This window comes from Argiope bruennichi, chromosome X2 (assembly GCF_947563725.1).
Source record: "Argiope bruennichi chromosome X2, qqArgBrue1.1, whole genome shotgun sequence".
Classification (NCBI taxonomy): domain Eukaryota; kingdom Metazoa; phylum Arthropoda; class Arachnida; order Araneae; family Araneidae; genus Argiope; species Argiope bruennichi.
In genome coordinates, this window is record NC_079163.1 from 30,691,340 (window position 1) to 30,832,381 (window position 141,042).

The following is a 141,042-nucleotide window of genomic DNA, read 5'->3' on the forward strand; positions in this document are numbered from 1 at the left end:
TTGAATAAGATTTTAATAGAGATGTCAAAATTCCGTAAAAGCGCAATCGAGTTTTATTAAGAATTTTAGAGACAAAATGAATTCTAAGCAAGAATCTTGAAAACAGTTTTAAAAAAATCTCAATCTGAGCTTCGGATCGAAGCAAGATTCCAAATTGAACATCTGTAGCCAATAAAACTCCGAGATATACGCTTTCACACAGACGCGCACAGTGGCGAATTCAGGCATTTTGTGGCTATAAGCAATACATATTTTGAGGTCCCTTTTACAATAATTGGTTGACTTAAATTGATATATCAGTATGTTTTTAACTTAATCAATATGCTAATGATTTATTTTATCATTTTTTATTTTAGTAAATTTCTGAAAACATGCATGTTTTTATTTATTTATTTTTTAATATATCATTGAAAAAAATATTTAAATTAGTAAAAATTCTTGACAAATTAATCGTAATTATTAATAACATTATGAGCATTCAATTATCATGATAAAATTATAAGGAAATAATAAACATTGAACAAATATAACATTAAAAAATATTATTTTATGTTATATTTGTTATATAACCTGTATAGACCCTGTAGCAGAATATAGCATAGCCACTTAGATGAGTAATTAATATGCCGATATATTATATATAAGTAATTAATTATATTTTAATTTATTTAATAATGATTTTAACAAATAAATGTAAACAAGCAGTATAATCCAAATATTTTATAATTCCTAGAATTTCCACTTTTTACTTGTTTATTCATTTAGCATCTAATAGCATTTTTAAATCGACCTGCCTACGGGTCCCTCAGCCCAAAGGAGATCTGTTACTGGACAAAGGCGCAACTCATTACAGTTTTTTTTCCTTCAAAATTAATAGCTGTTTTTATTTTTTAATATCCTTCCTTCTCGGATCGCTGTGATCTGGTAATTAGATCTCTGTTTTGGGACCGGAGGAGTACAGGTTGAAAACCCGAATCCAACAAAGAACCGTCATGGAAGCGGATTGTGCACATTAAATCCATCAAAGCCAAATATCCTTCCTTTGTTGTGGCGCGGAAACTTGGAGAAGGAATTAACGGCTCAGGTGGCATTCTTGTCATCTGACCACGATTCAAAATTGAGAGGTCCATCCCAAAATAGCTCTAGTGCTACTTTGAAACACGACGCAAATATAACTAAACTAAATTAACTCTTACTCCATAAGCTCAAAATTTATTATAATGCTATAAAAGACTGAAATATTGTGTTTCACCTAAATCATGAATAAATTTTACAAACAGTCTTAAATTAACTCGTATAAAATTCTTAGAATTCAAGACAAGTTTTTTTTTTTTTCACATGTTCATGGGTAATAAAATCAGTTCATCATGGATAGTAAATTCAGTTCTCAATTTTAAAATAGTTTCAAGTCTATTAGTCACAAAGAATCTTTCAGAAATTTATTTTCTCTGCTTTCATCTAATATTTTAGGTTAATTAAATATGGCAACTTTCTTATTAAAAGAAGAAAGTTAGTGGCCTGTGGCTCCATTTCCAAGTCAGATGAAAGTGACTTTCAAATACGATTTTGTTAAGAACCGCTATGTCCGTGAGTATGGTGCGCAAAGAATTTATCATCGAATGACTGGAGACATCTATTTGGAATTCCCTTTCTCATGTATTTTAACTTAGAATTTTAATACATGATCTAGTATTGTAATTCTAATACAAAAAATAAATACATTAAATTATTATAAGTAAATAAGACAGGAAATCATCAAAGCGGCATTTGACGATATATTTTTTAGCCTTACTGAAACATTCAGGCGATAAAAATGTATTTCAAATAATTTCTGTGGCTTTTTTGCATATTAATAGAAATAAAGTTTACTAAATTACAACTGAATAATATCTAATTAAAACTTTCCAAGAGTTAGCCAAGCAAATTAAAAAGAAAACATTAATATAACCTCTAAAAGTCAAAATATTTCCAAAAGAAATTAATGGTTAAAAAAAGGGAAGCGAAGGCTAATGTAAGAAATAAGAATGGTTTGGTAATAACTAATCGATTTTTTGATGGTAGGTCGCTATTTTTAAACCAGTTACTTGCGTCAATCGTAACTTTATACTTGTTTCAATGTTCTAAATGAATTTTAGCAAAATTCTAAACAAATTTTGAGCATATGAAAAGTACGTGGAATATATATGCTTATAATAACAGAATAGGCATATACCATCTAAAATGATTTTTAAATATCGTATATTGTATTACCTAGAATTTTATTTTTGTCTCTTTATCATTTTTAATTGAAGCCTTCCAGTAGTACTGATACATTTCGTTTTTATAGTGATAGGTAGCATCAAATTTTTTTTCTTTTAAAAAGTAAGAAATTGCAACTCCTTTTACGCGCTTTTGCAGTTTTAAAAATGAGTGAAAATTACATTTTCTTTCCTTTGAAGTAATAATGTCCATTCCCACCGAACTTTCCTACTATTCAGATATGCTACTGGCTTACAGCAATTTAAAAAAAAATTAGGTATATACCTTTCTAAAAAAGATTTCACGTAGAATGTTCTAGAAGAATCGGGGCAGGGTGGAAGTAATTAATCTCACTCTTTTATTTTTTAAAAAGTTTAAATCTAATTTAGACGAATTCTGTAGAAGTACAATGTACAATTATGGAAAATTTGGCGACACTTTGAAAAAAAAAATGTGTTCCCTTTTATCATTTTTTCATATAAATTTGATTTCTTTTATCCCTTATTCGTTTGTAATAGGCTGATTTGATGATATAATTTTGGTAATTATGTGCATGATGAATATATTAATAAAATAAATAAATTAAAGCGTTTTCGTAAACTAACCAATACAGCTTCCTTAAAAGCTTTCAAAAAGAATACATTGGATGAAAGGAAGTGATCAAAAGTAATTAATCTCACTCAACTATTTTGAATTCCTGAAAGTTGAAACCTAATTTAGACAAATCCAGTAGAAGCATCGTGTACCAATTATGGAAAATTTGGCGACACTTTTGAAAAAGGAACTCCAGAAAAAAATTCTCCATTTTATTATCTGTTTCATACAAGCTTGATATCTTTTTTCCTTTATTCTTTTGTAATAGGCTAATTTGATGATATAATTTTGATAATTACGAGCATGATGAATATATAAATAAAATAAATAAGCTAAACTGTTTTCGTAAAATAACCAATATAGCTTTCTTAAAAGTTTTAAAAAAGAATACATTGGATGAAAGTAGGTGATCGAAAGTAATTAACCCCACTCTTTTATTTTCAGTTTTTGAAAGTTTAAACCTAATTTAGAAAAATTTTGTAGAAGCATAGTGTACCAATTATGAAAAATTTCGAAAAAATTTTTTAAAAGGAACTCAGATAATTATATTCAGTATAATATCTGTTTATTATGATTTGGTCGATTTTGTTAATTACGAGTGTGATGACTATATTAATAAAATAAATAGATAAAAATTATTCCGTAAAAAACAAAATTGCCTTCACATGTCCTACCAATTCTGTTAAATTTCTGATATGAGAAACGTTGACTTTCCAGAAGAAAAAACGACACCACGCGTCATCTTTATGTTGGTAATAACTAATAAATATTTCAGCAATAATTTTATAATGTCTTTATATTATACAGGAAAATTTCATTTTTGATAACAGTTTAATCTGCTTAAACAATGCTAGATCAGTATACGAAAGGAGCAAAAAGAAAAGGCTTTGACTGTTGTCAAGCACACAATATAGGTCACGACAAAAGATCAGAAAGATTCACATATGTGTCCTACAAGGCTTCAAATTCGCTTTCGTTCGAGGATGTCACTGGCCGATGACGTCATTCAAAGTAACAACTAATCATCATTCACGGCTGTCGGGTAAGAAGAATCGATTTGCTGAAGAAGTAGAGAGGGGGGGGGAAAAAGGCCTTATCTCTTTAAGATGCAAGAAGCTGTCTTTCAGTGGAGACAGTGCGACTTTCAGTTCATTAAAATACAACAAATTGTACGAGCAGTGAACTTTGAAAAAAGAAATGTGTGCATGGAGCAAGCAGTATGTAGAAAGAAAGGAAAAAATTATTTGAAAGTGGAACGTCGGAAAAAAAAAAACAGATTTATTACGAATAGTCTTTTTTATTCAATAACAAATTAAACGCCAGTGGAAAAAATTATTCAGAAAAAATTCTCTCTGACCGTTTTTTAAGGACATGAACTCAAGCCTCACGCTCTTAATAAACACCTTCTTTTTAATTTTAATTTTAATTATCTTCTTTAAATGAACTTTATCATAGGCAACATGTATTTTTAAATAATCTCAAGACATGTAAAACTTCATTATTTTATGGTAAAATGATTTTGAACGCAGCTTATTTCCTGAGCAACTTCTGATTTGTACGTTCAAAATAACAAAAGAAATTATTTATTATCATTTAGAAATTATTAATAATAATTCTTTAATATGCACGTACAATTTTGGTTGTATCAAAGAATATAGACTCCTAAACTTTTCATGGCCACTTAGAAATTTTTTATGCCTTAGTTAAAATAACTTTTTAAACTAGAGAAACGTTACCTCAACCTATACGAGCTATATGGTCGACTGTTCATCATTTTTATCGTTATTTAATTTTGCTTTTGAATTTATTTTACTGTTTGTTATCAACCCCTTATGTTTATGACGTGCTATGATCTATGTAATTGGAAATCTCGAAGTATAAACAAATCAATAACTTCTCGCTACAGTATAATAATTATATATATATTAAGAAAAGAGAATAGCTTTGTGATTTCGCAGTTCAGATTTTAATGTGCCAATGGTTGTCACATTTTTCAATATTTTATATGTAAAAGATGTTTGATTCTACAGGGGTTTTTTTCCTATGATATCATATAAATTCCCTATATTTTATTTTTAAGTCTGTTTGATTGATAAAAGTCATTATATATGGCGTAATAAATGATGAAAGTGTTAGCATGTATAGAACATAGTAATGATATTTACTAAACATTTCCGAAGTGCATTACTTGTCTTCTGAATTTTAATACGAGTTTAGTTTTCTACAAATTCTGAGTTTCTGAGAATTTTTTAGTTTCTGAATCTACAAAATGTGCAAAATTAACAAAGAAATGCATACATAAAATGAAGCACAAGATAAATTTCAAATTAGTAACCCCGCTTTTCCTTTAAAATGAAAATTCACATATTGCCCACCTACTTGTGAAACTTTAAGTCAGGAAGTGCTAAGATTGAAATTATAATAAAGCCTAAATAATAATACAGGGTGTTTATAAAGTCCTGGACCCATTTTGATGTTTAATAACTCATAAAATAATAAAGATAGATTAAAATTAATAACATAAATGGTTAAATAGACTCAAAAAGTTTCATGACCCTTGTCAATGAGCTTCCACGTGTGCCCACTTCGTCGCACGGAGAATATCAAGTCGATAGTCAATTTCACGCCAGGTAGCGACAAGCATGTCGGCCTCCACAGAGCCATTTGCGCACATTATGGCGATTAACAATGCCAGAAACATGAAAGGATGCTTCATCGGAGAACATTATGCTCTTCAGAAAATCAGCAACATCTTCTATCCTTTTTAGCATATCTGTTGCAAAGGCCATCCTCCTAGGCCTATCGTTCGGTTCCAAAACTTGAACAATTTGAACTTTGTATGCATGCAGTCTTAATTTTGTCTTAATAACCTTGTACACCGTCGAAATTGGCATATCCAATTCTGTTACCGCTGATCTCACAGATATTCTAGGATTGTGTAAAAATGTCTCTCTGACACGCTCAACATCAAAATCACTTGTGCAAGGACGTTTGGAACGTTTCTTATCTGCGATACTTCCAATTTCTAGAAAATTCTTTTTCCACCGCAAGATGCTGTTTTTGGATGAAGGATCTTTTTGGTAAATTCTTCTGAAATTTCTCTGTGCTTGCACTATCGATTTCGTTTCTATGAACCACCATAAAATCTGTGCGTTCTCTTTTGGTGTATGCATTCTCCTTAATATCCGCTCGAATAAAACATCACATACAAAAGTACTACATAGAACAAACACATCAAAAGTAAACATAACATTGCAATAGTTGCCAAAAACAAAAGAGAGAAAAATGCAATTAATAAGCAGACAATATTTAGAAAAGTACAGATATTTAGACTGGAAAATGAAATTATCTGAAATTAACCACACGCGCAGACGATATTTATAAAAGTAAAAATATTCAAACCTGAAAAGGAAAATATATGAGTTATTCCATCAATAAATGCCATAAGTTTGTTTATATCTTTATTATTTTATGAGTTATTAAACATCAAAATGGGTCCGGGACTTATAAACACCCTGTATATATATAAAAGTTTTATATATTATTTTTTATTTTCAAGCTACCAAATAGCCTTAATATCCTATTTATTTTATTGAATTATTTAACCAACTTTAATTTGGTTATTGAATTTATTTAATTTTTGGTTCGCTGAAAGATTAATGGCTACAATCTTAGAAGAAATTGAACAATATAAAAAAATAGTACATAAAATATCTATTAGTATTTAAATTAAATTTTGATGCTTGAAAAAATGAAAATATTCGGCAAGTCTTACAAGTTATGAAGTTGATAATTTAAGCCTTTATATTTAGCTGTTAAGAAAGCCAAGCTGAATGACTTTGATTATTTACAATAATCAATGAAGTAGTGTTTTTAGTGAATGAAGATTGATTATCTTTTTGATCAAGCATGAATTAAATTTAAATTGCAATAATTGTACATTACTTAGTTGATTATTAAATACATATCTAAGCTACACACATGCTTGAGAAATAAATTAATTTCTTCAGATGTTTTCACTCTGAAAATAAGCAAAATTACCGTCTTATGAAAGAAACAACGACATATATATAGAAAATAAGAAAAAAATCACATCAAAGTCTATCATCTAAATCATTCATTTACATACAAATATATTAAAATTCATTATTACAAAAATATATTGAAAATATGATTCTGAAATATAAATTATCATGTATTCATAATAACACGTACCGGAAAAATATAGGATTTATAAGCTGTAAAATAAGCTAAAAAGATTGAATTTTGGTGAAAGGATTTATTTATGGAATGATCTTTAAGCTATTAAAGTCACACATGCGTCAAATTGTTATTACAATAATTGCACTTATTGGTTGATTAAAAATTACTTTTAATTAGTTTAGTTATATGATATGACGTCCCGTTTTAAAGCAACACTGGGGCTATTTTGGGACGGACCTCGTAATTTTGAACCACGGTCAAATGACGAGGACGATACATGAGCTGGCACCTCCCTCTCCACACCACACCAGCGGGAGGACGTTTGTCCCAGACATTTTAACCTGCACCAGACCCGCTTACACGATGATTCTTCGTTGGAATCGGGTCTCGAACCTGAAGCCCTCCGGTTCCGAAGCTGAGACCGTACCACCAGGCCACCGCGGCCATTACTTTTTAAATTTAGATGTATAGGAAAAATAAAATACAAAAATTAATAGCGACAGAAATTTTAATTCTTAAAAAAAATGATATATATAGTTAAAAATATCTATAGCTTTAGAAGTTATAAAAACCATAGTTCAGGTATACTTAATAAATAAGACATGACAAATCTAAATCTGAAATAAAAATTAACTAATGCTTAAAATTATTAAAGAAGAGAAAGAAAATATAATTGGAAGAAAAAGACAAACGACTTGAAGAAATTGTTAAGCAATAAAGTTTGAGTTAAATTTCAATAATAAAAACTGTTATTGGATATCATTTAAAAATTTTTTTAAAAATGTTAAATATGTAATAAAATTACACAAAATTTGAATTTCAATCATTGAAAGGAAAATTTTTGGAATTTTAAAATGAGTAAAAATTAATTCTGTGCGATGAGATATAAAGAAGATCTTGCCAAAAAACATTGAAATTTCCCCAGCTTTTCAATTAATTAAAATTATATTTAAAGTTTCGAAAAAATCTTTTCTAGGTGCACATTCCCATTATCCCAAGTATATTTGTGTAAGATATACTTTGGTAATTTAAAGTCAAATAGTATACCCTGTAATTCGTTATCAGATACGACAATGGCTTTTAATATTAGTTGAAATAATTTCGTAATTGGTATTAAATACGAATGCCAATTTGACCTAAGAGGGTTCAAAAGCGCATATCACAATAAATGTTTAAAAAAGACAAATTTTATTAAACTTAATCAGTTATAACTTTAACCACTTAAGAAAGATTTAGACAAAAAAAAAAAAAAAAAAAATAGAGCAACTGTTTGTGTGAAAATTTTCAGGCATTAGAAAAATGTAAAATAAATTTACATATTGATCTCACATAGAAAGATGCTTAACGCTTGCACAAATGATTAAGTTAAAATTAATGCAATACATTTGATCCCTTAAAATAACCACTAATATATAAATTAATGAAAAAAATTATACACATTACTTTTTTATCCGTAGAAAATTTAAATATTGATAACTTAGAACCGATTTTCTCAATATTTTATCAAACAATAAACGTATTTCTTTCAATGTTCATTGAAAACAAGAAAAATTATTCCTAATTTCTGACGAACTTCTGAAGAAGTATGTTGATCTCATATCAATACGTTCTTTCTGATACTATCAACTGATATCTAATTGATTATCAGTTGATAACGATATTTCCCACGCATAACCCTATATGCTGTGGGAAACACTGCGGAATTAATCGATTTATTATCGTCTTTTATCTAAAATGACTTATAGATGATGTTAAAGGATACTCCTCCCCTAACAAGTTCGAAAAGAACCTTAAAGCCTTTTGATGATCAGATCTTTGTTAAAGATATTCACTGATTATCTTGTTTTAAGAAACCTAGTTTTAATTAGTCCCACGGTTGTAAAAAAGATCGTGCTCTGTAATTTTTCTCTCGATTGAAAATATTTTTTTTTTTAATTTTTATAAATCTGGGGAATAACAGTAAAAACCAGTGGGATTGGTCCTCCCCCCCCCCCCCGAAACTTTCTCGCGTGCTCTCCAATAAATTTTTTCTTCCTCTTCTCTTACATAAAATTGTGGACCTTGGATAAAGTCGAGAATACCTTGCATGACACTGGTAAAACGATAATTACGAAAAAAATAGATCTTTTGCCTGAATCTAGCATTTTTATCTGAATCTGTATCTGGATCTTTTTACTGAAATACGTAATGTATTTCGGAGGCCTTTTTGTTTACCGATTGACTTCAGAAATTTGACACTGAAATATCGTTGTAGTCGTAAGATAATATACCGAATTTCGTTGATTTAAGTTATTGTATTTACATGCATGCGAAAGTGCAAAACAGCAGTCCGTCAATCGTTTGATGGATATGATTAAAAATTCGATGTGGATCTATATTTACGATGCTAAATCTGTGCACCTAATTTTAAAAATCCAGGTTTTTGCATTCTGTATTTATCGATTTCATTTGTACTCGAACAGACAAACAGACTTTCTGTGAATGGATTTCATTCAAAATATGATAGAAATCTACAAATTTGGTCGTAATTCCATATATTAAATTTCAGTAGTCTGATTCAAAGCTTTTTTCAGTTATTGTGTTCACAGACAGATAAACATAATGCCAAAAATGTGTTTTCCTGACTTAGGAAGATCTGAAATATGGAGATTCATCAAAATCTCGATTTCGAATTTTTTCAAGATTAAAATACTTTCTCTATACTTCGTATCCGAGAAAGTAACAAGGACTTTGTTCCTCATTTTTCTCTTGATTGGTATCATTTTAATTTTTATGAATCTGGAAACAACCGAAAAAAAACATCTTTTAGGCATTTGGATGCATATTGAATTCACAGTTTTTATAGCTCTTGAAAAAAACGCTAAAGGCATAACCCTGTGTGCTCCATTTTAGTTAAGATGTTGAAAACCAAGGAATCTTTACATTTCTGAAATATAAAAAGGACGCAAAATAATCTCGTTTTCGCTAATTGCATAGCTTTGAAAACTCTAAAAGTTTGACAGAAAATAATATCATGAAGTACTAAGTCATTTTATTAATCCACAATAATTTACCGCATTTATTAACCGCATTAATTTATTTTAAAATTAAACATTATTTAAGTTTGCAAATATCAACACATTTATACAGAACTGTAATCACACTACTCTAACATGATAATTTTCTGAAGAATAATTATTTTTATTCCTTTTAATATCATCAATATAAAGCCTTGTTGAGGAAAACACAGCAAGAATCATTTCCAAACAGGAAAATGATACTTGTAGAGTTATTTACATAGTTCATTAATGATTTTCAGGGTGAGCGTTAGAGGAGGTCACCTCGTGATTGAAGACCATAGAGGGACTTAAAAGCAGGGTATAGGGTTAGCAAGAAATAAGTTACCCACTTCAGAGGGCTCTAAAATGCGTTCTATTTATCCAAATGAGAGAACATTTGAACTACAGATTATTGAGCTGATGCACTTTACATTTATTAAATAAAATAAAAAAAAATAAGTATAAAACTTCACCGTTAGGTGGCGTTTTAATACACATAAAACCATTTAATACGGTCTATAATTGTCAAATAAAGTAAAATTAAAATTGCTCAATATGCCCTCCTTCATTTTAAACAATATGCTCTAATCGGAGAACCATATTTTCTATAGATGATCGGAGGGAGTCTACCGGAATATTAAGAATATGGCACCGAATGTTGTCCTTCAGATCTGGTAGAGATGATGGCCTTTGAGGTAGATATTGTCCTTCCTATAACCCCACAACCAAAAATCGCAAGTGGTGATGTCCGGCGAGCGAGGAGGCCATGCTATTGGGAAATGACGGCTGATAACTTGTGCTTATGTGAAATGCTATATTAACAATCGCTTTACACGACGATCAATATGAGGTGGTGCACCATCCTGCATGAAAATAATGTCTTGAAGTCATCCACGCTGTAGAAGAGTTGGGATTACAAAATCCCTCAGCATATAACGATACCGTTGTCTTGTGACGGAAAAGGTTTGGAATCCATTTAAATTATCTCTTCAAAGAAATACGGTCCAATGATAAAGGTGGCTGTAAAACCACACCATACCATACTGTCACTTTTTCAGGATGCAAGGGTTGTTCCTGGATAACGTGAGGGTTTTCCTCTGCCCAAATTCGACAGTTGTGGGTATTAACTTTCCCATTGAGGCAAAAGTGGGCCTCATCACTCCACAGAATGTTCCATGGCCAAGTTGTGTCAACCACCATTCGAGCAAGGAACTGAAGTGCAAAAGTTTTACGGACGTCTAAGTCCCCGTCCTGCAACAGGTGCACAGACTTGATTTTGTATGGATAAATATGAAAAATCTACCATACTATTTTTCGTACAATGATCTATACGATCATTCGTTAAATACGGCATATGCAGAAACGGGAAAAAACTGGCAAACTCACACTATTATGCGGCGACTGACTGGTGGCTTCAGCGAGGGCGGCCGCTACATTTTCGATGCTGGAAGACGGTGTTTTTTTTTTTTTTTTTTTTTTTTTTTTTCATCTTCTACCTGGAAAAATGCCAAGCTGCCCAGTTTTTTCAAATTTCTACATCATCTTACGTAGGGCACCTGGAGACATCGGACCTCTTCGTATCTGCTTCATACGAAGAAATTCCTTTAGAGCTGCAACGGAGTTTTGTTGTTCTGGTAGAGCAATTTCACCAGTGGCGCTTTTTCTTTGAACGTAGGCATGACGAACAGAGAAGAAACTAGAGGTTGTGCAGAAACCACCTTCGTTTTATCCAAAGAAAAATGGTAATAGACAAGCGCTGTAACACAAATTATTTTTCCCATTTTCAATATATGCAAATAAATGCCATTTGTGTTGCACCGCCATCTATTGTTAAATTTTTGTACTAATTTTTTTTTTTTTTTTTGTTAATAAATGTAAAGCGCATCATCTGAATAATCTGTGGTTCAAATTTTATCTTATTTGGACCAATAGAACGCATTTTAGAGCCCTCTGAAGTGGGTAACTTATTTCTTGCTAACCCTGTATACGGCATTGCGAATCTATCGAATTTACGACATCGCAGCCTTGTATCAAAGGTAATAAAGTCCTCCCGTAATCCCCTCCTCTTTCGTTTTCTTAAAAAAAAGGGGGAGGGACAGTTAAAAATAAATGTTGGTGGATGTGCATCTTTACTTCTGCTGGTCAGACGGGAAATATGTAATATTTTCTATTGTGAACGAAATAAGCAGGAGCCATAATATTTTATCCTTGAAACTAGCCAAAGGAGCCTAGTTTTTGTAATAAAAAATTAACTATGTAGTTGATGTAAAACTTTCACTTAAGCCTCCCTAATTCTTTTGTATATGTGTGCAAACTTTTAAGTACTTGTAGCATAACAGAGCCTACAGTTATTACATCAAGTCAATTGTTTCTGGCTGAGTAAATAAAAATATAGTAATAATAGACTTGACGGAATTTCAACGTACAAGCAAAAAAAAAAAAAAAAAAACTTATTTTTTTTAAAGCATAAATATTTTTTATAAAAAAAATTTAATAAATAACTTTAAATAAAATTATATTTTTACTATCCAAAATCCTTTTACCATATGCATTATTTTTAATTAGAATATTAACATTATTTAGCCCATACAACTTTTAAATTTCATAGCTTTTAATTTTTAAAACTGATGACTTTTTAGAAGAGTTACAGGTAATACTAAACGATTTTTAAAATCTGTTCAAAGTTATTTTTTTCCATAAATTAATAATAATATTTAAATAAATAACACAAAATTTAATTAAGCTCTGCGAGTGTTGTTTCAGAATCAAATAAATAAAATGATTTAAAATATTTACAGTAGTTTTTATTTTACTGAAATGACAGTACAAGTACAGTTATATACATGGATGTATAATTTTTGATTCATAAAAATTAACCATTTCATTAATTATCATGAAACTTTCACTAAAGCTTCTTTATGCTCATAGTGAGTATAGTTTGAGGATTGTTTATAGACTTCTATAGAGTGCAAGCTATTTATGAGTTTCCCTTTTATTTATATGAATAGATTTACAATATATTATGCTGGTGTCCTGGCATAAGGGTAGCGTGTCTTCCCCGTGATCTGTGGCCCCGGACTCGAATCCTGGTTCGGGCATGGCTGTTCCTCCTCTGTTTTCTATCTGTGAAGTGTGCGAATGTGCCCCCCTGTAAAAAGGGGTTGTGCAAGCGAATGTAACGCATGAAGTAGCTAAGTCGTACTCTTGGCCCTAATTGGCACTGCCAAAAAAAACAAGAGACACTCACTCGGCTTAAATCGTTGACAGATAACTGTCAGCGGGCTTGTAAAGTGCTATAAGTCACAACAGCAATATATAATCTAAAAAAATATATGAGCACTTTTTTTTTTATTCGATTCATGACTGTTTTTTTTTCTTAATTTTATCTGTTTCTTATATAAAAACTGAATGCGTGGCCGCCATTGTCTCCTAGTAATCGATATTTCCAGACTCAGTCCGTCACTGCCAATTCATATATATAAATAGATTGTAGATGGTCTGCAAGCAATATTTTCTACATGTGCACAGTTTCTTATTTTACCAATAAGTAATGCGAGAGGACAGAGGCTGGTTTCTGCTCCAAAACTCATTAAGAACTAACTTTGGAGTAATATGAGTCTACCGCGTTTCATGTGCTCTAACTCTGATTACTGGAAAAGTTCTTTCTTGCCATTCGAGATGCTTATTTAACCACACTTTTTATATCAGAAAACAAGATGATAAACTAAATTTAGGATCATTATAATTTGTGGTATGGTTTCGTTTAGCTGTGTTAGATGTCATTCTCTATCTCTTTGCTTTCACAATTTATATCATGCTTTTTTGAGAACGTGACTTTTTAGAAGAAGATAGAAATTATAGGAATATTAGTAATGATCAACTACGCATTTAAACTTAATAATATTTTTAAGTATTATCGTAAACTTTCTCAAAGAGCAGTATTTCAAAACTTTTTGTGGAACAATTATATTATATATTTTTTGTATTGTTAATATGATATACCATTCAGTTCTTTGAGAACAAAAAAAAAAATTGATAAAATTTATTCCAACTCGAACTTCGAGAAGAATATAAAATGTGAATATCATAGTCTTCTAATAATAGAAAATTCATTATAGTTCATAAATAAGTTTGTGATTAATGAGATGGTTTTCGACTTTTTAGTTGAAAGTGTTGCTTTTTTTTTTTATGTATAGAGGAGCAGAAAAAAATATACTTATTAAGAACAATTTTTCAGTTTTTGTTCTTGTCTAATATAAAACTTTAATACTTGGATATTGTCATATCCGACACGATGAGCGAAAGAAATCACTATCACTTTACTCTTTTATTAATTATATAATAGATATATATTTTTGTTTTTCTAAATTTTAAATTTAAAAAAGTCTTATTCGGTTTAAAAAATAGAAAATGAGAGCTCAACAATCACCAAATTATTTATGAACTATATGTATATAGATAAATGAACGTAAAGATATTAGAAAATGAACTTTGATGTAAAATAAATAAACTTTTATTTTCTCGTATGCGTAGTATAAAGAAAATATAGTAATCGTCGAAAAATTCGAACTCGAGATTTTGACGGATCACGTTTTGGATCTCCTTGAGTTCGAAAAACACATTCTTGGAAAATGTCCGTCTGTCAATCTGTGACAAAGACATCTCAAAACTACTAGATGGTTGAAATTTGGCATAGAGGCTTTATACCAAATTTGCAAATTTCCATCAAATTTTGAGTAGAATCTGTTCAGAAAAAGTTTGTCTGTCCGACTATTCGAATATAATTTACGAAACGAAGAAAGCTAGATAAATAAAATTCGGTACACAGATTTAACATCTATAGTGTAGACACGTGTCAAATTTTGAGCCAAATTTAACTATCGGTTGACTGTCTGTCGGTCTGTACTTTCAGAAATAAGTAGACACAATAATTCAAAAATGCGATGACTTAAAATATCAAATTTGGTGTGAAAATTTGGGACTACAGTTGATTTCATTCAGTTGAGAAAAACATGTCTAAAACACAAATTCGATTTTTGGGATACTATTAGTGCTTGCCAGGGATAACACGACAGATTCAGTGAAAATGCTAAATTCACGCTAAAAGTTAATATTTCATAACTATTCTACGCTAGTGCCATATAAGGCGATCTCTGGCATGACAAGTTTGTTAGAGAGTATGCGAGAAAGTTTTAGGGAGACCACACCCGCTTTTATTATTATTATTATTATTATTGATGTTCCTATTATCAAGAGAATTTCTTTGTCGGGGGGCCTCAAAGTAATTTTCCTCTGTGATATCATGCTTCAAAATTTTCCACTGGTTATGAATGAGTAAACCGATTATCTTGATAACAAAAACAAAATAAAAATGACACCAAATTCACAAAAGTGAAAGAGCAAGAATCAACGCAGTGTCCCTCACTATTTCAAAATTCTAGCTTGCTTAAAAACTTTAAAATTCATTTCTGCAGGTTATCTGGATAAATCAAAATTTCGGAAGTATCATTTTTCAAGTGAGAATAAAAAAATTATGACAATCCATTGACAATTGATTCTTCGAGCATTCGGTATATTGTAATATGTTCTATCATTTCTTCGGTCTTTTTTTCGGTTGGTTTGCCCCCTCGACAAAACTTTATTCGAATATCCAATGTTTATGAAGCCCGTTTGTAAAGTTTATATTCCTGCATGTGACATCTACGGCGAATGAATTGTTTTAATCTGTTCTCACCTTCTGAATATGTACTATTTGTCTCAAGGAGCCAAAACCACTACATTCGAATCATTGTACTCAATAGAGGAGTGATACGCTGTCAATAGGAAGAGCACTTTTCCAGAATTCTTTGTTAAGCACATAAACCTTCTTTTTTCATTTCGCCCTCATTTTGGAGAAATCAAAGATGATTGGTACATGCGCAAGAGAATGTAGATTTCCATATCTGAAAATGGAAGTATATTATCATATTCTTGAAAAATATTAATTAATTAATTATTAGCAATCACTATTTGTAAATGTTTTTGGTCCTTTATAAAAAATTATGTATATTAAACAGTTAAATTTCTACATAATCCATCATTATTTTACTATTCGAAAATTTTATTAATGGCTCATTATAAATTTTTCACCATTTTAGAAGGTATTTTTTATATATAAAACAGAATAAATGGCATTATATTGTTTTTTGTTTTTTTTGTTCTATAAAAAGTTTCTTTCAAAAGTTTCTTTTCTCTTAATGAATAATTAAGTAAGCATATTCGTTAAAAAATATTTATAAAAATGGATAAATATTACAAATAAGGGTCATTCCCTTTACTAGCCTGTCCACGTCCAGTCATATTAGCGGGATTTAAAGAGCTTTCCAGAAAAACTTCATTTTTCTCAATTTCGAGGTCGTTATTGCGGCTAAAATAGATTCCGATTTCCTTGTATCACACATTATTTATCATTGCTTTTCGGTGTTCAAAACACTTCGATAAGGAAGTGCAAACATTTCGGTAAAGCTCAAGTAAGTTCATATTAAATAAGATAACCGCTTTGTGGATGATTGGACTTCCCCGTTTCAAGTAAATGGAAGATAGTATTATTGATGGAAGAAGTATAAAAGCTGATGCAATTACAATGAGAAAAAAAAAAGATTTTGTCACCTTAAGAATTGATATGAAAAATATTCTTGTGATATGTAAATATGTCACCCATGCATATTGATCTGTATTTTTATTTTATTTGTATTCTATAATTTTATCTGATATGGATTGCACTATATTAGTTTATGTGGTCAGTAAAGAATGAAATTATAAGGATTATCTTTAATAGCTATAAAGTTTCAGCATGTTAGTAGTTGATTTAGAATAATATCAATTATTTTTCGATGTTTTCTCATATTCAGCTATAGATGAATTGGTTTTTTTTTACAGTGTAATAAATAATTTTAAACGAATTTACTTTATTGTATTGATTTATAAAGAACGCATAAAGTTTAGTCGAAATAATAAGACACAAGAAAATATTTCTAGTTTTTATTATTAAGGTAAAAGGTAAAAACATTTATTAAATAAAAAAATTAAAAAAAAAACAGAAATAAATGGAAGACATTTTTACTGCATGATTATAAAATATAAACTTTAAATAATCACTATTTCTATAAATACATTTAAATGATAGTGGTATAATATTATTTTTTTCCTTGGTTTTTAAAGAATATTCTGTCAGTATTATTTTTTAACTATTATTCGTTTACTTCTATGCAAAATTTTGCCTCTGTCATGCTTAAAAATTAATATTCAACAGTTGATGAAACGAAAAAAATTGGCTCAAGGCTTGGAAATTAGTATTGTGTTTACAATATTAAAAGGTGTGAGAATTGTATGTAATTTCTTTTCTGCGTTGTAGTCGTAGATGCTAATTAATGCAGTAGTCATTGTCTCATCCTATATATTTTATTAATAAATATGCCATAAGTTCAATAAGTATCTTCTAAAAGGGTTTTTTGCATGTAACTTGTATTCTCTCATTTTTGACATCATCATTAGATATGTCACCATGGACAATTAAGACATCATTTTTGTAAAGTTTGCATTATTTTTAGGTGTATTGTGAATATACCTAATCAGTGACAGTAAAGTCACCTTAAGCCCTTTAAATTCAAAACGGCGTGTCTTAGAGCCGGGAAAGTAACGTGCACATATGGTAAAATAACTATGCTGAATTTATTAAGACAGGTAACACCTGCTCTTCTACGTAGGGCCAGATAAAGCCTTCTAGGAGTCCTTAGGTAGTGCAAATATCTGGGCTCATTTTCACTTCAAATCTTTCAAAATCAAAATTTTTTATTTTGTTTTAATTTAATCTTGTTATAAGTAGTTTTAAATAGCAATTTTTGATTAAAGGAATTAGAAAAACGCCCAATTGCAAGTCACACTTTAAAAAGTTGGCTTCAATATACATGTAAAAAATGCACATGTGAAATTTAAAAATAATTTTAAACAAATTTTTTTAAAAAGACGAAACTTTTCTTAACACAATCTGAATAATAACTAGATAGGACGGTTTTAAAAATAATAAAGCACTACATTTTTTTTTAGAATTATAAAATGAAATTATATAAAACTTGTAAGTTGTAATTAGTTAGGAATGTTACTGATTAATGTCACAAATTTAATTTAAACAATATCTTATTCAACTTAATTTAAACAATATTTTAATCAATATTTCACCAAGTTCGATTGTTCGGCTTTATAAATAAATAAAAGCACAAAATTAAATAACTTTTAAATTATCACAAAACAATCTTGAGGGTTGGGAGCCACTAAAGTTGTCGGACCTGTAGGCATTTGTCTACTTTGCCTACTTTATAATCCGGTCCTACTTCTACATCTGTTTATGTCATTGCGTAGATCAATATAGTATGAATACCAAAAAGTTATACATGTCAATTTAGACTTTTTTATTAGGGTTCTTCGCGTTTTATTATAGCTTTCATAATCTTAATACAAACTGAAAATTTTTTTAAAAAGATATGAAGGATAATTAAAAAAAATTCAAGTTTGTTTAAAGAAAATCTTTGAAGTAATAATAGTAAATTGCATTTGTTTTAATTCGTCAGCATAATTTATCCTTTTAAAAAGTTTTGTTCAAAAGCATTGCTGCTTCATAAAAAGAATAAAAACTGAAATTAAGCCTTTCAGAAAAAATATCTCCACTGCAGAAAATTAATGAAAACATTTGTTACCATTTAATGAGCAAGCAGGTGCAAGAAGAAAATTACTTCCTACGCGCAAAAGTATGCTGACTAAAATTATTTAATACAGAAGAATACCCAATTTTAATATTGTTGAAGCAGGCAGGTGCACGAAGAAAACAATTTCCTACACGCTAACGTATGCTGACTAAAATCATTTAATAAAGATGAATACTTAGTTTTAATATCGTTGAATGTGCATAATATTGATCTCTTCGTAATTACTGAGATGTAATTACTGTTTTTTTCTTTTTGTCTGAAAGGCATCATATTAAACGATACTTTCAACCAGCCGTGTTTCAAAAGCTAACATAAAATCTAGCTCACTTCAAAATTTAGATTCATGAATTCCAGGCTAGTTTTTATAATTTAGTATTCAATGATCAATTTTTATATTTTTGATTTTTATAACGTTAAAATATAAAACTCTAAAACATTATTATTTTCTTTTTTTATAAAAGAAATTCATTTCATTATGAGACGGTGAACTTGAAAGAAAATATTGATCCCAACGATCGAGACCCAATCGATAATGGCTTTTCCTTTTGTCAATAACATTGATACAAAAGAAAATATAATACTATTTTCGTAGCAGATATCCATAAAATATATTAACTTCATATCGATTTTAATAAAACTCCAAGGAACGATCATTACGCAAGAATATCCTTATTGTATATATTCTGTTTTATGTGCAGAAGGGAAAATGTCTTATTTAGCTGTCGTTTTACAGGATATTCAATTTCATTAACGTGCCATACTATTATAATATATATCGCTTTTTATATCTTGAGTTGGTACGTTGTCTCATAACGCTGAGATTGCTTTTCTCATAGCAATGGGTAATAACTCCATTTTCAGGGATCAATTTCGTGGTCGAAATTTTAACCTAGGAAACTGAAAAAGGTGTATTGATAACTTGTTACTTTTCATTGTCTTTCTGTTTTCTTTCTGTGAAAAGAGGAGTTTTGCCCATTTCTTGATAATGACTGAACCTGAAAATTGAGTTTTAAGACTGCAGACCATGTAAAAGTTTCAATATTAACCCATGGACGGATGGATTATCCTTTTGATGAAGCTGATAACATGGATGAGAATATATGAAAGGCACATATGCAATATAGTTCTTGCTGTAGTTTCACATACTTTATCTTATTATCTGCCAAGCTGCACATTTTACTTTCACCATTATTTGAATTTTTTAGCACAGTAATTTTAGTGCTACTTCCAAAATTCAAAATTTCATAATATAAACAAAGAAGTTTTCAGAGTTTCACAACCAAGCTCGATTTACTTTGGAAAACTTACGCATGTTATTATGAACAAGTTTTGCTCTGCTATATCTTCCATAATTTTAATTTGACTTCAACACAGCAGTGTTACAGCAATCATCAGTCAGGCGGCATACTTCTGTGAGGATGGAATTCAAATGTTGGCGTAACCATACAACAAATGCATTAATATTCGCAAAAATTGCGTTGAAATGAAGATTAAAGTATATCTCTTCATGTAACCATAACCATAATTAACCATAACGCCCTTAAGACACACGGATTTATCGGCATGACCGGACCGCCGCGACAACAGCACTGGCGGGAACTAAGATTGAGTCTTAAGGGCCATCACCGGCCATCTTTCTCATATCCTTCTCGGGGGAAGCACGTCCCGTCATCTATAGAGGGTAGTCGACACTACACCATTTCTGTACCCACCAGAGTAGCAAGAACCAACTACCATACCGGAAGCTTCTCATCCTCATTTCTGAGGTGGTTCCCGGAGGGAGTAGGTTTTCTTGTAAAAATAAAATTTATATAAAAGCACAGTTATACATTTTTAATTTCAAAATGGTACTTACTTAAAAAAAAAACTCATAATTTTTTGCAAATAGCAAAAACCAAATTTTGTTTTTACATGATAAAACTTTGGTCCTAAATGTTAAAAATTAATAGTTCTAAATGAATGTTCTGCTATTTTCAAAACTTTTCACTAACTTTAATAGAACCGTAAGAATGCAAAAGTTTAAATTTTTATCCAATTTTTGAGAAAGCAGAGAGTGAATAATCAAGCAGGAAATGTTCTATATAAAATTCAAGATCTGTCTATTTGAGAGATAAATGAAAGTAAAGAGATGGTTAGCAGTTCATAAAATTTAATACAAATATGCATTATATTAAACTGAGCATTCGAAAAAATAAAACATTAAGCTTTTTCTGGTGCTCTTAAACAACCAAGGTGAAAAAAGAGAGATGAATTACTTTGTTCAATATTATTTCAAACTGAAAATATTCAAATCCTACAGAAATCAGTGAATTTTTTTTCTAAGGAAAAAAAGTAAATAAACGAGAAGCAAACTTAGTAGATAGATTCATTATATGGCATTTTATTAATTTGACAAGGATGCATAATATATAATAAAAGAAACATGTGAAAATTTATTTTCTTAGTTACAGTTATGAATCCTATAACTAGGATATCAAATCAATAATTTGTTTGAAATTTATCGCGATAAATTTTGATTAAATTAATTATTTAATTTGACTTGTGACGGTAAAGACATTTGTAGGGCATTTCTATTTAATCGAAATTTAAAGACTTTCGTGCGCTAAAAGTAAAAAATAAAAAAATAAAAAGTAAATATTTTCTTTTCGTAGTGTCACTTATTCATCTGCTTATTACAAAAGACCTTCTTCTTTCTGACATCAATTTGTTTCTACAAATCAAATGACTTACTTTGCTAATTTACTAATTTTGTTAATTGAAGAAAATTGTAAGAAATATGTTCTATCTGATAATGACAGTTAACAAAAGCTAATCACTAGTCTGGATGGATGAAAAATTGGTAATTATTTAAAAGGAAAAGAAAGTAATGGATCGTTGTCTTTACTTTACAATGGAGCGATATATCATGCCAATCTGAAAAAACAAAAGAGACCTGCGGTTTTTTCCAACCGTAACCAAAGTTAGCTCTCGTAAAATTAGAAAACAAAAAAAACGAATTGTGAAAGTGAAGATTAAGTACTTCAAAAGCAGACAGAAGTTTCGGATATAGTCATTATCTTGGTTGATTATTTATTTAAAATGTTTCGCAGTGCTCTCGGATATAAGGTATAACACTTACATAAAGACATTAAAATTAATCTTTTCTGATAAGATTATTGCTTGAATTTTAGATACCCCAAGAATGATAGTATATATCACTTCATTTTTATTGCTGCATTAAGTGATATTGCCAAATTTACTTTGCGGTTTTATGAAATTTCAAGATTTCACTGTCTAAGACTACTTTTGACTACTTAGTTTATAAATGATTTTATTGATAAAAATTAACACCGACATTATCAATAAAGAATATGAAATCTGTAAATAAAACTAAAAAGAAGGCTCAAATGAATGATGGTGAAAACTGACAACAGTAACTGCAAAATTTCTGCGGCATTTAATAAAATCACAAATTTGGGTAAATATTATTTTCAAGTAAACTAAACTGTTTTAAAAGAAAAGAAAACAAAGAAAAAAAAAACATTTTGGAAGACTGATGTAGTATCCATCCAATATTCCTGCTATTTTTAAAAAGTGGAAGCATTGCTTTGAAGAATCGGTCAAAAATCTGAGATTTAAAAAATAATAATGAAAAAAAAAAAAAAACTTGTTATTTAAATTAGTTACTCTTACTTTTGGTGCATACTTTTAACGATAAAAAAAATCTAAATATTTTTATACAATAATTCTCATGCATTATAATAAGTTATTAAAAGTGTAAAAGTGGTTTTTTATTTTTTCTGAAATACCCTCATCATAAAATTTCAACAATAAGTTTATTGTATATTTTTATATCAGACAAAATTACAAAAAGATAATCGATTTTATAGTTTAATTAGACTTAATATTTTTAAATATGTCCAAGTTTAAAAATATTAACTAATAAATTATTGCATTACTACAAAGCAATATTTTTTAAAATCTTCAAAGCTTTTCACGAACTTCTTATTTCTAAAGTACAATTATTTATTATTATTACTTTTTAAAAAATAACAGTAATGTTATCTTAAATATTTCTACAAGAACAGAAAGAACAAAAAATGTGTGATAAGCTTTTAACTATCAGGAAATATAGAGATAAGGAATAAGAACATAGTTTTCCGATGATGAAAAATAAAGTAGAATGTTCTGTCACCTTTAACTATTTACTTTTACTGTTCTTTCACCTTTAAATGTAAAAAAATAATCAGGTGGTATTTTTTTTAATCTTTCAGTAAGGAAGTAATCTTTTTTTTTATTATTATTATTATTTTTCAGCATCATATATTCCTATGGCTGAGAAGAGAGTCGCTTCTATGTTATTATATAAAATTATAAACAGAACCTTCCGTTTAGTTTTATTTTCTTGTGAACACGTAATTCCTTTGAATCAAAGAAATAAATAACAAATTAAATTTAAAAAATGAAGATAAGAAGAAAAAAAAAGCAGAGAAGTAAGTTTTCTTGCTCTTATCTTCTGTGAACGGAAATGAGTAATGCTTTCTTGAGTACACCTTTGATTTATAAAATACAGCATTTAGATAATACCTACTTACTTTTTAACCTTTGCCTGTTGCACATAAATTATAAAATGCACTTCTTTAATTGATTAAGAAATTATATAAAATCTAAATGTTTAAAATTTTCTCCTATTTTATTCATAAATTACTTCTGAGAAATATTTTTCAATGATACAGATGGAACATTTTCGTTAGAAATGCACGATTTTTCTCATTAAAAGGATAACAATAATATAACATAAAATCTCTGAAGTTTTTTCTTCGTCTAAATACCTTTACAAGTGATTAAAAATTCATTGTTCTTTATTATTTAATTAAATTGACATTTGAAAATAAAAAGTATTAAGAAGTTAAATTTTTTTTTAAATAATGGTACAAATTAATATGCCTTTTAATGTCAAAACATAACGACACTCTTAATAACACATATGAAATTGAAGTAAAAAAAAAATGAGATAAATTCTTTAAAATTTAAAAAGAAAACTGGCCATAGTAACTTGATGGTAAGGTTTCAGCTTCAAAATTTCATTGATAGTAAATCTGACGTCCCATTTTGAGGCAAAGTTAGGGCTATTTCGAGACGGACCTCTAATGCTGAACCGTAATCAGATGATGGGAATGACGCCTGAGATGGCACCATGTCTGCAAACTTCTGCATCATATTAATGCGAAGATATTTGGATTCGATAATTTTAACGTGCACCAGACTCGCTTGCATAGCGGTTTTTCGGTGGAATCGGGTTCTGTATCCGGAAGTCTCCGGCTCCAAAACCAAGACCTTAGAGTCTCAGGATTCAAGGAAGGCATAGGCTTTATGTTAATTTAATCTGATATCTTTAAGCAAATGTTCTCACGTTGGTGTGGGGAAATTTTCGGAGAGTAGTCTGTTGTCTTAGGCCTCGTTCCCTTCGTCTGACCACGTTTCAAAATTACGCGATTCATCTCTCCAATGCTCAAGCTTAGATTCAAAAAGGAAAATGACCAAACCGAATTCAATTGAATTACTGTCTGTCTTAAGATATGGAACTCTCCACACTTTTGCACATGTTGCAGGAGGCACTGATTTCATTAAAATAGAGGTGAAGTGAAAGATAGAGGAGGAGATCTTTTAATTTATTACACAAATTTCGAATTAAAATATAATAGCTCTATTCAAAATGACAAGCGAAAATTAAAGAATTCAAAGAAACCGTATATATCGGGATGAAAGCCAAAGCCTCATATACAAATCTTGAGATGCGCTCATCTTTCTCACTGTAGCACCCCTCTGCGAGGTAAAATCGTCCAAAAGCAAAAGGTTCTTGGATCGAACTGTTGATAGAATATATTCTATATTGAGACTTCTTTGGAATCTCAATTTAGATCTTTTTGAGGAGGAGAGTTGAAGTTCCTGACGTAACTAATAACCTTATTCAATTTCTTTTTTATAAAAATTAATAGTTTACATTTTTCATCACCACTAATATCTAAAAACTGAAGTAAATGACTAGTCCCTTGAAGACAGAGGAAATCTGGAAGCATTAATCAAACATTGGGGAACAGATGGGCCGAACGAACACGACCGAGAAAACAAAAGAATGCCTGAAAGAAAGTAGCTGTGCGGAAGTACCGTAAGAATTCATTGCTAATTACGGTAACTGTCAGCGATTGCTCCGGCCAGCAACTCAGTCATTTAAAAATACAGAAATCATTCAGAGGAAAACTTTGGTCAAAACCATTAATCATAGTTAAAAATTTCAATAATTTTTTTAAAGAAGATTCAATAAGCAACATGTTATATAACTAGCAAGTAAGAACTTTGCTATTTTGAAGATATTCTAGTTTATAATAATATTTTAATTGATTGTCTGGTTAATCAAAACAAAAAGTAACGCTTTATAACAGTGTTTTATTTTGAAATGTTTGTAGTTAAATAAATTAGTATAGCTAATAATAAGTAAGTTAATAAATAGTATAAAATGATAAACATTCAATGCAGAAATGTATTAATTCCAAAATATAAATATTCAAACCATTTTCATTAACAATAAAGTTTTATTCATTACAAATTTCTAATCTGGAATAAAATTTATGATCATTCAACATATGATAATTAGCTCAGTAAAAAAAATGTGAACATTTATATCTATATGTACCATTTATAACCACTCTGATAACTAATAATTTTAATTGGATCAAGATAAAATATTATTCAAAAAGCAGCAGAAACTCTAAATAAATTCATTATTCTTTAGGCAAGTTTTTTTTAATAATGTGAATAATAGAGAATGTAAATAACTTTACATTCTCACTATAAAATGATAATGTTTTTATAATCGAAATGGTGGTAAGTAATAAACAGAAGACTGGAAAATAATTTTATTATAGTTTTCATACGGATTTCTTTTTGTACAATTTTTAAACAATTTAAGAGAAAATATTGTGAGTAGCTTTAAAGTACCTACTTTATATAATTATTTTCATGTATTTTTATTTTTTACTTCTGATTTTTCCTGAAAAAAGGTAAGTTAAAAATTAGTTTCGAATCGTAGGTGCTTTTGACAAATAGATTATTTTTTACTTTGATGTTGATTTATTTTATATTAATACTTTGAATGATTATTTCTATATTTAAGATTAAAATTTTGTTACATTATTTTTTATTCTCATAATTTCTTAAAATGCATACATTTAAAATTTTATTTCTTAATAAAAAATATTAATAAAATAAAAGAGGAAAGGAAAATCAACAACTATACTTGCTATATTTTAAACTTTTTTTTTCAAAGTTCATTATATTAAATATTTTATTATAGATTTTCAGTCTTTCAGTTTAGAAGGACAAAATGCTTATCTTTTAGCAAGCCATTTTAAATCATAAAATTTTTTCAGAAGTACTTTCTATTTTTCATTTTTCTCTCATTCAGTAACAAAATGTATGATTTCTAAAGAAATTCTATGCTGTTTTTGTTTGTTTGTTTTTTCTTCGACACGGTAAACGATCATTAGAAACACTGACTTGATATTCACATTTAAATTTTATATCTTTATTTTTTTTTAAAAAAACCTTTTTTCAATAGATAATAGTGAGTTCCATAGTTATTTTCATTAATAATTCTGAATTTAATGCATTACAAATAGAATTATGATAAAACTATGAGTAGTAGGTTAAATAAAATAAAGAAATTTAAATCTGAAATTGTTGCTAGAAGGATTTTTATCATCATTAAATTTTATCCCCTCCTTCAACTGTAACTTCTCATACATTATTTTTTTCTTTCATCTTATTTATTTATTTGTCAGTTATCGCAAAGGAAACTGAATTTCCTGGAAATACCTACGCTGTAAGCACATCGCCAAGATACATTTTATGCATCTTTATTTCCTCTTTCCTGAAGCTAATTTTCCTTATAAATTGAAAACCATCAATAGAAGAATATTAATACTCTTTACGGCTCGTTCATAGCTATCACATTTTTTCTAAATTTTTAGAAAAATAAACATTTTTTTTTTTTTCTTAATGAATGAATAGAAAGTGTAGGAATAGATTTAAATCCCTTAATCAATAAACATTTTTCTTCGCTATGAAAGAGGGGAATGTTACTTTTTCTTTTCAAATCTATTTCTTTATTTTCTATGAAGAATTACATTAAAAATAAACATACTCGTTAAAAAAATAATCAGTATATTTCAATACAGATGAAGCTTGTGTTCAAAAATTTTCATTTTCATCTGTAAAGGGAATTTATTTCCATTATTTTACCTCAACTTCGGCACTACTTACTTCTAAAGAAATTTGAAAATGTTCGGGAATCAAAACATCCATCATGTTCCTTTTATTATTTGAGAAACTGAAAACAAAGATAAATAAGAAGGGGAAAAACAGTTATTTTCTAAATTAACGAAAAACATTGCAGTTTCATTTAAATAGATTTTCAATTAATTAAGTAATTAGATTTTAGATTTTCAATTATTTAGATTACATTTCTGATCAGTATTGATTTTTAGACATGAATGTTTAAAACAATTTCTATTCATTATTGTATTAAACTAAAATCTTTTATTTTTATTTTATTATTATTTTTTAATATAAAGAGCCACTTAAGAAAATATATCATTACTTTCTTCAAAAGATTTCAAACAGAACGCTTTTTAATTTTTATTCTTCGAAATTTAAGTTGTTTCTTTGTAGACAAAACATGACTAGAAAAGCTCTTTCAAAATTTCGAAGGAAAAAATATACATTCCGATTTTTTGATATCGAAAGTAGAATTGTCCTTCCTTATACATTAAAAATATTCGTTGAAATTTATCTAGCTGTATTTTAAATACCTTTTGAGAACCTCACCATTATTTTTCCGTTTACTTTATTAACAATCCAAGGAAAATTTCGTTTATCTAATTTGTAAACATATTTAAGTAAATTAATTTTTTTAATTTAAAAAGCAATAATAATTTATCATTATATTTCTTTTAAAAAAGTGTTGTAGTTTTGTTATAGTTTCAAATAGAAACATTGTTATTATTATTATTATTATTTTAATGACATAAGTCTATATAACTGAAAATAAGGATGTGAAAAATATTCAAAGTAAATAAAACTATGCACCTGAGTGAAATTAAGTTTCACATTAAATGATCTCCGCTAGATGTCGCGCTCAGTGATCTCCTTTTTATTATTATTCCCATTTTCCCTGTTTCCATCTGGATTTCAGTGTGCTTTTGCGAAGAGAGAGGTAGCTCTTGATGTGGTTGGTCAAAGTGTGGTTAAGCGGTTAGTTTTGCTGGATTTGGTTTCGGCTTCCGAACGTAACTGGTAAACCGAGATTTGCTTCCCTGTTGTTCTCTTTTTGGTATGAGAAGGTTACGCAAACTCAAAATTTCGTTATTGCAATGAATGTTAAAGGTACCGATCGAAATGGATGCGAAAGATACTATATGGACACTCATTCGAGGTAAGGCACTTATTTTGTGTAAAATTTTTGAAATGGAGAAAAAAAATATTACCCGGTTCAGATTATCTCTTGCAATTTATAAAATATATGGAGCAATTTTGCTCAGTGTATATGTTTACTTTCTTTCATTTTAATTTGAGCGTTAGTTTTCTTTTCCCCTGATTCAATTTGCATAGGAGAGATGAAACGAGAACTCATCATTTGTTGAGCATTGCCCTTTGGCATTCCGTACCATAAATGATGCTGTTGTTTTTCAGTTGGTCACTATTCTGTATAACAATTTTTTTTTCCCTTCTTTTCTTTACGTTTTGTTGTTCTCTATTTATTCTTTTGTTTTTAAGGATAGGGAAATTAATACATTTAATGAGTTTGATCCATTCATTTAATATTCTGTAATATTTTTTATAAGTGGATGGTCATTCATTATAATTTGTTGTCTATCTCATTATATATTTGCTATTTAGTTTAATTTCTAATATTTACCAAAACTTATATATTTATTTAACCTATGTTTTATTTTTAAAGTATTTTCTGTATGTGAAAATTAGAAATGCAGAAAAATATCTTTACTTGAACATTTTTTACAAAATTTAAATGAAGAAAGATTTAAGTTTAAAAAAATGAAATCTTTTCTAAAAAAAAAAAACTACTTTTATTATATTTGTATCTTTCCATATATTTTATTAATATTTTCATAATTAAATAATTTTATGAGAAAATGGTTCTTTTTTTTTTTTCTAAACTTATCCTTCCTCTTTTTTTCTGAAAGTTGTTCAGATCTCTTTATAAAATTTGCCTTTTTCTACTCAAAAATCAATATAAAGCTTAGGGCATTTCTTTCTCTTAAAAGCCTTGTTCTGAAAGACTATCTAATTTTTTTTAAACCATAAATATATTGCTTTACTATTTTTCATTTTCTCTCACTCTCCTTTCTCTTTCAAAAAATGTTATGTTCAGTCCCTTTGCTAATTCTGATTCATTTTCTTGAGATTGCAATTCTTAATCTTCTAATCATATCTAAACTGTCAGCTTTACATTTTTTTCAATATTCATAATTTCAACTGCCAGTATATCAAATTAGTTACATTTTCTATTTCTTGGAGTATTTTCATGATATTGCTAGAAAGAAATAATGATCAAGTTTAAAAAAATTATTTATTTTTTATATTTAAGAAATAGAATCATTTCAGACTATGCTACTTAATAAAGGACAGTAAAAAAAAATAAGCAAAAAAAAAAAGCCTAATTACCAATTAAAGCCCCAAGTTATATGTTTATGCAAGTTTTTATTGACTTCCAAATCAATGAGATTTAAATTTTTATAATTTATTTTGAGCAGTATCACACTCAGTCCATTGCCTTTGACATTATGCAGTGCACATCATGAGGCTCCTCTTTAACCCAACCACATAGTCAATGTGCATCATGCGACCTATCACATTTTCAATTAAGTTTCACATTTGTACCTTAATCATTATGTTAATGACTTATTTAAGGTTAATGCTTTATGTTAATAACCTTGTGAAAATGTATGTGCTTTATTTATTTACTATGACTATGTGGCTTCCATGTTTATACTCAATATTGATTAAGAAGATGCTGAGTGTATATAAATGTTGTAACGACCAAGTGACAATAATGAAACAGATTGGAACCTGACTATTTTACTTGACAGTGTTAATATGTCTGTATATTAAAGTTCAAAGAATTTGTATATTTTGCAAATTTACTTATTTTACAAATAGTCTAATATCTTTTCAACTGACCTACCTGTGGCCCCTTCAACCTAATAGCTCTAAGCAGCTGCATAGTCTTCTTTATCAGAAATCTACCACTGATTTTAAACATTATTTTATGTTGAAATAAAATTTTTAAAAATGTGGTTGCAAAAATCTACATCTTTAATTTTCTTTGTTTTTTTCCATTTATTTGGAAGGGAGCCTGGGGCAAGTTACAACACACATGTTATGTAGTAATTTTTAAAATTTTTAATTGGAATTTTTGCTAAACATGATGGATCCTATTATATCAGCACAGTTTATGCCTAAATGAAACGGATATTGAAAACTCATAAACATGCACTCCATTTTAACTACCAAATGGAAAAAGAAATGTTTCATAAATTTAGATTTGAGGAAATTAGATTTGTAAATATTGAGTAAATTAGATTTGTAAATAAAATTTTGATCAATTTATTTTATCTTAAAATGTTTTTTACTTTGTCTGTGTATTAGGTTTGAAAAAACTGCTTTAGTTTTTTTCAAATCGCAATATTTTTTTATATGTAAATCAATAAAATTGTCCAAAACTATGCAATAGAGCAAGTTGTAACAGATAAAAAAATTTGCGAGATTTCTCTTTATTCGTGTTTGATTCATATCTTAGACTTGCTGCTTTAAATATCGTGCATCTTTGAAAATCATATCTATCTAAGGATTCACATTTGAAAAATTCTAACAGAAGCTCTAAATTTTTTTAAAAAAATCTTAACTCGTCCTCCTAATAAAAAAACAATGAAAAAACAAAATGATTACATAATTAACAAGAAATGAAAGCAAAAACAAATAATAAGGGAAAGGTTTTTAGAGGAAAAGATGCAAATAGAAAAATAAAAGAAAAAAGGGTGAAATACAGGATTTTGAATTAACATACAGATTTTAACATATAGGGGGGAAAAAATGGTTTTCCTCTAGCTTGTGGAGATGTATACAGCAACCCTAACAATATATTGTATTTCATTAGCACTCAAATTTGAAGAAACCTTAAGGCTATTTTGAGATAGACTGTAATTTTGAACCATGGTCAGACAGCGAGAATAGTGTCCGAGTTGGCACTTCTCCCTCTTCAGCACCTTATGGAGGGGGGGGGGCAGATATTCAGCCCTGACAGATTTAGCACACACCAAATCCATCTTCTGGAAATTAAAATAAGAAATACTTCAGCCTTGAATCCAAGACATTATAAACAGATCACTGAAGCTCCCCATTTCTGATGAAGAAAAATGGATTCAATGCTTAATTAGAAAAAAATGAGGGTACAAAATGTGTACAATAGGAAGCAGTTGACCATTTGCTTGCATTCATTGTAATTCTGATGCAGACTGACTTCTATGTTGATTGGTTAAATAATGTAATCTTCATTTTACTGTAAATTGCTTGATATCATTTATTATCATTATGCTCAGTGATAGTATTTACCAAATACTTTATGTATTTTTATTAATAAAAGAATAGTAAAGAAAGAGTAATTTTAAATATTTTTGTTTTTATTGTTATAACTTGTCCCATATCCAGGTCAAATTATAACAACCAACTAGTTTTGAAAAGATGTTTCTGATATTAAAATCAACAAAATTGCTTTCTGTTTTTTATGCTATAAATGTTTTAAAATATAATAGATGTAGCATTGTTTCTGCAAATTTTATTTTTGAATAATATTTTTTATTTTTAAAGGTCTTGCCAACGAAGTTGGAGTTTCTGTCACAACTAACATAGGAATCTAAATAAGAGAACATCGTGATGAATAGGAGGACAAATAAACTTTCTTTAGTTTTATTTTTAGAACTAAGTAAGTATTGTTTTTTAAATTTGTTTCTGAAAGTATTAGTATTATTTAAAACTTTATTTTTTAAATTTTGCCTTATATTTGCATTTAATAATTTTACAATAACAATTTTTTTTCCCTTCATCTCATTAAAATGAATCGTAATTTTGTCACATTTTGATTAAAATTCTGTCAACAATTAGGCAGTTATTTCATCTCTTGCAATTTATCTTGTATGTTTCTTAATTGTTGTATTGATATTTTTTTTAATAAACTGTTATAACTATGTTTTGTTCACACACCTGTTTCAGCTGTAATCAACACATTTTTTTTTTTCTTTCTTTCTTTTCTTTTTTTTACGAAGGAAAGTTTTATTTTTTATTTACAAAAATTAGCCATGGATATTTTCAAAAAATAAGATTTTGGAGACCAACACGACTGAATTTTTTTTTTATTCCAGGTAACAGATTATACATTAGATAATTATTAAAGGAAACTTAGAGCTTCAGAATTAGAATTTTTTATTTAAGCATTTGAAAAAAATCATTTTTTATATTCTTCTTATTTCACTCATTATCTACAGTTAAAATGTGTTTATATTGTTGATATGTTAAACTTTAGGCATACATTCTATAAAGTACTATGAGGTGGAAGCACATGTAAATTCCATTTATACTTTGCAAACTGTTCTAAATGGGGGGGGGGGAAAAAAGTGAATTAACATAATTGAGGCTTGGCTATTGACTACCAATATCTTTTGAATTTCCATAAAATGAGGCAGCAAGCTTGCTAATGAATCATTTCAACATGTGATGCTTAATGAGAAATTGTGTTGAATTCTGCTTTATGTTTAGACAATAACAAAAGGATGGACTAGGATAAGGCACTAAATGATTACTTTGGATTTAAGAAAACTGCATATCACACTCACATATATTACTCTACCCTTCTTTTCAAATTTTCCGACAATTATGAAAAAATTAAAGAAAGTTTTTTTGTTTTTGTTTGTTTGTTTGAAGCCAGGGGTAAGTATAAAGATTATTACATTGTTTATAAACCTAAATCTTAAATTGTAATTAATATTTATTAAAAGGTATATATTCCAAATATTAGTAATCCAGTTCAATCAGCATTTAATCCCATTGGACTTCTGATTGATCCATGTGTTGACTTTGAGGAAAACCCTTGATTTTGAGACTGGAGACTCAGAAGTTCAAGACCTTCATTCAACCAAATTCCTGCCATTCTTGTTGATCTAGAACATATTAAATCTTTAGTGCTTTAATGCCTTTTTGCTAGTGTAGTGAGGAAATTTAAAGAGGTGCAACCTTCTTGGGTTTTATTGTCATATGGTAACACTTCAAATTTACAAAGTTCTTAGAAAAGTAGTCTTCATGTAACTTCAAAACGGGTGTTAATCTATCTAAACTGAATTGTAGTGTAATAAGTGGTGAAAATTTTCATATAGAAATCTTTTAAAGCTAATGAGAATTCATAAAAATATTTTATTATATTAGATAGAATTAAACACTGAAGAAAATAATAAATACAAAGAAAGAATTTTTAATGCTGGATCTCTATTGCAAATATTACATCAAATACTAATCAAAATATTGCAACATATTATCCTCAATGTGTACATAAAAATTATTTATTTTATATATATATATATATATATATATATATATATATATATATATAATATAATATAATGTACATTAAACATTGCTTCTAATTTAATTTTAAAAATTGATATTTCTCTGATTATCATGTTAATATTTGCAAAATAAATTATTTGGTCAGTTGAGGTGATGGATTCTCACCTTTAAATTGTACCTTATTATCAATCATTTTCGATGAAATTGAGAAATTTTTCTAAGATAACTTTCTACGATTAATTCTAATAATTATAAAATTCATCTGAAAATTTTAAATATTTTTGATTAAAGAACTTAGATTTGGAAAATTCCTTTGCAATTAACTTTTCTACATATAAATTTACTGTTATTCTTATTTCAATAATATTTTCCATTTGAGGCCTGTTATCTCAGTGTTGATGAGAACCACAAGAATATTGATTTGCTTTAAATTCATCATGAGGACACTTTATCTTCTGATCTGAAATGATGTATTCCAAACGTTTTATTCTTCTTGTAGATTCAAAAGGGGGTATTAATTTAATAAACAAAAAGACAATTTTTATGAACCTTTGAATCATAACATTTTAAACTGAAAATTCATGTATTGGATACATAAACCAAATTTATCATTGTTCTTAAAAATTATCTGTTAATCATTATATAAATATTAATATCTAAAAGATGCATTTAAAAAAATCTAGGTACTTTTACTGAATTAGTTTCATTATTTAATTTTTTCTTCTTTCATTCCCTAGTTTTGTTTGTTTCTATCTTGATACTGCCTTTCTGTGGAAGTGTGCAAGAAACTATTCTATTGGATGCCAGCCCTGCTGAAATTAAGCATTTGCAATTACCTTTTAAGTCTGGATATGATGTTGGATATTCGAACAAGGATTATCGAATAAAAGTAAAGGATAGAGGACTTCTAAAACGTCCTATTATTCCTGCTGATAAGTATTTCCAGATAGAACCATCTGATGCCATTGATGGGACAAAATACTCACAGCCTGCTTTAGACTATCGTCAACTTGATTCATATCAGAATCAAAAAGTGCCTTCAACCACTACTTTGAAAGATAAATTATCTACCTTCCACACTCTATATCCTAGCCATAAAATTTCCACGGAACAAAATCTTTCACCACTCAGTACTCCAAACAGTTCATCCAAACCTCTGAGAGATCTAAGGTTTTTGGAAGGCATATCTAGTAAAAATCCTCTTATAGCCGAATCTTTTTCAGGAAAAGAAAATGTGACTGCAGAAAATGAGTTAAACATGCCTCTAGCGGACAGTCCAGCAAATGAGAATTTGTCTTCAGAATATTTTGAAAAAAATAATTTTACTGATTCATCATCTAATTTGCTTTCTGTGTCATCTGAAACAGTTCTGAGTTATGAGAATCCATCTAGCAATTTTGAGAAAGATGTATCTAGATTTGTAGTTCCAGTAAAAAAAAATTCAGAGCATGCTGCTGAAAAGATTGTGCCTAGTCATACAGAAAACCCAAAGCCCATTTATACAGGTACTAATCTTTCTACATTATTCCCTGCATTGCCTAAAATGGCCACTGAATCATCTGTTGTTTTAAGTACTCATCTGTATATTGAACTAATCAATCAGACATATTCAACTGAAAGCAGTGTGACTACTACAGTTCTTTCATCCATTGATTACGATTTGGAAAATATCTCTAGCAGTTCACCATCTTTTGATAATCAAAGCTTAAAACTTTCACCAGGTGTTATTGCTGGAGTTGTGATTGGTGTCCTTGTTTGTGTTACCCTTTTGTCTAGTAAGTAATGTTGGTTCTATTATTTAAAGTATATAACTTACTTTGTAAATTTTATTTTGCAATTTCTTTTTTTCTCATAAATAAAATATATATATATATCCTTCCAAGAATATATAATGCTTTCATTTAACTATTTCTACAGAGTCATTTCGCTTGGAATTACTAATTCTCTTGACTTTTAAAGCCAGTAATACAAAAGGAATACTTTTAAGAATGATATTTAATATTTTTTTTTATGTGAAGATAAATTGACTTGAAAAGGAAAAAAAGTTGCATAGAAAAGTATTCAGAAAGGATTGATGGATTGTATCAATTTCTTAGTACTACATAAATAAATATTTCTTTTTATAAAACTATACTGCTCAAGAATTAGTTAATTCAGATAAGGTTTTTACTAAATAACTCCATTAAAGTAGTTTTTCATATGGTTTTCAATACTCTGTTTCATTTATATACAAATAAAATTACTAAAATGGAAGACTTTCTACCTCATATATTATAAATGTATCTTTATTTTGATACTGTGATTTATTTAGATCTCCCATAATAGGTTGATATCATCATTTACTTTGAAATTAAATAATTTATTAGTAGCAATATAATTTTTGTATAGAGATAATATTTCTGTGTTTGTTAAATAATTATCAAAGAATCTTTAAGCATTTGCTGTTTTTAGCTAGGCAATGAATAAAGCTAAAATCAACTTATTTGAATATCAAACCAGATCTGACAATAGAAAATTAATTTACTTATAAAAGTTTTTTTTTTTTTTTAATTCTGTGCAAAATCAAGCAAACTAGATTAAATGAATACAATTCTCTAAAAGATACTCTCTTCTGTTTGATTTATTTAATTCATAAGAATAGATCCTGCTGCATCTCTTACTGAGAAAATATTTTGTTGTATAAGTGTAAAATTATACTGTATATGTTTACTAATGTGAATATATATAATCATAAATTTTTATAAATAAATTTATATTATTTCATTATTTAAAACAAATTGAGTTTGCTTGTAGAAAAACTTATATATATTTTTTTTATAATCAAGATTTTTCAGAAAGTTGTTTTGCATATTATTATTTTTTTAAAAAATAACTCTCGAAAGAATATTTGTCTTCTTTTTTTCAAATAAAATTGAATACATCAAATCGCTCTAAAGCGAGGCTTTTTTCAATGATAATATCTTTAAGGAATTGTTGAATTCTTTCAGGTGCTGTGATATACCTCTTATACAGGAGATATAATGGCAAATGTACTAGTGTAGTTGAAGGCAAGTTTAACTCAGATAATTGTGGATATTTAGATGACAGTTTACGTAGCAGTATTTATTTAAATAATCACATTGAACTTCCAAAGGTATTTAAAACTCAGTCTTCAATCTATTATGGTTTCTAAAACAATAAATTAGAATTATTTCTTGATATTAAAAAATCATAATTGAGAGTGTCTGAAAAGTATGACTACACATTAAAAAATGAATCAAAAATAAAAAAAATTAGATTTTCACTTACGATTTTTTTGTTCTATAAAGAAAAGATTAAAGTTTCTTTTTAATGAAATGTAAAGCCTTGGCATTGAACATTTGCAGAACAAATGTTGCAAAAATTAGAGGATTATAAAAATTTTCTACAACATGTAATGTTTTCAGATGAGGCAATGTTTCACGTATCGGGTATTGTTAATTGACACAATATTTGAATATGGGATTAGAAAACACTCGTGCCATACTGGAGGGAGCAAAAATCCCCAAAAGTAAATGTGTGATGTGGTTTTCTGCCCAGTCGAATTATTGAGCCTTTTTTCCTTTTTCAAAGTAATTGCCCCTTCTAACAGTTGACATATTTGAAATTTCACAGTTCCTTAAGTAGAGAACCTTTAACCAAATATTTTCCAACAGGATGAGGCACCATCATACTAGAGTTTGGAAGTGTGAAAGATTTTTAGATGAAAAGTTCCCCAGGCAATGGGAAGAGGAAGCCCAATACTGTGGCCACCCATACAGACATAACACCTTTGGACTTCTTATGGGGATACATAGAAAAACCGTTTACCAATCTTCAGTTCATGACAGTGATGAAATGAAAAGTCAAATTACAAAAACCATGCAGAGTGTTGATCTTCCAATGCTTCGTAAAATGTGGCTAGAAATCTCATATAGACTCGATGCGTTGCGCCCGATTGATGGTGTGCACGTTAAAATCGTGCAATAAAACGCTACAAAAAACTTACAATTTTTTATGCTCTATAAACAAAATATAAGTGAAAATATTTATTTGCTTATTTCTAATTAATTTTTGAAAGTGTAGCCATACTTTTCAGACACCCTGTATCATGAACTATTCAAACATCTCATAAATTGCTGTATCTGAAAACTTAAGAATTGGACCATTTCATGTATCCTCCTAATAATTTTTCATTTGTATTCTTTTAAAACCTGAATATTAATTTTTTCTAGTAATTCGTATTGTGCATTTCTAATAATAAATATATAAATAATGATTAAATATGTTGATGTATGCCTACGAAATTTTAAAAAAATATAAAACTACTCAAATTTGAATGCTATCTATGTTATAAATATTGTTTGCAAATAGAATTTTTAGTAACAGATAAACAATATTTGTGGAGACACAATACTAACATTAAAAATGGAAATTTGGAAATTTACCAGTGTTATTAGCTGTAATGCAGTTCATACTGAAAACTTAATTTTCTTAAAATAATTATTACAATTGTTCCCTTTATTGCTTATAAATATTTATTTATAATCTTTTATGCATATCAGCTCATCTCTAAGGCTTTTTTTTTTTTTTTTTTCTGTATTAGATTTTTACGGATAGTTCTATTGCTAATAATACTGTAAGAAAAATGCATAATTTGAATTTGATATTTTATGAATTTTCTTCATCTATTTACATGCAATGCATATAATTTAACCTTAAAAACTTACTTTTCATTTTGTGCCTTTTTTAGCTGCATTGATACTTTTCTCCCTTTTCCCTACAAGAAAGTACAGTATGTGTATCCCCACCCTAGAGGCCACTTTATATATATTCATTTTACAATAGGATGAGGGGAATGATTGCCAATTTTTTTTCTCCCCGTAATCATTCCTATGGTAGAAAGGTCCCTAGTTTCAGATTTTTGTGACAATATTTTTTTTTTCTCCTTAAATTGGCCCTTTCACTTTTAATTGAATGATTTGCTTGCTTTGAAATACTTTTCTTAATATGTATTGTATATTTTCTAGTATGAAAGATTTCTTTTTTTAAATAAATTCTAAAATAGATTTTTTTTTTTTTTTTTAGCTAGACTTTAAAATACATTATTTCGAGTACTAAGAAATTAAATTTTATATAAATGAGATTTTTAGTGAAAATCATATATAAAGAAAATGGCTTATATTTATTATTTTTCTTTATTTCATATCTCCACAAATTAACATATAATTTATTTTAAAGCAAAATTTTAAGATATCTACTATTTAAATAATATAAGAAGAGCATTATAAAAAGTTTAGCAGTGCATTATGCAATTGTTATTTTTGTGTTAAAATATTTTTTTAAAAAAATTATAATTAGTTTTTAATTTTCTCAAATGTTTTCAAGTTTATTAGGAGAGTATAAATAATCATTTTATTAAAGATCAATAAAATTTTCATGAATAAAAGTGACATCTTGTATAAATTGACATATAAAGGATGTAGACTATTGTACTTTATTACTAAAATATATTTTATTAGCAAATACAAGCATATTTACTGTGATATTAGTAACTAAATTTAACAGAATGTTTTTGTTTTTCAGGAAAGCTCTGAAGAGATGAGTTCATTGGATAATGATTCATTTTTAAATAGCCTAGAAACTATGACTATACAAAATTATTGGGCTGATAACTCAAAAAATACAAAAGTGTAAATAATTTTATAATACATCTTTTATTGGTCTTCATAAGCTTTCAAAATTTTTTGAAGTATATATTTGTAATATTGTGTTTTCTTAAGGAGATTTTATGTCCCTTGCTCATATGACAAATAGAATCCATTCTGTAAAATATTAGTCAAGGGACCACATTACCTATCAGTATTTTGATATTTATTTATTTTTTATTTATGATTACAAGTGTCTCAAATTATTTTGCTTGATTTTTACAAATTTGATTTTCTGTTTCAAAATATCATTTAATGTAATGTTTTTTTAAATTTATTTAAATCTCATTACACTAGTTTAAGTTGGCTTTCTTTCAAAACAAATTTAATACTATATGTGTATACTATTAAATGTATAAGTAATTGGTCAGTATGATAACTATAGCTCAAATTTTTTTTTAATGAAAGTTATGGTTCAACATCTTTTAAAACTCTCTTCATGAATTAAAATATTTCATTATTGTTTTCTTTTAATAGTCTCTATTTTTTTAAATACTGCTGTCAGTATTAAATCCTGTCGTTTAATTCGTGTATTTGAAATTATGATATTTTTGAATTGCATGAAAATACAGTAATTTCTAATTGAATGAAAACCTTTGTCAAATTAGTGAAATGCTTTTTTTCTTATGTTTTGTTGTATTTTTTCTTCAGTTTTGTGATAGGATGTTTAAGTGTTCATAGTTCAGTCATACAATATAAAATATTAATGATATGCTCTCTCTCTCTCTCTCTCTCTTTTTTTTCTTTCTACTTACTGATATATGTACTTTACAATTGTGGAAAATATTGAATTTCAGTTACCCCTCTTTTCATACATTCTGCTTCAAAGTCTTGGATAATCTTTAAGACTGATTACAACTTATTTTCAAGAAATATATAGTTTTTTTTTTTTAATGCATAAGAATAACTTGTTATTCTTATTCAGAATCGAAAGATTTTAAACTTTCTGTTTAGAATACAGCTATCTTATACAATGAGTCCTAACCTAAAATGGTATTTCATAATATACTTTGTGACTTCATACTCTGGCATCATAAAAGCTTTGACAACATGGTTCTGTTTTTTATGATAGGAATCAAAATAAGAAAATTTCATGGAATAAGATGTTTAAACTACATTTTATTTTAAAAAGCTATACTAAATAAAGTTATTCTTTATTTATCATGAATTTATTGCTGCAAATATATACAGTAGTTGTGATAGCGAATGTTGCCTTCTTTTTGTTCTAAAAATGGTCACAAGTGAAAAAAAAAAAAATTCTAGCAGTAATTTGGAAGTATACAAGACTGAATGGAACTTTTACATTTTCCATTATCTGTAGTTATTGAGAAATTTTGCATATAAAGACTTTTCATAAAGAAACATATCGTAATAAATTTTCTTTTTAAACAATATTAATATACTGCTTTTATGAAAACGTAGATTAAACCTTTCAGCCTTTCATAAACAAATCGTTGTGATAGATGTTATTTCATGTTTTGTTCCTATTTTTATGTTCGTAAGCATTTGTTGTACTTGGATATTTGGGATAAAATATTTCTTTAAAAGCTGTATGCTTTCTAATATTGATATGTAATGTAATTATGTAATTGTACACAATATTAAATGTTGGTGTATCAGACAGTCTTAGTTGTACTGAAACTTATTTAAATATTTAGTTGTAATATTTGATATTGTGTTAGTTTCCCATTCAATCAATTAAATAATCTCAATATTATACATTTAAAAGCATTGTTTCTATTACATCCCCCCCCCAATGAATTTGAGTTATTATTTTTGTTAAACATTATAACTAGATTCCATAGAAATTGATAAAAATAATATTTTAAAGAGAAGAGGTATATAAGTTACCTTTTCTCTGAAAAGAATATCTATCCTTCCTTTCCCAAAAATATATCTATGGAAAAAAAACTGTGTATTAACAAGATCTAAAACAATAGAATTTTCTTAAAATCAATATGCATTATATTTAGATATCATGTGTGTCAATCATTAAAATTCAAAAGTACCATGACTAACTTTTTGTACTGTTTATTATTAATTCTGATCTGAAAAGTTTTTCATTAAATAATTAATTTTTCTATATGGGGTTTATATCTATTATTCGGCTTATTTCCTTTGTCAACCAGTTTATGTAAATGTCTTTTCAACTTGGATTTGTATTCTACATTTATTTTTTACCGTTTTCAACTCTCGTGTTACAAAATTATTAGCTTTCCTTGTGATGTAATTAGCTATAACATATTTTAAAAAGTTTATCAAAATAAAATAAGATGGTATAAAGCATAATTGATTTGCTCCCAATATTAGATTCAAAATGTGTTGGTGTAAACATGAGACATTGTAAACTATCATTTTCATTATTAAATCACTTGTAAACCAGCAAATTGTTTGAATTTCTCACATTTTATTTTTTATAATTAATAAGTTTAATATTTATAAGAAACTATACATCTTAATTGATTATATTTTTGCTTTGAATATAATTTTTTTCATATATTAGGAAAGCTACTTTTGTTAAATAAATTATCACTATAAAATAGACCATAAATCCATTTACTGTAATAACATATTTTAAGTGCTGTCTTTTTTTTCTAATACTACTTTCATAATTGTTTGTGCTGTTTTACTCTTGCTAAGAAAGTTAGATTCTGATTCACATTTATAATAATATTTCCTATGACTTAAATTGCCAGACTTCTTTATTTTAATGGAAATATGTCAATCTTGCATTTTTCTTTAAATAAAAAATAGAGCCTCCATTTAGAACTTGAAACTATATTATTGTTACAATTAATTCTCATCTGATGCTTTAAATAATTTTTTTTAAAAAAATGGTAGTGGAATTCGAATATTATGTATTGTAAATAATAGTATTATTAAGTTCATAATATTAAAAATTTCAAATTTTGTAAACTACAAATATTATGTATTACCTTAGATAAAATCACTCTTCTGCTCTTAAATACTCTGTTTTAAATTATTAGCATTATTAAGATCATAATATTTCCTATGGTCCACTTCTATTCTTTTGAAGCATTTATGTCCAGAAATCTATGTTAGGTTTCAATATTTCTGTTTTTAAATCCCTGTTATAAGTATCTATTTATGTTTCAGATTAGATTAAAAATTCTCATTGTGCATTTAAAAGTAAGAAAAGCATTAAGTGATATAGCATTTCTGTAGATTTTTTTTATTCTAGTCCTTGGAATTAATAGAAAGTTATTATATACTTAAATGTAAATTATTCATTTACTATTTATTTTTAATATTCTGGTTGTTATTTTGCTTTTATGACCAGAAATTATTTATTTATGCTGTAAATTTGATTTGACAGTGAAAACATCGTTTTGAAATTCAAAACTTTTAAAGTATTCACTGTTTTGGATTTTTATGTATATATACATATATATGCAATTTGTTACATCAATGCTGTAATTAAATAAAGTATTTGTTACAAAGGTAATAAAGAATCTGTTCTATTTCATTTCATAATCAAAATTGCAAAGATACATTGTTCTTATAATCACTCCTCTGTGCTTTTTATACATTTTTTTTTTCGTTTGTTATTTGCTCTGTTTAAAAGTTAAATATTTTATATCATCAGTATATTTAAGAATGGAAAATGATACAACAGTTTTGTGACCTTTAAATAGAAATATTTTACCTTATTTTTAAAAGATGAGGGGAATTTTTTTATCAAAATATTTTTGTTCGTTGATTTTTATATCTTGCATCTGCAGTGTTTGTTAAATATTGATCTTAGTCATAAGAATGCAACTATCTTTGATCTTGATTAAAGAAGCAAAGTCTTTATTTAAAAAAAAAAAAAAAAACTCCATTATTGTAACATTTTAGGCTGTTTGGCCATTTCTTCTACATAGATTAAGAATTTTTGTATACATCTGTTCTACTAAAAAATAAAATTCCTCTAAAATGTCCATGATAGTTAGTGAAATTTTGAATTCCTTCGAAATTATTATGCATTTCGAAATATTACTGACAAATAGGCTAGTTTACATTGTCAGGTCGTAGAAACCAAGATCTCCCTTTCCCTACTCCGCTACCAATCGTCCATGTCTAGATGGATTAAAATAATATTTTATTTAAATAATTAATGAGTTTAAATAGTAATTATAAAACAAAAGAATTTGTGTGGCCTTTTATGATCACCTTTTCCTCTTTACTGTATAACAGCTGATTTTCGCTGTCAATTAACAGTATATTTTGAAGATTTAAATACTACAGCAAAGCTGGAAAGATAGCCTAAAGTTAATGGTTGTGTTATAGACGGAAGATAAAGAGCAATAAAATCTAAGAAGTATTTCGAATAATATGTAACTGGAAAACTTACTCTTGAATGCTGTGTTCTTTGACATCTTTCATTCGCTTCTTAATCTGTTGGGAAAATAAACCTGAAACAGCAGCAGGTTGATTAAAACATATCTTACAGAATAATACAAATTGACAGCATAGAATTGCACAAATATTAACACGATATTATTTATAATTATTCTTATGTTTTTCTGTACATTTTGCTTTTCGTTAGTTGATTCAATGATTCTATACAGTCTTTTTGGTATTGAAAAAAATATGTACTTAAAGAGTAAGTTAAAACATTTGTTAAAATATAACTCCGAAAATTATAAGTTTTTACTTTCACGATCGTTTATAGGAAAAACAAAGAAAAAATTAATGTAAACTAAAGATTTTGTATTCATTCTAAACCTTTGATATACTAAGTTTTAATTAATTGTCGATATGTCATACAGGATTGAAAAAATAAAATATATCATTAAAATTGTTTCTAGAATAGCTTTTAAAGATAATGAGATGGTTATTTTGAACTCTTTTATCAAAAAAGAAAATACAATTTTTATAAAGAAATTTTTTCTTCGTGAAAATTAAAATTGTTTCAATATTTTTTTTATATATATTTCATTTATTTTCATTTAGTTTTAACTCTATTCGATTAGAAAGAATTGCAAATAAAAAAGTATTCACGCATCGTTAAATTCCTATTTCAGCTTTAAATATGATATAATATAGAAATTTAAAGTTGGTAATTGATGCATTTATTATTTTATTTTATACATTAATTTTTTATTATTATTATTATTTAACCATACTTTCATAACATTGCATTCCCATTTCGATTAACCAACTTTCCAAAAAATATTTTATATATATCAAAGATTTCTCGGAACTTACTGCAATTTAAAAGTCAGCTCTCATGTTTTTTATATTATATATATATATACTTTGCATAGAAATAATTTCGCTCGAATGCTAGTTAAATCGAATCTATTTACTGTTTCGATTATTCTTTTTTTTCTGCCCTCTACATTCTGCATTAGAATTATTTTTGAAAGGAAAAAAATGTTATATTAATACCTATTTACTAATCTTAAGAAATATCCAAACGCATTTAACTTTAATTTGCGGAATGTTCTCGCTGACGGTATTCTGGGCGGTTTTGAATTTTACTGTATATTTATAGATTTCATTTACCATTTCTGTTGGTGTTAATTTTTTTTTGTTTCTATTCAATTTTTATAAAGATATAAATTTAATTATTAAAACTATAAAATACTATTGAAATTTTCATTTGTGTTATGCGGCTGTTTAATGTGATGCAATAATTATTATAATAGATTGATTATAACTGGAAAATCTGTTAATATACCGGGTGTCCCATAAATTTGTAAATACTTTACTCATTCCTTCAATTTTTATGAATTTTTATATTTTAATGCGGTTTGCGAAACTGTTATTCTCATGAAGGGGGATTTTTTTTTCATACAAAAAAAAAAAAAAAAGAGTTCACAAATTTGTCGATAGAGGGCGCTAAACACAAGCAAAACATACAATTCTACGGGAAAAATACTTTTATTTGCATGCAAGCAATTGTTTACATGCGTATCGCACCAGTACTACAGTACTTGTTCTATGTGTCCGCCATCACCACAAATAACAGTTTGGAACCGGGAGACAACACTGGTAACTGCATCATACAGCATATCCGGATGAATGCATGAGATTTCGTGGCGAATGGCTTCCTTTAGCTGCACTAACGAAGTTGGCCTATGGCGGTACACCCGAGACTTAAGGTAACCCCATAGCCAAAAATCAAGGGGTGTTAAATCTGGTGAGCGTGGGGGGCATTCATGTGTAAAGTGACGGCTGATTATCCGTTCTTCAGTAAAAGTTCTTCTCAAAAATGCCTTCACTTCGGTGTCGATATGAGGAGGTGCCCCGTCTTGCATGAATGTCACTGTGTCAAGGACATCGTGTTCCAATAAGGACGGTATCACTTCCTTCTGTAACATTTCCAAGTAACTTGTTCCATTAACTGAACATGTCTTCCATCCTGCTTTTTTACTGGGCTTTTCAAAGAAAAAAGGGCATACAAAAATGGATGCAGTGAAACCACACCAAACAGTAACCCGTGGTGAATGCAGGTGCTTCTCAGTGTAAGCATGTGGATTCTCATGTGCCCATATTCTACAGTTATGGGTATTAACTGCTCCATGCAAAGCAAAATGAATCTCATCTGTCCACAATATTTTCAGCAGCCATCGCGGATCATCTTCAATTTTCGCCAAAGCCCAATTTGTGAATTCAAATCTCTTAGCTGTATCATTTGTTAAGAGCTGATGTAGTGATTGCAATTTGTATGGGTACAATTGCAATACACCATGAAGGATACGGTACACCGAAGTCTTTGGTATACCAGTTATTCGTGCCACTTCTCGTGCGCTACTGACTGCACTTGTAGAGAGTTCCCTTAGCGTGTCCATTTGCGAAGAGACATCGGGGGTACGGACTGTTGTTAAACGAGGTGCACCACTGCGTGGCCGATGACACAAACTTCCAGTTTCTTCGAAACGGCGTACTAGGGAAACAAGTCCAGCAGGAGTGATCGGAAATTCAACTCGTGTTTCATTGTTTATTGGTAGCAATATACTTTCAGAACAGTTGCGAGGGGATGAAGTACCTGGCATTTTCTGGTACGTTTAATCGCATATTACTATTAGGTAATATAGCCAAAACTCACTTAATGAGCAATTAATATAATGAGCAAAACAGAATGTTAAAAAAGTGACTCGCTTAACACATTCGCTGCCACTGACGCGCTGGCGCGTCGCAGATAATATATAATTGTACCAAGCCATCTATATTATTAAATGACACCTTCTCTGCTGCAGTTAAAAAATAGCAAAAAAGGGATCATCTAATTAGACAGAAGGCCCGGATATCAGGCTTGAACCGTGGCAGTGAACGTGTTAACGAATGATGTTTCGCAGAACGAGTGGCGAGGAGACACCGTGACGTCATGTGCTAGATTGATCTCTTTCAATCTATAATGGGCGCTTGTTTGAAAGAAGCTCTGACATCTACAACGGAGCCGGATAGCGTTATCGAACGCGATTCCAAGGGGTTTGAACTAGTGCGCGTGAAGCCTTAATTGACGAGATTTTGTCCCTAGCCAATATTATGGGATTAGAAGTGGATAGAACGACATCAATGAGTTGATGGGAAAACATAGTCAAAGCTACCGAAGAGCTTATGAGGCTGTATTTTGTGTCACAGGAAAAAGATGCGGAAGAGATGTGATCAGAAGAGGAGGAGGTGATAAGAGCCTCAACAAAACAACAACCTTCCACTGATATATGGGAGAATGCTGAAAACATGGGAAATTATTGCATCGTATATTGAGAAACATCATTCTAATAAGGCAGTGCTATTCGCGCTACAATTTACTTAAAGATATTGCTGCGTCCCATTTTCGCCAAATTTTGAAACGCAATTATCTGATACTATTAAAGATGAAATTACGTCTGTCTGTTAACAGTCTTTGAACCAATTTGACACATATATACCTTTGAAGGTGAGAAAATACTATATCTCGGAACTGTTTTTTCCCCCTTCTCTTCATATATTCTATTATTTAAAGTCAAAAAATATGTCGAGTTTCGTTCATATTTTCACCAATAACTTCCAAGAAAATAAAGGCACAAAAATGATTTTTACACCATTTTAAAGTACAAAAATTTATTTCTCAGATTATGTTGGTTTAAATATTGTACAATGTTTATTCTAATTTTTTAAACAAATTTATCATGATCTGCGGTTAAGATCGTTCAAAGTTTAGTTTTACGAAATGAAAAGGAGAAAAACAGTATTGTCTCAAAAATCATGTCACAAAACAAATACTTTCATTTTGATTGAAATAGTTAGCCTTGGAAAACAGCAATGCAATTATTCACTTTTACACTAAAAAATAAGTTGTAATAAACATTATATATAAATTGCTACATTTCAAAAACTAAAAGTGTTTTCAAATAATCATCATATTTTTTCTCGATCACTTTATTCACTCAGTTGAGTTGAGAGATGGATTGCTATTCATTCGTGCAAAACGAGACCCCACGCGAAACTCTCAAATTTTGAGTTACACACACGAAAAACTCAAACTTTTATCTAATCATTTCATAGATATAGTCACCCGGAAACTCAAACCGTCTGGGCCGTGAGATTCTTTTTTGAACTCAGCTCTGAAATTGGAAGTCTGCCCTGATTTTAGAAAATTTTTTTGGAATGTTCAACACGTTGATGGGGTTTTGTCTCTTGTAGGCATTTAATTTCAGAAAAAGTTTTCTTTTGTAAACTTACTCACTTATCGTTAGTAAATTTCTTTCTTGAGGGTGCCTGCGCGTCAAGAATATAAGGGACCGCAAGAATTCACCGTTCTTAATTTTTACTTTTACAAAACAAGCAGAGCCATCTTCGTTCGAGAATATTTCTGTTATTTTTACTAACAGTCAATTCAGACGGTTTTGTTTGAGTATTTCTCCAGCAACTGCCTTTCCTACCTCACATTCGTGGATGTTTCCGATTTCCTTCGTATGTTGTTTCAACTGCCCTGAATAGTCCAGTCTGAAATAACTTCTGAGACCTTGAAATTTGCACCTATTGTTTGACAACGGATTCTAAAACCTTTTGCGCATGCGTTAGGATGGGTTTAATTCGTCAAAATAGGGGTGAGAGGAAAGTTGAAAGGAGGGGATGTTTACGTTCAACAATAAAATAAACTTGGATTACTAGCAGACTGAATTAAAATAATACGGTCAGAAACGACACGGTATTCACATACACGTGGAAAAAAAAATTGAACAAAAAAGTATCTAATAGGACGAAAAGCAAAGTCAAAGAATGACGAATTCTTGAAATACGCTCATCCTTCCGCGTCTCTCCCCTTAATGAGATAAAATCATCGAAAAATGGTCGTCTAAGAATACTGAAACGAACAGTATATAGCTGCCGCTAGTGAAGACTCAAAGAAGGTAGTTCCAAATGATCAAGATCTGAAATTCTTTCCTAAAGTTACATTTTCTTTTGAACATATACAGTGCCAAGGGATTCAGATCATCTTCTTCCAAAACGTACGTGGTGGATTGCGAATTTACGATGCCTTCGCGTCGATAATAGCATTATAGCTTTCCAAATTATCTATTTCTCTTTTCCATCTTCATCGATTAGTCTCCAATCAATAGAGAGGTTTGTTAGTCCGCAGTAAAGTTGATCCCGTTATTTGAGTACACACCAGAAGGTTGTCCATGCCATTCAATGAAATGTCTCTGTGCAAGCAGAAAACTTTCCGTCGGCAGTGAAGAGAGATTCCAAATGAGTAGACCGGTATACAATGTATTTATAAAAAAGGACAACTCACGTTTCAGATCTGTCTCTTAAAATTTATAAGCCAGCTAGATCCATCCTAGACATTCCAAATACACCTGCATCCTTTACCCAGCCTTCTGGTAAAGACGGTAAATTCGTTTTCATAGTTCTGGTATTAAAATATTTACAGCGGATACCTATAATTATTATAATTATAGGTATTGGATTATTTAGATCTTTGCAAGAGAGGGTTCATCTTCATATTGATTCAGGTAAGCTCTATGCTTTTCTGTAGAATCAAAACCAAATTTGGTACTTAAGTGAAGCTTCGTAAATAATATGATAAACTTTATACTATCGACTACTCCTTACTTCATGATAGAAATTTAATCTGTTTAAAATTTCTACAAAAATTTTAATTTCCTTGTGATTTAAAGAGCATCTTACATTTTGAAGAAAATCAATTTAGAGTACTAAAATTGAACCTCGGATCTGATAAGTGTTAAATCCGATGTTAAGGAGCGTATGCCCCTTTTGCCTTCTGGTATGGTGCAAAACTTAACAGAGGAGATGTCGATTGAGATGACGCTCTCGTCATCTGGCCATGACTTAAAATTATGAGGTTCGTCTCTAAATAGCCGTCGAATTGCTCCAAACAAGTTAAAACTACCATTTTGGATAATTTTTTACTAAACTTATATAACAATGAAATAGATGGTAATGTTAATTATATAAAATAAATGACTAATTCGAACATCTTAACAGAAAAAATATTTTCTATTGTTATGTCCTGTATTTTCACCAAAATGTATTTCATTGTAGCACAGGCCTAACTACCGCATAAGATGTATTTCTTAAGAATTCATATTTTTTCAAAGACTTCGTAGTATTAACATAACAGGGAAAAAAAAAAAAAACCCAATGCGATTGACAAGTTATTTCTGAGCAAATGAATATATTTTATTTTAAATAAATTATATTACTATTAAATATATTTTATTTTAATACTAAAGATAAAATTTTATTTGCTCAAATGTAGAGGGGGAAAAAAGATTGAGATTGATGAAATTTGATATTTGAACATAAATTTTATTGTAGATTTGAAATCTGGCTATAAAAATGGATGTTGCCAGTTAAAAATTTACTGTTAGTGCAGTTTTCTATGTGAAGAAATACTGAGCCTTGTAAAATTTTTGTACAATGTTTTTTTCAAATGGCACGTTTTATATAATATTTAGAAAATTATAAAGAGTCTCATGATTACCTTATATCCTTAAACATTGATGACCCGTTGCGATAGTTCATTACAAAAGCATTAAGATTCAATAAAGTAAAAAAAAAAAAGTAATAACTGCTAGTTTAAAAAATAAAAACTTATTACTAAAAATAAGTATAAAAGATCATATGTGATTATTTTTCAAAATTTATATTCTGAAATTCGTGAGAAATGTTTATATAAGTGTTATAAATTGAAATAATTATCAACACAAATAAAAGATAATAAACGAAAATAAAACCTATAACGTTTTTCGTATCTTAAGTTTCGATTACTACAGATATTAATGCATTATTCACAGACATTAACGATGAAAAATAAGCAAATATAAAAATTTTAACATACACATTAAGGGAGTTGGGGGCTAGTTGTAAACAATATTTGGTAAATTGTTTTCTGTTTTTAAAAAATATTAACATTGTAATTTATAACATTATATTTATAGTGAAATTATTCATTCAATATATGCAAAAAAAAAAAAAAAAAACATTCAGCAATTTTGTTATAATTTCCCGCTCTCGTGGCAAGTTGCAATAAAAAACAACAACAATGTTTAAAACTATTTTTTTTTAACATTTGTTTATTAACTGAAATTTTAAAAAAAATCTGGTAATCATTATTATTTCGCATAGTTATAATAAATGATATAAAGTGGGTCTATAGTAAAAAAAAAAAAAAAAAAAAATTAAGTTATTAAAATAATCAACATTATATAACAATTTTTAACGGAACTGAAATTGAAGGGGGAAAAAATGATCGATCGTTTCTTCTCACATATTTGAAAATTAAGTATTACACTCATTCAGCATCATTAAAGTTGATCGGCCATTTTATTTTCATATCAGGAAAAAAGGCACATTCTGAATGGCAATGTGCCTTCTTCTGACATATTCTGAATGCCAGCAGAGGCGGCGGCAGAGGTTTGCCGACGGGGCGGGGCAAGCACAATATCTCTAATTTGGCTTCAAAATAACCCATAATAATTAATTTTACATTTAATTAAAGAAAATTAAATATTATTTAACTTTTTTTTATCCAGATGCTGATCCTTTCTTTCATTGTTAAAACTTTCAGAAGGTATTTGTAAAAAAAATGTTTTTAGTTTCTTTTACTAATCATCAAAAAATTGTCAATATTTGAGTCTCATTCTTTATGAGACTCTTGAGATTTAATTTCTCCGAGATCTAATTTTAGAAAAAATATAGTCATATTCCATTCTAGATTGTAGTATATAGATAGAAACACAGATTGCACCAGACTGAGGATCATGCTAAATGAACAAATGCATACTCTTACTATTTTATATCAGAAGCTATATAAAATGAATGTTAAAACAAAAAGTTTTATAAAAGAAACTTTTTTGTAGATATCCAGAATAATAAACAAAAAATATTCGATGTTTCCGCCAAAAACCAATTTTTGTGCGTAGTCCCCTACTAAAATATTTGTTAAGTAAGGATTGCAACAACGAGCAGGAAGCAGGAATTAAGATGTGTTTCGAATCCGAGGAGAATAAGTGTGCGTTTTCAACAAAAATTTACTATAGTTCGGACACGAACAATATAGAATGCAGAAAAGATACAATAATTTTTTTTTTTTTTAAAAAGCCGAGAAAATATTTTGTAAATCTGCTTAAACGTTAGATCCCCCTTGTATTTATTTTTCTATATATATTTAGGCTTAAAAAACCAATGCATTTTATTAATAAAACAATTAAATCTTGAACATGAATTCACCTGTCTTCATTTTTAGGCATGCGTTCTTATAGTTAAGTACTTTCTTAATTCGAAGTTATTGCAAGCTAATATTCCTTCCAAAAGGTCAGTTCTATCCACTCAGTTGCATGCATTGGTTTTTCTTAACCCCTTCGTATACAATGGCGAATCTAACTCGGGTATGGAATTATTTAATTTTAAATTTACAATTAAGTAATTTAAAATGCAAAAATCACTTGAAAACGCATCATTACCTCAAATGTCCATATATTATTCTAGGTATTAAAATAACAATTGTTCTAAATAAGATCTGCCATCTAATTAGGAAGTTAAGTAAATTCGTATGTCAAGGAGTTAATGTGTTATTTATGAATATTCTATGAATAACTATTTTAATCATCCTTTTATCAAGACATCTTATTCAAAGACTATTAAAAATTTAGAAGCATCTGAAATTATATACTTTTTACTGCGAATAGTAATTGAAAGAAAAGTATATATAAACGATACGTTCTCCGCTTACAAAGTCATAATATTGAATGCAGTCTGAAGAATTTAGTTAGTAATTTAACAAATTTAGTGCATACTTGGATAAACTTTTTTAGTGTAACTAAAAAGCTACCATATCACAAATATATATATTTTTTTTTTTGTCGTCAACTGCAGTCGGTAATGTTTCTTTAGTGTAATAATTGTAGCCTGATAAATTAGACTGAAAATGAAAATAGATATTTTACAGTTAAATAAATTTAATTTACAATTATACAATTTACTTACTCCAGTGATTTATAATGAATTCACAAAATTTGACTACAGCAAAATAACTCTTTTCAGCATACATACTCACAAGAGTGTCAAAAGAAAACTATTTTTTTAAATTTATTTTAATAATTAACTAGATTTTAGTCGGGCAATTCTCATAGTGAAATGAATAAAATAAATTTATCAATTCGTTACTGAGGAAATAACAATTATATGTATAAGATGACGATTAATTTTAGAATTTGGATTTGAATTACGGAAAACAACTATAGTCTTATTCATTAATAATATAAATGCACCAACTTCTTTATTAATTCCACTGACAGGTAATCGAAGTGCCCGATGAAAATTTTGTCCATAATCTATGATAAAATTTTAGCCGAAGGACAAAGATTGGTTGGAAAAATGTGATGTCTTATTCATTTGCCAGATTATTGATTATTCTGCTAAATATAGTATACATTACATGCTGAATGAACATTATGACATTTAAATAAAATGACTGAGAATGTGGACTCGCCAACATCCATTCGCATTAAATTCTTTGTCGATCGATCAAATTTTTTTTTTTTTTTTGACAAACTGAGACATGTCTTATGTTTTATTCACATGTTGTCTTGTCGGTTATATTGCCAAAAGTAGTACAAATTAAAAACTCGATGAACGACATTTGAATCAAATGTCTGAAAATCTATGGATATAGTCTTCGACATTCATCACATTTAGTTCATAGTCGGCCGCCTAAAGATTATCAGAATGCGGCATCTTATTCACCTGTCGGATATAATACCAAATCTAGTGCGGATTATAAGCTAAGGGAATGACATTTCAATCAAATGTCTGAAAATCTACAGATTTAACATCTTCGGCACTCACCGCATTGAGTTCATAGTCGACAGACCAAAAATTGCTAGCAAAATGAGAATACCACCTTGTCGGTTATATTGCCGAAAGTAGTACAAATTATGAGCTTAATGAAAGACATTTGAATCAGATGTCTGAAAATCTGCGAACTTAACATCTTCGACATCCATTGCATTTAGTTCTTGGTTCGGTCTATCAAAAGTTGTCCGCAAAATACGGCATATTATTTATATTACGGCATATATTATACCGCCAAATCGATTATTTTGCCAAATATAGCCAAAACACTTTAACCGTTACTTGGATATTTCGACTGTTTACAATATATTAACTTTATGGTGGATTTTAAATAATCATATTCGATAATGTGCAACTCTCTACAACCATCCTGAAATGGTGAACACTTTTGCGGACGAAACTCTCAATCTCTCGGGGACGGGGGGGGGCAAGAGGATGCAATTGCCCCCCTGCTACAGCCGCCTCTGAATGCCAGTGGAAACAATCGGACATAAATATCCGCATTTCAGCAAATAAGATATTTTTTCTTCTTACGTAGACTTAAATACTAACCTTGGTTTAACATATCCAGCAGAAAAATGAATATTTTGCTTTTTCTTTTTAATATATCTATGCAGAAACACGTAACAAATTATTTAATAATTGAGCTGCATTTCTAATACTTAATGTTTTTTTTCTAAGACTTCGATTGTAGTTAACTCATATACATCTCGACTTTTTGAAGCGCTTTCAGTTCTAGTCATATAAATAAACTGTGAAAAATACAAATATGGATGCCGCGCAAACATGTATTTTCGCAAAATTAGTGTTAAAAAAATCAACCTCAAATAAATATGTTATCAAGTTAAAAATGCGTTGAAAGATTAACAAAACTGACCATCAATTTATCACTAAGATAAGAACCTCATAACGCGCAATGCCTAGCGTGGCTGCAAAATGCCTAACTCCTCTCCTGATTACGTTCGTCCGTTCTTGGTTTAAGAGATTTAAAGCTGCTAGTTTTGGAAAATGAAGACCGCAGTTTCCGCCAAGCAATCTGCGACATAATGTGCACAGATGCTACCAACATTTCTAGGACAACGGTACTTAATCACCAGAGCAAGATTGGATTTGTAAATAGATGTGAAGTTTGGGTTCACATTCAAGGATACTGCAGACAAGATGTGTACCGTTTACGAGAATGGTGCTAAGACCATGGTGATGAAGAATGAAGATGAAAATCGACTTTATGAACAGCATCTCTTAAGTACGATTTACTTTTCCAGCGACATGAAAGAGATCCTTTCTTAAAGATGCTCGTCAATGAAGACAGAATTTGTATCTAAATGTCCAAAACGCATTTGGTCCGAAGACAATAGACTTTCAACTATCGAGAAGATTAGTCTTTACCCGAAGAAATCTCTTTTGTCCATTTAGTGAGAATGGAAAGTCGTAGCCAACCACGAGCTACTTCCCTCAAGGAAAAAACCACTAATTCTGTCAAATACTGCTATCAGTTTCATGAATCGAAAGCCGCCATGGCATAAAAAACTGCCCAAATAGGCGAAACGGTGACGTTTGCGTTTTTCATTACGACAATGTAAAACCGCATGTTACATTGATTGTAAGAGAATAGTTGTTACAGTTTCAGAGAAACATTCTACTGCATCCTAATCCCACACCTTGTTCTGTTTGACTATTACTTGATCCTATCATTAAAAATTCTCTGTGATAAACGGTCCCAATCCATAAGAGAAATAAAAATGTATGCCAAAAATATGTTGCATGTAAACCGCAATAGTTTTGGAAAGTGGAAAAAGTGAAGCTTCCTAAGAAATAAATGGCGATAGAACAGAATGGTTCATATATAACGCAATAAATCAACTTGAAATAACAAATATCGTGTATTCATTTCATATCAAAAAAAGAAACTTATGGTATCAGTTAATCAATTTATTAAATTTTTTCTATATGCTGGCGTTACCTGGTAGTGAATTTCGAAAAAATTGATTTTAATATTTAATGATATATGTACAAATATGAACTAAAAATGGAAAATAATTGAAAGAACAATCTGTTTTCTAATGCACCACTAAAACTGTATTTGTATTCTTATTCTTCTAGTGTTATGTTATTTGTTGAATTTACTATTTTAATGAAATCAGAGCACTCCAAAATAATATATTATCGATTCTTGGTTCCAATGCAATAATCTATTATCTTTAGCTGTATAATATAACAGTGTATATAATAGCTCTAATATTTCAAAACGGGACAGTAATAAAATTAAACTAAACTGAATTAATTAAGGTGATTTTTTACTAAGATTTCAGAACCATTTTGACATATTATTATGCTGATTATATCAGAACAATTTCTGCTTTCTTGAGTTTTTGTTACAAAGAAAGTTTACAGAAAGTTTAATTATAAAATATATTTCATATCAATGGATATAGTACGACATTTTAATTTAATTTATTAAAATAGATTAAATCAAAATGTCTTTCTCCAATGTAATGAGTCTTCCATTACTTTTTTTCTTTCTGAACCTTTATTTTCTTTGCAAACACTCTTATTTCGAATAAAAATTATTCATTACGATTACCATGCCATATTTTATGAGTTATTTAATCAACTGAAATTTAAATCATGTCCTTAAAAGTTTATTTTTCAATATCATGATGATACAAGATGAAATATTTAATATTTCGTAGCTTTTAAATACACCTTTCAAAGATGGTAAAATGATTTCTTCATTCCCATTGCCTTCATTTTCATCAAGGGAAGTATCCTCAATTATATGTTTTAATTGTGCTCATTGTCAAAGGCAACTCTTGTTCTTATATTTCGTCATTTTCATACAGTAAGACTGATATAATATGCTGGCATTTGGCTATCTGTATTTTTTATACTGCCCAACAGAATCACTTTTATTTCAGCTGAAGGAGAGGTCGATTTGGAAGAAGTATGGATCATGCACTATCCACCTGCACCATGCACTATATACCTGCCACGCAATAAATATTTTATTTATTTTTTACATTGAAATGAATAATAATAAATATTTAATGGCCAGTATTTTTTGTTGTGATCATTCTCAATGCAAATAAAGAACTACATTTTCCTCATAATTCATGCAAAATTCCAATTCTTGATGGTTTTCAAAATGAAACTGAGATGTCGGGTGTTTCCTTCCAATATTATGCAAATTTCTTTGAAGCCATGATGATTGGATGATGTACTACTTAACAAATATTTGTACATGGCAATTTTTCATTACTGAATAAATTTATATTTCTGAACTAAATTTCTTGTAATTATACCCTTTAATTTAAAAAATAAGTATATCTACGCAACTTTTGTAGACAGACATGTGAAATTTTGTGTGTGCATAGATGAATGTAAGACAAATTTTTTTATTCATTGACATTTTTACATCATAGGAGTTCGGGGAAGTATACCATTTTTTTTAAAACTTATTATTAACCTGCACAAAAGCCAAAGTGTTTTCATAAAATTACCCATCTTATTTAATGAAACTTTATAATTGGAAGTTTCTTTCCCCAAATATTGCACCTAGACTTAATAGTAATATTTAAAATGTATTTTTAACTATGGCATGCAGAAGTTATTTATTTAATGGATCTTGCATATTACAAGCAAGCACACATCGTAAAAATAGCCTCTTAAACTATTCTGCCCAGTAAATAATTAGTCATATATTGAAAAATTGGTACTGACAGCCAAGAATGATAGTGAAAATATATGAATACATTTAAATTATTTTGAGCATATTGTTTGCATTTAAATTAGTCTGTTCAGAATGCACCTACATAAAAAAAAAATAATCACCTTTGATTTGCAAAACACCATTCACAGTTCAGAAATGAATTTTAATTCAAAAAGAAACATTCTTTACAATACTATTACACAAAATTGCGATAACATTTAATTCATAATTTAGGTCATACTACTTACAGATATACATAAATAGATTTTAAACATCCTAATAAGATATCTAGTTCATATTTTCTAGTTTCAAAACATCAAATAAATCTTCTAGTTTCAAAACATCAAATAAATAGACAATATCAAATACATAGCATAAATATTCTAAATATAAATAATTTCCATCAAACATTTATATATTATATTCATAAAACGTAGTTCATATAACACACAAAATATTAGTCCATACTGGCATGCTATAAAGCACTAAGATAATATACGGAACAACTACGAAAATTATGCTACAAAATTTCTACTAATAAAATGTGAGCAAGCATTAAAAACAAAATTTGATTCTTTGAAGAAGCTAAGTTACAGTTTAACATTGCTAATTTGTCGAAGTTGAGAGATCGAATTAAGAAGCTTCCTAATTCATGATTAATTAATATTCTTAATAAATTTAATAGTATTTTGATGACTTCCAGCGGAAGTAACCTTAAGCTTTTATTTAAACATAAAATGATAATTTATCATTGTACGAAATTCTAAATTAAATGTAAATACAAAACCTAGACTTCATATGTTTCTGACTACCTATCTTAAGTCTCATTATATCAAGTTAACAATTATTTAATGAAATAGAACTAAAATCAGTTAAAATACCTGAAAGTGACATATTTATGCTGTGTCTTAAGATAAGGAAAAAAACAATTTTTTTTTTTTAATCCATAGGAAAAAAAACTTTTCGCATTTTTTTTAGATACAATCAATAAAGGGGAACTTAAATTATATAAGTAAATAAAGGACATAATTTCTAAATGGTATCCAAGTTTTTAGTATATATAGTTCACAGACCGCAGAAAGGCCCTCTCATGAAAACTGAAAAGAAATATTTACAGAAATTCTCCATTAGTAAGTAACCTTATTAAATTCTTTAAAAATTGATCGAGACAACATGGAATTTTGGTACATTGTCTTGATGAAAATGAAGCACAATGAAAACATTGCACTTCATTTTCTCGGATCCACTGTGCAAGTGTCAGAAGTGGAGAAAATTAGCATCAAATACAAAAATGCTAATTAATAATCCTGCAGGGCAAATGTTTAAAATGCAGATGCTATAATTATTTAAATTATACGGTTATATCAACAACACGCTTTTAAAACTTTTTTAAGGAAACTCTGCAATACAACCATTTTGTAAAAGGGGATTATAAAAAATTCTTACAAACTGTAAGAATTTAAATTGTATTTTAAAAACTGTATATTCTTACCTACTCTTTGTTGATAATTAAAAAGTTTCTTTCTCCTTTAAGCAGAAAGTCATATTCCAAGTTATACTTTACTATTCGGTCTTTAGATGGATGTCAAAGCTAATAAAGAAGATAATTTAAGACATTTAGATAGAAGCTTCATAATATTTCAGACTCTATAATAATAAAATAATTGGTACTTCGTTTTTGTTGAATGCCAAACATAAACTACAGCCTGTTAAAAGAATCTAGAATATAGTTATATCTTAAAATATATTAACTATGTCTAAACAATAAATAAGGTTCATATCACAAAATATTACAATCAAGAATTTTAAAATGGACCCGTACGTCATAATATGGAACAACTATTGTTAATTTGAAAAAGAATAGTATTTATAAAACTGTGCAAAAGAATTTATTCCAAGTTATCTCTCTAAAATAACATTGTACTTCAATTTTTGTCAATTCTGTTTAAGTAGTATGTATGTGTCTCATACTACAAATTCAATGGCAATTTAATAAAATATATTACTTCTTTAAGAATATACTGTTTCAACTTTTAAAAAAGTAATTTAGTAATTTTATATCTTAATGTCCTAACACTATATAGCCACTACAGAATGATAATCACATTCACAAAATCTACACAATGACAGCTCTACTGTATATTACAAATGTCTAGTTAAAAAAAATTAAGTTCAAACCAAATCAAGCCTTTAAAGAATGTAGGGAAATAACCTGGAAAATAATTTGAAATTCAGAAGTTGGCGGAAGAGGACTTTTAAGCTCATGGTTGTATTATAAATTAATAAATCATAAAGACACATTGAAGTTTTTCTAGTTATATTAGTCTTGTAAAGAATATTAGAATATTTCAAAGGGTATACAGCTTCACCATGTCAAACACTTTTTAAATTCATAAAAAGCATTTATAAACTTAATGATGTCAAAATGTTTTGTTTTCAAACCATCCTCCCCCCCCCCCCTCCAATGCATATAAATGCAGCAAATATATGTCAAAAGACACTCCAATAAGCAAAATTCATTTACACGTAATTTCATTCTTTAGACAAAAACATCACAAACATTTTTCATAATACAACATGATTTAGAGTTGTTTTTTTTTTAATTGCATAGTTTGTTAATTATTTAGTTTATTGACTCAGCACTATATTGTTATATAGTTGCTATAGAATAATGATCATATTCACAAAAAAACTACTGTTGTTCTACAGTATATTACAAGAGTTCAGCAAAGGAATTAAGCTTAAACCATTGTTAAAATTTTCATTTTGGGAAGACTTCTTTTGGTGCATATATCTTCAGGATATTATTATATATATAAATATAAAAAAAAAACCACTCCAATAAGGCAATTTATTTACAAACTACCTACTCCTTTTTGATAAACAGTACGGTTCACACAGTAAAAACTTTTTAATAACATAGTTTGGCAGTTTTTTTAATTTGCTGACCCCAAACTACATAGTTATACAGTAGCTATAGAATAATAATCGCAAAATATAACAAACATATATTTAAAAATAATAATTTTAACCCATAGTTAAGCTTAATTAGTTTCGGGAAGCCATTTTTTAGTGCATATATCATCGGGAGATTAATATATCAAAATACATTCTAATAAGGCAAATTCATTTACAAACAATCTACTTCTACAGGATAATTACAGATCACACAACTTAAATATTTTAATACGAGCATATGATATGAATAATTTAAATCCTATAGTGAGGAAATTTTATTACTTTGCTGACTTGCCACAGTATTGTTATATATATATACTATGAAATACTGATCATATTCACAAAAAGCAAATGTTCGGCTGCGAATTACAAACGTTAAAAAAATGAGTTTAAATAAAAATCAAGCTTTCAATTAATTTCGGGAAACCAATCTTTTTCCAATGCATATATCTTCAGTAGATTAACTAATGTCAAAAGACACTAATAAGGCAAATTCATCAAACAATACAGATCACACAATTATAAACTTTTCAAGGCAACATATGATTTGAACTATTTAAATTGCATAGTCTGGTAATTATTTAGTTTGCTGATCTAGCACTACATTGTTATGTAATTGCCATAGAACAATTATCATATTCACAGAAAATACATAACTACGGATGTTCTACAGTATGTTATAAAAGTCCAGCAAAAGGATTGAGTTTAAATCAAAATTAAGGTTTCAATTAATTTCGGGAAGGCATCCTTTTTTCATTGTATAAATCTTCAATAGATTAATATATGTCAAATGACACTCTAATAAGGCAAATTCATTAACAAGCAATGCAGATCACACAATTACAAAGTTTTCAAGGCAACATATGATTTGAACTATTTAAATTGCATAGTCTGGTAATTATTTAGTTTGCTGATCTAGTACTATACTGTTACATAATTGCTACAGAGCAATGACCACATTCACAGAACATGCACAACTACTAATGCTCTACAGTATATTACAAAAATACAGTAAAAGAATTGAGTTTAATCAAAATAAAGCTTTGAATTAATTTTGGGAAGACATTCTTTTTTTAATTGCATATATATCTGCAATAAATTAATGTATGTCAAAAGCCATTCTAATATGGTAAATTCATTTACAAACAATTTACTACTTTAAATAAACAATACATATCACACAATTAAAAACTTTTTAATAACATCTAATTTGAATTATTTAAATTGCATAGTCTGGTAATTATTTAGTTTGCTGACATAGTGATATAGAATAATGATCATATTCACAAAAATTACACATCTGGTGATCTATTATATAATGCAAACTTTAAAATAAAAACAAGGGTTTAATTAATTTGGGGATCGGTTTTCTCCCCCAATAGATATAGTAAATTAATATTTGTTGAAAGATACTCCAATAAAGCAAATGTATTTTAACCGATTTATTCCTTTATATAAACAATACATACCATGGAATCAAAATATTTAATATTATACGATTAGAACTTTTTTTTTTATTTGCATAGTCTGGTAATTTTATAATTTTTTCATCTAACACCATATAGTTTTATAATAGCTATAGAAAAATAATCATACTCAGGAAAAATACAAGAATACAGAATTTTACAATATATTACAAATATCCAATAAAAATTAAGCTTAATCCCTGGTTAAGCTTTTAATCAATTTCAAGAATTCTTTATTTTTTCAGTTTTTAGTAAATTAATATATGTCAAAAGACACTCCTGTAAGGCAATTCCATTTGCAAGCAATATATGTCTTCCGAGAAACAATATGGATCATGTAATTGCAACTCTTTAACACCATCATATAATCTGAATTATTTGAATTGCAGTCTGGTGATTTCTTAATTTGCACATCTAATGCTATACTGTTATATAATTGCTATAAAATAATTTATATATTCATAATAATATAAACTGATATTCCATTGTGTAATACAAATGTCCCAATAAAAAAAATAAGCCTTTAATGAATTTAAGAATATTTTTAAACAGATACATGTTCACTAAAACAGCCAGCCAAAGGACACACCAATAAGGCAATTCATATTTAGAACAATTTACTCCTTTAAATAAATAATGCATATCACAGAATTAAAACATTTAATAATATCAAATAGTCAATTTTTTTTATAGCATAGTTTGGTAATTTTTTTAGTTTCCTGACCAAGCACTATATAGTTGTTACAGAATAATGATCATATTTGCCGAAAATCTCAACTGATGTTCTATTTTGTAATGTAAACCTTTCAACAACAACAAAAAAAAAGTAAATTTTTAATGAATGTGGGGATTCTCATCTTTTTTTTAATGCATATATTTTTAATAATTTGATACATGTCAAAGGACACTTCAATAAGACAATTTCATTTATAAACAATCTACTGCTTTATATTATACATACATACATACATATTATATTACATACTATATATATACACCGGCAATAAAACACTTAATATCATATGATCAAAATTTTTAAATTGCTCAGATAGGCGATTTCATAAAACTATATAGTGTTAGATCAGGGATTATAATTGCTAGAGATTTTTTTTTTTAAAAATACACTACTACTATTATTTTACAGCAAATTACAAATGTCCTATAAAAAATTAAGCTTAAATTCTAGTTCAGTTTTTAATTTCGAGACGTCGTTACTTTTTTCATTGCAAGATCTTCAGTAAATTAATGCATATCAAACTCCCCCAACAAGGCAAATTCACTTACAAAAAATCTGCTTCTTTAGATAAGTAATGCATATCACTTATAATTACACAGTTTTTTAATAATACCAAATGATTTGAACTATTTAAATTGCACAGTCTGGCGATTTCTTAATTTGCTGATCTATCGGTATATAGTTTTTACGAATATTGATCATATTCACAAAACATGCATAGCTGATGTTCTATTGTATAACTGTACATTGCTTGTATTGCACAAACTTTCCAATAAAAAAAAAGCATTCAGTGAATTGGGGGATCATTATTTTCCCCCCCCAACTGTTTTATCTTCAGTGTAATAACAAGTCAAAAGATGCTCCAATGAGGCAAATGTATTTAAAATGATCTACTTCTTTAGACAAATAAAACAGACCGGGCATTTAAAACATTTAATAAATCACAATATCAGATTTTCTTAATGCAGTTTGGTAATTTCATAATTTGGTGACTTGACAATATAGTTGCTGTAGAATAATAATCATATTCTCAACAAAAAAAAAACTACTGATTTTCTACTGTATATTACACATGTCTAGTAAAACACTTACATAAAATTAAGCTTTTAAAGTATTTGGGTAAATACTTTGGAAAGTGAATGAATTCCAGGCTTTTAAGTTTATAGCTGAATTACAAATTCATAACATATTATTAATATGCATTTCCCCCTAATTATGTTAATCTTTAAAAGAATAAAGGAAATGTGATTTCAGAAAACATGCGGTTTCATTTTGTGCGACACTCTTTAATTTCACAAAAACAGTTTTCTTTTAAAGCCTTAAATTTAACCATATTTTCTTTCCAATGCATATATCCTCACTAAATTAATATGTCAACAGACACTCCAACAAGACAAATTTATTTACAAACAATCTACTCATTTAGATAAACAAAACACTTCACACAGTTAAAAATTATTTTTAATACCATATGATCACACCAAGCTTCAGGTACAACTATTCTAAACATATTATAACAACCAAGAATAGAGATTTCCTTTACGTTATAATAACATGGGTGAAAGAATCTGTAAAAGGTTTATATGAGTTTATAGAATAAAGAAAACAGAACACATCCACACAAAAAGATAAAATTTTTGTAGACAGGGTTTCGATAGCAGTAAATTCGGAACAACAGCAGTAAATGCTTCTTATTTCTGTCAAATTATAATACAAAAAAAAAAAAAGTCACAAAAAGTCAAAAGTAAATATGTAATTCTCAGAATATACTGTCGATGATAAAATTCATAAATAGGTATACTTATACACTCCTACATCATTTATGTACAAAAAAGTTTTCAAGTCACTCAATTAGGTATAGTGAAATTACTTCAAATATCAATCTAACGTTTACTGAAAATTATTAAATATACATTAATAAATTATATTTAGCATAAAAATGTCGCTAAGTACTTCCTAAATGGTTATGTTCATCTTAATAATGTGCCCCTACACTTATAAGTTTGATAAAATGTGTCGAATACAAGGTACTTTAAAATAATTTTATAACTTATAAATGCGCTGATAGAAAAACATGCATAGTGCTTATATAAATACACACATTTTCAAAACAAACATACGTAGGAACAAGAATTATAAACAGATGCACTGTAATTTCAAAAACGGAAGAGTACTTAAAAGACAATTTAAAATTTTCAACACAACCTTTTCTTTTCGAACTCGCATAATCTGTAAATATATTACAGTTTCGGGAGTATCACAGTAATGCTTGAAGATAAGCATATTCGAAAATAATAGATGCCATTAAAATGTTGTACACTTCAAGCATTTGAAGTCAATACAATAAATGGTATGATTAGTATGGAGGATCGATAACAATTTTTTATGGCTCCACTTTTTGAGAGCGCTCCCTTTGAATCATAAAAATAAACATAAAAAAATCAACAAATAATTTTCATACTACCGACGATAACATTGTTTCATACTTTTCAGCGTCTTTGCCATCAGTGGAGCAATTTTCGGTTCTAAAAGGAAAAAAAATTATAAAGATCACGAAAAGATGTCAGAGAAATCCTTGATATTTACTGTGGATGCTACTTTGAATGCAGATGGAATGTTTAATTCCTGCTGGTCTTTTTTTTTTCCCCCAAATTAAATATAAAACGATTTTTCATCAATAGAAAATTTAAATTTAGGACACTTAAAGAAAGCAAACAAATTATTTATACAGTATAAGCCCTCAAAATTCATACAATACATTATAGATAAGGCAATAATTTTTTTTTTTAGATTTGCTAATTATTTATATTATATATATATATATATATATATATATATATATATATATTATATATATATATATATATATTATTTATGTATACAACTATGCCAACATTTTGTAGATGCATCCTCTAATTTTTAATAGCAGAAAAATATCCAAATACAGCTGCTAAAAGCATAATTGGTTATGATAAATGAAGTTGTGCTTTTGCAGAACCACCTAGACCAAATTAAAGTAGCAATTACACTAGCATGTTTGCTGCTCTAACTATTCCATCATCTCATATTGACAAGCATTCTCAAGAATAGTTAAAAGCACTTTTAAATGCCTTCATTCAATGGGTAGATTACTTTTGGTTTATTGTTTCAGATCTCAGCCTAAATATGTTAAAATTAAAAACCTAAATCCGAAAATACAAATAAAGTAAAACATATAGAAAATAATTACTTTTAGGAATGGAATGCTCTGATGCTCGTGAACTACTAGCAGCAGAATTTATGGCAGGAGCAGAAGGTCTGGGACTAGCTTTTGACGATGGGCCAGCTTTGACAGTATGATTTACAGGAAGAGCAGTACCCATCTTTGCCTGCTTGCGAGCAACATCACGAGGTGGTTTTGCAACAGTATTAACATATGCTAACTTCACTTGCCGTGCTAAAAAAAAAAAGCATTAAAATTTTGAAAGATAATACCATATTAAGGAAATAAAAAAGCTATTTCCATTAATTTAACCTGAGGAGTAAATCAATCAAATGCATAAAAAAATAAGTACTTAGGAAAGGATACATCAAGTCACAGTAGCAAGAACTTTATACCATGTTGAAGTATTCAAAGAAAAGTTACTGGATTGTGTAATATAGTAATTTGTTCCATTGTGATAAATCGCTAAAATATAGACCAATATTTTTCATCACTTTTATTGTTCAAATAGGCTTTTTAAATTATTGAAATTAAATACTACACATTATTTTAATTATACAGCCATCTTGTCTCTCCGCCCCCCCCCCAAAATACCAGGTGTTATTACTGAAGTTGAAAATTCTTCCAGAAAAAAAGGAAGTCTTAAGAATTTACTCTGCCATACAAGTTGCAAGGAATTGTAGAATTTATAATGTTGAGATAAATACATATGTAGATAAGCAATAATAATGCCAAGTAATATATAATTCACAGTTCCTTTGAAAACAAGTGCTCCAGTTCAAACTTTGCCAATTAATTTTAAATAATTGCAAGAATGAGATTTTTGCAAAAACTGTTTATAGAAAAATTTAAATGAAACACATTATTACAAATTGGAAAGAACAAAGGACCTACGATGAAATCTCAGATGATCCATTCTGAATTAATTTTCTTACTTCTTTTCTTTGTTAAAGATTTCAGGTATTCTCATTTTTGCATTAATATCTTATTTAAAAAAAAAAAAAAAAAAACTAATTTGAAAATACATTTAATAAGTTCCAAAAAACACAGGCAGTTCCTTTGCAAAAGAAAGGGGAAGAAATTATTCCAATGTATTTTCTACTGTATTAAATGAATAATGTTTGGCATTGTCACTCGGACCCCCCCCCCCACCTTTTTAAAGATATTTTGAAAAATATGAGTAATAATTTCACATAAAGGAATTAATAAAACCTAGAGCATTCAACTCCTAAGATATGAATATTAAATAAAGAAAAAACGCCAATGTCTGGCTATGTTAAAACATTTATCACATCATCGCTATCATTCTGGATTATCTTCCAATTTAAGTTTTATTATATGCTTCTTCAAAATAAATTAAGAGAAATTAATATTTTTCTATTATGTAAATACTGCCAAATAATATAAAATGTATTTCATTCTGTAGAAAAAGTAACATACCTGGACCAGATTTTGACATAGAAGCAGAAATATTTGCAGTTAAACTTTTTAATTTTCTTTCACGTTCTTCAAACGCACGCTAAAGTGAAAGAGCAAATAAAGGAAACATTTATTATCGTTCAATAGTTAGTATAGAAAGCTAATAATAACAATTTTTAGTTTAGTTTAGCAATTTCAGCAAGATCATAATGAAGAGTTAACATTTTAATTAGTCTATTAAAGTAAATTTGATCAATTTTTTATAGTAAAATCTGTCAAAATTGAAAAGGTTGCGAAGTCATGAGATACTTGGTAGAGCCCAAAAGTTTAAAAGGCAAAATATAAAGTACACATAAAAAGATTCACTGACTATGTTTAAAAAAATAAAAAGGACCAACATATCACACTACATTGAAGTCATAAGTAATAAATAAAACAGAAAAATCAGAATTAAACATATATACTTTCAAGACAATATATATACATTTCCCATCATAATTATTTACTAAAGCTTTAAAAAAATAAAAATGTAGAGCTTTCAAAAAAAATAATCAAAGTACAAACTTTTTTGAAGTCTATGATAAATATTATGATGAAGATTTCATGATTTAAACAGGATTTAAAAAAAATGATTTATGATACATACCAAATATAATTCACGCCATGTTTCATTCTCTTGTAGATTTACGGTACGAAAATCTCTTTTACAGTGAGCTTCCCATAATTCATGTGTATCATCTAAAAGGTACTGTAATAAAATTTGACACAAAAATGAGAAATACCATGAGGAAAATTATTGCATTCATACACATAAATGAAATATTTAAAGCACATACAAATTTAATTGCTTAAGGTCATCATTAGACTACATTAAATTTAAACAGATTGAAACGGATAGATTTTTAAGATTTTAAGATAAATTTCTACAAAATTTTTTCCACAAATATAAGTAGTTTTGCTGAAATTGACATGTGAATAATCAAAAAGTATTTACAGACACAAGAGAAAAAAATAATTCATAAATATTTTTGGGAACTTTTTAAAACTTATGATCATATTAAATTTATGGACATTTCAGAATGTATTTCTAATATATAAAACACAGATCAGCAAGAACAACGAGTTAATGAAAAAGCACAGACGGAAATAGAATATCACAACAGCTGCTGCTTTAATTCTGATCTGATTACAGATATAATTTGATATATGTTAGTGATTAAAGATTATAATACAATTGTGCTTAGAAAAATAGCATTTGGAATCAGTTTTGGCATTTAATATTTTAAAAAGATTTACAACAAAATTTGTGATATAAGAATAAGAAATATGTATATAATTCTTAACAAAATATGTTTAGAATGAAGTATTAAATCCTTATAAGAGTGGAATTCTCCTTACTCTCTATTAGAACATTTTATTTCAATATATAACAAATGCAAAATTATTATTTATGAAAACTTACTGGATTGTAATCTTCTATGTTATAAAGCTGGAGTGGAGTGCATCGTTCAAGAACTGGCTTTAAAAGGAAATAAGGCACTTCACCCAAGTATTCAATAGCTATTTAAAAAAATAAAATAAGTGTAATGCCATCTGCATTAAAGAATTAAAAACATGCTAAAAATAACAGCTAGCAAAAAGAGGAACTGAAAGATGATTTTATATTTATTTCGGTTACAGAATTGGCAGATGCATATCATTTTTTGCAATTACTTTCCTACAATAAAATTAAAACCTAGATACTCTTTAAAATGCTTTCATCCCCATTATTCATACTAACAGGCTCAAATACAAAGCATTAAAAGCATAATACAGGAATAAATTTAAATAAAGCACAAAAACACAAAATCCATACAGAAATACAAAAATAAGTTTTAAAGAGTGCAACATCATAAACAGAAGAAGCTTCCCAGAAACTTAATATTTTCATTCGTATGATTCACAGTAATTTGTAAGTTGAAATGCTCCAGGTAAGATTTTAAATTTTGGCATATTTTACCTTTTAATTAACACAATAACATTGAAAAGTTGTCGAAAATATGTATTAATGCAATATACACTGCAAATATCAAAGAAATGATAAACATGAGAAGCCAACTTTTTAATCATACAGAGAACATTAAGAGCAGCATAATACAAAAAGCACATTCTTAATGTTGCAGAAACCATAACAATACTAAGCTATACAATGTATAAAATACTACGATTTGTAAAAAGAAAAAATAATGATTTTATTTGAAGAGTCGTAGAAAAAATAACTTTCTAACACAGAAAGAGAAATATAGTAATTCATATCGCATTGTTGGGGTGGGAGTTATACTTCAAAATATAGAAAGTTGTAGCTCAAAATGCTTCATCAAAAAAATCAAGATCTTCAAATTATGAATTCATAAAATGATTCTATTAAACGCAATGCATAACTTACCATCAATATTTTCAATCAGGATACGAGTGCAGCATTCAAAAAGTGTCGGCATTTCTACAAAAAAAAGTTACGACAATTTTAATAATCTTATTAGAAAAGCCAAGTTCTTCACAAAATTTACTTTTCAAAACAACCGCTTTAAAATCGTGCTTTATCTATAAATTTATAATATTGTTGAAATTTCTTATTCATCTAAATTGGCTGATTTAAAGGTTCACTAAAATCTTAACATACTCTCCATGGTTGACAAAAGATTTATTCCTAATCAAGCGTAAGATTTACCAAATCCTACATCTTTATTATATAACATATTTAAATTATATCATTGAAAATTATGCTACAGTCAAGGGAAAATTGTTTCTCAATACAATATATGTATCCAAAATAAATAAATTTAATAAATAAAAGTACCAAATAAATCTCAAGCATTTTTCCCTGTGTCAAAAATAATTTGATAAACTCCAGAGTAATTTCATAGTTCTAAGAACAAACATTTCAATCAATGAATTATCAAGATAATTAATACTTAACCTTGCTCTTCTGCATATGACCCATATATTTTTAAACTGCTTATGAAAATTGACGATATAAAATCACTTTAGAGATATATCTTGCCTTTGTGTTATTTCTTTGAAAAGGAAGTTATTTACATATTTTCTATAATTTTTCCAAATTATAGAAATGTATCGTTTAAGTCAATATGACCCGATATTATTTTTTCTTAACTGTACTTAAAGTCTTGCATTTTTTATTACAAATTCATTTTAAATGGATAAAGACAAATTCTTATAAAATATTTGCTTTAATAATAAACCAATTTGTCGGGAAAGCAGTCGCCAGATAAACTTTCTCCATTTCTGGAAATTTGGGGAAAATGTCTAGAAATTCAACAGAATTAAAAAAAAAATCTATATGAATATGTTATACATTATGAACAAGTTCTTTTCATGACTTTCCAATAGTACATGACAATTAAATCCTCTAAAAATGGAATTAAAATGTTCTTATGTAACAACAAAACTTCACTTGTTCTAAAGGCACAGATTATATTGGTAAAGAAGCCAGATTAAAACTAGGAAACAAACAACCAAGGCATGAGCCAATCAAAGCTACAAGTGATAACTTCATTTCCACTTCAACAAAATATAACTATGCTTGTTACTATGAGAAAAAGTAAGCTGGATTTTCAGGATCTAATAACAAACAGATACAAATTTCAACTTAATATATGATACAGCTACTTATATTAAAAAACGAACACAATCAGTCAGCAACAGACCATACACAAAGCCAGAAATTATATTAGACTTCTACACAAGTAAAGGAGCTGTGGAAAATTTTGATCAACCTGTGTGTGCATGCAAAGGAAAAGAAACTACGAAGGTTACATTTTGTAATAGTTGTTTCAGTAGTTTTGTTTGCAAGGCATTTTCTTCCCTCTCTGGATATCAGTAAATACCGAACAGATTAATAACAAATTGACCAAAAGAAGGACGATTTTAGAAAAATCAGGCGAACTCAAAAAATAAATAATAAAAACCAGATAAGACAACATTCACCAAAAATGAAAAAACATTTGAAATAGTCAAAATATTACAGAGTTAATGACAAAATTATCCATTGTAAATTTTCACTATTAATAACAGCTAAATAATAAATTTTGACCTAGAACTTGGGCCCAACTACAAACATTTGTGTTTATAATTGAACTCAAGAAACAGTGATAATAAATAAAAAATATTTTTTCAAGAATTAAAAAAATTACCTCTAAGCTCTAAGTCGCATATTTTTGTTCAAATAATAAATATGAAGAATTTAAGAGGTGCTCCATCTTTAAAAATTTTAGGTACATAAGATTTATTTTAATATTTTACAATTTTTAATTATATAAGCTCACACTATTCAAAATTCTGATTTATCTCTAAAATTCATATTCATTTTGAAAGCTGAAGAACATAAGACTCCTAGATTTCGTAATTAATGTTCGAGGCGCATCAACCCGAACTTTTCCATTTGTACATCAAAAACAAACAGAACTGCAGCATTAACAAAATAATTAGAGCATGCTATATATTTAAATATGATATTATAAATCATGCTGGTATTACATATATATTTTTACAGTGTAAGGAGAAATGAATGTGTTACAAGTGACATTTTTAGTCTTAAAACATGCCAGAATATGAGCAATGAACATTTATGCACTGCAAAACGAAGTTTAATAAATAATATTTATGGCCAAAACTTAAAATGTATTACTACTTCTAAAAATACCAACCTGTGTAAAACAAACTTTTCCTTCCAGAATAGACACTAGTCCGTTCTTTTCTGGAAGATGTAAATTTAATAGCATCTTCATTGGTAAGAACTATAAAAGTAAAATAATGATAATAAATTTCTCATCTAAAATAATAAAAATGAAACAACTATTATTATAAAAACAATAAATATTTTGAAATTTTTTTAAAAGGTGATAATACATATGAAAAATATAAGCATATCGAGTCTCTTAAAATAAAACTTTTGTAATAAAAAAAAATGGTCTTCATTAGTATTTAGTTCGCCCATCCTTTCAACAAGTAGTTTCAATACAATTCTATTTTGAGCAAAAACTGATACATTAAAAATAATTCTGAATAATAGAATTTAAATATAGTACAAAATAACAATGCTCAAATATTTCCAGAACGTCCATACCATTGAATTCCGAGATTTAAACCTAGCAAATGCAAATAAAATAGATAATTGCAAGAAATTAACATATTGGTTTTTAGAAGGTTTACTAAATTATTGTATAAACTGCTCATATTTTCATTATTACATTTTTTCAAAGAAAATATACAAATCATTTAGCATTTTTTAAAAATAAATTTAATATTAAAAATGTATCTACCAACTAAATTAAAACTAATGTTGGTTGCAAAGAATATTGTAAAAAATGAAAAGTAATAATTCATTTGTTTGTTTCATTTGTTCATTTTGTTAAAAACACTTTCCCAGCACAATAAGATTTATTAAAATGCTGGCAGCACAAAACTATAATTTTTAAAAGTAACAATAACAGAGGAATTAATGATTCTGCATTGATTTAGTCTACAGGATAACATTCAAATATCTATACAAGTAATTAAATTAGCATTAGCTCAACAAATTCAACAATTCTTAAATTACAAATTTAGCTCATATTTCTTAATGCCTGACCTCTATTACTGATGAATATGATTTTATGTTTTCTAAAAACACATAAAACAAAGTTACCAAAATAAAGAAAATAATTTAAATAAAATTCAATCGTTATTTTATTTCATTGGGCTACAAACAAAACTGAATACTAATGATTATTCTTTCATTATTTTCCAAATTGCGCATTCCCCCCCCCCCAAAAAAATTTTTTTATAAGTATTTATTTAAGTTGTAAGTCTGTAAATCTTGCAACTTTGTTTTTCCTTGTTTTTATAAAGTGGGAGTATTATATTGTATTACATCTGAAATATCTTCCTATTACTCACCGATTCACAGCTTTCATTTTGATAGACAAAGAAATTTACATTACATTAAATTGTACACAAAAGTATAAAAAATATCCGATTTTTTTACATTAAAAAATTTACCTTTCTTTTTACTTGGTAAACTGTCAAAATTCCTTTGAGGCAATGGTCTATAATTTGGCTGTGTTTGTGGTAAGGTAGATAAAATGTCAACTTCACTTATTTTAGGTAACTGAAATGGAAAATCTTTTTCATTAGACAAATTTCTTTCAATGGTTTATAATTTATTATTTAAAAGCAATACTTATGCATATAATATATACATACAAGAATAAAACAATAATATTAAAAAGATATAAACTCATTTAAAAATCTCCATTATGGATACCAAGACATATGCCACTGAATTCATAGGAATGTTCAAAAATTGCATATAAAGAACAATCATTAATACCTCTTTTTTTTTTTTTTTTTTTTTTTACAGTTAAAAACAACAGAAGAATTACATACAATATGCAAAATTCATTAAAACAGCTAACAGCAAATGAAAGATTATTTCCATTCCCAAAACAAGTTCAAAATTAAATCAAGCTACCAATTGTATGCTATAATAACTACTTTTTTTTTAAAGATTCTAGAATATAAAAAAAGGATTAGTACCTTTAATGCATATTTTATTACTGAAAAATGAAAACATCATTCATAGCTTTGTTTTCATTAGATACTGTTGAGTGGAATAAGAAGATTGTACTTTGGTCACCTCAATCTACCATGCTAATTAAAAATAAATGGCATTTTTTTTAAATCCCAACAAATGTGAACTATATGTGGCAATGACTTTTAATGAGCAAAACTTTTCCATGAACTGTTATTCATTACAAAGAAAGTATTATTTTTGGAGCAAATATAATAAGTGAAGATGACTAAACTAATATAAACACTGAGGCAAAAGATAAAGCATTGTTACAAAAGATAAATTTTTATGCAACAATGAACTCATGCAAGAAATTAATGAAAGGGTTTGTGCAGTCCTCCAATTCACAATTACTTTCAATTTTTACACTTTCTTCAGATTTCTCCAACCATTTAAAACAATGTTGCAAGGGAAAAGTTGGAATAACACAAGTTCTGTGTATGATGGACGGAAAAAAAAATATAAAAAATACTGAGATGTGTTAAAGCGTATCAAATCAGTCACTGACTAACTTAGCTTTCTGATAAACTGTATGCAGACGCCAGTAAATAATTCACTGCACTTCATGTTCTAATGAAGCAGTTTTAATTAAAACTCATTCAGAATTTAGGTATATACATAAAATATCTGCTACGGCAGTGATTATTTACAAATATTTACAGGTTTAAATGCATAAAATTCAACATTCACAGGAAAAAGAATTTACAACGAACAATTTTTTTCATGCCAAGATTACATCTGAAAGTTAACATAATGACGTCACAAACATGACGTCAGAAGAGAAATAACGTTGCTAAAAAAGGAATTTGCAAAGATAATTACTTTTTAAAAAAGACAATAATAACCTAGAGAACTTCAAATTATATAAATGTAAGGCAGTCTTAACGATGTTTACTCTACTTTAGGAGATGTACAAAATATGCATAATGGATTTGTTTTAGACTTCTTTTTGTGTGTTTTATGTCAAAGAAGGAAAACAACAAATTCAAAGAATTGGAAATGACAATGAAACCTGGATGCCGTACACAATCTCAGAAAGCTAAAATCAGTCAATAATGTAATCATACATGCACAGCAGTTAAACTTAGAAAAGCTCAGAAAATACACACTGAAGAATTATGGTAAGAATATGAAATGCTGAAGAGTTTGAGGTAGTTGAGGTCATGGAGTATAGATCAACTGTTAATTCAGAGGCGTAATGTAGAATGTTTTGAAAACTCAGACTAGAGATGAAACACATGTCAGGGCTTACTCAGTTTTGGTGTGGTCTTTGTTCCTGTTAATGTTTGCACAAACACCAGATGCACCTAAAAAAAAATGTGCAGTAGTTCCTATGGGACATATTTGACTATCTTTCCTTTTGGCACTAAGTAATTACCACCTCTCTCAGTAAACAAAGCAGTGGCTTGCATATCACTTAAATGATTTATATGTTCCAAAATGCTATTAAACGATAGCTTCATTCTCTTCAGGTTAATTCTTTTAATGAAGGGATGTGAAACCTAGTAAAATTGTATGACAACTGTTTCATTTGATAGGCAGTTGTCTCAAGAAATAATGTGATGTTGTAGTTTAATGTACATAAATAAAGCTTTAATTAACGAGTACCTGCTACTAGTCATGCAATGGAAGTTAAAATCTCAATTATGCTCATATACATTTGATTTGAAAAAAAAAAATGAATTATAAGGAGAAAGTACATGTTCCATATTAAGTATCTAGATTACAAAAGCATTTAAATGTGTAACCTACAAATTCTATCTAATCTTTGTTTTGAGAACTTTATGTAGGCTGCAAAAGGCAACAGTAGAATAATAATGTTCAAAATGGAAACATGTTTTTGAAAAGATATTTTTAAACAAATATATATAATGCAGCAACCACTATATTCTTTTGGTGGTGGTTTTGGTGAATAAGACAGTGTAGTTTAACTACATTGTCTGACAAATGGAACCTAAATATATAGACATTATTTGGGGCATAATAACTGATAAGGCTGAAATAGATATTCATCGGCAAAAAAAGCGTTTATTAAATGTTTTTTTAAAGCAAAAACAAATCAAATGTCTTTTCAATGGCATTGAAACTGGCAATTTCAAACCATCTATTGCAAAAAATGAAATCCTGGGCAACCAATGATATTTCTGAAACATTATGGATGAAAAAATTGTCATACCATTTCAAACATATATTGGTGACAAATGATAAAGATATTGATAAATTAGTGATTATGTCTGATAAGAGTTTGACATGCATTCACAAACTGAATGCTAACAATTAAAGTTAAGAATTTAAGCACATCATCCAAATGCCATTACAATTGCTGACCTTTATTGGAAAAATGGATTGAAGAGCTCCATTTCCATCACCAATCAAATGGATGAAATTATAGTACTGAAAGAAATAAGTCATTATCTAGAAGTGGAGGCAGAAGTATGAAACTAAGGAACAGCACAAGAAATATCTTACAGAAGTATTTAATGGAATTCAAATGAATGGTCTATGCATTACTCTATCAAAATCCGTATTAAGAGTGAACAAATTAGAATTTGGGGGATATTTGATAACACCAAATGGGACAAAACCTTTTCCAGAAAAGTATAAACGATAAAAAAAATTATGAAATGCATGAATATGCTCAAAAAATTAATTTTTTTTTTACAAATAATTAATTTTTATAGATGATACTTGAAAGAAACATCTAATACCCAAGCTTACCTTAAAAAATAGTTCAAAACTACAAGAAAAAAAGATTGAAGAAAATTTTCATGGATAGAAGAATCAAAGATGCGCTTTGAAATTGCAAAGAAGAATTAAACAATGCTGCTTTATTGATCTTTCTTAATCCAAATCTACAACTAGTTTTATCACAGATGCCTCTAATTTTACAAATAGATTTGTTCTATAGAAACATGAAGACAGAGATTAGAAACCAATATCATTTTATTCCAAAAAGTTAAATGACGCTCAAAGAGCTAATAACTAAAAGTCTAGGTAATATATGCTATCTATCTTTCCATCAAATAATTTGAACATATGCTAGAAGGACAAGAATTTATAATACTCACAGATTACAAGCCAATTATATTTGCATTTAAACAGAAAAAGGATAAACCATCATCCAGACAATTAAGGCAATTCCAATATATTTCTTAATTTTCAACAAATATAAAATGTATAATTGGCAAAAATACGATGTTGAGCCCTGATGTTTAGAGTTGAATGTCATGGTAAATTTATGGATATGAATCAAAGATTCCTGATGAATTTATGATCATATTTAAATTACAGGATAGGTATTTTATCATTCACTGAAAATAAATTAGTGATGCAGAAAGTTAAGCTTTTATTAAAAAATTTTTTAGGTTCTAAATCAAGTTAAATATATATGAAGTCTGAGTGTTAGTTGTATAAACAATTTCTAACTAATAAAGTATTAAAATGTTGAATATACAACTTAAATCTAATATAAATGCTCCCTATACATCTTGACATACAAATAGAATTCAGCATTTTATAAACTAAACAATTTAAAGCCAATTCCAAATTTGTGATTACTCTCTGAGCAAAGCTTTTAAATCCTTCGACAAAAATTATACAATTAAGAATTTACTCCAAACTGAAAACTCTGCAATGACTCATCTTATACTAGAAAATATTTTTTTACTTAAATTTAGCACTTAAATTGTCACATCTATATCAGCTACTGTCCAACATGACTTTTCAAGATATATAGTAAAACTAATTATTGAAATTGGTTTCAGAATGGGGAAAAAATATGTCAAAATTGCAGGGGGGAAAATAATATCAGTGTAACCTGTAGTCTTAACATATTCATTCTTAACTAAAGAAGGTTATGGTTAAGAATATACAGTGCATGCATATTGCACAGTTCATATCTACTTCTAAAGCTCATGTATGTATGAAACTTCAAGCTTAATTTGTGTGTGTGTGTGTGTGTGTGTGTGTGTGTTTGTTTTCAATGTAAATTTTGCAGTATCTAGAGTTTTCGGTAGTATATTATTCTGTTCTGTTCTTATGATTGCTAAACTAAATTTCTTGAATTTAAAATGAAGTTTTTTCTATGCATGGTGCCTTTTTTCTTTTAATTTCTGGCTTTTATTAAATCATCCATATAGATAGAGTTTTACTGTACTTTGTTGCATTTATACAAGCTACATTTACTGAAAAACAGAGTAAAAAAGTAAAAAAAAAATACTGAACATGAGAAAAAGTTAAAAACTAATTTCATTACTTACAGATTTTTGGGCCGAATCTGACAGCAAAGATGGAAGAGAATTTTTATCCAGCTCAGGAATTTTTGTAGTTGAAGATGTTATTGAAAGTTTTGTAGATGATTTACTAACACTTTCTCTTGGTTTGGAGTTTTCAATTCCAACCTTTTTATTAGAATTCTCTTTCTGTTTTTCTTTCTTATCAGAAGTTTTAGAGCTCTTCTTTTTCTTGACAGGAACTATGTCACTAAAATTTAAGCAGTCTTCAAATCTTGCTTCTGAAGAAGTGAAAGATTCTGTTGGTTTAATCTTGAGGGCTTTTTTTACTTCTGAATGACTCTTTTTCTCACTATCTTTGTTCTTTTTGGGCTTTTTTGATACATGTTTCTCGATCTCAGAATTTTTAGATACACTATTATGTGAGTGTGAATTATGAGATGGTTTAGTATTACTTTGGATCCCAGAGTTATGAGATTTCTTTTCTTTGTCCTTTTTCTTATGGGAACTATGATTTGATTGTTTCTCTGATCCATTTTTGTAGTGACTAGAGTCTGAAGGAGAGAAACTAAGATTTGTTTTAAGTCGTTTTGCTTCAGAAGCATGGTTTTCAGTATTTGAAGGCGATGTTTCGAATGATTTTCGTTTTCCAGAATATGATGAATCAGCAACAGATGATGCTTCAGCATCACTTTCATCTGTATTTGAATGCTTAAAAGTAGAATTTAGATCATGGTGATATGACGCATAATCTGAATCATCAGTGTTATTTAACACATGATTATTATAATTTTTGGAAGAGTGTTCATTCGTACTTGGATACTGCTTGCTACTGGAATTAGAAGATTTTTTATCTCTAGAACTCTGTCTTTCATGAGAAGATGTAGATTTCTTATGAGACTTCTCAGTATCAACTCTTTCTTCTTTTCTTTCAGCTTTATTTGAATTATGCTTTGAATGAACAACTTTGGAAGAATTATCAGGTGATTTCTGAGTTGATGATACAACCTCTCGCCAATTATGCAAAACAGATGTGGCTTTTACTCCAACTTTACCAGATTTTTTAGCCAGACTTCGTATAACTTTCCCAATACCTGTGTCCTATAAATAATTACAATTTTCAATTTTAGAAAAAAATTTTAAACTGGTAGATTTTAATAATACCTACTTGGAACATTTTTTAAGTAAAAACATAAACTCTGAAAGGGTCAAATGTATAATAATGTAAACAAAAATTTATTTTAATTGCAATAGCAATTTTAAGTGCTAGCAAATTTCTTTCTTAAAGTTTTATATTGCATCATATCAAAATTTTTAAATGTTACAATTGATTGCAAAATAAACAGAACGCAAGTGGAATCTTATTAAAAAATGTAATATACTTCAATAATGTCTGAACCCATTGTCTTTATGTAAGATTTAACATATCTTTCTTCCCCCCCCCTGCATACATTATGATAAGAGCAACTGTTTCTCAATGACTTTGTCAGATAATATAAAATAATAGATTATGTAAATCTAATATAATTAAATTGGCAGTGCCAATTCAACCATTATTTTAGAGAAAATTAAAAAACACATTGTAATCTAAAGCTATAATAAAGCACAATTAAACATGCATAGTATAATTTAAAATTCATTTGGATGAAGTGATTAATATGCTTGAAGAGCCATTGTATTCTTCAAACATCCATATTTGAGGTCATTTTCCAATGAGACAAGATATGAAATGAAATGGTTAATCCCACTACAAGTCAAAGTCTTTCAATAAAGGAAGTTGGAATATTAATCTATATCTTACCTGCCACAAGGAAAAGATTTTACTGGTAGGATAATTCTGTATTATAGTAATCAATCTCAAATAAAGCAAATGTTTTTTTTTTAATTAGTGTAAACTATAAATATTTAAAACAGAACCGCAAATAAATTTAATAGACTAGATGTTATAAGCTTCATTAGTTTAATATCAAATGCATGAGGAAAAACTTTACTAGGAAAACTGTGAGTGATAACTATGGATCAGCTGTCAATACAAACATAAGTATGTATACCTTGAGTGTCCGAGACACTAAATTTTTTGGGTATTTGCAAGCTCTCATACCTTCATTTCCATACTGAATTTTAGTAAAATTTTAATTGCTTAAGATACCATAATATCTGTGAACTAAAATTCTAAGATTAAGAATACTAGAAAGAAAAAAATTTGCCTTAAAAAATTTACATATTATACAGGGAAACATTTCATGCACTCTATACATCATCTCAGATATCATAAACATTACAAGCATTTAAAGCTATGATGTTAATAGAGCAGCGATTTAAGACAAAACTATTTGAAGATGGAACAGATAAGAAGACAAGGCACATGCCAGAGATCATGAAATAAAGAACAATTCTTTTTGATATCATGAAAGCTTTAGTTACTCTTCAAACTCCCCCAAGCTAAACAAATATAAAATGCCTTGATCAGAGAAATTGGTGCCACATTAATTCCATGTAAGCAGATTTCATTTTATGAGGCTAGAAAAAGAAACCATCCTACAAAAGAAATTTTCTTGCAAGGAAAAGAAACTGTGTATATTTCACAAAACTGTTCTTATATTCAAGTTAGATGCTATCATACAGTTTTTTTTAAACAAAATGTTGGATTTTAAATTATTTTACTACAATTTTCATCATTAATCATTTAATATAAAATATATATCTTTACACTACTGAAAACTTGCTTCCTGGAATGCATATCATGAAAAGGTAGGTTTTTGAATCAGTGCTCTATTTTTCTTTTCTTTTTAATGATTGATATTGATTACCGAGTTATTTCCGTATATTTAATTCAATAAAAATTAGGTAACAAATACATGGTGAAATTTGTTTTTATACAGAAGCATATCTGAAACATTATTGAGAAAGCATACCTGAATTATTCTCCTCGGTATAATTTTAAATTAAAAAGAATCAGAAATAAATTATCAGTTTAAATCTTCTATTACTGACAATTGATTACAATTTGATGAAAATGTATTTTGAAATGTGTATTATTCTAAAAATATGCTCTTAAAATGGATTTTAATATTCTAAAGTAAAATCAAGATATTTACTGCCTTGGAAAAGAGTCAAATACTACTGAATAATTTCAGAGGTTAAAAGGCAAGCTAAATAGTATGGCATTATTTAAGTGGAAAAAGAACAATTAAATTAATAACATGAGAACTTGATTTGCTTACAAACTAGTTTTAATTTTTATTCTTTTGAGGCACTGTGCACGGAGTATTTCAAAAACTGAAAAATAATTGTTTCAATGTTTAAAAATTATTACATTATTTCAAATAAGCATCATGATCAAAGATCTTAATGCTTTATCCACTCTTATGAATTTATACATCTAAAATATTTTAAATATTTGATGGAATTAGAATTATAGAAAATATGAAATATGAAGGAAGAAAAAATATAATTATCATAATCATATATAATCATCATAAGTAAAAATATAATTACTTAGAACATTCAAAAAAATATTTTAAAATGTAATTACATGCAAATCCAACTTTTTAAGTACACATATATGATATTTTCAAATTGTCCCAAAGAAATTCAGCATCAGGAGATTTTCAATATACTTAATCCACCTGTACTTACAGATACTGATTCTCATTTAAAACATTTATTGTCTCATAATATGTTATTTTAACAGCTTATATTTTTCTCCATGTAGATTTCTGGTATGCCACAAATTGTTCCTGAACGCTGACATGAATACTAATGCAAATTTTAGTAAAACTAAAATGATATGTAATCAAGATAATGTTTGAAAAAAAAAATCACACTGTACCTGCAGAAGATCCACAGAGACAGGAACTTTAGACAACTTATGAATAACATTCAGTATCTGCAAATCAGAAAATAAATATATCAAAATATTCAAAACTAACAAAATAAGTTTAATAAAAAAAAAAAACTATTTAACGAGTTCAAAAGAATATGACATTTTTCATATCTGGCTTTGAAGGCCTGATATTTTAAAATCAAAACAAGTTTTCAATTTTCATTAAGGTACTAATAAGAAAATTGATCAAAGAATCAAAACCAATCAAGTCCCCACTTAATAAAGTATGTTTGGTCACTGCATTGACTTTAAGATGACAGAACTTATACATATATAATGCTAATTAATAGTATTCAAAAGAATTATAATATTGAGCTAGTATATACAATAAAATAGGGCTACCATATGCTTTGTACATTAAAAGCTAGAAAGAATCCTTCAGAAGATGATTTTAAAAAATTTTAGAAATTATTTTTAAAATTTTAATGTGAAGTAATTACTTATAAGTAAAAAAATGTTTATTTAATGTTATTAATTATTTCAATCAAAGGATAATTTATTAATTATTTCAATTAAAGGATAAATGTTAAAAACAGGACTGTTTGGTCTGGTCACTGTGAACATAGTCTAATCGTAGAAATATAAATTTTGCTGAAAGCAAGCAATAATTCAAAAATTTATTATTGCATATCTGTACTGAAATACTTTATTTTCCTTTCCAATCATAATGAGATGAAAAAATTATTATTAAAGGAGAAAGAAGAACTCGCATCTCCTCTTCTTTTGCAAATTAACTGATTAACAAATTAACAGAAGAACTGATTAAAAAAAAAAGCACTGGGTATGGTCTCCCAAGAACTTTCTTGCATACTCTCTAATAAAGCGATTATCCCCACCCCACCACCACAAAGAATTGTGGATCTTGACTAAGGTCAAGAAGGTAGTGGATTGCATTAGCATACATTAGTTGCAAAATATTAATCTTTGGCATAAATTTAGCATTTTTATTGAATCCATTGAGCGATCGTTGGTGAGTTTTTTTACGATTGATCTCTGGCACACAGTAGCCTCCAAAAACCAAATTTGTGTTTTAGGTAATTTTTTCCCTGACTAATTGAAATCAAAATTTCACAGAGAACTACAATTGCAATCACAAAATCACATGCTGAATTTGATATATTTAAGTCATTTGGTTTTTGAGTTATCACACTTATACGCTTCCAAAATTATAGACTAGCAGACAGTGAATTCATAGTTGGATTTGGCTCAACATTTGATAGGTGCCAATAATATAGCAGATGAATATGTAAATCAAATTTTATCCATCTATCTCTCTTCATTTTGTAGTTACCGTGTTAACCTACATTCGGACAGACTTCCTCTGAATGGATTAGCTTGAAATTTGATAGGAAAAAAATTAGTATGTGGAACACATAACTAAATTTCATATGTCTACTTCAAAGTGTTTCTGAGTTATCTTTATCACAGACAGGCAAATGTAATGCCCAAAATTTGTTTTTCGAATTCAGGGAAGTCTAAAACAAGGAAATTCATCAAAATCTCAAGTTCAAATCGATAGGTGAATATAATATGTTCTCTACACTTCGTATATGAGAAAGTAAAAAAAAAAAAAAAAAGGAAAAAAGGAGGTTTTCTGAAAATGTTTTCATAATATTTTTTTAACAAAATTGTTAGTTCACAAATTAACATTTAGGCAAAGTTGAGTTTTATATTCAAATATGAACTATTCAAAGCCAGAATGTGAAGTAATTTTTGCAACCCAGCATCAATAAATGAGTTTAATTTAAATAAAAATGTGCAATATTAATTACTCTTAAAAACTCTGCACCCACAAAGTTGAAAGTTAATTCATTTTTTAAAAAAACTACAATATTTGAAATTAGTGCTATTAAATGTATTATGCTACTAATTAATATTCACCAATTTTCAAATCAAAACCAATAGCTCAAAATATTTTGAAAACTCAAACAAAAATTATACATTATATTATATATATGCTTCCTTCACCTGCCAAATCAATTAACTCTATTAAACAGAAAATGATATGTTCATATACTTAGTTATTGAAAACTGTATTTAAACGTAAATATTATAGAACATATTATGGCATATGTAGCTTTCATTTAAATGTTTATAAAATACATAAAATAGTAGTATATCTTTGGAATTATCGTTACTATAAAAATATTGGCGTGAATGAGGAGTTTGACGTTAATGAAGGAGTAATCTATTTGGAAAGTGTAATAAAAAAAGTCTAAAAAAAGTAATAATAAACCTTGAAACATTCATTGCATTCCAGTCTATGCAATAATGTGCGTGTACAGAAATAAGAGCTCGGCCAATTCAAATGAAGTTTTTGTTAAGTGCGAATAATTACTTATTTAACGATTCAAATTTCACCATTATCGAGTCACATTCGAAAGGAATTCGGCTAAATTCTAGAGACGGGTACCGCCAAATTTTAAAGCTAAAGTCGCCAATATGGCAACCCCTCTACGCTTCCAATGTATGGCAACCCTTTTAAGAGAATGCGGTGATGTCGGTGATGAATGGGGCGATATCGGTGATGTAATTATTAACTAATCAGGTTTGAATTGACTTTGAATTTCAACCAATTAGGTATAAATGCAGCGTTTCGCGGGGAATTTTTAATTTCTGCTGCTCCTCAAGTCTTGTACCGTATTTTTTCATTTCTCTCTTCGATTTCTCTTGTGGTGGCAGCTTTTCGTGGGAAATCTTTCCGAAGATTGGATTTATTCTGATTTCTTCTGCTCCCCAAGTCTTGTTAAGTATTTTTTTTCTTACTTTCTTCGATTTTTCTTGTGGTGCAATATAGCTGGTATGAATGTGACATATGAGGAATCCCTTAATTTGAGGTTTTTTTTCGATTTAGAACGTTTGGGAGCGAAAGCGTGTGTTGAATGGTGCATGAAAATGGGTTTAATTGCTGATGGACGGAAGTGTGCTGAATGCGGGCAGGATATGATTTTAACAGAACGGAAAGATCGGGGAGATGGGGTTAATTGGGTTTGTAGAAGGGAAGGGCATTATTGCAAATTAAGTATTCGGGCTAATTCATGGTTTGAAAATTCTCGGATGGATCTGTCGAAAGTTTTATTGGCGACGGCCATGTGGGTGAAGGGTTGTACCCATTCATTTATTACGGAAGAGGCCGATATCGCCAGGCAAACCACGACAGACTGGATGAGTTTTTGTAGGGAGGTATGTGTTTGCATGCTTGTGAATGAAAGTGTTACACTTGGGGGGCCGGGTAAAATTGTTGAGATTGACGAATCAAAATTTGGGAAACGAAAGTTTAATAAGGGAAAGAGGGTTGAGGGTGCATGGGTTTTTGGGGGTGTTGAAAGGTATTCGAACAAATGTTTTATGGTTGTGGTACCGGATCGAACACGTGAAACTTTGATTTCGGTACTGAAAGAATGGGTTATTCCGGGTTCCACAGTAATGTCTGACTGCTGGAAGGCGTACGATTGTCTTTCAGACGAGGCATTTGTGCACCTCACAGTCAATCATAGTCTAACATTTAATGACCCGGATACAGGTGCCCACACGAATTCAATCGAGGGGACTTGGGGAGCATGCAAGAGATCTCTAAAAGGAACGAGAAAAGTGAAAGACGGTATGGACGGCTATTTAGCAGAATATATTTGGAGGCGGTGTCACCGCTCCGGGGTTAAATCGATTACCCGGCAGTTCTTTGAATCAATCATAAAAGTGTACCCGCCTGACAAAGAAATTGAAAAGGAGTAATAGCTGCCATACCGACGAAATTCACATGGTTACATCGGGTGAGTTGAAAAAAATTGTATTTTTATTTTTGTGCATTTTTTTAAATTTAACACTGTTCAAATTGTGCAATTTTTAATTATTTTTAATTTTTGTAAATAGTATTGAGAAACTTTTATTTTTAATTTTTATTATACTTTTTATACTAATTATTTTTAATTTTTATAAATAGTTCTTTTTGTATACTTCATGAAAAATTTTTCTCCTGCCATAACCCCATGGACGCTGTAATCTTCAGAAAAAAATCTCTTGAAAATAGTCATAATATTGAGAAACACAATTCTGAAGATTACTGCGTCCGCTGGCTTTGGCGAGAAAAATTTGGCTGCAAATCGCCAAATGGTACCCGTCCCTAGAACTGTACCAGGAATTCAAAATATTTTCTTGCCAAATGACTGAAAAGGATGAAATTTAATGTAATATTGGTAAAAGTGTATTATAGTGTGCCCCCTGCTGCGCCAACAATGCCAAGTCGCCAATAAAGTAGGAGGACAAAATAAACAAATACTTCCGCGGAGCAGTTACGGTTACCATTTCCCGCCATATAATTAGGACTTTTTACTGATAAGTATTATTTTTTTAGTTTTTTTTCCCATACTGCCCGGTGCCTTCTACAGATGCCGAATATAATTGTGATTTTTTACTGCTAAGAATTATTTATTTATTTTTTCAGATCGGCTGCGCCGGTCTGTTGGGGGCAGAGCAAAAGTTAGAGCATGCGATAGCTTCGGCATCTGTAAAAAGCACCGGGCAGAATTTTTTAACTTAAAAAAACATCCTACGGCTTCGCTAGCACATTGAACATAAGGACTGTGTTGATAACAGAAACAGTATACATAACCAAAAGAAAAGAAAGAAGCAATCGGAACAATCTCCATACAAAATTTCAAATAAACATCCTTTTCCCAATTCATGAACTCGTAAAAAAATATATTCCACTCACCCTTCATCCATTCTACAGGTTCGAAATATTCCCGACATAACAAATTATAAAGGAAACCAAACGTTAAAAACAACAAAAAAATTACGAGAACTGCGAAGAATTCCATTGCAGCTGCCTTTTAAAGTGAGAATGCAGACGATTTTTTAAAGCGCAAACTGACAATTAAAAATTGCAAGAGAATAAATATTTTCTGTTCGTATTCACATTAAAAAAAAAAAAAAAGAAGAAAATAACTTTTAATTATAAGCTTAACTTTCTTTATTTAATAAACTTTTAATTATAATAAAGAACAAAATTAAAATCGTTAATCGATATTTTTTTAATATTTTAAATTTAACATTTTTCATAATATAGTTGTAGTTTAAATACAACTCAACCACTACAAAAAGTAGTAAACAAAACAGCATTAGGGTTGCTAGAAGAGCGTTCCGATGGGTTGCAATATTGTCGACAAACTCGGGAGCACACTATTCTTCACTTATCCGTAATGGTAGTAATACTTTATAAGCGATAAATTGACAAATATGGTAACCTAACAATATATATATTTTTTTTTTGATATTTGAACAGTTTACTGTTTGGCACGATTTGGCAGAGATTGGCAAAAAATCCGTGCAGCATTCTTACCTAGTGAATTAAATTCCGAAATAATACTTTTTTTCGATTACCAATAAAATCTATTCCTGGATCCTGGTCCTTAATGTTAATTAAATATACTATGAGTATAAAATATTATTATATCAAAAGCTTTGACACACACACACACAACAACAACAAAAAAAAAAAAGTGGAGTATATTGATTTAACTTGTCAATGGCTCCAATATTTTTAATTTCAAAGGTGTCCGATAGATGGCGGTACAGTTATTAAATAGGAGAAAAGATGATAAACATTGCTATAACTTTTCTAGTTTTTCACCATAGCGCATTACAATTCCGCCAAGACATGCTATGTTTATTATGAAAATATTTATTACAATAAAACGCACTTGAAAGTGCTATGAGGAGCTTTAAAAAAAATGCACGCTGCATATGCATTATTCAAATTATCGTGCAATAAAAATGTATTTTTTATCATTAAATTTTCATCTTCCAACGTAATTCGGAAATCAAATCAAAATGAGCACTTTATTTTGATTCGACATAGACGAAAGAACTACAGTTAATAAATTTGAATTCTTAAAGTGGCTCTACCAACTATTGATTCTCAGATTAATAAATTGGCATTAAATAATTCTAAGATACTATGATTCGAAACAAAAAGTAAGTATAATCAACAAATACTACAAGTATTCTCTTTATTGAATAATTACGATATTACACTCCCCAAATGGAAGGTGTCATTTTATCAGATAAAAAATGCAAAACACTGGACGAAATGGACAAAACAAATATATATACATTAAGGTGTATCACGTACCTTTTTTTTTTAATTCAAAATTTGAATTCGATAAAAAAATTGTTACTGTGGTCACATGTTTAACAACAATAACAAAAAAAAGTTTTTAGACAAAAAAATTATTTAGGTCTTTCAGTATGGGCCACATGTTGTCAAGTATAAAGATGTAAAGTTTAGAATGTTCATTTACAATTAAAAAAAAAAAAATGTGTCATGAAAAATTTAGGTTTCCCGACGCAGCAGTAAAATAATGGATTTTATACAAAATAAAGATCTATTGTTGAAAGTTTCATATATTTCCAGTCTACTTTTCAATAACAAACTTCTTGTAACCATATAAATAAAAATTATTTCAAACTTGAAAAGTGTTCACTGAATTCCGCGTCGTTGAAATTGCAGATGTGATATTTCGTTTCAAAAAGTGGAAGGCATTTTTTGTCCAGCAATCTTGATTTGGGAACCCATCTTACTATTTTAAATCTTACTGAGCTTCGACATTTCTGTTCACAATTTTACAGTTTCTTTCTGGTCCAGGGTGGCCAACATATCCGCTGTTTGAATTTTCTAGACATTTCCAGGTGTGTGTTTTTTTTAAAGAAATTTCCCAGACATTTTTCAGATATTTCTAATATCTTCAGAACTGTGTCGTTTTATTTCAATTCTCTTTAATTGTTGCACAATATGTTCTTAACTTTAATTGAAAAATTGTTCTACTCTTTTAACTAAAATCAATGTAAAAAAAAGAACAAAAAACATTCTCAGAACAAAAAACATTTTCACTTACTGAATTTCAGATAAGCTTCAATTATGTAAAACCCTTCTTTTTTTTTTTCGCAAATATACTAACCAACACTAGAAGATACATACCCATCTAGGCTGACTTTAACTAACCAGTTATATCTTAGAACTGTTTATCAAATTTACTTAGGAAAAATACAGTACAAAAATATATGCACATCGGCGCAGTGCTTAAGCATGAAATGATTTGTTTCTTTCCAGAGGAGTCTTCCCTATCCATACTGTTTAATAAAACGCCAATCAGAACTGAACAGTAATTTTACTAACAAAAAAAAAATCGTTTACAAATAGAGCTGTACCGATTTTCGATTTATCGGGAAAAAAACGGTATTTTTTAAAAAACCGATTTTTTTATGCCAGTTTTCGAAAAATATCGATCTATCGAAATCATGATCATGATTGATCAATCGATATTCACAATTAATTTGCTTTTACGATTTTGTGTTGGTTATCAGTGTTTATTTTTGTTACTTTTCATTTCTTTTCAGTTTCATAATAATTTTTGTTAATATCTCTATAAATACTGTCATTCTAATATATAAAAATACTTGTTTTAAACATGTCATTTTGGAATAAACTGTTTTTTGTTCCTTAACTGAATGAAACCATTATGGAAAAATAATTGCGGTTATCAGAAGGTTGTTGAATATTTAGCATTTAACAAAGGGCAGTCATCTTCAGAAATAAAAGCAAAAAGGATCAATTCATATTAGATCCAGAATTATATTCGCAACTCCATTTTTCTCACTCAAGCGTGCTCGAATAAATTTTTAGTTAAAAAAAAAATGTCGTTATACAGTAGGCAAAATGATTATTTGTACACCACTTTTTTTTTAAGTTTTAGAAACATATAAGCAGCTATTTTATTCATTGCGACGTGTGAGCGTGAGTTAGTTGTTTATTTCTAAGTAAACGGAAAAAATATTTTGAAATAATTGAAAATAAAATTTAAATCTTACAAACTTGGAAAATTTCTTGCAAAAAGTATATTTGTACACCTATATCACCGGTAAGTATTACTATCATTTCATGTAATTTTTCAAATTATAGTTAATTTTTTGGTTAGTTTGTGTTCCGACCTGTCATTGTGCTGCCCTCTTGCGGCAAAGGGGAAAACACTTCAGTGTAGCGTGTAGCGTTAGCGAGTGTGTGTGCGGTAGCAAGGCTGCGCCTGCTAACCAATGATGGCCAGAATAAAGGAAAAAGAGTCCAAAATTATTCTTGTGTTGTGATTTTTTAATAAGGTGAGAGCTATCGACGTAAATTTAGTGCTTGTGTAATAATATGGTCCGTCTCGGAGGAGTGGAAATAGCGATCAGCGATGGATTACGTTTTTTTTTGTGTGTGAAAATATGCGAAGTGGATTAGCGTAGGCTTAGGAAACGAAACTTGTGCTTGAGTGGTGTTTTTTGTTTCTGTTCTCTGTGTTTTCGCGTATTCTCTCGTCCCAATTCTCAAGGATAATTATTGTGGGTAAGTGTTCAATTACTTAAATTTTCATTATGTCTTTGTCTAGTTTGAAGAAAGACGAATTAAAGAGTTTGTGTACGGAATTAAATATTAAATTTGCATCTTCCGCTAAAGTTGTAGATTTGATAAGTATAATTGAGAATAGTGACATTTATAAGCAAAGAATTGAGGTTGTGAAAAATTTAATTAGAGATTTCAGACGAAAGAAGTAAAAATTCGGATCAAGCCGAAAACGAAAGGCGTTCATTAGAACAAAAATTGGAGATTGAAAGGCTTTCGCTTTTGCGTGTAGAGAAAGAAATAGAGCTTTTAAAACTCAAATCCTCATCGTGTGAGCTTAACGATAATGAACAGAGTTTTAGTTTAGAGAATTTAATTAAGAGTATCAAAGTTTTGACGATTCCTGTTCCCAAAAATGCTGAATGTTTTAATCTCTTTTTCAATTCGCTCGAAAAAGCTTTCAAAACAAAAGCAGTTAGTGATAAATTTAAAGCGGAAATTCTATTAAATCTATTAGGGGATAGAATTGGCAATTTAATGGTTTATATCAAAGAAGAAGAGTTGAGTGACTATGAAAAAATTAAATCTATTGTCTTAAAACAATTCCAACCAACTTATCAAGAATGTCTAAAACAATTTAAAAGTGCAGTAAAATTGCCAACAGAAAATTATGTGCAATTTGCTTCAAGAGTTAGATCTGTTTTTGAGTATTACATTCAACTTCGTAATGTGAATGATTTTTCTAAATTGTGCGAGTTAATGTTTTCTGATCAGATTTTTAGCACTCTTCCTCAAGATTTAAAAAGTCATATCAGTATTAAACAAGGAGAATCTGTTTTTAATGTGCAGGAATTAAGTAGAGAATGTGATTTATTTGTGGCTTCTAAAACCGGAACCAAAACTGAGTTTTCCCGCGCATTCGTTACGAATAGAAATGAGCAAAGGAATTTCGGTAAAGGAAATTTTGAGAATCGTAATAGAAATGTTTCTAAAGTGTTCTTATCGAATACTAATTCTAAATGCGTTATGTGCCAGAACAACCACTCAATATTTAAATGTCAGGAATTTCAAAAACTGTTAGTGATAGAGTTGCATTTGTGAAATCCCAAAACTTATGTTTTAAATGCCTCTCACCAATATGCAATGTGAAAAAGTGTTCTGCAAGAAATTGCTTTTGTAATAAACCTCATAATAGGTTACTTCATTATCCCAGAGAGTTTGATCATTTCAGTGGGAGTGGTAAAAACGAAACTAGTACCATAGTTAATAAAGGGGAAAGTTCAACTTTAAACCCGGAAGTTAATTCCTTTTATCCAACTTCTTGCGCAACTAATGAAAATGTGCAATCGACATTTTCAGCTACGAGTACGGTTGAAAATAAACAAATGAGAACTGTATTGTTAAGCACGGCTAAATTTTATATTCGAGATAAATTTGGGAATCTGCAATGTGTTAGAGGGTTGCTGGATGTAGGAAGTCAGTCCGATATTATGACTTCGGAGTGTGCAAACAGATTAGGGTTAAAACAAGAAAAAATAAATGTAACAATTTCATGTTTAAATAATTCCTCAATGACTGTTACCAAATTTATTAAAGCTGAAATTTCAAATGCTAATAAGAGCTTTAAGCAAAATTTTGAGTTTCTTGTTGTAGATAAAATCACTGAGCTAACCCCAATTAAATATTTAAGTGTTAAAGAACAAATTCCTTCTAATATTAATTTGGCTGATAATTTTATGGTTCCCCAAAAAGTTGATTGTCTCCTAGGTGCTAAATCGTTCTATCATTTGTTGAGGCCAGAAAAGATCTACTCATCAAATGCAGAGTTGTTTTTTCAAAATAGTATTTTTGGATTTTTGGCTTGCGGTAGTGTAATGGAATTTGATTCCCCAAAAATTCATTGTGGGTTAATTATTGATGAAGATTTAAACAATACCATGAAAAAATTCTGGGAACTAGAAACTGTTGAGTTAGAGACCCCTAAATCCCATGAGGCAAAAATCGCTGAGGAACATTTTGTTAAAACTCATTATAAGAGCCTAGTGGAAAATATGTAGTCACAATCCCACTTAAAGAGGAACCTAGTTGTTTAGGCGAGTCTAAAAGTATAGCATTAAAAAGATTAAATTCACTTTGGAGTAAACTATCTCGTGATAAAACTTATTTAAAATTGTATGAAGAATTTATTAATGAGTATGAAAAGTTGGGACATATGAGAGACGTGACGCATGAGACAGAACCAGAGACAGTGTATTACATGCCCCATCATGGAGTATATAGACCAGAGAAAATGACCACTAAGCTTCGTGTAGTATTTAATGCCTCTAGTGAAACTACGAATGGAAATTCATTCAATAGCTTGCAAATTAATGGGGGAATTGTGCAGGAGGACTTAATTTCAATTATGATGCGATTCCGCAAACATCCATATGCATTTATTGCGGACATTGAGAAAATGTATAGGATGATTTACATTCATCCCAGTCAGCGAAACCTACAAAGAATACTTTGGAAGGACAGTGAGTATGGTTCAGTGAAAACGTTTGAACTGTCGACAATTGCTTACGGTACTACTAGTACCCCATTTTTAGCTACTCGAACGCTAATTCAAATTGCAAGGGATGAGGGACACAATTTTCCCCTTGCAGCACCCGTTGTTGAGAAAGATTTTTATGTGGACGATGTGCTATCTGGTGCTAAGACTTTACCCGTATGCATAGAGATGCAACAGCAGCTCACTTCCATGTTAAAACGAGCTGGCATGAACTTGCATAAATGGCGAGGCAATCATCCTCAGTTGTCTATCACTTCTGGATGCAACTACGACTTTGCAGACTGTGATAACAAAACTTTAGGTGTCACGTGGGACCATACTAATGACTGTTTTTGTTTTAAGGTGTCCATAACTTCAACGGATGTTCATACTAAACGAACAGTTCTATCCACAATAGCCAAGTTGTTTGACCCTCTGGGCCTCCTTGGTCCTGTGATTTCACTAGCGAAAATCTTTCTACAAAAATTGTGGCTTCTGAATCTTCAATGGGATGATCAGCTTCCTCCTGAAAATCATAGTGAATGGGAGAAGTTTACAAACGAGTTACAGTGCATTAACAACATCAAGGTGAGCAGATGTATTCTTCCATTTTCCGACATCGAAGCTATAGAGCTTCATGGGTTCAGCGACGCATCTGAAGCTGCCTTTGGAGCTGTTGTGTATTGCAAATCCCAAACACCTGCTGGTGAGGTTGTTGTCAAGATGGTGGCCAGTAAATCCAGAGTGGCTCCACTGAAGAAGCTCACGATCCCGAGATTGGAGCTCTGTGCTGCTGGTGAAATTGATGCAGCGTATCCAGTCGGCTCTTCGACTGAAAGTGTCCAATATCTATTACTGGAGCGATAGTATGATTGTGCTGTCATGGATTAAAAAAGAGACGTCCCAGTTAAAAACCTTCGTGGCAAACCGTGTAGCCACACTTCAAGACCTTTCGTGTCAGGAGCAGTGGAGACATGTTTCATCAGGTGATAATCCAGCTGATCTTATCAGTCGTGGTGTAAATCCGTCCAAAATGCTCGAGAGTAACTTGTGGTGGGAAGGCCCTGCCTTTCTAAAAAACAATGAGTATCCGTGCAGAGAAATCTCTGACTCTGTGATAAAGGACGATGTAGACTGTGAACTCAAAAAAGTTGACTGTGAAAGTGTTTTAGTTACTACATTGAACAATTCATGTGTTACTGATATTCTTAATTGTAGTAATAGTTATACTAAAATATTGCATGTAATAAGTTATGTTTTCAGATTTCTCCACAACTTGAGAAGTCCAACTGAAAGGAGACTGGGTCCCTTGACAACAGAGGAAATTAGGAAGGCTGAAACCTTCATAATAAAGGAAATCCAGAGTAGGGAATTTTCAGAAGAGTTAAGGTGTTTAAATAAAAATAAACCTGTTCTTGACAAAAGTAAGATCAAATGTTTAAACCCCTTTTTAGATGAGGTTGGTTTACTAAGAGTCAATGGCAGAATAAGACATAGTAATGTAAATTTTAACTGTAAGTTCCCAATTATTTTGCCTAAAGGTCATAAATTAACTAAGCTTATTATTGAATTCCTTCATAAAAGATATTTTCATTTAGGCCCTACTGCTTTACTACATTATGTCAGACAACGTTTCTGGCCAGTTCAAGGGAAGGCAACGTGTAGGAAAGTAGTGCATGATTGTATTAAGTGTTTCAGAGTTAAACCCATAGGAGTTAAACAATTGATGGGCGATTTACCGAAAGAGAGAGTGACTCCTGACTTCCCATTTAATTGCTCTGGAGTAGATTTTTGTGGCCCATTTCTTGTGAAATATAAACATCAAAGAAAGGGCACTTATCATAATGTGTATGTCTGTTTATTTGTATGCGTAGTTACTAAGGCAGTGCACCTCGAGATGGTCACTGATTTAACATCAGATGCCTTCATAGCGTGTTTAAAGAGATTTGTGGCTCGAAGAGGTTTATGTTCGAAATTATTTTCAGATAACGGCACAAACTTCATAGGAGCAAATAAGGAACTTTCTAAGTTATACAATTTAGTTGTAAAACCCGACGATAGTCTTGCTAGTTATTTGTCAACAGAGGGAATTGATTGGAACTTCATTCCACCTAGAGCACCTAACTTTGGTGGCCTCTGGGAAAGTGGAGTTAAAGCATTTAAATATCATTTCAAACGCATTTTAGGTAATTCCAAACTGAGCTATGAAGAATTCCTAACAGTTATTACGCAAATAGAAGGAATTCTAAATTCTAGACCACTTGCACCTCTGTCGTCCGATACCGATGTGTATGACGTGTTAACCCCTGCTCATTTCTTAATTGGCAGATCCTTAAATACTGTTGTAGAGCCAAATTTAATCGAAGTTAAAGACAATCGATTATCCAATTGGAAAAAACTGACAAAATTAATTCAAATGTTTTGGAGAAAATGGCATATACAGTATCTTAATAATTTGCAACAGAGGTCCAAGTGGAAGGTAGAAAAAGATAATGTAAAAATCAATGAGTTAGTGCTTCTTAAAGATGAAAACCTACCCCCTCAAAAATGGGCATTAGGTAGAATAATTGATTGTTATCTGGGTGAAGATAAAAGGGTCAGAGTTGTAAAAGTTAAAACTCAATCTGGAGTTTATAAAAGAGCCATTTCAAAAATTTGTATTTTACCTATTGATGTGTAATCTTATATTAGTGTTCTTTATTGTGTGATTAATGTTATTACCTTGTAATGTGTAGTGTTTAAAATCTGAATTTGTGTGTTTTTATTCAGCATTGTGCATTGAATTGTGATATTTCATAGTTTTTCCTTGTGTGTGTGTGTTGACAACATTATGTCAAGGCGGGCGGTATGTTCCGACCTGTCACTGTGCTGCCCTCTTGCGGCAAAGGGGAAAACACTTCAGTGTAGCGTTAGCGAGTGTGTGTGCGGTAGCAAGGCTGCGCCTGCTAACCAATGATGGCCAGAATAAAGGAAAAAGAGTCCAAAATTATTCTTGTGTTGTGATTTTTTAATAATGTGAGAGCTATCGACGTAAATTTAGTGCTTGTGTAATCAGTTTGTATTTTTTAAACATTGAAGGTTATCTTTTTTAACAGTGAAGGTCACTCGCAGAGAAAAGTTGAGATATGGCCACGAAATCAAAAGAAGTCTCTTTAGACATGAGAACTCATATTGTTAACCTTAATAAAAGTGGAAAATCTTATCGCGAAATTCAAAAGATGGTTAAGTTACCCTTTACAACTATTGGTTACATCGTAAGAAAATATAAAAATACTGGACGCGTTGAAAATGAACGCAGGCCAGGCGGCCCGAGTAAATTAACTTCAAGAAATAAACGAAGTATTGTTAAAGCAGCTATTAGAAAACCACAAATTTCTGCTCAGAAAATTGCAGATGACCTTCTCGCATCTTCTAACATTAGAATGACCGCTTAGACAATAAGAAATGTGTTACATAGTGCTGGTTTAAAAGGCAGAACTCCGAGAAAAAAAAAACCAATGATCTCTGAAGTAAATAGAAAGAAGCGTCTAGAATTTGCTATGAAATACTAAGACAAACCGATGGACTTCTGGAAAAAGGTTATTTTTTCCGATGAGAGTAAGTTTGAAATATTTTCACCCCCTAGTATCCAAAAAATCTGGCGAAAAAATAAAACAGCCCTTGATAGTAAAAATGTACTTCAGACCCTGAAACATGGTGATGGAAATGTGATGGTTTGGGGCTGTGTAGCTCATGGCGGTGTTGGAAAATTACACTTTATTGACACACAAATGACAGCTTTAGGTTACATTGATGTGTTGCGGCATAACTTATTAGACAGTGCTAGAAAATTGGGTATCGGTGACACTTTCTTATTCCAACAAGATAACGATCCAAAACACACTGCGATAGTTACTAAAACATGGTTGCTTTATAATGCGCCAAGACGCCTTGAAACTCCACCCCAATCCCCGGATATAAATTCAATTGAAAATTTGTGGATGCTATTGGATGCTCAAGTCCAAAAAAAATAAAAAAAAATATTACAAGTAAAAATAGTATGAAAAAAGCACTCATGGAAGCTTGGGAAGAAATAGATCAAGAAACCACCAAAAATTTAATAGAATCAATGCCAAGACGTCTTGAAGCAATTGTAAAAGCCAATGGAATGCATACAAAGTATTACATTTCTATAAAATAATTATAATTATGTTTAAAATTTGTCACTAAGTAAGTGTACAAATACTCTTTTTGTATAGTTTTTATAAAGTTTTATTCATTAATCAACTAAAGTTTATGTGATTGTTTTTTTGTTGATATTTTATTATTATTTTACCTCACTAGAATATATTTCTGCAATTTTAACTTAGTTACCTTATTTTATTTTGCTATAATATTCCAAAATTGAAGTGTACAAATAAACCTTTTGTCAACTGTACCTCCGATTTTGCCTGCATTGCTTGTTGAATTCCTTTCAAAACTATTTTGAGTTCTCGATCGGTTTTGATCGAACTTCCGATACTTATCAAATTATCATTTTTTTTATACATATCAGATTTGCCGATACTTATCCAATTTTCGATATATGTTGTATTTCGATACTTATCGAATTTTGGATAAGTCCGAGATTTCGATATCGATCGAATTTGCATGACTACTGAAAATCAGTCCAGGCAATATTTTACGATTTGGGGGGGGGGGGGAGGGATTTCAAGTCATTGTTTTGCATATCGGTGGAAAATGTGTATTTTCTTCTTTTCTTTTTAATCCACATGCTTATACTGCGCTTTCATATTTTTAAAAGTGTATAATTTTTCTTGTTTTATATCTTTAAAAAAATGCTCTTTTCTAATTTTATTATATATATTTTTATGTAAGATAAAGATTATTTTTAATAAATAAATAAATTTTGTTACTAATTTATTTCACTTTATGTGATTGGATTACATGTTGCGCTTTTTTCAAATTCCAAGTAGTTTAAAAGAGTTTTCTTTTCTTTCCTTTTTTTTTATGCATGTTCTTTTTTATTTTCAAATACACAGTATTTTGAATAGATTTAAAAATTCCTGTATTGAACTGGCTTAAGAAATCTGAAATTATTATTTTCAATGTAAAGATGTTATAGAGTGATTTTACAATCTTAACTATTTTTTATTTTTTCATTTCGAATTTTATAATATGCCACAATGTTGATCGAATAATTAGAAATAAAAGATAATTTGGTGGAATTTTATTACTCAGAAACACAGCTTTGCACTTAAGTGTTGGTTATTTTTTCATTGAGTTTATATTAATTATAATATATAATGGCATATTTTTTTTTTCCTTTATTTGACCATGATCCGGATTTTTTCTATAATTTTTTAATGTATTGCATCATTCGTCCGTAAAAAAATTTACCCTCCATAACCTTTGTTATTAATGTTTTACTCATTTCGGAATTACTATTTTTTGTCTCTTTTTGAGTTTTGAAATAGTAAATTGGAATGATTAATTTTAGTTATATAACATACCTTACTGTTAAATGCATATTTAAATTAAATCTACTACTAATACTATTAAAATAAGAATAAAAATTTATGTAATTCATATACAAAATTAATTTTTTAAGACTTCAGATTTTGAATTCAGGATTTATTAAAACTATTTAATTTTACTTGTTAAAGGCATTATTAAGTCGTTTTCCTTTATTTTTGTTTTCTCTCCCCTTATGAAGAATGAAAGAAACTGAAGTTCGTTTTTGAGCCAGAAGTAAAACGAATAAAATTTAAAAAATTATTATATTGAAAAAAGAAACAAAAAAACCCTGCAATATTATAAATTGTAACATGCAGACATTGCTTTGGCATTGACACACTTTAGTAAAGGGGTTTTAACACAATTATTTTCAAAATAATTTTATTCAAAAGAAAACGAATATTTTTATTATATAAATTGAAACTTTCTTTTATTTTGGAATAGTTCTGATCAGTCAATATGTTAAAGCATGCAATTTACAACTTATAATAGCTATAAATAATGTAACACGATATATCGAAAAATACAGATATGGATAGGACGACATATAGCGATGATGAAGTTCGGTCCTAGCCCAACCCTCTTTTACGAATATAAAATGGTACCTCTGCATCAAAGCAAGAAAAATTCTTCAATGAAATCAAGATTGCATTGACTTTTAGTTCACCAATTATAATAATAGATTGCACGTTGGCTAAATGCTTAACCCGTAAAATAGAGAAAAAAGTGGAAAATTGGTCCTTATTTTTTTTTTTTTTTTTTTTACTGCATTAAAAGACTGTTTTAGAGGTATAAATTTTAAAAAAGATAGTATGAATTAATTTTGTAAATTTTTGTAGCAGTTTCATATACATTAAACCTAATAGAAAAAATGTCGCTTTTCTCTTTTTTTAAAAATATTTTTTTGAAAAAATTACAAGATGCATGCATACCTATAATGTATTAAATTAATTTCTCGTGTTTAATATTTTTAAATTATAAAGCCTTTTGTTGAATGTATGGGAAATTTTAAACGAACATAAAATTTTAAAACATGTTAAAAGAAAATATTAGCAATAACATCCATTTCATGTCGTCCATAAAATTCATTTGTATGAAGAATTTTGTAATCCGTGTTCATAAAGTTTAAAATTAAACACACACACACAAAAAAAAGTTTTACGAAAATAATAGCAATAACGTCCGATACTTCATAATCGAACAAAAATATCTCCGAGAAGAGGAAAAAAAATTATTATTGAAAATACTTATTTAATTAAAATAAATTGTTTTGGATTTATAATAATGGGTTGGAACTATTCGAAAGTATTAATATTCGAAAGTATGAATTTCGAATATTAATACCCAAAATTCATACTTTCGCTCTTGTAACACATGGTATGATCGATTTGACGTTCGAAGGAAGAAAAGGAGAGGGAATAGCTCCATATATATCTTTTTTAAACAAAAGAGACCCATTAAATCTGAAAATCATAACAGTAACAACAGCTGGATTTTAAATATTCTACGTTTTCCCACAGTACGTAAAACCATTTTCGTTAATTACGTCAATAACTTGCAGTTCTGAAAAAAAAAAAAAAAAAAAAAAAAAAAAGCAAACAAACTTTCGGCGGAAATCCTGACTTTTCCCGACCTCTTGGAAATCGGAAATCTTTTACTGACGATTCCTGATCGGTTGGCCATCCTGTAATCGTTCTGAGTACTAAAGAAAATTTAACTCTTATTTCGCCAGTTCCTGTTAAAGCAGCGGTTCTTAACCTATGGGTCGCGACCCAAAATTGGGTCGCGAAGCATATTTCTTGGGTCGTGCTGAGTCGAACCAAAAAATTTAGTAATACAACAAATTTCAGACATTTTAGAAATGACGACTTGAATAAATATCAACAATCGAAAATGAATGTGAACTAACTGAAAAAATTACATGTTTTAAAAATAAACTCAAATTATGGAGAAATAAGGTTGAAATAAAGAAACTTGCTTCATTCCCGACTCTTAATTTACTTGTTGAAGACAATAATATTGATATCACAGATTTTGAAATACAGAAAATTATTATTAATCATTTAGAAAAACTAATAGCAGACTTTGATCAATATTTCCCTGCAGACGATGTTTTCAAATATAATTGGGTTCGAATGCCATTTAATTTTGATGTAAGTGATTTGCATGAGGAATTTGTTAATATTAATCAATTTCAAGAGCAATTAATAGAAATACAAAGTGACCAAGCACTTCGATACAATTTCTACAAAAACACTGAATCTTTATGTGCTTTCTGGTTAAAATTAAAAACCGAAAAGCCAATAATTGTTAAAGAAGCCCTAAAAGTATTATTGCCCTTTGCAACAACATATATGTGTGAGGCTGGTTTTTCGGCTCTGTGTGTAATTAAAAACAATTACCGGAACAAGTTAAATCCTGAAATAGATATAAGGTGCTCCTTGACAAGCATTCAACCGAGGTTTGAAGATCTTTCAAAATGTATTCAAGCACAAGGTTCTCATTAAAACTGTATGACTTGCATTTAAAATTTAAAAGACTTAACATATGCATTGATACTTTTTTTTTTAGGAATAAGTTAAAATGTCAATTATTTTCAAAAAGTTAAATATATTTTAATTTGGTCAATAAAAATTATTAAAAACACTTGATTATTAATTAAATTTTCCTTGGATCGAAAAGTACTTTTGTTTATCTTTATTATTAAAAAAATAAATTGTGAGTTAAAAAAAATTTTCATCGTAGGATTGAAGATTTTTTAAAAATACGATCTAAAATAAAGCAATGAAAAAATTTTAACTTTTTTTTGGGTCGCGACATGAGCATATTTCTCAAATTTGGGTAGCGGCTTAAAAAGGTTAAGAACCACTGTGTTAAAGCGATCAGCTCTAGCTCTTGTTTATTTGAATGTAACCAGCTTTCGTAACTATTGTTGCAGTCAGTCAGTGAGATCTCTGAAATTCTCTTCCTCAAAATTAATTTACGGTGGTTTAAAGACCATCTTAGCTCTCAAGCCTGCATGCTTGTAGCCTTGTTATTAATGAATCGCACAGCATGCACGAAAAGAAACTTCCAAGGTGTTCCATAAAAGCGTTTCTCCGAGTTTATTGAACAATAGATTTATGTTCATCTTCACGATACTGGAGCATTATATTATCTTAAAAATGCGTTGTGATACATAAATGAATGTTGGATATCATTTTATAGTACGCTATGAAAGGTGTGTAAATTTTCATGACATATTTAGCTAGGGTCCCCCCCCCCCTTATTGAGGGGTGGATCAAATAATGCAAAGTAAGAAATTCGATTTGTCATTGCTAGTACTTTTGCACAGAAAAAGTTAAGAGTTTCTGTTGCCGACTCTTCGCCGTATTCGCCTGACGTATATATCAAAGAGGTGTTCCTGGTCTGTACACAACTCATTGAGATCAATCTCTAGAAAAATATCTGTTTAATTATACTCAAGAACTGGTTTTCTGAAATATCTTTTTATTGTACAAATAAAGAAAGATCAACTAAAGTAGATCCAGAAGTTAGATATTAGAAGTAAACAGAATTTTTCCGATAAAAAAAATTGTTTAAATGAAGCAAACAGCTGCTTCTTTGGGGGGGGGGGGGGGGTAAAGCATTTTTAACACTGAAATTGATCCATTAGAGGCTCTAGTATTTGTTGGGGTACCATCAAACCACGAGCTTTCATCAATTAAATTTTCTTTTATAAATTTTAGGACTGATGATAATGCCACTTTTGGAACTGAAATATCAAAATATCTAGAATCGTGTTCTTTAACAAAGATAAGTGTTCTTTTTACTTAGCTAATCTAATAGATTCACCATTTATAATTTCATTACTTGTTATTTCCTCTTTCCAATAATCAAAATTGTGTGCAAATAATTATAGTTGCGAGTTGACCTGCAACCACAACGGTATTTCAGCCTTTCACGGGAAAAACTTCCGTTTCGTCGATTACCGCTGACTGATTTTCTGGCTTTACTACATTCATATCCGGCAAAAGAATACCATATAGATTACTCTACTTTCACGTGTTTAAAAAGAAGGGGGAAAAAATATGGCAATTATCTCAAGGTAAAGGTAAAGGGAAACTTATATGAATCCCAGCTGAATGTAATTATTTGTCATCGCACAAAACAACACTATTTTTCACTATTTCAAAATGCCATAATGCTTTATTCATTTATTTATTGCTGTACATATAAGCTATAATTTATATCAACCTAAAGGAATGGTTGAAAATTTAAAATATGCGCACTGGTAAAAGGAGTTTTCTAGATTCTCTCAGACATGTTCAAATAGCATGATAGATTTAATTTATTTTATAGAAAGTTAACATTATAAACTTTGAATTTTTATACTGGGGAAAATATTCGCTTTCCGTTTTACTAAGTAACTTTCATTACGCATAGTTCAGATGAAATTTGTTGATCAAAAGGTAGATAAGAAGTCAATGAAACCATCAACAATAAATCTTTATTTTGTGTAAAATCCGTACCGGAATTCATAAATTTTATATGGTAAAATTGGTGTGTGTATATTACTGTAAATTAACATTAACTTCACATTTTTATACTTGAAAACAAAAATACGCTTTCTATTTATGTTTTTTTAAATTGAAAATTACGCTTTTGACCAAAAAATTTAAACCTAAAGTTGATTTTTGGAGGCTTAAATATTTTTCAATTTGATTAAAACATTTTTTTATTCAATATGTGATTATAGTGACAACTTTTTATCAAATTCAAATGATGAATTTCAAAATAAAGTTTGTGAGAAAAGAGAAATCATCTGTAATCAAAAATTTGTTTTATTTCATAAAAATGTTTCAAACACATTAAAAAAATGGCGTAAGCAAAGAATTTATGTTTGTATTATACTTTATAAACATGCGATTTGCATTTATAATATATATGCATTCCGGCTACGTTTCCGAGAAAAATTCGTGTGCAGATATAAGTTATTGACGCAAATGGGCGAAACATTTCAGTTCAGAGACAGTTTAATATGAAAGTTGAAGTATTTTTTGAAAGCTAGTAAACGAAAAAAAAAAAAAAAAAAGTAAGAAAAAGAGTGATCATGCTTCTTATAATTAGTAAAAAGATTTTCTTCGATTTAAGCAAAAAAAAAAAAAAAAGTTTATTAACATATAATTAATTATACTTAAATCCCTTTCTGAAACAATACGATTGTAATTTTGGAAAGTATCTAGTAATTTTGAGCCAAGGTCGGATGATTAGAACGATGCCTCTGCTGGCACTTCAGATCCAAATTTTCGCGCCACACTAGCGTAATAGATCCGCTTACAAGGTTTGTTCATCTCTAGAATCGGGATTTCGAACCTGGGACCCTCTGATCCGAAATCGAAGTCTTACTACGACGTCACTGTGATTCTTGCTATAAACAGAATATTAGTTATAAGAAAAACCTTTTAAAGCGAGTAATTTTTAAAAATCCATCAGGCCTTATCCCCCCCCCCCCAGGATGAGATGATAGAGATTAATTATACACTTCAAAAAACGCGAAAATATCAGAGGGGAAAAAAAAAAAAACTTACGCACGCCAAAGTAGTCTTAAATCTAAAAAAATATTGTTAGACACAATAAAAAAAAAATATTCTGTTTATATTCAGGGCGCCTAGTGAGTGCTGCAAAAAGTATTTTAAGCACTTTTTAAGTACCTAGAACTAAAAAAAAAAAAAAAGCAGCTTTGTACATGTACGCATACATAAACCTGCGTATTTTCTAATCCTAGGTTATTTTCTATTTTATAATAATGCACAGTTTTCATTGAAAAGATTTTTTTAAATTAATTTTAAATGTGCGTTCTTTAAATTTTAATATTTATTGATGTATTTGCATATTTACACAACGTCTTCAATTGTAAAACAAATTATGTCTTTTTGGTTTTGACAAAAACAAAAAAGGATCATAAAAATGAAAGAACTCTCAATACAAAAAAATTTAAGTCAACTTTTACAAGATTAAAAATCAAGATCTTTGATATTTTTCAATATTTATTAAACAAACTACCAGCTTATTTAGATGGATATATCATTTCTCAAAATGTCTTCATTGATATAGAAGCATATTATGACCAAACAGTTTGTATTTGATTTTTATATATGCAACAACAAATAAAATTCGACATAGTTGGGATATAAAGTGTAAATTTCCTCCTGTTCTAAACTCACTTCATTTATAAATTTTATTTGTAGTCCTAGTAAGCTAAGAATTAAGCGTTCCGGAATGGTTACCATTGTTAAGACTGACAAAACTACCACAAAATTGACGACAGAGAAATGCCATGTTCTAAATAAGTTTTTTTAAATCATTTTTTCCCCCTTAATAGAAAATAATAGCAGCTGTCAGAAATGTTCAGGCTATAAAAAAAATGTCTTATCACTTCTAACTTCTGATGTTTAGGACGTTTAACCCTTTTCTGATGTAAAGGATTAATTAGTAAAGGATTTTTAATGTTTATGATACATGATTACGTTCGAGATGAATTTTTTGAAAAACGTTCAAATAGTTATATTTTAAATAACTGCATAAAAAAGATTGAAAAAACATCGATGAAACCAAATATCAGTTAAGGAGCAAAATTTTTCATTTTTTTTCTTTTTGCTAAAGAGGGGGTATAAAACAAAAATCTAGTTTAGAAGATTATTTGCTTAAAATTTTGAAGATAGCTTAAGAAATATATTATTTAGCTTCCGAATCGAAAAATAAGCTATATTTTTATCCATTTTTTAAATATTGGGGTTCGACATTAATAACACGAAATGTTCAATTTTTTTTTTTTTTTTTCACATTGTTAAGCACTAAAACTATAAAATATTTCCAAATAAATATATTACTTATTCTCTGTGTCAGGAATTGCAGAACATATTACGAAATTATTATTCCAAATTTGAATACAAATTATGCATTAGATTTTAATTTATGAGGGTTTTTTGTTTTGTTGCGTGCGTGTGTAAGAAAATTCTAACAAAGGAACTTAAGGGAATAAAGATATAAAATATCATTGAAACGTATGTAAATACAAATATAAAAAGCAGCATAATTCTCCCAAAAATGGACTTCTAATGGCTTTATAAAGAATTTTATTCAATGAAATATTTTAAAAACTTTAAATCAAAGCAAAGAACTCCCCCCCCCCCCACTTTTATCATGACGTTAACAAAGGTAAAATAATGACTCAACGGTTCGAAGAAGCAATGATATTGTTTTGAATTTCAATATAATAAAAATCAATGTTACAAATGATGTACAAAACTAATTTTTCAGAAATTACTCCAAAACGAAATATTAATGAGAATGAGGATCGAATATGTAACATACTAAAGAGGTTTCGCTGCAAGTGTTTTTGCAGCAGCTTATACCATGTTCGAAATATCTCTTCAGAGAACCAAATTCATCCTGCTTTATTTTTATTTTCCATTGGTCGAACCAATCAATTTGTGTGTTCTTTTTTAACAACACATAAAAGGTTAAACATATGGTATAACTTAACTAAATTCTTCAACATCTCAAAAGCTTTTTTTTTATTTTTTTTAAGAGTTCGAGAAATTTATTTAAAAAAATTTTCATGCCAATATAGCACAGTATGTAATTCGTATCTTCCCTTCCGGATAAGTATTTTAATAAACGGCAATGCACATTGTTGAAGAAAGTGGGAGCGGAAAAAAAGACCCCTTATGCGTTATCTTACTATGTGTTGGAGCCCATGGATTCCTTGTCTGAATTTTCCCCTTTTCTTGGTTTTCTTTCATGATGCATATGATAAACAAGCTTTTACGATTATGCTTTCGAATTATGGTATTCATTGCATGAAGAAACAAAGTTTTCATTGAGTTTCTCCAGAAAATTAAGCACTTTTAAGGTGTTTAAAGATTTAAGTACTTGTCATGATACTACGAACCTTGATATTATACAATGGAAAAAATAATATAGAATGATTGCAACATATTTAAAATAAATAATTTCTATTCTACTTGCACATTCTCATGATTTGAATTCAGGATAAGAAAGAAAGAAGAAAGTTGTTTCAACTATTAGATTAGCATCTCGATTTGAAAGCATTTGTGAATTATTTAAGGATAGATCTTGCCATCCTAAATTACAATATGATATTAAAAGCTGCACCTAATCCTGCATCCGATATTCCAGACTTCATCTCCACAAGAAAATATGGGAAGGCTTAGCAATTTCATTAATATTTCATACATGTAGTTCCGTTTCGTTTATCATTACTTCAATTAAACTAAAACTTTTTCTATTTCAATTCTCCACTTATCTAGTACACCTGAAATCACGAGAAGTATTTTTAATCATGGATACAGAAGGACATTTATACAACCAAGCTGGGGCGCTAAAGGAAGAAAGTGAATACGTCCGTAACTAAATAAATAGTTTGTAGTAAAATATACATGAATAAAAACTAGGTTTTGAGACAAATTTTAAAGTAGACAAATAAAATAGAGTGAACGAAATAACGAATATAGAAAATGGCTTTCTGAAATGACATAAAACTGACATTTCCTAAGAGCAAAATCGATGCGTTTTCCCCCTTACAGTGCAAACTGTTGAGTTCTGAGTCAACACGTGAAATATATATTAACACAGAGGAAAACGACTTTCTCGGGGGAGATGGAATTTTCAGGGAGTGACCGCGCACATATTAAGTTTGTCAGTTTTGGTCTTAAAGATAGTACGATGTGATTTATGGTACTCAAATAAAGATCACGTGTTAAAAGAACTTTTTAAAAAAATTCTTACTAAACCAATGTCCAAATTTAAGATACAGCCAATTTTTTCCCAACTTAAAAAAATTACCATTAATAATTACACAATTTGCATCCTCATTAGGGTAAAATATATTCGTCTCCATGAACCCCTTTAAAACTGACAAAAGGTTTGATTGGCGAGGAAACATCAAGCAGATTGTTTTTCAAATCGGTGAATTTTGTCTACAGAATTGTTTTTACAGTTAGAAAGATATATAATCTCAATGTCAAAGAAAATGAGTCCAAATAATTTTCCCCGGGACTTCTTAAAACCTAAGAAGAACCAACCATAGTAAACCCAAATGAAAGAGCATGGAAGCAAGCACTTAAAAGAGAGAGTAAACAAATACTGTATGACGTCATCGACATAGAAACGCGTCTCCAGGTATCCCAGCATGCACTGCGTGGAGAAGAACCCACGCTGTAATGAATTCGCTTGAAATCAGACAAGATACCGCGTTTCGATTTTATAAATGCCAGAAATGTGTATTCACTGAATGTGTATGACGTATTAATTTAATTAGAGGTACAATACTGATAGATGTAGGAATATTATAAGTTATTTGTGTGGACTCCATCGATGGGAACGTAGCAACAGCAAAAAACCTGTTGCAATCTGGAAGACAGTTTTCACTGTTGTGTACAGAATTATTCTTGGTGTTGATACAGATAATGTAATATTAATTCAAAAGAAAAAAAATTGAATTAACACATGGCTAGAATTCAAATGGTTGAAGAATTAATTGATTTTTTTAACGATATTTCGCTTTGAACAACACAAAAGTACTGGAAAATATCTGATACTTCTAAAGCGTGCGAAGATGACAAGAACAATACCTCAACCGGCAAGTCATCCATCAAAACATTCGCACCAAAACGAATGAGGACGTTGGCACAAGTCGGATTTGACGTGAATCACGCCTACATGAATGCGGGATCTTCAATGGAAATCGGTTCCATGAAGTCGTGATTCTCCGAAATCAAAACTGCTATGGCGGTTTCAAGAATTAAAGCAAAATTGATAATTATGTCGAAAGAAATGCTAATGGTGAAGGGGAGATTCGTTTGAAGAGTCACTGCAACTAAAATGGACATTTATATAATTAATCATTTTAAAATAGAGCATTATATGAAATAAAACAATCGATCTTTAAATATTTTCAATATATTTCATCTATGAAAAAGGATTCAATCATTTAATCGATTTGCTATGTTCGCGTTCAGTAATGTATTCATGCAATGAAATTCATTGCCATTTCAGAAATTATTACAAGAAGAAAAGAAATGTAACAAGACATTATAAGTGATTGGAAAGAATTCAGTGGAGAGAATTGCACAGAAAATTATATATATACTTTGAAATTTTTTTTAATTTTCACGATTCCCTCCTCACCCTATGGTTTGAAGTATTTTCATCACTTTAGACATATTTACACTTATTTTAATGCAAGTTGAAAAAAAAAAAAAAAAAGAAGATAAAGAGTTTATTCCACGATTTATTGAAATCGCACTTTCAGTTCTATTTTGTATAATTTTAAAAAATATCAACCGCTATGAATGTGTGGCGTCATTTGATATAAAATTAATCAAGAACGAGGAATTACTTATTTTCAACGGAAAACAAAACTACTACTTTACCGGCAGTCTCAGCTGTTATACAAGCGTCGTTGTTTACTAGAAATAACGGGATTTACTGAACTGTCATTAAAATGTCAGAAACTGTAAGTATTTTTCACCATATAAAGTTTTCAGATTTTAATTTTTACTCTAGTCCCGTAACGCCGAGATTATGAATAATTTATAACCAAGATATTTTTCATTGATTTATCAATAGTCTACAGGAACACTTAGACAGGAATTCTAAATCAAGAACAAAGAACTGATGTAAAAATTAAGAAATGCTTTAGTCTGTTGTTCCTTTAACGTTTGATTTGCAATTTGTAAACCAACCCATGAAGAAAAGTCAGTTAAGGTACATGATAAAGTCAGTTAAGGTACACGAGGCACTGAAGTCGATTTCGTTTCTAATAATTCATTATGTTCCAATGAAGTTCTAAATTTAATAACAAAAAGTCTTTTGTAAACATTTTTATTAGTATACTAAACATTACAAAATTTATTTTAATTACTTTCTACTTTTTGATCTTGTGATTTATTATTACATAAACACACTACAAGGAATATTAATATGAAGTTGAAATTTAATTAATGATTAACTGATAATTAAGTTCTGAATTAAAATAATTTATTGTTCTTGAAAATACAAAATTTTATAAAATTTCAGTCTTTTAGCACATCAAGAAGTGAATAAAATGGATTGAAAGTGACTAATTGTATAATGATCTTTCAAATGAATTTTTTTCTCCCTTTCTTTTTAGTAAAGTTTGAAAGGCTGTAGACAAACTTTAAATTTTATCTTGGAAAAATATTTTGTCAATTTTGATTGTTGTATTGGTTAATTTTGGACTAATTAAACACTATAAATTAAATTCTTAAAATTTTAGATACCTACAGTGGCTAAAATAATTAATACATCTCATTTTTACTAGGTAAATTTAACTTTTAATATTAATCGCACATTACCAAAAACTGTTAATTTGTTTTTATATTTACAAATAATAAATAGTTAATTTAAAGTAAAAATAAAGAATGGTAAATGAAAAACCTCCAAAATGAAAAGTTTCAGAAACATTTTTCATAAACATATGCAAATTTTTATCTAAAAAAAAAAAAAAAAAAAAAAAAAAAATCGAGAGTACATAAATGAATTTTTAATATCTCATATGCAAAGTGTCAATATTTAGTTGCATGTCCTCTTGGCTTTTATAACCTCATTGAAATTCGTAGTACTGATTCAGCTAGCTTTTAAATGGTATCTAAAAATATTTTACTCCGTTTTCCTTGAACATTTGTTTTAAATGCACTTTATTTCAAGTGTGGCCCACAGATTTTCTATGACATGGATATTGGGAGACTGTGGTAGTGTGTGCAATAGCAGATCACAATTAAAAAGATATCCCATTTTAACATTACATGCCATGTGTTTTGAATTGTGCTGGAAAATGAAATTTCCATCTAAACACAAATTTAAGCAATTCTATTTAGATTGTTGTGAAGTATATCCAAGTAAATCATATGGTTCATAAACCCATCTGTAAAAATTAAATTTCCAAGTCTGATTGAAGCCATACAATCCCAAATCATGACAGAGCCACCACTATGTTTAATTCTGAGATGCAGAATTTTTTGGATCAAAAACAATATTGGCTTTCTTCATACAGTGCAATAGCCATCGCTGAAGAAAATGTTGGATTTATTTTAAACACTAAATATAATTTTTTTTCTAAAAGTTATCTATCTTTAATTGATTAATTTTTACAAACTCTTTTCTGATTTTGCAAGCTGGTGAATTATTTCTTTCTAGCAACTCAACTTACGGATAAAATATTTTCAGGTACTGCACTTACGGATAAAATGTTAATTGTAAGTACATGGCATTTGTGTTAAATTTTATTTACTGATTATATCAAATTCAATATGCTTTTGATAGAACTTTGAAATATTCTTTACATACCCGAGATTATTTTTGAGTTTATTAAAAAGAAAAATTAGTATTATGTTAAGAATTTTTAATGTTTCACTGAAGCCAAGCAATGACTTTCATTTTCTTTTAGTTTAGTTTTAAAAGCTGTTTACCTAATTTAAGCAATTTTAGTTGATAGAGATAGTAAATTTAGTGAAATTTTCAAATAATAAAATTGAATTTGTTCGTAAATTATTGACAAAAATCAAAATTTCAACCTTGAGAAGTTCCAAAAGCCCAAAGAAATTTTAAACTACTCTTAGCAGCTGTCAGAAATCCAACACCATCAGTTCACATCTGCTTTTAACTCCATCAACAAAATGAAAATTTACTATGAATACTGCATGATTAAATGCCATTAAAATTTTGATTTGAAATCAAAAAGAAGAAAACTAAATCACCTGTATCATTTTGTATCACAGGCAAGTGCCAAAGTCAGAAAGTGTCCATTTATTGATCAAAGGTCATAGGTTCAAATCGAAATAAGATAGGTAGCACAAGAATTTGAATTTTTGATAATCATTTTTAAAAGTGATATCTGAAAAACTCAATATTTTTATTTAATTTTACTCTTTATTCCTAAATTAAACTAATCTATTAGTATATTTATCACAGAATCTTTTAAGCAATGTAAATGAAAATTAGGATCAATAAAATTATCTTAAATTTAACATCTCTGAAAAGAGGTATTTTCCCTTCTATTTTATCAATTTGAATAATTTGGCTTTGATACTTACCATATGGTTATTTGAATGTCATAGAGAAGCTTTAAATATATTTATGTATAGCAAATATAAGATGTTCATTATACTACACTAAAAGATCTCATTCTCCTTTTAATAATACATTGCATTTTTTTTCAATTTTAATTAGTTTTTCGACTAGATGAATATATATTCTAGATGACAAATTTAAAAGAATTTTAAGAGATTTCAAGACTCAAAACTATTAAATACTTAGCTGCTTATATTATTTTAAAAAATATAAATTTTAAAGTCTAAGTGTAAATGCTTTCATTCAGATGATATAATGAATCATTGGGACAAAATATAGTAATTAAGGAAAAATTGAAAAGAATGGGGCAGATTTAAAGAAGATTTTTAATTCACGAGTTTAATGAATAAAATCTAACTCTGTTCTTTATTTTTAAAAAATACATGAAGAGCAAAGTACAAACAATTAGCTTTTATTTGCACAGTTAAAAATTGTATCAACTTTGTCCCATACCTCCTTTATATGAGGGAGGTATGGGACAAGGTTTGAGAAAATTAAAATTAATAAATATTGTATTCTGATATCCTTTTAATTCAATAATTTATAGTTTTGTACATTCCAAACAAGAGCTTATTTCGAAATCTTCATTGATGGTGCCACATTTTGAAAACATTTCTTTTACAACCATTTCCACTAATTGCAATATGTTATTATTTAATATATTTTTCACTTGCTGGATGTTTTTTCTTCCATATCCGTGCATATTTACATAAAAAATATAAAATTAGTAATTTTTAAGTGACAAAAGCTTTAATAATTTTCTTAATTTAGCTTCATTTTTTTTTCATTGCTTAGTACTTATCATATTGTTTATTACTTTTATTATATTTACAGTAGAATTTCCCTTAACTGAAATTAAGTAATAAACATGATTTTAAGTAGAAAATATTTTTCTATGTGAAAAGATACTGAATGTTCTACAGTATGTATTCAGACTTTATACGATACAATAATTAATAAAAGACTAACGAAACATGTTTCAATAATCTGATGCTCTTAACTAAAGTTTTGAAAAAGGGTGGAATTTTATTTTATGCTTTTTATTTTGGTTAATGGAAGCTCGTGTTTTTTATTCTTGTACATTATTGCTTTGCATTAATATATATTATATAACATAATAAATGCATTCTAATATATATTTTAATAAATTTAAAATCATCAACTTACTAATGCATTGTAACACCCCCAACAAATTTTAGTAAACAAAATTAAGAAAAATTAATAACTTTAATCGGTAGCATATTTAGCTATTTAGAAAATGTATGGAAATATAATCAAGCATGTCCTATTCCTCCCTAATTGATATTGTCCCGTTCTTCCCTCTGCAGAATTTTAAAATACATTACACAAAGCATACATTTAAGCTTAATATGATTGTTAGTTTTTAAACACTATATCTTTGAGTTTATTATACATTTAAATCATTGAAAAATTAAGAATTTGTATTTACTTCTGAGAATAAAAATCTAGTTTTCTGTTTTAAACACAAATAATATTATAGCTAGTATAACAATTAAGATTAAGCAAAGAACTAAAGCTGCTCTATCTGATGGAAAAATTAAAAATAGATTCTAATCTTTTATTTAGACATAAATGCAGCTGTCCCAACTCTCCCGTAATAATTCTCATTAATATAGGAAATATTTTCTTAACTTAAATTTATATAAGAATATCATCAAAAGAAGGCAGTTTTAAATACAAAAGCATTAAAGAACAATCTCATCAGTATTATAAAAAGTAAATATTATTTATAAAAATATTTTAGTATTTAGTATCTTATCCACAATATTGCTATAAACTGAAATGTGAGCTTTGCATACACATTTATTATTTCCTTATAACCCACTTCATCTAATTTCATTATTTGACAAATTCAGGCTAATTTAATGCTTAATAGAATTCTAAATGTATATGTTACAGATTAAGGGCTATTTATGTAAATATAGAATATTTTGTGTTCTGTCCAACATAATGAAACACGATTCCATAATTTGTTTAAAGAAAATTATACTTTCTAACTATTTTCATTGTTTTATTTATCAAACTAGGTGACTTCAGAGAGTCAGATAATCATGATAAACAGAAATCTAGAAAAATCCCATTATGTAAAACCAGGATCAGAGATTATTAAGACTATAATCCTTGGAGAAAACTTCTTATGGTTGCCTATCGGAGACCCTATTAAGATATCTTATATCTGGCCAAAAAAAGACACTACTGCAGTTGTAACGAAAAGCAACAGTTTCCCATCTGACTATACAGCAATTGCAACAAAAAGCATTGTTTCTTCATCTGTCACCACATTAACCGATTCTGTGCATATGCAAACTTTTGATATGCAAACTGCATACACTCACCGCTGTTGTGTGGCTTCTGCGATATACTACAAACATGGCACACCTGTCAAGGTAAGACTATAGAAGCTATATCTTTAAAATCAATTAAAATGGATTAAATTTATAATAAATGTGCTAAATGTCAATTTTTTAAAGAATTGTTATTCTTCTTTACATTTATTTTCCTTGTAGATTCTAAATTGCAAAAGTAGTCCAGATATGCAATGGTAAACCCGTCTTCAAAAGTGTTTTAATAGCAGGATGTAAAATTATATAACTGAATTTTAAGCTTCAGTTATATAATTTATTATTTGTTCTTTAGTCGAATTCATTAATATATTATGCTTAGAATAGCTTTATAACATTTTAAACATTAAATGTTTTTATTCATGTAATTGACTTCTGATTTATGAAATGATATACTGAATGGTTCAAGTTGTCGAAAGAGTTTCACACCTAGGAAAGAAATACTCTAACTTTCTCTTCTTGAATATTCTGTTCACGATTCATAATTCTGAAGTTAAAGAGTAAACTTAATTAATGCATTTTAAATATGTTTTATGAAATTTTACTACCAGCTACTGATAAAGATTATTTTAAAGACTGTGGAACTTTTCAATTATAAAAATTCAGATCTTAATTTGCCCTTATATAAATAAATTGCTAAACAATTTATAAAAATTTATTTGATATTATTTTATTATAATTGATCTTTTTTTTATGATTGTAAAAAGAGAATTGTATATAAAATCTTGACAATTTTGTTTATTATAAAATATTGAATTTTTAAAAAACAAATTTAAGATTAAAAGAAAATCCATCGAGGCTCATTTTTAAGAATTTTAAATTCTTACAGGTAAAAGCAAATTTCAAAAATCACACCTGTTATATTTCATAAATAAGGAATCTGATTTTTTATTTAATGGGGGTTTTATCTCCTTTATATGAGCAACTTTTTTTAAGAAATGAATTTTGTATATTTATAATGATTCTCTTAAGTATTGAGGTGGAAAACATAACAACCAAAGAACCCTCATTAAAAACCAAATCTTTTACATAATTCTGGCCTCTGGCTTATAATTAAAATATAAAATTATTGATCAATACATTACAAATTAGATGTAATAAAAATTCAAGTATGAGCTAATAATTAATCTCTGCCATTTAATAACTAAAATGACATTTAAAGTTATTGTATGTAAAACTATATTAGTTGTATTAAATGATAGATCTGGATAATGTTATATTAATAATTGATATTTAAATACTTCTCTACAAAATAAAGAAGACCAATCACATCTTTGAAAAACTATTTTATTATGATTTACTTCTTTCCATGGAAGGGAGGGGGGGGGGAACATCAGTGTTTGCAATAGAAATTATTTAAAATACAGAATAAATTCATAAGATTAACATTCAGTACAACTAAAATATTAGAACTGACATTTAATATTACTATCAGCTTCTTAAAATATTTTTTAATGGAGTTAGAATTCAATTAAAAAAATTAATCAAATCTGAATCCCAGGATATACCAATGAAATTTTAAAACTAATTTAACAAGATTTTAATAAAAGCCATGACTGAATGAAATATTCTGAAATACTTCAATATAGTTATTTTTCTTTAAAATTTCTATCTTTTAATGTTTTGAAAATTTTAAAAATAAATCAAATACGCAATAATGATGCCATAAGCATTGATATAATCTATTTAACATACCAGTAAGAAACTTTTGGTCAAGTTTTATATTTCAAGTTACCACATATATATTCTTTAACAAGGTGACGTCAAAACAAAAGAAGCTTTCAAAACTTTTTAATTTACTTAAAATAGGACTGGTTGCTTTAAACCATGTGTTTTTATTAGTATTTTAATAATTGATATTTCAATTTTGAAAGTAATAATATTTATTTGTAATTTTTTTTACATCTTAAGTTAATAAGCAAGTAATTGTTATTTGTAACTGGAGCTATCCGTAAAATAGTACCTTATATCCAGTATTATTTATAATAAATATAATTAAAAAGAGCAACAACTTATATCCAATTATAAAATACTAAATTTTGTATTAGAACAATTTATCTTTCTTGATTTGAAAAAGAAAAAAAAGATTTGAAGTAATATTTTGGCAGTTTCTCTTTTTAAATCTTTGCTAAAATATAGGTTAGATATATATAACTATACCATTTTTATATTTATGTTGCAACCTTGTTATTCTGGTATTTAAGCAAAGAGCTGCAATTAGTTATTCAATTATTTTAAAATTTTGTGCAAAAATCATAACTATTACTGTTAACAAAATATCCTATGTTGCAAAGAGTAGTTTTAATGTTTTTTAGAATTTTTATGCAATTTTAGAAGTAAAGTTTTATTAAAATATCTGATATTTTTTTTATATATAAAAAGTTTAACATACTATTTTAATAGTTTTTTTTGGGGGGGGGGATGTTCATCCCATTTTTTTAAAAAATTTCATAAAAATATCTTTTTGGATTAAATAATGCATAAAATTTTTATATTTATATATATATATATATCATACAAATACATTGATTCTGAGCTAGAAGAAAGGACACTAATATAATTAGTAGTCCTAAGTTTGGGGAATGTTGCAAATTTAGTTGGGGAAAAGTGAGGGTGTTTTTTTTTTTTTTTTTTTTTTTTTTCAGTTTCTGTAACCACTTTGTTTTAATATCTGAGATATTATAATGTTTATGTAAACATTTAGATTCATGTAATTATATTGCATGCAAAACATATCTGATATCTAATAGTTTAATCTTTTAATAACTTAAAACTTTTATATAAATAATGAAACATCTAATACAAAAAAAAATTGAATAAATATTAAAACAATTCAGTTTTAGCTAGTTTTCTTTATACAAAGTTTAAATTTATAGAATTACATTTAAGAATATGTGTATATATATGTGGGTCATTGTGTTACAAGAGGTGCAGTGTATTTTTTCATTTCATTTTAAAATGAAGGCAACATTAATTTAAAATAGTGCGAGTCATCTTTTTAGAAGTTCATACAATTTATGAATAAGTTTTGGAAGAATTTTTACTATTAGTTACATTTTAATAAGTAAATAATTTAATAAGTAATAAGTTTTTTTTTCACATGTCAAAAGTAAAATTTTATATTTATAATTAAATTCTCTTTAATCATGATTGATATATATATTATATTGATAGATATTTTATAAAAAATATTTTAATAGTAATTGTATTCAGGGTCTGTTAATTTTTATGACTACTTATTGTGAATATAGGTGATCTAAATTCACAATAAGTAGTGATAATAATATTGATTACAAGCTATGTCAGATTGGGTACAGTGTTCAAACAGTTAAGTTTTATTACTTTTTATAGCTCTGCATTTTTCCCCATTCAAAGAATTTTTTTTTATCAGAAATATTAATAACATAAATAAATTCTTTATATTGTTAAAAGCTCTTTTTAATATTTATAGTTTCAGATATTTAATTATGAAAAATAGAAGAAAAAAAAAAGGCTTAATGTGTGAAGAACAAATGGAAGTTACTGTGTTATTGTTAATTGATATTTCTCCCATACTTAAAGCTATTTAGTAATACATAAACATATCAAATGTGATATTATATTTTAAGACTGTAAAAGAAATTATATATCTGCATATTTCTGTTCAATTGAATTTTAATGAAATATTTTTTTATAATAACTATACTATAATAACTTTACTATAATATACCATTATAACAAAAGAGTGCAATACTACCATAAATATTAAATGCTATAAAAATTATTTAATTGAATTTTAATAATGTGCAACTTAAGCATGATATCAACAATCACTTTAAGAACTTTGCTTGATACAACTGCACTTCTTAATACTACTACTGAAAATAACCCAATTTTTCCTAAATTAAATCAAGAACATCTTTTTTTAACCTTTCACTAAGTGCAAATGATCTAATATGCACAGCTTTCATAGCTTTATTATTGTAGCTTTGATACATATAGTTTATAGCCACTATTAAATAAGTTCATGGAAGCTTTTACTTTGAATGACAGTTTCAATCAGAACTGATGATATATAATTGCAAAAATTATAAGGATACAGTAGTTTCAGTTATCTCGCATAAATGCAGCAGGCTAATATTTAATAATGAAGAATCATAAGGAATAATATTAAACAATGTTTTTTACTAATACATAAATGATATAAAAAAAGGTGCATAACTTCATAAGCAAATCATCTATGATTATTATATTAAACAAGAAATGAAGTTCTCTTATTATTCAATGTAATTAAGTATTACTTCAATGGCATTTAGTCCATCTATTCTTAAATAGGTGTAAAGTTATGAATTTTAACATTATTGAACTAATTTGCTTCTCATAAAGCTTGTTCCTGTCATTGCTTACAAGACAGACAATTTCATTATCTGTCCCCAAATATTCATTCACAATCAAAAATCATTGAAGATAAATATAATTTATTCTCACATAGTTCTAATAGACTTGGATTCAAAGGTATTGATATTCTGTATATGATAACTTGATCTTGATGCCCTCTACAAGCAACAAAATATCCTACTGAAATTGAACTATCAAGTACATTTTAATATTAATGTTTTTAATAATTATGAAACTGCTGTCAATTTAAACAATGTTCAATAACTGAGACTACTGTAGATTAATACAAAATGTATATTGTGCTGAATTTATATTGATGCTTATCAGAGGAAGGATGAACATTTCTTTCTATCCAGTATCAATTTATATGTGTATTTAGAAAAATAAGAGCTTGATGGACCTTTCTGTAGAATACAAAATTGTGACAAGTTTATAATGGCATATTATATATAATTCTTGAAGAAGGAAAGAAACAAAATTTTAACAAAATATCTTAAAATCTATCTGAATTTTCAGATTTGTCAATGTTTTTATGAGAATTTTTTAACCATTTTTCATTTATATAAATCTAAATTTCTACATTTTTTAAAAAAAATTTAAAATTTCAACAAATAAATATACATCTCAAATACCCAAAATCTCAATTAATAAATATACATGCTGAAAGCGTAAATTAGACACCAGTTCGGTCTAAACGTCTTACAAATAATTGTTAAACCTATTAACACAAAATGGCCTATAATAATTTTACAGTATCTTCACGTTATTGTTATGCATTCGGAATACTGAGTAACATCGTATAAATATCGAATATACGAAATATATCGCACATGCATTACATACCGTATTTATCTTGCGCTAAGAGGAATAATAAAGTAACAATTCAATCAACATGCTTATCGTTTAAATCATGAACAGGCAATTGATTATAAAATGCATATAAATTTTTTTACAATTTAAATTTTCTAATAATACGCTATAAAGATGAGAAGCTCATGTAATAAAAAAACATTAATATATTAAGAATTTGCACACACACACACACACACACACAAAATGCGCTATTAGCAAACCCTTTTTTTTAATTGTCCCTAAATTTCAAGTTGACATTTATTTTAGTATTGTTATTTTTTGCAATGATACACGAAATTAGGAATTGGATACAACTTAGAAAATTTGATAAACAGACGACATAAAATAGTTCAAAGTTATTTAAAAAAAATATTTTTCATATTTAAGACACACATAATCCTACAATATATATATCATATGGCGTGCGTACGTGTCAGGATTTTGCACCGATATTTATTCTTCATGACCGTAATCTTAGCATCTGTTTACATCTACCGCAGACTTTTTTACTAATAAACTTCATTAAACAAACGTTTAAATTATTTTTATGCATAGAATATTAATATGTGATAATCAAAATAATTAAAATTTAAGAAAAAAATAAAACTTTAAAAACTTACGACACTTTCATCGTCCGTTCGTTCCAACTTTTTCCTCCAATGCAGCACACTATCCTTCAACGTCGACGCCATAGCTCCAACTGCAAGGGGGGACTTACAAGGCAGCACAAAATCCCTATTGAGAAACGTAACAAAACCAGGATCTAATCCTGAAAGCTAATTTTGAAATTTGATCCTACTAAGTTGTGGCGCCATCTGTACAATGAAAACCTACAAACTATCTAACGAATAAGTTACTCGTCCTGAAAACCACGCCTTACAGATTAAAAAAAAAAAAAAAAAAAAAAAAAGAAAGAAAGAAAAAGCGACGCAATTTCATCTAGTAGAAAATTTCGTCCGAAAACGTACTTCGAATCCTCAGCTATCCTGTTAACAATCTTCCTACTTTTTCTATTTATTTTATCTCAAAATCAAAACCTCTTGGATTGTATGAATTTGAAACCCATTTTTAAAAAAATGAATATTATAAATCAGAAATGAAGTCTTTATATTCTCAGACATCCTGACCTAAAAATCTGCCTCTTGACACAAACACCAGATGCGTTTTTAACGAAATACACAAACTCTAGACTATACCTAAAGTAATTCATTTCCCCTTAAACAGATAAATTTTTATGCCTCTTTATATACGCACATCGCTTTGAAGAGAGAACCATAATTAAATTTTTATTACTAGTAAAAGACTCATTTCACACCTTTAAACTGTAACATTTATCTCTGTAAACCACTCCGAGGGATATCTAGATAATGAATCCTTTTTGAAATTTCGTTACTATACGAATTTATGTTTGTACAAATGATGGTACGTGCATCTTTGTCTTAGACTGAAATTTCAAATAGGATTCAATTTCTGTCTTCCATTTGTACTCATTAATGTGTTTTATCTTTTAAATTATACAGTTTCAATACCACTGTTTTTTGTCAATTTTCTAATTTTCGTTGTTTGAAATAATCATTTTTTATTTTATTAAAGTGTCTAAAATAAAACTTTATCTACATATAAAACGTTATTTAAAATATAAAAATCCATTCATAAATAACCATAAACATTGAAAGAGAAGTGTAATGCAACTAACAAATAAAATATAAAAATCCATTCATAAATAACGATAAACATCGAAAAAGAAATGTGATGCAACCAACAAATAAAATACAAAAATCGATTTATTAATAACGATAAACACTGATAAAGAAGTGTGATACAACCAACAAATAAAATACAAAAATTTATTTATTAATAACGATAAACATCGAAAAAGAAATGTGATGCAAATAACAAATATATATATATATAAAAATCCATTCATAAATAACGATAAACATTGAAAAAGAAGTGTGATGCAACCAACAAATAAAAAATCGATTTATTAATAACGATAAACACCGGAAATGCAATGTGATGCAACTAACAAATAAAATATAAAAATCCATTCATAAATAACGATAAACATTGAAAAAAAATGGGATGCAACCAACAAATAAATGAACACAGTGATTTGCAAAGTATTTTAAAGTCTGATTTCACAATTTTTTTCTTATTTAAAATTATTTATATAAGAATGCTATTCAGATCTCAGACTAAAGTTTCATATTTCAATGCTTTTTGGGGTTTGTGTGATTCAGTATAAACTTTTTATTGATTACAAATAGGAAACCCCCCAATTCTAGTAAAAATCTTTTTAAGCAATAATTTCATAATAAAATCCGGTAGTCTAGAAAACACTTTTCTCTAAGTTTGTAAATTCTTGAAATACGCCACGAAATACCCGTAAAACAAAGAATGTGTGAAGCAATGAATGTTTTTGCTACCCATTGAATATTTCAGTTTCCAGTCCAGCCACAAGATTTTTTTTTTAATTTTTAGTTATACATAGTTATTAATCTAATCAAACTACATCAAATCAAATCTACGCACAAAATTATAAAATGTAACTAAAATGGGGATTGAGACAAATTTTTTTTCCAATTTTAAATCTATTGAAAACAAGTATTCTTTGACTATTTTGAAGTAAATAGTTTACACATCTAATCACAGACAATAAAAATCTAACGCGAATTCCATTTAAATCCAAAATTGTGGTCACGATGACATGGGGACAAAATCTGGATTTTATAACCCGAAAAGTCGCTTGTTGAAGACTGGATTCAACCAAAAGCGCATCATTTACGCTAATCTGGAGTACGAACAACTAAAATGGCCCTTGTCGTATGCGTTTCGATTTATTGTCTTTTATTTGAGAACTAAGAGTAAATTATTTACAGGTATGATAGTTAGATACCAGAATTACTAGAATTCATAGCATCTCAAATGACTGCTCTTACGCCTTATTTTCTTAGAGAGATCATAAATTTCTGTTCTACGAAATCGGTTGTCGACTACCGAAATGAAATGGCGAAAATCTTTCAGTTTTGGTTTTTATTTAGTTTTATTAAAAATCCGTCGGGGTTGCGTCGAACCTCCCGCTGGTGTGGTGTGGAAGTCTGAAGAGGAGGGCTTCAACTCAGTTGTCGTCCTCATCATCTGACCACGGTTCAAAATTACGAGGCCGATCCTAGAAAAGCCCTAGTGTTGCTTTAACAATGGAATGTTAATATAACTAGACTAAACTAAACTTAGTTATATCAATGTCCAATTTTAGAACACTAGGGTTATTGGGAGATGTACCTCGTAATTTTGAACGGCGAGCGGATAATTAGGACAGTGCCCGGCCTAACACCCCCTTTTCCCTTTTTCTGCATCAGTGTAAGAATATAACCGGCGTCCTGGCCTAGGGGTATCGCGTCTTCTCCATGATCTGAGCCTCCCGGGTTCGAGTCCTGGTTTGGGCATGGTTGTTCCTCACCCTGTGTTCTATCTGTGAGGTGTGTGAAAGAGCCCCCCTGTAAAAAGGGGTTGTGAAAGCGCGTGTGGGAGTGTCAGATTTCTGCTCTCGGTTGCTCAGGGGTATTTACCCTCAGAAGCTACTAAATTAAATTTCGAACCCGGAATCTTCCGGTTCTACTCAAGATCTTACCACGATGCTATCACAGCCCCTTCCGGGATCAAGACTTGTGTTAGCCTTAAGAAATCAGCTTCATGTGATAGAGGCTTTAGTCAAATCAAAACCACAAATACTCCTAAAACCGGGAGGTGTATAGAAACACATTGTAGAATAGCTTCCATAATTGGCTAACCCCGAGGCATAAGAATTTATTTAACCTCCTAATTAGATAAAGCATTTCATTCGGGGCACTTATTATTCCTTATAAGGACTTAAAGGACACCAGAGATTCTGTAAGCCTGGCTACTTGCATGGAGGATTTTTCCTTGAAGGAGAATTGGGCGCCGCTGCCATTCTTATAATAGCACACTGAAATAAATTAAAATTTATACATTAAACTGGAAAATAAAGACTAGCAATTTGCCGCTGATAGTAAATATACAGCTGCTGAAACTGGCATATGTCTATTCTAATCAGCATGCGAACTGTTACATACAGTTCAGGATTTCAGTGAGGATGAGATGAAAAACATGCATCTCTTAAGTAAATGGAAATGAGAAAATCATCCAGGATACGTCTGCATTGCATTAAACGAAAATAATAGTAATGATGAACTAATGGGTAAAGAAAAATGAAAAATTATCTGTTTCTCCTTATTTCGACACTATTGTTTTGCTCATGCTCTTTCTTTGTAGTCAGATTTCAACTCTGAACAGACTAATGAAACTAATGTGGCAGAAATTTTATTCTCATTTCTGCAAATAAAGCTAAAATACAAAAAAAAAAAAAAAAAAAAAAAAAAAAAAAACATTAGAAAATCCATTTAACTGTGGAATTAAATTTCTTAATTTAAGCATACTACTATATTTTTGATAATTTTTTAGATATATGCATATTTACTTAATCCTAAATCTCCATTTCAGTATTTCAAAATATTGCAATTTTGAGCTTGATTCATCATTTTGAAAGTAAAGCATTATGAGTATATATATATACCGTGACTTCAAAAATGAATCGTCCTAAAATTGAAAAATTCATTCTCCAGTATTATCATGGAGTTTTTCAGTGTTAAACAATATGCAATAAGTATCGATATTAAGTAACAATACAGTTTTTTGTGTTCCGTTATATATATATATATATATATATATATATATATATATATATATATATATATATATATATATATATATATATATAATGTATGTTCCTAATGTTCCTAATTTTTATTTTTATTTACCCCATATTAACTTCATTCTGAAATGTTCTCTTATTTCTTCATACAATTCCCACTTTTTATTTAATTAATTCTACACGCGCTTTATAAAACTGCTCACTTCAGCATTTTCTCACGCTCCGAGTGAAGGGATAAAAATCGTAACTGCTTACAACATTCTTTTAAAGATACCTAAGATTCTCTTTCCTAAGTCGACACGTGTCAAAGAAATCCCTATCAAAATCTCATAGTAAAACCCCTGAAGGGACAAATTTTGGTTTCTTTCGCTCTTGTGTCGCGATGTAGACTGATGAATTTCTTACAACATACTGTTTGTATGTAAATTATGACTCCCGTGGTGAAATAAATCGAAGTTTTAAAATTTCAAAAGTTTCTTCTATTTAACTGCTAAAATATGTTTACATATACCGTGACTTTAAAAACAAATCGTCCAGAGTTGTGGCCGAAGACAGAGAGAAGACACTTTGAAATTTTGTTTTTATTCGTTATTTTATTTATTTGTATAAATTCTATCCCGGGAGGCATAATTTATTAGCAAGAAGCGACGACAGAACACGTCCGTTCACACCGTGGCAAGAAAACAGAAGAGAGTGAAAAGGGGGCAAGATGGAAAATATTTTTCCCAGTGTTTAAATACCATGAGATTCTGATAGGGATTTCTTTACACCTGCCGCTTTAGGTAGGGGAATCTAGGTATCTTTTGGAAGAATGTCTTAGCTCGACAATTTTTTATCCCTTCACTCTGAGTGTGGGAACTTGTCGATGTCAGCAATTTTACAGAGCTACCGTTACATTAATTAAATAAAAAAGGTGGATTTGAATCAGGAAATAAGAGAACATTTTAGAATGAAATTAATATAGTCTAAATTAAGCTAAAAAATTAGGAAATTAATTAAGTTTAAATTAGATTTAAAAATATCATTACATATATATATATATATATATATATATATATATATATATATATACAAGGTGGTCAAAAAAAAAAAACTTCCCTATATATGAAACCCTAGCGGCTTATCCGCTCAACCAATTGAACCAAAATTTCAGACATGATTGTTTGAAGGTATGCGCTGAAGATTGTGATGATTCTAAACAACGCAGAGCTCACGGTTACGGTTACAGTGAGAGAATTTCGAAATTTTTGAATGGCAACACCCACTTTTTCCTTGCGCAAATCGATCAGCGTATTGAAAAACCACAAATGGCGTTGGAACAATTAGCGTGTGAAAGAAAATTGCCGACGTAAATCATTTGCAAAGAAGAGCATTATAAAGGGCTAATGACAACACAGAGAGGAAAGAGAGAAAAAAAAGCTGTTATTGGAATGGAAAGTTATAATTACAGGTTTTCAATGTGTTCACCTTCGCAGGCGACAACGCATTGCATTCGGGAGATTGTGGACAACAATGTCGAACGTAACATGAAAGGAGGATTCTGCATAACTTCACGTGTTATGGCATCTTGCAATTCTGACACATCTCGTGGACTAGGCGTGTACACCTTAGATTTCAGATAACCCCAGAACCAGAAATCCATAGGAGTGGGGTCGGGGGATCGCGGTGGCCACGAAACTGCAAAGTTACGAGAGATGACTCTATCACCAAAGTGTTGCTGCAGCACTGGTCGAACACATTGGGCGATGTGTGGAGGAGTCCCATCTTGCATCCATACAATGTCACTAATGACATTTCGTTGCTGCAATTCAGGAATAACGCAATTCTGCAACATTGATTTATACCGATCACTTTTGAAAGAGCACGATTTCAAACATGTGGTAGAGACCTCGTCGAAGAAGTACGGACCGAGAACAAATGTGCTAGCGCTGCCGCACCACACAGTCACTTTGGCTACGTGTAAAGTTACCGGCGCCACATCGTGAGGGTTTTTGTCAGCCCATTGAACACAGTTCTTGGTGTTAATGCTTCCAGTTAAAGAGAAGTGTGCCTCATCCGTCCATATTATCCGCAGCGGGCATCTGTCATCTTCATCATATCTGATGATGAAAAAATTTGCGAAGTCCACACGCAGTTCCTCATCTCCAGACTGCAACATCTGGACGCGCTGAAACCGATAAGGAAACATCGACAGAACAGAGCGCAGAAGCCCGAGAACTGGTTTTTGGTAAATCCGAATTGCGAGCAACACTTCTTGCAGTATGCGATGGACCTACAGTAATCGTGTTATGCACTTCCGCAACCACTTCAACTGGAACAGATGGTCACCTGGATCGAGGTCAATCGCAAGTGCATCCAGTTTCTTCAAATTTTCTTACCAAATCACGTACACTTCTTACGGAATATGGGCCTCGTCTTAGCTTGTGGTTTCGCTGATAAATTCGTACTGCTTCGGAAGCATTTCCCCGTTCAGATAAAACAACTTTATCAATTCATCTCGTTGTTTCTTTGTAAGCGTCATATTGTTGGCCCAATCGAACATCTGACTGAAAAATGATGGGGTATCGACAAAGCGCTACAAAATTTGGTTTTCTGTGTCCGGTTTGTACCCACTGCGTTCTTGTCCTGCGTTTGGCCTGGTTATTTTGAAGGATTCTGTCTCCCGCAGCCGTCGATCGATATTTGTAAACGTGGTATGGAACGGGTAACACCTTCTCGGATATTGAGTTTGGTAGATTCTTTGTGTAAGCGATCATTGCCATCCGTTCGGCCGTAAGTTAAATGCATATCCGCATATTCGTCATTCGTGAAATCTGACATGCAGTTTGCGAATGAAGTTTAATGACCATCAAATCTGCAATGCTCATTAATGAATACTTGCTCTCTGCTTTTATTTTCCTCTAAAGCATGAAAAATTTACATACGAAAAGGCTTCTTGTGGACTACATGGTTCCTAATCCTCTTATTCATAGGGCCATTCTCTTCGTCAGGCTCATTGTCTTCTCGACGTCTGTTTTTGCGATTTTCACTGAATAAATGTTATGTTTACGATAATTTATTTTTATGGTAATTTAATATATGTTTTCTGGTAATTTTTCATCTCTTTAATGCCTACCATCCCCACTCAGAATTTATCTTTCGAATTTGACAACATCCTCCTCAAACATGGCTACCGATGTTGCAGCGATGTTTTCTACCTGTCATTTTAATTTTTCTTGAATTTCTTAAAAACTCCTCAGTTTTCACGCTACATGCTTATATCAAATTAAAGATTATAAAATTCCTTACATTTTCAAGATTTAATATTTTTGCCGATAAAAGTTCTAAACTACTTTTTCGCTTTCAGTAATTTACTACCCCCTGGATCATCAAATCGGCATGTTACCTATATGGAAAAAAAAAAAACTTATAAGAATGTGCTATTACTTAAAAAAAATTCTTAGTTGAAACATCATTTGCTATTTTTTTATTAATTTTTTACAGTTTCCAACAATTTCAGACTCCCTATATTTTTGAAATTTTCACCTACTAAATGTCGTTTGGGACCCTATGTTGTATGGGGATTTTTTATCCTCTTGATGCCTACTATCACCTCTCTTAATTTGTCGGTCGAATTCGGCAGCACCCTGTATATTATTAATTGTTAGGTATTAAATTAGACTGAAAGCTACCAACCGATATCTTTTTATTTTTCTCAAAAAACTAATTTAACTAATTGGTGTTGCCAACTGGGCAACTAAAATATTAGATGTAGTCTCTTCCCCAATATCCTCCCCACCCTGGTCAACCTCAAGGAGGATGACCAGAGAGACCTTACGACCATTAACTCTCAGTTTGCAGGATCTTATCTTCCCGTCGCGTCCCTCATGTTGGTTCATTACTCTGGACTTCTTCCACATGTGCCGTGGTCGAACGTTTTCTTGCAGGAGCACAACATCGCCAACTACGACGTTAACGGGACTGTCCTGGTTTCGAACTTGATGAAAAGATCGCAGCTGAAGTAAATATTCCTTTAAACATTTTTTTCCAAAAACAGTCAAGTAAGTCTTTCTGTTGCTTATAGATTATCTTAAGTCTTGTGTCATTATCCGGGCTGGATGGAATGGCCGTTAGTTTCCGTTCTGTCAAGAAATGAGCTGGTGTTAAGGTTGCGGAGCTGTCGTCTTTTAACTCTTCGTAGACTAATGATCGGCTTTTCAGAGCGGCTTCTATTCCAATGAGGTCAGTGAACAGACTTTCCTCTTCTAAAAGTGCTCGTTCGAGTACCTTTCGCAAACATTGTTTGGTAATTGCTATCAGAAATTCTCACCAGCCTCCCCACCAAGCCGCTAGCGGGGCGATAAATTTCCAAGTTATACCATTTTGGGCATAATATTATTGAATTTTAGCTGATGACAGAGCTTGTCATAACAGGATTATTTCCTTATTTGCTGCATGAAAGGTGGTAGAATTGTCAGTGTAGATTGTGTGTGACAGTCCTCTGCTGCCAACAGATCTTTGGTAAGATCTGACACGAGTTCAATATGCAATCCGCGTGTTGTTGCGCAAGTAAATAATGCTATGTAGGCTGTATCTCTTGGTATCAAACAGCGGATATTCACAGGTCCAGCAAAATTAACAACTCTTTCAGAAGGTAGAAAAGCTTCATTTTGTCTTCCACATTTCGCTTTGGACAGCTTGCAAGGTAGGCATTTGTGAAATTGCTTTTTAGCTTGACGTCTCTTTAAAATCCATAAGGTAGAACGTAACTCGGAAAGGACTGTACATACACCTAGATGATGGAGACGTATGTGGGTATGCTGGATCAAATGATGGACAGAAGAGTGATTTCCATCCAGTAATGAAGGGTGTTGAGTATCAGAAGAAATGTCGGGAAATTGTAGTCTTCCATCTAGGCGCGAGTAACCATCTTTGAGAAAGGGATTTGAAACAGGATATTTTTGATTTTTTTGGCAAGGGGTGTCCATTTTTCTGTTGTTCTGTTGCAAACAAATGTTTTCCAACGTTTGGGATCTTCCTTTATCCAGCTTAAACCTACGTTAGAATCGCTCCATAGTATGACTGTGTAAGAATTCATGTTAATTCCTCTGCAAAAGTATTGAAGTAGGCGAGCTCCTAGTAGTGCGGCTAACAATTCAAGTCGTGGAAGAGTGACTTTTGTGACTAGAGCCAGTTTATTTCGACTACAAATGAGATTGGCCTTTGTAGAGTTGACAGAATGCGAATGCACATGTTATTTTTGTTTAAAACCTGTGTTTGTGTGTAGTTTTCTTGTTAAAGAATTCAAACGTCGAATTGCGACTTCATAATTGTTTGATGAAAATGGAACTTCTGGTTTTAATGGTAATTTTACAACTTGTCTACCATCGATGATTCCAAAAAATGATGAAAATTTGTCAAGAGTTCAGAGTTGTGGGTGCTTATTTTCTCTTGTATTGGTTGTATGCCACTGCTTTCTAATTCTAGAATTCTCGTATCACATCATCTAATGCTTGAGTTGGAATATCCACATTAATATTATGAATTGTAAGAATGAAGGAAACTGTTGCGTGCGATCGAGGTTCACTAAGTATCCACCCAAAAATTAAAGGTCAGAGAATCCGACAGCTTGACTGGAGCTTCAGAATTCACGGCATTCCAGTATATCCATTCTGAACCGATTAAAATCTGAATTGGTAAGTTCGACAATGAATCGTCTGGGTCAGCAAGCTTCAGTCGTTTGATTTTCGCGAAGCTTGAAACGTCAGTTGGTCTTGGCGGATGTGATGCATACTTGTTGGGACTTTCGAATGCAATAACATTGACTTTATATTTGTCCCAGATCCCCCCGGAGGGACACCTCATAACTGAGGATAAGCTTCCGGCATGGTGGTTGGTTCACGCCACCTTGGTGGGTACACAAAAAGGTGAGTGTCTGGCTCCTCCTATCGATGACGGGACGTACTTCTCAAAGGAAGGGTTGTATCGTGGCCGGTGATGACCCTTAGGACTCAACCACAATTCTCGCCAGTATTGCTGTTGAGGCGGTTCTGGTCATTCAGATATTTCCTGTGCATTTCGGCTGGTCGAAGTAGCCAGTTTAAGGTAAAGTTATATTTATCCCAGATGCTTGTTAACTGAAATTGAACTTGTCTTCGCGTATGGCTAATACTAGTTAGAAATTCGAAAGCTTGAAGGTCCAAAGTTCTGGTTGAAATGACTGGAGGTTTTTAATTGTTCACAAGTTCAGAAGAGACGAAATAGATTGACTTACACCATCGAAAAGGCAACGCGTAAGTTTTGTAATCCCAATTAGGCCCGTTATAAAAACTTGTGCAGTTTTCAAATGAACAAAATTGGAGGTGAGTATATCAATTTTGTTTGTAGATATACTGCTCTTTAGTTGGAATTTTAAATATCGATACATGGTGTTTATTTTTTCTTGCCTTTGGTACAGCAGTATTTGCCTTTACGATAGCAATTTTTGGGGGTGTGACCACGGTTAATGCCCAGGAAACATCTGTTGGTAGCCTTCAATTTCTGTATGCGTGCGTCTACGTCCATTACGGAGTTGAGGACAATATCCGGCAATTTTGCAGAAAGGGCAAAAAAGGTGAAATATTTTTACCTTTATCAATTAGTTTAGAACGCACATTGAAATTTTCTAAGGAGGATGTTATAGGATAATCTGGAACTAGTGAACCTTTAATATTATTTGCAGTAACTACATCTTCGACCTCCTCGGAAAAAAATTTCATCAATTTTGTAATGTCGCCTTCAGCCAAGTTTTCACGTTTGGAGTATACAACCCAATTACGACATATATCATTTAGGAAAGCACGAAGTATTTTTGGAGCCAAAATTCTCCCGTTTGATGTGTTTTTTCGCTTAAAGCATCCAATGCTTGTAATCGTCTATTACAATTGATATATAACAGCTTTAATGCTGATGGAGATGCTGATAAGGGATTCGAAGGTGCAGGACATCGGATATAGTCTCAAATTCCTCATACCACCTATCAACAATTCATAGAATCCAAGCGAAAAAGAAACCATGCAGTATTAAGGGCTAAAGGGAGTCCACCATCGTATTGAGAGGGTGGTCACAATAAATTGGTCACTCAGTGTATAATCAGTATCCACTTAGTATATATATATATATATATATATATATATATATATATATATATATATATATATATATAAACTGAGTGGCCAATTTATTGTAACCATCCACTCAATACGATGTTGGAGCTCCTTTAGCACTTAATACTGCATGGTTTCTTCTTGGCATGGATTCTATGAATTGTTAATAGGTGATATGAGAATTTGAGACTATATCCGATGTACTTCGCTTTCGAATTCTTTAAGTTTTGATGGTACTGGATCCTGCTGCCTAATGCTCCTTTCTATCTCATCCCACAGATTCTTAAATGGATTAAGATCTGGCTACTGACTGACCTGCCAGCTAAGTCAGGTAATGTCTCTTTGGACCATCTTGCTCACTGTCACTATCAGTGTTCACTGTCCTGCTGGAATTATCCATTCCAGACAAGGTGTACTTCATTCTAGATAACACTTAAATATCCTTCATCATTCAGACGCTGTTCCACAGTATTCGAAGGATCCAACACAATATTAAGAAAACATCTCCCAAAACATAATATTGCTTCCACTAGCTTGAATTGTTGCGGCAGTGCATTTTGGGTTTATGCTTTTGCCTGTTTTCTTCATATTTGCAATCTGCCATCTGCATGATATGATTGAAAATACCTCGTTGGACCACATGACACTTTTTTAATATTCTACTGTCCAATCCTTGTGCTTTTTGGGGAAATGGAGACTTCTGCTCTTGTTCAAGGCTTGATAAAGGCTTTTAAACAAGTCGTCCGCTCCCATATGACCATATGGTGTAATGTGCGGTGAACACTCCGTTCATAGATCTTTGCTGTAGCCTCTTGATTAAGATTCCTCGAAATTTGACGTACTTTAGCTCTTCTGTTGAACTGGACAACTCTGCAGTTCTTTTTTTCAGATCCAGCATTCAGTAGCGTGTTATGACCATAATCCTAAAATAGAGATCTAGTTTTCTGCTTGATAATCCCCTTTCTGTAAACATTTATAACTGCTGCTCTCGACCACTTCAAGAGTGCAACCATTGTGTTTGATACTTCTTCTGACGCTTCGAGCGTTCACAATCATCCCTCGTTCAGTCTGAGTTAAATCATGTCATGAGTTAAATCTGAGTTAATTTGCCGTTTCTTCCACTGCAACACAGTACAATTGATGCTTCACTTGTCATGCATTTCCTTTTTATAGCTATCTCTAATGGCAACAAATTGAAGTTATGGCCGTTCTGCATATAAGTACCAGGTGATCATAATAATTTAGCCACAGCATAAATATATGTACATGTATGTATATATTATATATATGTTTATATGTGATATATATACACCCTGAGTGATCGGGGCTATCCTTTAAATTTAGAACGGCATTTCGAAAAGCTAGGTAAGTAGCATATACCTATTGTAAAGTGACTACACTGAATTTAGTGCGACAGGTAACATCTTACCTACATGCGACATAAGGAAGTCTCACACACACACACACACAAAACCCTTCAAAAAATAAAGATCGGCAAAAACTTTTTTTTTTTTTTTGAAAAAAATGTACATTATATCATAATAAAAACGCAGGAAAAGCTTCATGGAGTTATTTATAATATTGGTGTGTTTAAAATTATGTACTATCCTTGGCTTGAAAAAGGGATCATTCTAAACTTGAAAAATGCATTCACCGATATTACCAGTTTTTCCTTGTTAAGTAACGACGAAGTGAAATTTAGGCAAAGAAGAAAGTGAACCAAAATAAATATAATTAAAAAATCTGAAATTTCACCGGGATCATTGTTTTCGAGTTTATTAAAAAGAAAAATTAATATTTTATGAGAATTTTCAGTGCTTCTCTGGAGCCATGCAATAATAGCTTTGATTTCCATTTGTTGTTTAGTTAAGTTTAAAAAGTTGTTTACCTAATTCGATTAATTTAAGTTGATAGAAATAATAAATGTACTGAAATTTTCAATGATAAAATTGAATTTCGCAGTCAGTTTTTAATAAAAATCAAATTTCCAATCTTGAGAAGTTCCAAAAGCCCAAAGAAATTTTAAACTACTCTTAGCAGCTGTCAGAAATCCAACACTATTAGTTTAAATCTGCTTTTAACTCCATCAACAAAATGAAAATTTACAATGAATAATGCACGGTTAAATGCCATTAAAATTTCGATTTGAAATCAAAAGGAAGAAAACTAAATCACCTGTACCATTTCGTATTACGACCATGTTCCATAGTCGTAAAGTGTCTATTTATTGACCAAAGGTCATAGCTTCAAATCCAGCTAGTAAGATGAGTAACTTTTTCCTTCTCATATCTTTCTACATGATCAGTTTGCAGAAGAATTTGAATTTTAGTCAATCATTTTTAAAAGTGATCTCTGAAAAACTCAATAATTTTATTTAATTATGCTTTTTTTAACTAAGCTAATCTATTGATATATTTATCTTAGAATGTTTTACGCTATTTAAACAATAAATCATAAAAAATTACGATAAATAAAATTATCTTAAAAAATTTAACAGCTCTGAAAAGGGGTATATTTTCCTCTATCTTGTCAACTTGTGTAGTTTGGCTTTCATGCCTATCATTTGAATGTCATAGAGACACTTTAAATATATTTATGTATAACGAATATAAGATGTTCATTATACTATTCTAAAAGATCCCATGTTCTCTTTAACAATACAACGAATTTTTCAATTTTAATTAGTTTTTGCTTAGATGAATATGTAGTCTAGATTACAAATTTAAAATAATTTTAAGATATTCTAAGACTTAAAACTAATAAATACTTAGCTACTTATATTATTTAAGAAAATAAAAAAGAAATTTATGTCAAAGTAGAAATACTTTTATTCAGACGATATATTAAATCATTGGGAAAAAATATAGAAATTAATAATTCTCATTAATACAGGGAACATCATTTTTCTTAAAATTTTTTATGAATTTAAGAATATTTCATCAAAAGAAAGCAATTTTATTTTAAATACAAAAGCATCAAAAAGAATAATCTTATCACTATTCTAAAAAGTAATATTATTTTTAAAAATATTTCCTACCATATAAATGCATTTTATGATCCATACTATTTTTATATACTGAAATGTGAACTTTGCATTTACATATACAATTTCCATATAACCATTTTCATAGATAATTTTATTATTTGACAAGTTTAGGCCAATTCAATGCTAAATGGAATTCTAAATGTGTATATTACAGATTAAGAGCCATTTATGTAAATGCAGAATATTTTAAACTGTGTTGTGTCAAGCATTATGAAGCTGTGATTCTATAATTTGTTTAACGAAGTTATTTCCTAATCATCACCATTATTTTATTTTTATCAAACTAGGTGCGTGCTGGGCCAGTCAGGTTTTCTCCATACGTAATCCAAAATTTACCAGCAGCAATAACGAAAAGCGGCAATTCGCTTCCAGCTGCCAACAAGGCCATTTATACTTTCAAGTGCGATAGAAGTTTGGCAATTGGATACATGGATTGTTTTACCTCGCATTCTCATAAGTACTGCAGCCATGGCCCACATATCAAAGTAAGACTATAGAAATTAATTCTTTAAACTGAAGTTATAATATATATATATAAGTTTATTTTGGTTGAAGCAGAATGCAGGTTCGAAGGCATTGAAGAGACGTTTTACATTTTTAAATTATTTTTAATATCAATTCCGGGAAAGCAATTTATTTACAAGCAGGCGCGGACAAGGCACGTCCACAACAGCGCGAAACAAAGCAGAAAAGGCGAAACAAATGATCACTAGTCTTATATAACATGGGACTTCCGGCCACGTGGCGACTGAATACATGTGTTGACCTTTGACAAGGGCACCGAAAGTATCATTTTCACTTGATACGTAGACTGATTGCGCAGTAACTTTTACACAGCTTCATACATGGAATGAGATCAGGAAATAAGAGAATATTTTACTATGGGCTAAATTAAGATAAAGTTTTGGAAATTAATTTGGTTAAATTAAGAGTGTAAAATATCATTATATATATATATATATATATATATATATATATATATATATATATATATATATATATATATATATATATATATATATATATATATATATATATATATATATATATATATATATATATATGATATTTTAAAATTGAATTTAAACTTAATTAATTTCTTAACTTTTCGTTCAATTTAGCCCATATTAACTTCATTCTGAAATATTCTCTTATTTCCAGATCCCATTCCACTTTTTCTATCTAATTAATTCAACATAAGTTCTAAAATTGCTGAAACGGCTAAAAGCCGATTCGTTCCACACTCCGAGTGAAGGGATAAAATATTGCTGATATAAACAAATTCCACAAAAAGATCCCTGTGTTTCCCTTGCTTGTGATTGACATGTGATAGAAATCTCTATTAAAATCTCACAATATATATTCCCAGGGATAAAATTTTCATCAGCTTTTCCTCATTTCGTGTTGTGTTGTTCAGTGTTGTGTGTGTGCTTGTCACTTCTGCTTGTACATAATGCGTGCTTCCCCGGGATGAAATAAGACGACGCCACAAAAACCGAAAGTCTCTTCATTGTCTTTGAAACTGCCTTCTGATTCAAAAAATTATATGCTTAGATATTTAAGAGTCGGCAGGATTTACCTGTGCAAAATTGTCAAATTAATTAAAAGAATTAAAATTAAATCCACAGTAGAGGCAAGGAATAAGAATCGCACAATAGCTCCTCGCCGATACAGATGGTTTTTTCCCCGGCCACGCTGTCTCCGGTGGCGAAGCTCCTTCGGCCACGCCGTTCCACGCCAGCCAATGCAACATCCTCTGCCATCCGTACCCAGGGTCCTGTCCAGTTCCCATTGAATTATCCTGCTGCTCATCGCTATTCCTTCCGTAATCTGAGACCTCTTCCGACATTGCTGCTCCATATCCCTGTGTTTGTGCTCCTTAATATTTCCTCAAGAAGTTCAAGCCTTGCCTGTGCTGAATCATCCAATTTCGAAAATGTGATTTGTGTTTTACATTATCATCATAAAATAATAGCAATCTTCTGTCACCTGTTTTATTCTCCAGTGTTTCCAGTCCAGTCCAGTGCTGAAAATTGCCTTTAGTAATTCTTCAAAAAGTGATTAGTGTTTAAGAAAAGCCTCTATCAACTGGTGAAATTCAAGATTTATTTTGTACTTTTGATTTTATTTGAATTGCATATCTTAGTTACAATACAATTGCAAATAATCTTTTTTATATTATTATTCAAAATATTGGGAGTTTTTATTTAAAATATTGAGCCCTTAATTTTTTAAAAATCTAATAGTTTTAATTTATGCATAATATTGAAGTGTGTTGCAGTTGAAATTTATTTATATGCTATTGAAACCAAGAGAAATAATATCCCCAAATAAATTTAATTTAACCCTTTATTTACCGAATTATTTTACCATCAATTTTTCATTTATTTTTGAACCATTAGTTAAGTTTCGGTACGGAATAAACCCAGGAGGGAAAAAATAATTGAATTAAGATTTTAATGTTTTTAGTCGAGATCTACTGCTTTCTTTTGGAAATCCTTTCTTTCAAATGCTGTTAGAAAAAAATAGTCATTGTGAAGATATCAGTCGGATTTGAAGTACCGTCGGTAAATAAAGGGTTAATTAAATTTATCTAACTCCAAGGTTTTAAAATTGAAGAATAAATAAATAAATAAAAGTAATGACGCATGATATCAGGGAAACTTAGTGAGTACCTCAGAGGAAATTTGTTACACCTCTGATGGTAATAAAACTATACTCTTTTATTTATTGTGTCATATTTTGTTTTATGTTTTAATATGCATACAGACCTTGCGAATGAAAAAAGTAATAGACCAAGGTTCTTATACAGGGTGTTTATTTAGTCCCGGACCCATTATGATGTTTAATAACTCATAAAATAATAAAGATAGATTAAAATTAATAACATAAATGGTTAAATAGACTCAAAAAGTTTCATGCCCCTTGTCAATGAACTTCCACGTGTGCCCCCTTCGTCGCACGGAGAATATCAAGTCGATAGTCAATTTCACGCCAGGTAGCGGCAAGCATATCGGCATCCACAGAGGCTATTGCGGTTGTAATTCTGGCTTTTAAGTCATCAATGTTCGACACTCTCCTTCTGAAAATGTTGGAGGATATTTTTGGTAAATTCTGAAATTTCTCTGTGCTTGCACTATCGATTTCGTTTCTATGAACCATCATAAAATCTGTGCTTTCTCTTGTGGTGTATGCATTCTCCTTAATATCCGCTCGAATAAAACATCACATACAAAAGTACTACATAGAACAAACACATCAAAAGTAAACATAACATTGCAATAGTTGCCAAAAACAAAAGAGAGAAAAATGCAATTAATAAGCAGACGATATTTAGAAAAGTACAGATATTTAGACTGGAAAATGAAATTATCTGAAATTAACCACACGCGCAGACGATATTTACAAAAGTAAAAATATTCAAACCTGAAAAGGAAAATATATGAGTTATTCCATCGATAAATGCCATAAGTTTGTTTATATCTTCATTATTTTATGAGTTATTAAACATCAAAATGGGCCCGGGACTTTATAAACACCCTGTATAATGCATAATGGCACATGATAATTAGAATAATGTAGCAAATACCTCAGGGAAGATTTTTACACCTCTGACAGTCATTAAGCCACCTCTCTTATCACTGTGTCAAAATACTTGTTTTTTACAAAATACGAATGTTTTTTTTTTTTTTTTTTTTTTTTTCATTTACCAAATATTTTTTATATTTTATTTTCCAAATATTTATCATAAGAGTGTTTTGAATCTTGTTTTTGTTGCATTCAATTACAATGCTTTATATGATATTTTTGAATTTTACAATTATTATTATCATTTCCAAATGATTTATTTGAAATACTCGAATATTGCATTTATTATTTTTAGTTCCAAGTATTTTATATAAAACAACTCAATTTTAAAACTATTTTTAGTTCCAAGTTTTTTTATTTGATATTTTTGAATCTTACAATTATTATTTTCATTTGAAAGTTCTCGAATCTCTTGTTTTTTACTTACAGTCCAAATACTTTATTTAAAATCATAAGTAAAATGATGTTTCATTTGGGTGAAATCATAACAATATTCATTTCATATTTAATACTTTATTTCTAATTTAATAACCTTGTTGAGTTAGATTTCCTAACATTTAAGAATAATATACCATTGACTATCCTCACCAAATTAAATTTAATAGCTGAGTTCCTACAGAAAAATGGTCAAAATAACTCTGTGCAAATATACCATTTAAATTTTAATATTTTGTTGTTATTATTGATGATTATTTATTTTTATATAATATTTTTGCAAATATAATTCTTAGTATTTTTATGCTTTTAATATAAAACGATGAATGATATTTTTGTATTAATGTAAAGGTAAGAGAAATTTAGGTATCGCTTTTAATATGCCTTTAAATTTTAATTTCTTACTTGATACCACTGTAAGGTATGGCTGTGTGTCGAAGGGCCCTGACGCACTTCCACGTCTTGCGGTGGGTGGGGGAAATTGTAATGATATTTTAAAATTTAATTTAAACTTAACTAATTTCTTAATTTATAGCTCAATTTAGCCCATATTAACTTCATTCTAAAATATTCTCTTATTTACTGATCCCATTCCACTTTATCTATCTAATTAATTCAACATGAGTTCTAAAATTGCTGAAACGGCTAAAAGCCGCTTCATTCCCACACTCCGAGTGAAGGGATAAAATATTGCTGATATAAACAAATTCCAGAAAAAGATCCCTGTGTTTCCCTTGCTTGTGATTGACATGTGCTGGAAGACCCTATTAGAATCTCACAGTATATACTCACAGGGATAAAATTTTCATCAGCTTTTCCTCATTTCGTGTTGAGTCGTTCAGTGTTGTGTGTGTGCTTGTCACTTCTGCTTGTACATAATGCATGCCTCCCCGGGATGAAATAAGACGACGCCACAAAAATCGAAAGTCTCTTTATTGTCTTTACTGCCTTCTGATTCAAAAATTATATGTTTACATTATATATATACGTATATTCGTTTATTTTTCCTGCAGATTGTTGAATGCATAAGTCTTCGAGAAGGAAGAGCCTGGAAGAAATTAAAAAAGAGTTTCCAGTGGGTCGAATTTGGTTAGGATGTGTATAGTAACAGATTGTGACTGAATTTGAAATTTATTCTTATATCGTCTTCTGTCAAATTCTTTATTACATTATGCTTAGAGTAACTTTGTAATATTTTTAACATGAAATATTTTTATATTCACGTAGTCGAGTTCAGGTCCGTCCATTTGGGGGGGGGGGCGGGTGCTGCGGATGCTATGCACCGGGGCCCCGCGATTGAGGGCCCCCCAACGTGGTTAAGAACTAAAATAATGTTCCGAACGGTAACAGCGGGATGGAAAGAAAGATATAAATTTATCTGGAACAATCGATGGGTTTTGAAATATGCGAAGTTTACAGATATATTACAATTTAGTTCAAGTGTGCAACATAAACATAAAGTAAAGTCATTTACGTAATCTACTAAGTTAAATTGCATATATTACATTTTTCATACTATAAAATGCTTAATATTGTTGTATCTAATCTTGTCCATGCCAAGGAAGTATATCCCTCAGGATGTCAAGATTCGGTTTCAAAAAAGAAAATTAGCAGAAAAGAAGAAAAGCTAAATTTTAAAAAGTAGGTCACAATTCACAGATTCACTAGTAGATCTATTTCCTTGTCTACAAAGTAATTCTGGCAATGAAACTGCTTCGACTTCAGAAGTTACAATTCAAGCTTCAACTGGCGAAGAAAGTTCTACGCAAACTACACAATCTTGCAATGAAAGTGTAGAAACTGTGAACATCTTTGAAGAACCATACGTTAATACAAATATGATTGAATCAGAAAATAAACACGAAAATGACAATAACAAACGTGATCAAGTGCTTATAAGTGATTCAAGCTTATGACCAAGCATTATAACTGATAAGTTTAAAATGCTTTGTGTCAAAAATAGATCTGTACAACACAAAGGAATTTTTGCTAAGAATTCTGAAGGAAGATCATTTTCCACTACTTAATACTCTTTTAAAAAATGTGCCAAATGGTGAAATGCAGCTTCACAGCTGATTGATTTATTCAAAACTTGGTATGTTGTTTCTGCTATACATTATTTTCCAGCGGAAATGAAAAATATGCACGATTTATAGGTGTCTATAATAACGGAGAAAAATATCAACAGTAATTCAAGAACATGAACGCTCTATTTGTCACTTAATTAATTTTTTGCTTTTAGAATTACTGAAACGACTAAATTTGTGTTCAACTATTGATAAAACAAATCAAGTTAATATAAATAAGGAAACGGAACGACTTAAATTACTATTTCAAAGAATCGTAGATGTAATACCATTTTTAGCATATAATAATCTTCCACTTCGAGGAAACCATGAAATAATAGGAACGCCTAATAATGGAATTTTTTAAAAGTTTAATCGAATTATTAAGCAAATGTGACTCTGTGGTTATGGATCATATAAACATAATAAAAAATTCCAAAAATAGAATTGTGCATGATTTACCTCATACATCACAAGAACAAATTATTCCTGTGTTAGGAAATGAAGTTCTCAGCAAAATTAAAGACAATACAAAAGCAGTATCCAAATGGATTCTACTTCTGATATTTCCCATGAAAACAATTGGATTCAATACAAGAAATGACATTTATTTTATGTTTAATAATATAGTTTACAATATTGCCCAAAATTAGCACTATCAACAAACCATTTGAAGTAAAAACAGTTGTTATCGACTGGACTTTTAATTTAGTCAATAAAATTAAAACTGAAATCCAAAATTTAGCTCCTTTTTAGACGAATTTGAATCTTTCAGAACATTTTCTTGAAAACGAATCCGAAAAAGAGAACATTTATATTTCGAAACAGTAGAAGATGAAATTATAGAAAACCCGGTTAAGGAATCTAGATGTTATTTTTTAACTCTGTAACTAATAATGTTATTAGTTACTGAGTTAGATAAAAGAAATATTTAAAAGTATTTCTAGTTCACCGATAGTAATTAATCACTGATAGAAAAACTTTAGAAAAATGTTCCAAAAATTTTGTAACATTTTATAACAACGAAGTAGACGAAAACCTAACGGAAATAATTGTTTTGCTACGGGATTTGATTTTGAATAAAAGGGATGTACCTAACGCTCAACACGTATTGAAATATATGTTTATTAATAACTATAATGATTTATTTCTAAATGTATTAACTGTGT

The 141,042-nt window shown here is 29.3% G+C and overlaps 2 protein-coding genes across 2 annotated transcripts; one reads left to right on the forward strand and one right to left on the reverse strand.

Annotated features, from left to right (window-relative positions):
• The first annotated feature begins 28,056 nt into the window (after nucleotides 1-28,056).
• On the forward strand, nucleotides 28,057-39,569 carry LOC129960636 (uncharacterized). The gene is made up of 5 exons (XM_056074184.1): nucleotides 28,057-28,286; nucleotides 31,739-31,853; nucleotides 34,225-35,262; nucleotides 36,475-36,620; nucleotides 39,071-39,569. Exons 2-5 carry the CDS (start codon nucleotides 31,805-31,807, stop codon nucleotides 39,179-39,181), a joined length of 1,344 nt encoding a protein of 447 aa, XP_055930159.1. The 5' UTR covers nucleotides 28,057-28,286; nucleotides 31,739-31,804; the 3' UTR covers nucleotides 39,182-39,569.
• Nucleotides 39,570-57,408: 17,839 nt separating this feature from the next.
• LOC129960637 (transcription elongation factor B polypeptide 3-like) lies at nucleotides 57,409-119,606 on the reverse strand. Its single transcript, XM_056074186.1, has 11 exons — nucleotides 119,500-119,606; nucleotides 81,670-81,726; nucleotides 77,865-78,938; nucleotides 73,035-73,143; nucleotides 71,702-71,791; nucleotides 69,424-69,477; nucleotides 68,461-68,558; nucleotides 67,645-67,746; nucleotides 67,020-67,098; nucleotides 65,607-65,813; nucleotides 57,409-64,902 (listed from the first exon to the last, which is right to left on the reverse strand). The coding sequence occupies exons 1-11, from the start codon at nucleotides 119,569-119,571 to the stop codon at nucleotides 64,838-64,840; spliced, it is 2,007 nt and encodes a 668-aa protein (XP_055930161.1). The 5' UTR covers nucleotides 119,572-119,606; the 3' UTR covers nucleotides 57,409-64,837.
• Nucleotides 119,607-141,042: the final 21,436 nt, after the last annotated feature.

What these genes read in the sequence shown, in the direction of transcription:
- LOC129960637 (XM_056074186.1), bottom strand. Translation starts at nt 119,571, where the DNA reads ATGGCGTCGACGTTGAAGGATAGTGTGCTGCATTGGAGGAAAAAGTTG. An exon ending in TCTCTGTGGATCTTCTGCAG is followed by an intron (nt 78,939 to 81,669) that starts GTACAGTGTGAT and finishes AATTATTTATAG; the next exon opens with GACACAGGTATTGGGAAAGT. An exon ending in AGAGCATTCCATTCCTAAAA is followed by an intron (nt 64,903 to 65,606) that starts GTAATTATTTTC and finishes TTTTCCTTTTAG; the next exon opens with AACCGAAAATTGCTCCACTG.
- LOC129960636 (XM_056074184.1), top strand. Translation starts at nt 31,805, where the DNA reads ATGAATAGGAGGACAAATAAACTTTCTTTAGTTTTATTTTTAGAACTA. An exon ending in TTGTGTTACCCTTTTGTCTA is followed by an intron (nt 35,263 to 36,474) that starts GTAAGTAATGTT and finishes GAATTCTTTCAG; the next exon opens with GTGCTGTGATATACCTCTTA. An exon ending in ATCACATTGAACTTCCAAAG is followed by an intron (nt 36,621 to 39,070) that starts GTATTTAAAACT and finishes TTTGTTTTTCAG; the next exon opens with GAAAGCTCTGAAGAGATGAG.